Source organism: Podarcis filfolensis, assembly GCF_964270895.1.
Source record: "Podarcis filfolensis genome assembly, chromosome: 6".
Taxonomy (NCBI): Eukaryota; Metazoa; Chordata; class Lepidosauria; order Squamata; family Lacertidae; genus Podarcis; species Podarcis filfolensis.
In genome coordinates, this window is record NC_139609.1 from 34,037,639 (window position 1) to 34,164,544 (window position 126,906).

The 126,906-nt window shown below is 40.9% G+C and overlaps 4 protein-coding genes and 1 long non-coding RNA gene across 65 annotated transcripts; 2 read left to right on the forward strand and 3 right to left on the reverse strand.

Moving 5' to 3' along the window:
* Nucleotides 1–14,027: 14,027 nt before the first annotated feature.
* GIPC2 (GIPC PDZ domain containing family member 2) lies at nucleotides 14,028–36,876 on the reverse strand. 2 transcript variants are annotated; one of them, XM_083621048.1, is made up of 6 exons: nucleotides 36,296–36,876; nucleotides 28,050–28,235; nucleotides 25,903–26,083; nucleotides 21,880–21,989; nucleotides 21,143–21,224; nucleotides 14,028–16,924 (listed from the first exon to the last, which is right to left on the reverse strand). In XM_083621048.1, the coding sequence occupies exons 1-6, from the start codon at nucleotides 36,614–36,616 to the stop codon at nucleotides 16,773–16,775; spliced, it is 1,032 nt and encodes a 343-aa protein (XP_083477174.1). In that variant the 5' UTR covers nucleotides 36,617–36,876; the 3' UTR covers nucleotides 14,028–16,772. The 2 variants fall into 2 exon arrangements, with proteins under 2 accessions (XP_083477174.1, XP_083477175.1); XM_083621049.1 differs by lacking the exon at nucleotides 36,296–36,876 and adding an exon at nucleotides 36,028–36,146.
* A 19-nt stretch (nucleotides 36,877–36,895) lies between these two features.
* On the forward strand, nucleotides 36,896–54,133 carry LOC310765699. The gene is made up of 3 exons (XR_014549748.1): nucleotides 36,896–36,995; nucleotides 47,562–47,631; nucleotides 54,066–54,133. It is a non-coding gene; the product is annotated as an uncharacterized lncRNA (long non-coding RNA).
* Nucleotides 43,462–60,608, reverse strand: DNAJB4 (DnaJ heat shock protein family (Hsp40) member B4). 6 transcript variants are annotated; one of them, XM_083621053.1, is made up of 5 exons: nucleotides 60,297–60,444; nucleotides 59,576–59,663; nucleotides 51,585–51,861; nucleotides 48,524–49,098; nucleotides 43,462–45,836 (listed from the first exon to the last, which is right to left on the reverse strand). In XM_083621053.1, the coding sequence occupies exons 3-5, from the start codon at nucleotides 51,793–51,795 to the stop codon at nucleotides 45,603–45,605; spliced, it is 1,020 nt and encodes a 339-aa protein (XP_083477179.1). In that variant the 5' UTR covers nucleotides 51,796–51,861; nucleotides 59,576–59,663; nucleotides 60,297–60,444; the 3' UTR covers nucleotides 43,462–45,602. The 6 variants fall into 6 exon arrangements, 5 of the variants coding, with proteins under 5 accessions (XP_083477179.1, XP_083477180.1, XP_083477177.1 ...); XM_083621054.1 differs by lacking the exon at nucleotides 59,576–59,663 and having other exon boundaries at nucleotides 60,087–60,608; XM_083621051.1 differs by lacking the exon at nucleotides 59,576–59,663 and having other exon boundaries at nucleotides 60,297–60,543.
* A 44-nt stretch (nucleotides 60,609–60,652) lies between these two features.
* On the forward strand, nucleotides 60,653–92,047 carry FUBP1 (far upstream element binding protein 1). 42 transcript variants are annotated; one of them, XR_014549718.1, is made up of 24 exons: nucleotides 60,769–60,904; nucleotides 65,048–65,138; nucleotides 65,908–65,970; nucleotides 66,777–66,818; nucleotides 72,863–72,902; nucleotides 74,770–74,819; nucleotides 74,908–74,979; nucleotides 75,215–75,272; nucleotides 75,755–75,917; nucleotides 76,004–76,102; nucleotides 76,185–76,286; nucleotides 76,986–77,088; nucleotides 77,180–77,280; nucleotides 78,628–78,769; nucleotides 79,187–79,347; nucleotides 79,671–79,822; nucleotides 80,363–80,442; nucleotides 80,892–81,017; nucleotides 83,458–83,532; nucleotides 87,002–87,061; nucleotides 87,147–87,292; nucleotides 88,757–88,849; nucleotides 89,680–89,725; nucleotides 90,547–92,047. XR_014549718.1 is itself a non-coding variant. In XM_083620954.1 (23 exons), exons 1-23 carry the CDS (start codon nucleotides 60,887–60,889, stop codon nucleotides 90,582–90,584), a joined length of 2,028 nt encoding a protein of 675 aa, XP_083477080.1. In that variant the 5' UTR covers nucleotides 60,769–60,886; the 3' UTR covers nucleotides 90,585–92,047. The 42 variants fall into 42 exon arrangements, 25 of the variants coding, with proteins under 25 accessions (XP_083477100.1, XP_083477086.1, XP_083477088.1 ...); XR_014549724.1 differs by having other exon boundaries at nucleotides 60,781–61,000; nucleotides 88,752–88,849; XR_014549725.1 differs by having other exon boundaries at nucleotides 60,781–61,000.
* Nucleotides 92,048–92,172: 125 nt separating this feature from the next.
* NEXN (nexilin F-actin binding protein) lies at nucleotides 92,173–121,308 on the reverse strand. Of its 14 annotated transcripts, none has more exons than XM_083620988.1 (14): nucleotides 121,098–121,230; nucleotides 110,948–111,033; nucleotides 109,943–110,134; nucleotides 109,651–109,726; nucleotides 108,232–108,380; nucleotides 105,077–105,121; nucleotides 102,293–102,490; nucleotides 101,919–102,098; nucleotides 101,329–101,517; nucleotides 99,012–99,209; nucleotides 98,482–98,703; nucleotides 95,123–95,308; nucleotides 93,477–93,837; nucleotides 92,173–93,381 (listed from the first exon to the last, which is right to left on the reverse strand). In XM_083620988.1, exons 2-14 carry the CDS (start codon nucleotides 110,972–110,974, stop codon nucleotides 93,368–93,370), a joined length of 2,037 nt encoding a protein of 678 aa, XP_083477114.1. In that variant the 5' UTR covers nucleotides 110,975–111,033; nucleotides 121,098–121,230; the 3' UTR covers nucleotides 92,173–93,367. The 14 variants fall into 14 exon arrangements, with proteins under 14 accessions (XP_083477114.1, XP_083477108.1, XP_083477115.1 ...); XM_083620982.1 differs by lacking the exon at nucleotides 121,098–121,230 and adding an exon at nucleotides 120,137–120,447; XM_083620989.1 differs by lacking the exon at nucleotides 121,098–121,230 and adding an exon at nucleotides 119,310–119,794.
* Between the last annotated feature and the right edge of the window lie 5,598 nt (nucleotides 121,309–126,906).

Genomic DNA, 126,906 nt, shown 5'->3' on the forward strand with positions numbered 1-126,906 from the left:
CCATGTTACAACTCGCTCCCTCAACAATCCAGACAAGGCACATAAACGGCACCATTGATTTTTCCATCCACAATTCTCTGTCATCCACATTTGGAGAATATTGACAGGTTTAAAGGAGCATACCTCAAGGGCGTTTTCACAAGTGTTTCTCAGTCAAGCTAAATGGATTTCATGATGGAACAGCAACCTCTTGTTCTCGCTCCATTTTTAAGATAGATTTGGGATTTCTATTTCTGCCCACACCTACATATGACTCTAGCTTCCCCCAACTCAACCCAGCAATTATGCCCCTGTATTCAATAGCTGAGTGGCATGAAACAAAGGAAGCTGTATTTAACAGTGCTTGGTCTAGAGACAGCAACCATGACTGACTGACGCAGATGTGCCAGGAAGAGGCATAATGGAGGCTTGAATGTAAGTGGCCTCTTGGTACTCTGGTGGCACATGGAGTACCAGAGTGGCCTCGATAGGTCAGGTTCCTGAGATCAAGATCTGTAGCTCCTGGCACTTCCTGGTTACTTTCCATTAGCATAAAGAACTATTGGTACTGAATGACATTCTGCTGCTTCTAGGACAACATGTGGGGCTTGAAGATATCATATAATCGTAGGGTGGTAGAGTTGTAGGCATCTAGCCCAAGCCCTTGCAGTGCAATTTTTGCCAAACTTGGGGTTTGAATCCTGAGATTAAGAGTCTACGGACTAAGCTATCCGCTATCAACAAACGTGAAAAGGTGGTTCTCTAGAGCAATAACCGTTCATGGGCTGAGGCAGAGCCTTGGAGCCACCACCCCAAGCACAGCCCCATTGCTACATACTTGGATGGGAAAGGTACACTGGTGCAGCTAATATGGTAGAGCAGGTCCATCTGGTTTAGTAGCTATTCAAATTGGTGGAGCAGAATTTCCATGGAGTGTCTACGTGCAGGGTCTGCAGATTTTGTTCTACGCCTGGAGGGGAACGTCTGAAGAGCGCCAGACAGCCACTTGCTGGATGAATGATAGAATCACATGGCATGGCATAACGTTCTGCTGCCTTCAAAACTCAGAAAGATCCAAACTGCCACACGCACGTGGGCAACTGCCATTCACTACAATGTGTGCTGTTCTGCGCACAGAGCTGCCACTCCTTTGGCGCGCATAGGAGGTCCAGGTGCAAGGAGGAGCACTGGATTGAGACAGCTAAAATTGTCTCTTCTAACTTCCTCTGCGTTGTTTCCATGACTTTCATAAAGTAACTTTGAAAAAATTCAAGTTGCTTTTGTTAAACAACAAATATTTTCCTCCCCCTCTTTGAACGTTGTCTCCTCCCTCCTCATAGAAGAACCCAATTAATTCTTGTTAGAGGAATCAGTACTATATTGGGGGGTCTCAGCAGATACTCATGAAAGAGTCTTAATCATTTTAATGCTGCAGTCATATTATCCTTCCATTCTATGCCAGCTGTGCAGCAGTCCATGCACACCTATAATTAAAGGAGCACTTTGCTGCAGTGAATGGCTAGCTATGTCCCTGTTTCCTTATTTAATCCAAAGAGATGTGCGCTGCAACAGTAGGGACAGAGAGCAGACAACCGTTAAGGAACAAGGTTTTTAAAACCAGCAACATAAAAGGTTCCTGAAATGACAGGATATTACAGGGTGGGGGTGGGACTTGTTGAGAGAACAGTCTAGCTAGCGTCTGCCAGATTTTTTTTTCCACCAGAGCACTATATGCATATGGTGTTTCCTGCTTGGCAGGGGGTTGCTTGGCAGGGGGTTGGACTCGATGGCCCTTGTGGTCTCTTCCAACTCTATGATTCTATGATTCTATGCTTCTGTAGTCAGTGGTGATGCAGAAGACTGTTCTTACCTATAAATGATTTTTAAAATGACAATAAAAGAAATACACTTTTCAAATTTTACATAATGGCACAGGTGAGGAGAAGCTGTCACTTATTATTTTGTGGGTCCCTACAGTCATTCCCCAATAACCTGAGAGTATTCATCCTGATTTGTTTGCACAATACTTGCAGGGATGTTACATGACATGCACTGCTTACTGAGAATTCAGTCCGGTTTGTTTGTGGGGAGGCTAGATGACATTCTGTTGAACAATTGTGACCCCATACTTTCCAGTGCTTTTCTCGCCACTTTCCTTACCACCCAAAGTTTTTGAAGTGAGTTTGTTGCATAAGAGTGATAAATCCACTTTAATTGTGCACTATATAATTTTCCTTGTTCAATCACACTCTTCGCTGGCAGCTTAAAAACAATATTTTTTTATTTGGTAGTTTTCTGAGCTATTCCAACATAACAAAAGTCTCCCTCAGGAAATTTAAAAAACACTGCCTGTGAATCTCCAATTTTCAGACACTTTTCTACTTACCCCAGTGTTGAAAGTGTAATGAGAAAAACTGAGCAAGTGGTAGATTGATTTGTATTTTTGTACATTTGCATGAAACATTTGTATTCAGAGATTAAAAATACGTGATTTGGTAAGAGGTCGAGTCATGCATTTACTGCTGCTTATTTCAAATAACAGTGGGACTTGATTATTATCAGGCCATTCAAAATAATTAGTCATTGTTACTTTCTGGGAACACTGTCATTAAAAGTAACAGCAGAGGCACCAATTAAACCCCAAGTGGCTGTAGCTGGAAACAAAACAAGAAGGATGATCGCTCTCCTGATGGTGCTGGACACAGAGAAGTGAGAAAATGTCAAGGGTTTACATTAAAGATAAAACATTTCTCACCCATGTCCTCATACAATTTATTTGCCTGGCAGAAACATCAAGTGTCATGTTGTTTTTAAATCAAGCAATGTCCTTCCCTCTGCAATGGTCCAGATACATACAGTTAGAACCTCTGGTGTTTCACGTTTGTGGTTTAGGACCCCAAAAAAACAAACGGCTTGGCAAATAATGGAACACTCTGACACATGGGGATCAGCAATAGAACATAAGAATATAGGAATCTACGTTTATACATTGGTCCATGTAGCTCAGCATTGTCTACACTGACTAGAGTTGCTCTCCAGGGTCTCAGATAGAATTCTCTCCCAGTGCTAGTGGACCTGGCAGGGACTGAATGTGGGACCTTCTTTAAGGGAGGCTTTAAAGAAGGATAATGTAGACCTTTTGAGGGCTTGTAGGATGCTCTTTATATTTAAGAGTAAGGACTTTTGAGTGTCACATACTACTACTACTACTACTACTACTACTACTACTACTACTATTTTATTTATATGGCACTAGACAGCACCCAACAAAATATTAAAAACACAATAAAACATCAACCATAAAAACCTTCCCTGAACAGGGCTGCCTTCAGATATCTTCTAATTTTTTTTATAAATATTTATTGAATTTTCCAATTTTATACAAACACGAAAAGAAAAAGAAAAAGAAAAATATTAAAAACAAATCAATTTCAATAACAGTTTTTCAATAACATGTTTCTTTGACTTCCTCATACCTCCCCTTCTTGTTTTCTAGTTCAAATTGTTAATCCAGCAAATCCTAATCTCTTAACATTCCTTTTAACTAACACCTTATTTTCCAATCAACTTTTTAAATTTTATGACTTAAACAATTTTAATCCCAGTTATTTTTATCATAACAGCTAGAGACCACATAGGTTCAATCCAGCATCTTTCAGAGTTCATTAATTTTGTAGTATTTCTGTAAATAGTCCTTGAATTTCTTCCAGTCTTCTTCTGCCGACTCTTCTCCCTGGTCGCGGATTCTGCCGGTCATTTCTGCCAGTCCCATACAGTCAATCAACTTCATCTGCCATTCTTCCAGAGTGGGTAGATCTTGCGTCTTCCAGTGCTTTGCTATAAGTATTCTTGCTGCCGTTGTAGCATACATAAAGAAAGTTCTGTCCTTCTTTGGCACCAAATGGCCTACTATGCCCAGGAGAAAGGCCTCTGGTTTCTTCAAGAAGGTATACTTAAATACCTTTTTCATTTCATGAAATCATTTCCCAGAAAGCCTTAATCTTTGGGCACGTCCACCAAAGGTGAAAGAATGTGCCTTCAACCTCCTTGCATTTCCAACATTTATTATCAGGCAAATGGTATATTTTTGTGAGCTTGACTGGTGTCATGTACCACCTATATATCATTTTCATAATATTCTCTCTTAAGGCATTACATGCCGTAAATTTCATACCGGTGGTCCACAACTGTTCCCAGTCAGCAAACATAATGTTATGTCCAACATCTTGTGCCCATTTAATCATAGCTGACTTAACCGTTTCATCCTGTGTATTCCATTTCAGCAGCAAGTTATACATTTTTGACATGATCTTAGTTTTAGGTTCTAGCACTTCTGTTTCTAGTTTAGATTTTTCCACCTGGAAGCCAATTTTCTTGTCCAAATTGTAAGCCTCCATTATCTGAAAATAATGAAGCCAGTCTCGCACTTTATTTTTTAGTTTCTCAAAGCTCTGCAATTTCAATCTGTCTCCCAGATATCTTCTAAAGGTTGTGCAGTGGTACCTTGGTAGTTGAACGGCTTGGCTCTGGAACAAATTGGCTCCTGAATACCGCAAACCTGGAAGTGAGTGTTCAGGTTTGCAAATGTTTTTTGGAAGCCGAACATCCGATGCAGCTTCCGCGGCTTTCGATTGAGTGCAGGAAGCTCCTGCAGCCAATCGGAAGCCACGCTTTGGTTTTCAAATGGTTTCAGGAGTTGAACGGACTACCAGAACAGATTAAGTTTGAGAACCAAAGTACCACTGTATAGTTACTGATCTCACTGACATCTGCTGGGAGTGCATTTCAGGGGGTGGGCGACACTACCAAGAAGGCCCTCTGCTTGGTTCCCTGTAGCTTCTCATCTCGCAGTGAGGGAAGCTCCAGAAGGCTTTTGAGGCTGGCCCATAATTCTGCTCTTCCTTGAGAATGAACAAATTATGTCACTTGAGGCAATCAGTTGAGGCTTGAAATAATTATCAGGGCTTGGATATTTGTAGAACATAAGATAGCCACCCAGTAATAGAAGTAGAACACCACAGCATAAGAGAGCTGTGCAGGAGACACGCACACCCCAATGTCAGTCTCTGGAAATAGCCCTGGTGCCAGCCCCAGCCCACAAAACCACTCCAGAAGAATACCATGATTGATGGTGTCAAAAGTCACTGAGCAATCAGAAAGAACCAACAGGGTCTATCTCTCATTCTCTCTCTCTCCCAGTATAGGTCATCAACCAAAGCAATCAAAGCTGTCTGAATGCTGAAACCGCGCCCAAAGCCAAATTCAAATGGGCCAAGTGCTATTCTAGGCTGAAATAACAGAAGTATAGTGTACAGATCAAGGGAAGTAATAGTACCACTCTATTCTGCCTTGGTCAGACCACACCTGGAATTCTGGGCACCACAATTTAAGAAGGATGTTGACAAACTGGAACGTGTGTGCAGAGGAGGGCATCCAAGATGATCAAAGGTCTGGAAACCAAGCCTTATGAAGAACGGTTGAAGGAGCTGGGTATGTTTAGACTGTGAGGAGATATGATAGCCGTCTTCAAATATCTCAAGGGCTGTGGCATGGAAGAGGGAACAAGCTTGTTTTCTCCTATTCTGGAGGGTAGAACCTGAACCAGTGGCTTCAGGTTACAAGAAAGGAGATTCTGACTAAACATCAGGGAAAACCTTCTGACAGTAAGAGCTTTTCAACAGTGGAACGGTCTCCCTCAGAAGGTTCTTGCTCCAGTTCTATGATTCTAAGATAAGCTGCTTTGTCCATGGACACTTAAAATTGCACATCCATCCCATTTTATTGTTTCCACAGTACTGCAAACCTGCCAAAAGAAAGACGTGACAGCCCCACTCTTCTCAGCTGCACACACTAGTTTAGAGTCAGAAGCATGGGAAATATCCCTGAAAAGAGCAAATAAAATGAAACAAGATGTTAGCCATGGAGGTCGAAGCACCACTGTGGGCAAGGCAGGGCAGTTGTTCCCATCTGCCACTGCAGATGTCTTTGGAACCAAATTTGGTAAAAAGCACCTGCATGCGTTGATCTGAAGGGATTGGGTGCTTTAAAAGTATGCTTTTGGTTAAAGCCAGCTTCAGTGCTCTGCCAGCAAAATCTAAGAACTTCAAGGCAATAAATGTAAACAAAGGTACAAGAAATGTTAATGGTGCAACATGATGAATTCAGCATTTGCTTTATATGAAACACCCCCCCCAAAAAAAAAAAATACTCTGCATAAAACATAAAAGTGCTGTATTGGTTAGAATAATGATGTGATAAAAGATTTTTACTGCCAAAAGTATCAAAAAGGGCACACCTACCATATGTTCTTGTAGGAAAGTCTCCAGCAAATTTTAAAGCAGAAATGTGCCTCACTCGAAAATAAAAAAGGACAAGCAAGTGGAATTAAACTAAGGGGATGAAGCAAGAAGTTTTATTTTTCTTTTTAAGCAATTACAGGTCGCTTGGCAGTCTATGCTGTGCCATGAAATAAAACCAGTTAATAGGAGAGAACTGGTAGAAGCATTAGCTCCTGCGACTGGGATCCTTCTTGCATCTGGCAAGGCAGATCAAACCTGCACAACACCAAAATTTGGCATGCATCCCTGCCTCTTGCACTCTATTCTAAATAATAGTTGTGGCGTTCCCCTGGGGTTCCACCCCCAGTATGATCAAACCGGTTGCTCTCCTCTAAATCCGCCTCTTTGTTCAGGTGCCTCCATATTGTCTCTGAAGTACAGTATTATTATTTTTTTACATTGAAAGTGCTTTACTGGCATTTTTCAGGCTCACAACCAACAAACACGCAATCCGGTCTTTTTTTTTATTATTGTTCCCTTTTTGCAAATGAGAAGCCTAGACTTGAGACATTATCCAAGTACACTCAGCACATTTATGGCTGGACAGAGATTTACAAACCAAAGTCTGCCAAAGCAGAGTTCAACATTTCATCCAGTATGCAGCACTCGGATTTCATACTTTTCAGATATATTTTTTCCCCTCCTTAAAAGAAATTGCTAATTTCCTGCCCTGAATAGTACAGGAGCTCCAAGAGCAAGCATTTCTGAAAAGTGTCAATGTGTTACACTTCAATAACAGCTAATAAAATTACTTTTGTCAAAATCTTAACGTCTCAAATGGGAATTCCAGAATATATTTTATGTGCAGCAAAAGATGCAGTTTTTCCTGTACAATCACTTTTATGAAGCATGTCTCTTTTTTAAAAAAATAAAAATGAACATCTTAGCTTATTAAAAAAAACTAGTTTTCAAAGGAATGCCTTGGAATAAATACTACAGGTCTGGTTGTTGTTTTGTAATGCTGGAATGATATTTTCCCAAAAGTTAAAGCTCTGTGTACATAACATTTCCTGCCACAATCCAGTTATTTTTGAGAGGTGGGCCATCCCTAGTACAGTACTGGTCTTGTTACTGCCGTGGCGGTTGTCTAACCAAACATCGTATACTGGCAGGATTCATTAGCTGAAAACATCCCAAACTAACAGCTACATTCCTCTTAGGGCCAATTGATGTACTTTGTAAATAAAAAAATAAATACCAGCTCAAGAAAATCACGTGCACATGTTTTTCAGAAGATCTGGACACCCTCATCTCTGTATCAGAGAATGCTTAATTGTTTAAATCTGTTTCAGTATTTTAACTTTTGTCTGTTTTAAAGTATAGCTGTAGGGTTTTTTTCCTTGATATCCTTGTTTTACCTTTGCTTCAAGGGTTTTTTGTTGTTTTGTACAATCAAGAGATGAATAAATTTTATGAAATAAATAAATAGAAAGAAAGAAATATCTGGTTGGGCTCTGCACATTGCACAGCACTTGTAAAAATGCAAGTTCAAGGTTCAAACTTTCAAGCGGGCATGTATGTGCAAAAGCAATCCTTCAAATCAACCCATCCCAAACCGTTGAGGGCTTTGAATACAAACATTAATACCTTGAATTGGGCCTGGTCCTAAATCAACAGCCGGTGCTGATCCTTCAACAACAGCAAGCAACACGTCGGCTAATAATATACTGACAATATTTTACTATACTGTTTCAAAATATTGACTGTGGAAAGGCATTCTGCCTCCATTTCAGTGATCTTTGACAGTGCCTTACCACTCCTACCATTCCTGTTCATGGAACATTTATCTGATCCTTATTAATCTGTGACTCCATGCACGTATTATATGTCTTCTGTTTAAGAATTTTGAAACAGTAGAGTAAAATATTGTCACTATATTATTAGCTGACGTCTTGCTTGTTGTTGTTCAGAGTGTTTTGCAACACAGGATTTTCTTTAGTGCTGATCTTTGAGCAGAAGTGTGATACGCTGACAGGATCTCCCTTCTTTTTCCCTCTTCTGCAGAAATTTTCTTTTAGATCAGGGCTGAAGAGTTGCTGTTTGGGAAAAATCTACACGGGCAGTAATAAAGCCTTTTCTTGCACACCTGCTCTTCTTTTTAAGATAAGTTAAAACTAATAAAAGGAAACATAATTATCTTTCCCCACTATATTATTCCTTTGGCTGAAAGGAGATGTCCATTGTCGCAAAAGTCTCACCACCTATCATAGTACAGGATCAAATGATGGCTCGGGCGTTCCTTGATTTCAGAATTCAACCACATGAAACCAGTTAATCCCACATGATTCAACTGCAACAGCTGCTTTCATGAACAATGTCTTCTCCAACTTTTACAGTACACCAAGATCTTTTATTTGAAGGTTATAGCTCCCCTTAGTATTTTACCAGCACTTATTGATAGTGAATCATGCTCTCTTGAGAAGTGAAAGAAAGCAATGGTTGAAATTTCTCTGTGTAAAACATTTGTCTGTTATTTGACAAGAGAAAAACATTATTATTTTCATTTAAATGGTTTTTATTTTTTCACAGAACCTTGAACAACTTTCTCAATAGAATATAGGACATAATATTCTTTCTTTCTTTTATCCAGACCTCAGCTGAAGTACTTTAACCAATTCAGAAACAATTGTCTACAAATTTGAGGTTGCAAGGAGCGGTCCAAGGGGGTAGACCAATTCCACCTTCATCCATGTTAACTCTAAATTGATGGATGCTACTTGAAAATACTCTAAACCAGAAAGCAAATGGCTGCAGTAGGTAATTCCTCATAATACTTCTCCCCACACCGGCTCTCTTTTTAATGCAGCCTTCCAAACGGCTTGATAGTCCGCTGCTTAACCTTCCTACCACCTTTTGGCTCATTCCCCCACAATTTTTTTGCTACTCTCACCGCGTCTGGTTGAAATGGTGAAGGCAGGTGCCTGCAAATCAGGAATGAACTAGGTGCAGACCAATAAATTTAAATGCAAGCCAGTGCGTTTGCCTCTCTAGAATGTGTTCTTGAATTCTTGCTTGGGTGGATGGAAGCTGGAGAGGCTGTTGAGATATAGGAAGCCTCTGGCTTTTTGGTGGTCACCATATAGCCTACTAAGGTTCACTGGATATCTTTTCAGTGCCAGCTAAAGATTTTTTTACTGCCCTTTCCAAAAATTTTATTTTTGCAGGTATGCTGTTGCTGCATTTGTGCCCTGTTATTGAATTCATTGTTTGTACTCTGAGGATCCCAAATTCACAAAGAATTGCCTTTTAAAAATTATGCATGTTTCAGATGCAATTAACCTTCGCATGGGTCCAAATAATAGAAAGTAACAAAACACATTTGGCAACGATGCAGTGGCACTGCAGAAAATCTGAGTCTGACCTACAATGCCCTGAAGTGATTACCATAATAATCCTCACAGTTTAAACCTGCTGGATATCATATTTTTCCTTGTAATGATTTTAACCTGCAATCCTATACACAGTTGTCTGGGAGATACTCCCATTTAATTCAACAAAGCTTGCATCTCAGGAAACATGTATACGATTGCCCTGTTAGTCATTGCTTCCAGTGTTCACAGTGTTTTCTTAAAATGACAGCCTTCCTATGATCATTCTCTTTGGCTGACCCAGCTATAATATTCCTGCATTATGGCTTTCCCCTTTTTTTTTCGCCTTATCCAGTTCTGCTATTAATTTGCAAGTGGTTCTGCTCCATACACTTGGCAGAAGTGTCCTTTTTCCACAGTGTACTTCTCCAGTTACTCTTTGATTTTTCTGGTTTATTTATTATGCTAGCATGGTTTTCTCTTGCATTTGCCATGGTTGTTTCTCTTTCTTTTGTGCACTCTCTCTCTCTGGCTACAGACATGTCGATGTAATTCTGGGCCCCACTTCATCCCAAAAAAAAAAAGTTAATAAGCCTTGATAAAACCTGGGAGTTTTCACATAATAAAACAACAGCAACAGATTTTCTCAATAACCCAGATCCAAAGATATTTGTGTTTTCGTATTTGGCTTTTGTATCCTAGACATTAGCAAACCTTTTCCCAACTACCTCTTCTGGAAAGTCTAGAGGGAAACAATGGTATAAAACATGTTCCTTAACTGAAACTTTCAAACTTCTAAAGGATAGCAGGGCAGAATGTGTGATGCACATCAATCCATACAGAAAAGACTTTTGTGGCATTCTGTGGACCAGAAATCATTTTGCAGTGGAGCAATGGGGATGCACAGAGCCGGCCCAACCACGAGGCAGGTTGAGGCCATTGCCTCAGGCGATAAATCCCTCCAGACCGCTGCCACTGCTGTGCTCTCTACCTTCCCCGCCCCCTCCGCCTGTGCCTGTGACATCCGGGGTATGACTGCCCAGTATAGGTGGGGTGAGTCATTTTGCCTCAAGTGACAAAATGCCTTGGCCTGCCCCAGGAATGCAAGAGCAGCAAGTAAATAATGACAGACACAAACTGTGGTTTGGATAGAATAAGGCCACAACTTTATTGATTGCAGTGCAACAGGTTTGGCCCAATGATATTGGGCATGAATCCATGTGATCAAACACCCATGTGCCAGCTGGTTACATACATGTAACGTATATATGCAATAGATCAGGGTTTCCCAAACTTGGGTCTCCAGCTGCTGTTGGACTACAACTCCCATCATCACTAGCTAGCAGGACCAGAGGTCAGGGATGATGGGAATTGTAGTCTAAAAACAGCTGGCTATCCAAGGTTGGGAAACCCTGAAATAGAGGGTGGTTGAGTGGGAAGCTCTGCTGAAGCCTGGGGTAGGGTGGTTTGGCACACCTGCCTTTTGTGCTGCAGAGGCGGGCCAGACCTCGGTAGTCTTCACTCTGGTCCACCTATGGAGCCCCACCGCCTCTGGGAGCACACCAATGAAGCTGGTTGACTTCCCACAAGCTCAGAGTTTCCACGTCCCACACACGTGGTAGCATGATGTTTTGCACCACACAGAAGACTCTGGAGAATTCCCTATCTCCCACCACCATGCCATGACTGCAAGGACCATTTCTGGAAAGGTAGGAATGGCAATTTCAGTTGTGCTGCAACAGATGTGTATAGTTCGCCCTCTTGTAACTGTACATGTGTCAGTTTGGCTTCAAATGACACTTTCCTCCTGCAAATGCTATAGGTTGGCTGCAGGTCAGTTAGACAGTATGCAACTGTTCTGTACGTGGTGCTAATTGTAACTGCCTGGCCCATGCTTAAACTATTCATATGCTTGGTTGCTTGGATACAACTAGACTCCAGAGAATTCATTTAAATCCACAAACCATTCAATAGCACCCTCAAATCTCTCTTGCAGATGAAAACAGGTCCCCTCCCCCCCAAAAAAACTAGGTTCATCTTCAAATTATTTTTTCTGCAATACTTTAATCAATTAAATCACAGATGGAATAGTAACTGCTAATATTGTAAACTGTTCATCATACCTTATAAGCTATTCCCATAGTCACCCGAAAAGTGTCTTTCAAAGACTGTAGTAAAAATTTGGTTTCATGGGCACATATAAGATGCAAAAGCCAAGCTGACGGTTGAGGGTACCTAACAACCTGGCAATCTTAATATTTCATCAGCATGCGTTGACATGGCATAATTTTGTTCTGTTTTAGGCATGCTCTTGATTGATTATTATGAAGAAGCCCTGTTCATCTTTTAACTTGGGCAATATTATTAGTTCATTACAATTGCAAATGCTTCTACTCTTTGGGCAATAAAAGTACCTCTTTGTATAATTAAGAGAACATATAAATGAATCAGTTGATGCACTGACGGTTTTATGTTTTCAGTAATGCAACAATCTACTTGCATATTTCCCTAAACTTTCAAATTATGACTGTTAGGGGGAAATTATAGAGGTGTTAACCATATACTTTCCCTTGAACAAAAGCCTTTGCTTTCATAAATTGCTAGCTGGGGTGAGATGTATTCTGGACTGAAAACCCAGTGGGGCATAGGGGAACTACAATGTCTTGCCCCCTCTGCATCGTGTCCCATGCACCTGCAATTTACAGCAGGGAGCTGCCATTGAAGTGAATGGAAGAAAAGGCTTGCACTCAACAGCAGACAAAGTGAAAAAGGTAACATGTGATTTGTACTAGGCAACTAAATATTGCTTATTATCCCATCACTCTTTTAGTTAGTCTGAAACTCCTTTGATATATTCAAATTTAATGATAGTTGAGATTAGAAATGCACTGAAAAAGGACCTAATCCTGGCACTGCATTAAAATTTATTTGTTACGGCCTAAAAGAGACAGAGACAAGCTGGTAGCCTCTTCTCTGGAGTGCACCATTTTGAAAGCTGAAGCATTCAAAGTTCTAAGCCACAGACATAATGAAGGTCATATTACAATCCTGCTTTCTTCATCTCCTTGACCCAGAAGACGCAAACAGCACCAATAAAGTGATGTCACTCGCTGGCAATAGGAAACTGCAGCTGACAGGCAATAAGAGTCTAGGGCAATAAAAAAACAACTGTAAGGACCTCAGACTTATGAGGATTACATTAAAACAAAGAAATGTGGATCGACGTAAATTAGAAAATACTGAGAGACAGAGAGCAGGAACTGAACACAGGATGCATGTACACGTTCATGCTTATATGAAAACCAATGGGATCCAATTCCAGAGCAGACTAAAATGAATAAACACTATTTTTTCAAACCAGGGAAAGGGAGGTGGGTGAGAAGCAAAAATAAATAAATTTTATAGTCTGTAACGTATAAATGAGCACACCACAGAAAAGAGAGAGGAGAACAAGAAAAATTGTTCGTTTTCAGGGGTGCCAACTTGAATAACATCTTGGGAGTGGGGCTGCTGCTGAGCCTGCAATGCTATTAGCCTGAATTAATACTTTCAAGAAAGAGTCACTGGTGCTGTGTTTTGGGATGGGAGCCTGACAGATATGTTCACACAGTAATACTTGAAGTGGCAAAGGCCTGGGGCAGAGCAGGGTGGAGTTTACATATTTTAGGTGGGTTTAGTAGACAGCCATCGTTTCTAGCAGCCAGCGAGCTCTGACTATGACTTCCTCCTCCACCGAGACACAAGAAGTCCTCCCCTGTTGTACCTTCTGCCTTGCAGGATGGTGGAGTTCATAGGGGAGCATGTGAAGAGGACATGTGTGAGTTTGGTGCTATTTTGAAAGAGGCACTCCAAAAGTTGCTGGCTGCTTATTACAAATTTAGTATACTACTGTGGTGGAGAATGCTAGAGAATTTTCCTACTGGCCACCAGAATTAAAATGTCTGCCTGCTCCTCTCCAGCAACCTGACCACTATAACTGTAGACTTCTGGTGAAGATATACTTCTGCATAAAACATAGTCACAAGTGAAAGTGTCATGTAGGTAAGACTCGCACAATCCATACTGCATTTGAAGACACAATGCTGGTTCCCCCAAGTGGTTGGAAGCCTAACAGGAGAGTCCGAAAACTTGGTATTCATAAGGCTTGGTATTCTCTAGTAACTGATTGCTACTGCCATTTTAAGCGTTTTTTGCCCTCTGGCCTCTCTAGATTCCTGCAATGATGGGTTGAAAGTTAACAACATATAGTCAGTGGCACAGTAACTATTTCAAAATGCAGTCATGCAGCAGGGGTTTGTGTGCCGGTGACTCCCCATGGAATTCTGCTCATTTATCTCTCTTTCTGACCTAGGATTCTTGCAAATGTACACCTCAGATCATTAAAAGCAAACCTCGGAAGTGATTTAGAAAACATGGTTTGTTTATTTAGCATCCAAATACAAAAGAACATTGCAAAGATACAGCATTTGCACAAGTTAAGTTGAAACTGTTTTCAGTTTTGCTCAAGTGAGACATTTGGCTCATATGAAGTTACTGTTTGTGAAACAAATTTTAATTATTGGCTCCAGTCATCCTTCTGGACTGCTTAGAACTCAACCTGAAGGGCAGAAAACAATAAAAAGCACAGCCCAACTTTATGGAACACAAAACACACGAAACAAAAGTAATTAACAGAATTATGTGAACTTAAAGTGAAGCACTGCATAACAAACTCAGCATATTATGAGAGAGAGGAGGGGGCAGGAGAGGCTGGAATTGAAGTTGGCAGAACTCATCCATATAAGCAGACTTTCAAAAAGAAGTCCTACCAACTTTAATTCCAATCATGTTTTAAGCAAAACATATTAAATTGCATATTCGCCTTCCCCTTGTGTCAGATCTATAGGACTATAGCTTTGTAGTGACTTTTAACAGTTTTTATAATGTATTCAAGTGGACTTCATCTCCATGCTGTGGACCCTCCTCCAATTGTTTGATTTCTCACATAAATCACACAGATAAATCTCTGTATCACATTAAATCAGTTGTCCTTCCCTGTTCTAGGCACTGTTGTGATAAAAAGCATCTTGTTTCAATCATTTCAGTATTTTCATTTTTAGAGTCTCTGCCTTCACAGGAATCTGCTGTTCATTTATCCAAGTTTTTTTGAAGTGTCCACGCAACTTTGTCAGCATCAAATACCAGCCCTTTTTTCTGTTAATTTGGATTCATCCATTTGAAGGAAATCCAATAATAATTATTTTTTAAAACCTGCTGCCAAACACCCATTTGCAATATTAAGCCCCCCATCTGGGGGCACCCAGAGTCTCAGTTTACTGGCTTCGCACTTCTGTTTATTTGTGTAGTGTCAAAGACAGGTTAAGCTTCTGGCATAAGACAACCACCTTAACAGCTTCAGGGGTGGGGGGCGGAAGAAGTTTTCTACTCCCAATCTCTTTGCATCATTCCAAGAAGCCTGTTCACTAGTAGCAAAGTTTTATTTGCAAGATTCATCTCTTATGTGACTAAACATCCTTTATTAGTAAACAGCCTTTTCTCTATATGCTCAGGATTAGCAATATTTCATTTTGCCGAATAAGAGATGTGTGCTGCCCAAAGGTTTCTGTAGACTCAAAGAGATGCATTCTAATTAAAGCTCAGCATCTTGTATCATTTCTCTCATCTTCTTTCTTTTTCAATCATTGGCACATTAGCAATTCCTCAATATTCCAAGATTTACAAAAACTACATATACATATATATTAAAAAAATCAAAGGTTAATCTTAAGGATATTTACACCATTATTGCAACATCATCACATGAATAAATAGTTACAAATTACTTCTGCTTTTTTAAAGCGACCAACGTATCTTCCATGCAACAGTGCAACTTGAATAATCAAAATCACCTACAGAGCAGTCCCACCCATTTCCTAGGAACCTCCCCTGTATACGACTTGTCCAAAATAAATGGGCATAGCAAAAAAACAGGTTGTCTTGTGGAACTCTATGGTAGAGCATACCACACCTGGCTTAGATATTTCACTTTGATACCCTTCACTAGTAAAGCCTCAAAACATTTGTGAAGCTTCCCAAAAGCATAAGGTTTTCTATACTTTTCTAACACGCAAGAACAAAAAAAAAAGATTCAAATTTAAGGCCGGGGGGGTTCCACACTGTTCCCAGAGCATTTTGTACTAATACATTCATCTGAGCCCACTCATCCACAGGACTAACAAATGGAAAAAAGATTTCTTTCTCCTAAGTGACACTAAAACTGAACTTTAATTTGGGATGTGTCACTTCGAATGGCATTGATACAGAAAGGGAATCTAGAAGGCATTGTAAAACCAGAAGTACATTCCATCCATAGTTGTTGGTTTTTTCCATTTGATTTACAGAAGTGGGAAATGCCAAGACTGCTTTAAAAATCATTTGTGAAAGTGCCAAAGTTCTGAGACTCATATCCATAATAACCCCACCATAAAACATGGTGAAAGAATTCATCTGCTTGCTTATACAGTAGCATAAATATGAAGTTGTGTTATCCTGAGTCAGACTAATAGTCCATATATCTCAGTACCGGTAGCAGTTGTAAGCGTCTTAGACATTCCCAGCTTTCCCAAAATCCCAATTGAGTCCCAAGGGCTTACAAAGTGCAAAACATACACTCCACCAATGATGGCCTTTCCTCTACCCTCACAGTCTCAAAGTACTGTTTGGGGGAAGAAAATGCTGGAAATGCAGCATTGTACCCACTGGAGTAATTGGGAAAGAACAATGGACACAAGGTGTTTTTTTTTTCCAATGAAATTTTGCTCAGGTTCATCAGGTACTGGCACCATGCCTTCCAACACACTCCATTTTCATGGGATAGTCAACCTGCCCTCTTCTTTAACCACTAAGCCATATTCATTTATATAAGTAAATATGCAGAGAAAACTGCTTTGCAAAGTGTTTCAGATTAAGTGCTCATATGAGCCTAAAGCTTCATGAATGCAGTCTTGAACTCAACTTTATTTTAAAGGAATTTGTATCGGCATCAAATAACAGCTTACTTCATCCAGATTTCTGAACATTCAGATGCTTTCTGTATTCCATGCCATGTCTATAGATATATGCTTTACACAAGCTGATACTATGCTCCGACAAAGTTTTCTGATGCTCATTAAGGCCGTCCTTGCATCGCGTCACCAATGGCTCCCCACACATCAAAGACAAACTCATCTGGAAATGCAAAGTCTCCTAAAGCTTCATCGAGGGCAATGGCGAACTCATCTGGGTTGTTCTTGCCTTTCCCAGCTTCTACCATCGTTGCAGCTAAAAGGAAAAAAGGGGGAGCAGTTAGTTACCTACTGCATTTTTCAGAGACACAAATATGAAATAGGGTGGTTATGTATAGATGACCTGCTTGGGGTGGGGGGGAATTGCAACCTGGTGGAAAAGGCAAATTAAAAAAAATTAAGGGCGAACATTCATCAAGTTTCTAATAGTTTAGAAGCACAAGTTCTGGTGGAAGTCCATGAAACATGTCTTAAGGGCACGCTTTCTTAAGATGTGGTCACTGACTTCCTACATACCCGTGCCAATGCTCAGAGTAAACTTGTATAGGATCAGGCTGGAAAGTGTTTTAAGGAAGGGCATAGCTCATTGGGCAAAAAAAATCCTGCATTGTAGAGAGTTGGACTAGATAAGCCTCAGGATCCCTTCCAGCTCTACAATTCGACACACATAAAATGACACACATGCACACAAAATAGTTTAGATTCAAAGGTGCCCTTTCACTCTGGCCAGAAACAGCCCTTCACTAACAGAGGGAATGTTCCTGGCCAGAAACCAGCACATGTAAGGAAAGTGCAGGGAAGTTCTTCCATTAGCATAAGCTGTTACACAAATTCTGCTCGAGCTCTTTTACAGCCTTTTTTTTTTAATTGCTCACTGGAGTTTATATGCTAACACCTGTAACTTCCTTATGCTCCTGGCACTGTAACCCAACCCTGGACTGGAGCTGCACCAGAAAAGGTCTTTCACGAGCACTTGCAGAAAAGTTGGTGAAACCTCATTAAAACGTTATTCTTCTTCTGCTTGTGGTTCTCTGGATCCAAATCAATGTGTGCAAGAGAATGAACTCTGCGGTGAATTAAAAAGCTTAAGGTAATATGTCTAGTATTGAAGTATCATTAGAAAGCAATCTTAGAAACCATTGCATTTGAGTCAAACATACTGTATTACGTTTGTCAGAACGAAAACATTAGAGTTCAGCTCAGATTTTGACCCAAAAAAGCCCACAGTTCTAGTGACCACCACATTTTTAGTAGTGAATAAATTGTTTTATTAAGAGGTTTTTCTAGTTACACTTCTATATTTTGAGCGTCACATTTATATAGCATCAAAAGTTTGCTGGTATTCAGTGATCATGTACTGACCCCTAGTGCTCACTGCAAAGGACTGCTATATTGTATAATGTTATAAGCTTTTACATGTTAACCTTTATATTTTTAAAATATATATTTTCTAGTACTGTACAAATATTGTGATGTTTCAAGTGCAATTCTACACACATTTACAGGATCATGGGTGCATTTGATGAGAGCAAGAGCTGGTTCTTAAGGAAAAACCTCTGCTCATACAAGTAACCTACCTGTGTGAACATCACTTTCAAGAGATCCAAGGCCCTCTTAGGAAACCTTCCATAAAGTTAAGATAATTTTTTTAAAAAAACCACACACTCCATCTGTGGGCCCAAACCCATGCAACAGATTCACCATTACAGTGTCAAACATCACCAGTTCTTCTGATCTAGTTATAGAGTTGCCATCTGCATTTTTTCACAAGAAATTCTTTTCAGCATCCCAAGTGCAAGCTAAGTTGCATTTGCTTATAGCACAGTCCTAAGTACTTTAACTATAATCCCATGGGTTTCAGTGGGATTTACTTCCAAGCAAAGTGTGCTTAGAGTAGTTGCAAGGAAGTTACATGCAAAACGTGCCCCAAACAGGCACCTTTTACTAAAAACATTTTTTTATTAATTACAGTGTTAAGGTCCATTTTCAGAAAGGTACACATGCCACCTTTAGATCCCGGCTGGTTGAGCCAGTGGGTTCACAGTTCAAAAGAAGATGCCACATGTTTTAAACATTTGCAGCCACTGAGTATCTAGTGTAATATCAAAAAATATGTGCATTTTTTAATTTGTAATTGATCTGCATGTCACTCAAATAGCAAAGAGTTCTCACTCAGCTATATTGTAAACTTCTATGCCTCAAATGACTTTGCAGGGATCATCATTTAGTGGACATTGAAAGCCTATGTTACCTAAGAGTAAACTCCTTTTCTGAAATGAGCACAGTGGGGATGGGGAAGCATTAATCTTTTCCCTATTGAGTGCATTTCACAGTCCTAGCGATTAGGCTAATTTAGCATGAGTAATACAAATGAAATTCCTAACTGAACAGTAATTGGTGTTATTGGAACGAATCCACTTTTCACTTTTCATTTTGCTGAGCGATTGATCATATCTGCCGTCAGGGGCTTGTATCCAACAGTGAAAGGAATCCTGCTAACGGGGGTGAAATTCATCAGCGGAACGGGGAGGTAGTCCATCTTTGGCACTCCCCATGGTAGTGCCCTCTGCCCCCCACATCTAAATCTGCTCTAGAGAGTTGGGAGGGGTCCTCAAAAGCAGGTTTGGTGGTGAAGGGGAGAAGAGGAATTGGCAAAAAACCCATCCATCCCAGTTCCATTGAGAGTGTCTCTTCTGTCAATCACCACTGGATGCCACCATAGTATGAAATTAACTGGCATTTAACAGATTTGTGATAGCTAATTGTTATATATAAACAGAACATTGACATAAGAACCATTAGACACAACAAGATGTGCTCATTTCGTTGCCTTACTTTGCACTCTCAGATACGCAGAGATGATACAGTGGCTCCACACACAATATACATTGACAACCGGTGTATGCTTTGATTGCGACAAAAAGCAACAACCCCGTTTTGAAACCTTGGCCCTGATCCTAATGCATGTGGAACAGTGTGTGGAATATGCAATGCATCCCCCCCCCCAATTTTTTTTAGATATGATTGCATATATTCATCATCTACATTATCGGTACAGCAGGTGGCGCTGTGGTCTAAACCACTGAGCCTAGGGCTTGCCAATCAGAAGGTCGGCGGTTCGAATCCCCGCGACGGGGTGAGCTCCCATTGCTCGGTCCCAGCTCCTGCCAACCTAGCAGCTCGAAAGCACGTCAAAGTGAGAGTAGATAAATAGGTACCGCTCTGATGGGAAAGTCACATGACCCGGAAAAACTGTCTGCGGACAAACGTCAGCTCCCTCGGCCAGTAAAGCAAGATGAGAGCCGCAATCCCAGAGTTGTCCACGACGAGACTTAACTGTCAGGGGTCCTTTATCTTTAAGCTCCAGCAGCACCAATTCATTGTTTGGGAGAGATGGAATACACATTCAGTCTGCAATCCTCTACCCATTTACCTCAGAGAAAGCCCAATTGAGCTCAGCAGGATTTACTTCTGAGCAGGCATGTATATCATTGTTTTCAGTGTGATAATAAAATAAAATAATAATAATAATAAAATAATAATAATAATAATAATAATAATAATAATAATAATAATATATTATCATCATCATCAGATAAAGATGTATATGTGGGATCTTATGCAGCACATACATGCAGCATGCGGGTTTCAACCCCACACATCTCTTTTGCAACGGGATCTGTGCATTAAAGCAGTCATTTATACGTTATGTTGGAAACTGTGTTGCGAGCAGAGAGACTGGAGAGTCATATGTTAATGTGGTCAATTAATTGGATTCCTAGCCTACCACGGCAGTGGCTCTGGGAACATAATAGCTCTATATCCAGGTCATTCTGAATATGGCTTACAGCAGCGTGTGAGGAGCAGAGTTTGCGCACGAGTATCAACCTCTCGTCTTGTTTGCTATCGCCCTTCCCATTTTCCAGGGCGACTGCTTGCATCGGGGAAGCCATCCTCTGTACACAGGGGAGGCATACATCTGGAAAATCGGAGTTCCAAAACGCATCGGAGCCTCCACATGCTGAGGAGGATTCCCCACTTCATAGAGTAGCTTCGGAAAACACAGAGGACAACGTTGGTGAGGATGGGAGGGTGAAGCCTCTGCTACCCGAGTGCTGCTCTAGGCTGCATTCCAAATGCCTGAATATGGCTAATATGTTAAACTGCTTGTTACAATGCAATGCAAAATTTATATGAACCGGAAATCTGGACCCATATTAGAACTCCTCACACTTTGAAAACTGCAAACAAAATGTAGGATGCAGGAGAGACGTTTTACAACACTTACAGAAGACGTTCAGACTCAGATTTGGCAGCTCTCCAGCTGAACTAGAAATGAATCTTTCAGCGCAATCTCATACATGTCGCATCGGAAGTTAAGCCCCACTGAGCTCACTGGGCTTAGTCCCGTGTAAGTTTGTGTAGGCTTGTGCAGGGGATACTACTTTACTCGCAGTTCCATAAACACCCTTACCTAGTTCGAGGTCTCTTATTCCCATGTACATTTCAAGAAGATCATCAACCTTCTTAGTAGCTTTTTCTTCAACATCTGAAGGCTTTGACAAAACAAAGACACAAAGGTGAGAAACAGTGATCGGACCAAAGGAGGGGTTTTCCGACCCCTTCCCTCCCCCTTCTTCTGCAGAAGCAGGAGAACTACATCCGCTATGGTCCCCTGGTTTATTGTAACATGCAGTTGCCCAGATACCCGGGTGACAGAGAGTGGGGGAGAAGGAAGAAAAACTTCCCTGTTCTCAGTGCTCACCTCTCTAGCTCATCCCAGCACCACCGATTAGAGGCAAGTAAGGAAGGAGGGGAATTTGTCTGGGGTGGGGCAGGAGTGGGATTGTCTTAGAAAGATGTTTTAATTAAACTAAGGTAGACTTTTGGTAGTTTGCGAAGCTATAGTCTAACACAAACACAAGTTGAAAGGTATATAACCTGCTTTCAAAAAACAATACCTCACAATCAGGGTGGTTTTTTAATCAACAGCACTTTCCAATAAAAGAAGAAAAGGAGGAGAACTTGCATTTGTTGTACTAGTATAATGAAGGAATGCTACAATTGGGTCTTGGCAGGAAGTAACCCTCATTTAAATTCCTAGGATTTTCCCTTATGTAACGTTTAAGAAGGAAAACAGAAACCCCAGTGTTTTGTTATTGTTATAATCTGTTCAACTGTGGCTACTTAAGTTTTGATGTTGGAGCTCACCATTTCTTCCACTGTTGCAGGGCCTTTGGATCTCAGTCGAAGAGTCTCTCTCCCTCGGGAGATTTTCCCCTCTGCAAAACCTCCACCTTTCGACCGTGGTTCAATCATTTCTGTAGCAGACATATTAATTAGGCAATTTGGAATTGCAATCCAAAAATAATAGTTGTTCTTTAAGATTATAAAACGGCAAGTCAAAATTAGGGTCGCATTCTGCAATGTGATGGAGATTGGCAATCGATCAACACAAACATCTAAACTGGATTCTGCAGGGCTGTTAAACTGCTGGGAAAAGTCAATGTTTCAAACAACACTTTCTTAAGACCTCTGGCAGGAACACTAACTATCCATACAGCAAAAGCTGTAAAAACTTAGTAAATAGACAAGATCCAGCAAAGACTGCTTGTTTTTAGAAAAAGTTTCTTTACTAACAGTTTAGTACTGCCTAGAGCCTTAATCTAAGCTACTGGGTGTTTATCTGCAAAATACTTTCAAAACATTATGTAAATTATTTTTCAGAAATATTTCATATGTTTTGGCAAGCCTATTCAGACTTATAGATTATTGACATGTGCTTTAACTTTGCTTTTAGTTTATTGTTGATTGTCTTTATTATTATTTTGAGCCCTTTTTTTAACTGTTTTGTACAGATAATTTTATTGTTTTATTCTTTCTGTAAACGCTTTGAGGTTTTATTACAATGAAGCAGTAGACAATTTTTGTGAAATAAATATGTTCTTATAATGCTATTGCAGACATTACCAGCATTAACAGTTTTTAAATGCCTCTTTTTAAATGTATGCATTCTGACACCAAGTGTCCGCTAGGATGCACAACAGCTCTGCTGATTATTTTATACCTTTCCTTTCCTTCTACTAGCCCCAAGTTCAATCACCTGAGATACCACTGAAATTGGGAACTTTCTGGAATTATACTAGGGCAGCTAATAATAAAACGAGGTAGGCAAGTGTTCTGCAATCAAATGCTCTGTATTACCTCTCTAAAGACAGAGGGCAACACTACATCCCATTAAAAATTAGGAACGAAATTCCACATAACTCAAATGGACTACATACCTGTGGACTGAAAGGCAGACACAGAATAAACCTACCAAGAACAACTGCAGTATATGTTTACCTCCTTTACAACTCTTTACCCTGGCTTTTGGCACTTGGAATACATATTTGGAGGGTCCACCTCATGTTTTATGATTCTAAGCTGTGTTAAACTGTTTTTCACATTGTGTTTTAATTGTTGTAATCAGCCTTGAAGGGCAGGCAAATTAATAATGATTATGATGTTTCAGCCATCCAAAAGTCCTCCACAACAGTGTCATAGGGCTAAAAACAATATTTACCGTATTTTTCGCACCATAGGACGCACCGGACAATAGGACGCACCTTGTTTTAGAGGGGGGAGAACAAGGGAAAAAAATTATTCCGCTCTCTGCCCAGCGCCCCTTCAGCGAAGTGGCAGGAGGCGCTGCGCAGAGAGTGGGAGAATTTTCCCCCTCTTGTTTTCCCGCTCTAAAACAAGGTGCCGTTTAAGGTGCGTTCAGGCGGCTACCTTGGAAGCCTGGAGAGCGAGAGGGGTCGGTGCGCACCAACCCCTCTCGCTCTCCAGGCTTCAGGTTCCTTTCGACCTGCTCTTTGGGGCTGGCGGGGGGAAGCCCACCACCAGCCCCAAAGAGCAGGTCAGGGAGCAGCGGAAAGGCGCAGCGGAGAGGCTCCTGCCATAGGCGCGCGTCACCTCTCCAGCCGGGAGAGGGTCGCGGGCGGCTGCTTTAGCCCCGCGCGCGCTCTCCCGGGTGGAGAGGTGACGCGCGCCTATGGAGGCTCCTGCCATACGCGCGCGTCACCTCTCCAGCCGGGAGAGGGTCGCGGGGGGCTGCTTTAGCCCCGCGCGCGCTCTCCCGGGTGGAGAGGTGACGCGCGCGTATGGAGGCTCCTGCCATAGGCGCGCGTCACCTCTCCAGCCGGGAGAGGGTCGCGGGGGGCTGCTTTAGCCCCGCGCGCGCTCTCCCGGGTGGAGAGGTGACGCGCGCCTATGGAGGCTCCTGCCATAGGCGCGCGTCACCTCTCCAGCCGGGAGAGGGTCGCGGGGGGCTGCTTTAGCCCCGCGCGCGCTCTCCCGGGTGGAGAGGTGACGCGCGCCTATGGAGGCTCCTGCCATAGGCGCGCGTCACCTCTCCAGCCGGGAGAGGGTCGTGGGGGGCTGCTTTAGCCCCGCGCGCGCTCTCCCGGGTGGAGAGGTGACGCGCGCCTATGGAGGTTCCTGCCATAGGCGCGCGTCACCTCTCCAGCCGGGAGAGGGTCGCGGGGGGTTGCTTTAGCCCCGCGCACGCTCTCCCGGGTGGAGAGGTGACGCGCGGCTACGGAGGCTCCTGCCATAGGCGCGCGTCACCTCTCCAGCCGGGAGAGGGTCGCAGGGCTATGGCGTCTTCACTCCATAGGACGCACACACATTTCCCCTTCATTTTTGAAGGGGAAAAAGTGCGTCCTATAGAGCGAAAAATACGGTACATTGTTATCCCACCCTGTCCCACTCAGGTAGGTTTCTAACATATTTAAGCAAATAAAAATAAAATTTAAAATGTTATTTTAAAAAGGGAAGGCTTTTCCCCTTCAAAAAAAAAAAGAAGTCAGGCCCTCTCTCTATTCCCTACCCCTCTTTTCTTTTACAAAATCAAGCTTCAGAAATTACTTATCACTGTTTTCCAAAGGCTGTAATATGACTTGCCAGCAGAAACAAAATATTATCACTGGGCATCACTCCTGAAAACTGCCTCAGATCATTCAGAGAACCTAGGATTTGTTTGGTCATCTATCTGAAGAAGGGAGCCACATCAGCGTAGAAGATTAGCAGCTAATTGAATTGATTTTTTTTTTAAATGAAATCAGGATCAGCACAGGGTCCACCATGCTTTGTTTGACATCACACTTTCAGACAAATGAGTCTTGTGTTCGAACCATTATCAGTACAATTGTGCTATATTGTAGTTGCAGCTGGTTTCTACATAAGGACAAAGTGCTGCTTTTGCCCTATAAAGTCCTAAACAGTCTGGATCCATGGCATCTGAAGGACTAGCTTCTTCTGCATTAACCTACCCAATAATTACTGTCAATGTGACGGCACAGACTGCACTGTGAGAGGGAAAGAAGAGATGAGCCAACCTACTATCTTGGCTCCCTCCTGTGGTCTTTTGCTGCTGCCACCAAGGGGAAGTATTTCATTTTCCTGGCTGCTTCTACCCAAACAGCCCTTTATCCTCTGTGACTTCCTTACTGACCCAGCATACTACTTTACCAGGAAGTACGGGAAGGCAATAGGGCATGGGGTAAAAATCAAGGCATCGGAACAATCTTAAAGCAAGAATAAATGTAGCATCTACTGCAGGTTTTGGAAAGTTAAAACACAGTAAAAGCGGAATTTAAAATAGTTATCTGTAAGAATCATAGAATCAGTAATTAGAATATCAAAATACTATTTTAAAAGGACTGTTTCCCTACAAGATCTAGTAATAAAGCCATTTATTTCAACTCATCCCAGTTCACCAGCAGTTCAGTGTCCAGCCTTCTTGCTTACGTCCCCATAGCTTGAGCCTGCTACACAGCACCCAGAACACAAACACAGAGATCTGGGTCCCATGCTCAGTCTGTCCCCTGCTGAATTAGACCTGAAACAGCAGAAGGCTTCTTTCATGCCTAACTAAGGCAGGGAGGGGTGATTCTGGTGGGAGACTTAATGCCAAAAAATACCCCCCCCCCCCGCAACCTGCATTTAGGCTTCCCCTGTTGTTACGATCCCACACACAGAGATAAAAGCAAGTTTATGGAACCCCAAGCGGAGCATCATACATGACGGGTGGCTGCAATTAGCTTAATAAGACAACGTTCGTTTTATGTCTCACCCTTCTAATTGCTTAAGCTTCCTCTGACTAATCAAACAGGCCAAGTTTTACCCAATTTGGAATCAAATACAAAAGGAAACTACAGGTATAATTTATGGCGGATACATGTCACTCACCAAATGATTTCATAGGCTCTATCAATTTTAGCGTAAATGTCTGACCCTTCTCCAAGTCCTTTAAATTCTTAGCAACTTCATAATGGCGATAGCCCACTACGCTTTTTCCATTTATAGATTCTATGTGATCACCAACACATACCAGTTTTATTTGGTCAATAAGACTGCCTGCTTTAATTCTCTGTTGGATAAAAAGGCATTATTGTTAGTTGCGATGAATGCAGTAAACAAACAGCCTGGGCCAAAAGGGCTATGATGTGCATAGCATGACATACACAAAATACAAACCACAAAGCTCACCTTTTGAGCTAGAGGGAGTAAACAAGGAAGCACTGTAAAAGGATACAAAGAGCCCAGTTACCCAAACTAGGATACCCATATAATTTAAAATCTTATTGTTCGATTGAATTGATTTGCTTATAACCCTACCACTTTTGGAATAGGTTAGTTTTTTGCCTTTTTTACAATAGTTTCATATAAAATTTGTTAACAAAAATAAATAATTGGTAAGCATGGAACAGTGCTTGCACAGGCAGATTGCTAGATACTGTACCTTCAGTGCAGACAATGCAACTCAGGCTAGACATGCAACAAATAACATTTCATACTTATCAAAATCAATACTTAAGGAAGGCAAGCATGCTGTGCAATCAAGAACTCAGACTCCATGTACATGTTCATAAAATGTACATGATACTGATGAGTTATAATATTGTGCGACTTAATTCTTAGGGAGAATACATTTCTGGTCACCCAGCAGTTTCTGGGAACAAAGTGATTATCACTCCCAGTAAGATATTAGATCATTAGGATGATTAAATACACTTATAACGCTGCATCCAGACAAACCCATGGGCGAAACTCCAACAACAAGGGCACTCTGCTGTGGAAAGGGGGCAAATATAATTTCCACCAGTTCCACCTTCCCCCTGCAGTCGTCCCCCCCGAAAAAAGCTGCTAGAGAGGATTGTGGGACCCTCTGGAACAGCATGGGGGTGGCATAATAGGCTGCAGGCAGAAGGAAGGATTGGCAAAAATCACTGCCCCCCTCCTTTCTTCAGAGGCAGCCTCTACTGCAGGCATAGGCAAACTCAGCCCTCCAGATGCTTTGGGACTACAATCCCCATCACCCCAACCACTGGTCCTGTTAGCTAGGGATCATGGGAGTTGTAGTCCCAAAACATCTGGAGGGCTGAGTTTGCCTATGCCTGGTCTACTGCTGGACCTCAGTTCCTCCGTGAATGAGACACTTCCATTCGGAAAGCACAGGGCATACCAACCCATAGCAGACTAAAATATACTGTATGTGTTCTGCTAAATCTCTATAAGTTGGCCAGGTGGTTTTTATATTGTTTTTTAATGTCAGGGTTGCCCCGACCCAGTTTTTCCTCCCTGTGGCTTTTTACATTTTAGTTGGAAAATCTAATACAGGCAATTGTCATTTTGCGTGGGGGTTACGCTCCGGACATCTGTGCATGTCAGCAGGGTCCATGTAAATGTTCTGTTCTACCTCACACCCATTCCACCCTTTTAGTGACTTTGGGGGTCACGCCTGGGTTCAGCGGTGTGCACGTGTGCGTGCACCAGTTGAATGTGCATCAATCAGTTGTTGCCTGTAATGGCTGTCCTACTATCAGATCTACTTTTGCACTGAGTTTGGAAAACACATCTCTTGACCAGTACACATGTATGCTAATGACATGTCCCTAAACAAGCCAGCATACTGCTTCATGCCTACCACTACCAATAACCGTATAATAGTCAATAAAATGTTGCTGACTCTGTTTGAGTTACGTGTATTTTAACGAGTTGCATCCAAAACTGCCCTTCCATGAACAGAAGGGTTCCTTTGGTTTGTGAAAGGAACTGAAGCCCAGTGGAAGTTTGAGAGGAGAGGTGTCTGAATAAGCTTTTCTGAGGGCTGAAGGGGAAAGAAGAAATCAGTGAAAAAGACCTCTCTCCAAGTGGGAACATCCATTGAGTATAATTCTTCAATACCCCCATTCAAATTATTGCTTTTGGATGTTTGCTAACTTACTTCCATAGCGCCAACACTACACCATTCTTGCTAACACAAAGAAGTATTTGTAACAATTTGCAACTCCATTTCTGCTCGGATCCCTCACAACTCATGGCATTATTCTTACCTTTATGAAGGCGCATCCGTTTCCATTGTCAGTAATGGTAAGCCCAAGTGACTCCTCTGATTTGAAAACCTCCACTTCCTTTTTGACTCCTTTTACATGAGCAAATATAAAGTCTTCGAGACCAATCTGCACTCCTAAGAGCTTGTCCATATCAATTTTGTGTGTGTTCAAAGTACAAAACATAATCTACAAGAAAAAAGAGGAAACAAATGCATTTTATCTGAGATACCTGGCATACACCCATGACTGACATCATATGATGGCCAACAAAACTGACCCATGAATGCAGGTGGTGCAAGCTCCTGTACCCTGTGAAAGCTTCTACACTCTTCAAAGTGCTCCTGTAGTCTGAAGCGTGTGATCCCTTTGACTATGTGTAGGTTGATCCCAGAGGCTTTTCCATGGAGAAAGCCTGTGTCACCCATGGATTATTGTAGGACATATTCCACAGAAGCAGAACCTTGAAATTATGCAGCTGTGGCTTTTACACACAATGATCTCCCGAAGTCTCTGCAATAATTATGTTACATAAATATTTGCCGTATGAAGTAAACGTAAAATATCTCATGGGAAGTAACATTCCCCTAAGTACTGCAAGATGGGTCTTGCAGGAAGATAACCAATACTTGAGAAGGTCGGTAGGAGCCTAATAAGTTTTTAAGTCTTTAAGTCTACAGTTAGAGGAGTCGGTTTGTAGAAGCTGGCATGAAGGTGCTCAAAAGTGAAAGTTATGGAGACTGAGGTGCAGAAAAGAGTGAAGAAAACTGTGTCTTGCCTACCCTGTTTCAGCACTTATCATCCCCTCTTTATCCAAGCTTCTACGAGACCCTGTGTAAGCCGCCTGGAACTCCCTGGAATCTTGTACCACTTGGAGATTGGGGGTGATGTGCAACAGTAACATAAAAACTCAAGAATTTAAGACTGAAGGAACATTGTTTTTACAGTTTTGCAAAAGAAGTGTTTCCTTAGGTATCCTAAGCCGTGGAGCTATAAGAGGGGCATAAACATGAGGATCTGAGTAGAAGAAGAAAAAAGGAACAGAACAGAGATGTCTTTAGATGTTGCTAAAAAGTTATGCTACATTGCATGAGTTTGTTCAACTTAAAAACAAGTTGTTACTGCCCATTGAAGTAATTCTTCAACTAGGGCAATTCACCGGCATTGAACACGGCATTGAACCTGGAGCAAATCATAAATGCTGGGTCTTCCTTGAGACTTCCTTTTTCACTAATGCCAGAAACCAGTAATATTAAAATTCATCTAAATAGGAATAAGGTTTTGCACATACTGATTTTACCCACACAAATGTTCAGACAAGCCTGACATCAGCTGTATGCTAAAGCACAACTGCACTGTACAACCTACACTCTGCTACAATTTGGTTACATGCATGCTGTGTGGTGTTTCACAGCCAAGTACAGCCTGGGCTCAACAGTAACCATCTGAACATAATACCCAAAATTTCAGATCAGCTAATGGTTTCTTTTTCCTTAATTCCAAGTAGTCATCCTGATTATTCATTTCTACTCAGGCGTAAGTCCCATTGAGTTCAGTAGGGTTTACTCCCAGGTTAAAAAATATTTTTGTTGTTTGGTAGCATATAAAAGCTATAAATAAATGTGTATAGGATTGCAGCCTTAACCGATTCAAAGTATTTTGCTTTTACAGAGCCTGGAAAGATATGGCACTGTCTACCCAGCAACCCAGGTGATATAACAAGTTGCAATAATAATGAACCCTATAACAAGAGGCAAGTTCAGGATATATTTGTTTATCTGAATGTCTCCCAACCAATTCAAGATAAAATGAATTTGCATATTACCAAAAGTTCAGTATAGGTGACTTTGAGAATAACTGGGGGCGGGGGGAGAGAACACTTAAATTTATCCTAAGTGCACAAAATTGCAATTCAATAAACAAAAGCTACCATGAGTTGTTAGAAGGAAATGCCATCTTTGCTATTTTACATTTCATTAATTTGGGTTTCTCTAATATACCTGTCACATTAATATAGCAGTGCCTTCAAACATGAACAATTTCAAATCCATAATCACTGTGGAAGATTAATAAATGTTAATTAAGAAATGGTTAATTCAATATTCAAATAAGCATTTTAAGTTTGAGTTTCCTGTGGGGTTTTTTTAATTATTCCATTATGAATTCATACTGAAATACAAAATTTCCACTAGCTTTAGATACAAACAGAAAAGAAAAGCCCTCATAACCCTTATTTTTACTAGGTTTGCCAATGAGAAAAGACCAATTATTTCTAGGTGACTTGCATCTAGAAAGTGCTTTTTCATTCTCAACAAATTTTAACTTGCAATCAGTCTGCAGATCAACTAAAACTTTCAGCTAATTAAAACTCTGAAGCGGTACTAAAAATATGGTTCAGCCCTGATAAAACATTCAGGAAATAATTGTAGTGCCTCCATATAGCAATTTCCAAGCTCCTCAGATATTAGCATTGCTAGCCCTTGTGATTCGCATTAACAAAATCACTGCATTCCTGTTGTTTTTCTTTTTAAAAAAATCAAGGGTATTTGCCATTTTTTAAAAAAATATTCTTGTTACTTCGACCTTGTCAACATACAGCTATAATCTCATAACTGGTTTCACACCTTTGACTAGATACAACTGGCAACAGAAAAGAAATGTGATATTTAGAAACATGAGATGATCTAACTCAATTTAGAACTGCAACTGGGCAGCACAAATAGACTGCCGCCTCTTCATGAACCAATTTTATGCCACCTCCAATGGGGAAGAAATGTCAGCCAAACTTGGATTATTCATTCCGCTCTGCATTTTTCTAGCAAGAATTCATTTTTATACGAGAAAGTGACAAAATTCTGTGCATCAGCATGCATTGTTAGGAAATTGGTGGTTAAATCTTTTTACCAACCATACTAGCACCCAGCAATCCATTCCAAGAGTGACTGTGAATGTGCAACAAAGCACGCCCATTTCTTAGTCCCTTGAGGAGCTGTTAATTCCTAGCTGTCTTTTGCTGGCCTCTAAACTGTTAACTGCATTTGTTTGACTGTAATTTACACCTGATCTGTGATTGTAATATTGAAGATTGTTTGATACAAGAGAGTAATGGCAGAACAACAAAATGTTTTCCCCCCTGAACTCTTAAAGGAGTAACTCAAGTTTCAAATAAACATGGCAAAAAAAGCACAAGAGAAAAACGTAAAATAGTAACATGAACATTTTATTTATTTAAAATCTATATAGGTCACTTTTCTTAATAGAAATCTCTGAAGGTGACTTACATGTTTCAACAACAATACAAAAAATGTGAAATATTGTAAAAGAATATTTGTACAAAAACAAAGCGCTAAATGAACCTGAAATAATAAAACACCTTCTTGGGGTGTTAATGCTGTGAGCCCCTCCATTGTAGGCTCAGATTGTATGTATTTGTAAACAAACCACATATCATAAAGATACCGCAGTCAGCACTGTACCTCAATCCAAAGGGAACAATGAACCCTGGGTAAGTTCCTGGAATTTTGCACCACTCAGAGACTGAGGTGGAATGCAACAATATTTTGCAGGAAATAGAGTCTCTACCCCAGACCTCAGGGAACAGGGGGGCAGGCAGGGGGAATGTATGGAAGAAGATTTTTCTAGAAGGCTACCAAACCCATGCCATTCAGGTCTGTAAAAGGTACTCACTTCTTTGCTTCCAAGTTCGTCAACATTGATGAATTTGGAAGCAATTAGGTAGCCAGTGGAGTTGAGCTACCACTGGTGTTATATGCTCCCTATAAGGAGACATTTTAATACTACAGCATTTAGTAACATTTACCGGGTGTTCTTTTTCATTTCATATCAAGCTCAGTTTGTTTGTTTTCGGTTTAAAAAAATAATGCTGTTGCTGAAATTCCAGAGCTTAAGTGTTCATATTCTAGCAAAGGTTTGGGGGAACTTGGCTCATACTTCTCTTAATAGAAAGCAAACAAACTCCACTTCCTCTGGTTTCGTCTATGCCCTCCTTTCAGGCTTTATGAAAAGGTTGTGGAAGTGGAGCACACACATGCCTCAAAAAAGAATTTCTGCTGACTCAACACTGTTTCCTCCCTTTGCTGCCATCCCTAGTGCAGCCTCCCAAAGGAGGATACTAGTTTGGAGAAAGGTCCAATCAGGGTGAAACAGCAAGGGATAGACTCGTAGAACAAATTGCATAGCAATACGGTGATAAATCTACAGTCCTTAAAAACAACTGATTCAATGGGAAATCCACACAAGGAATGACATAACATCAAGAAAGCCCTGGATTTATTTTTAGCTGTATCGGAGTTTCACTTCACCAACAAGTTTAACTCACTGTTCAATAATTTACAGTAACCAGCACTGAAATAACTATTCCTAGAGCAAGAGAATTCTACATCCATTACTTGTTTCCTGTGTGAGTCTTAAATGCACCTTTGTTTTCAGTTATTTCCAAATACATTCAAGTTACAAGTTGCCACAATGTATAGTAGAATTTACCACTCACTGCTGACACAAAAAGGGGCTTTGCTTTTATACTTTTTGTGTTAATGTTAGCAATGCAGTACATAACTTTCAGCCCTTAAAAAAACCCTGATGTTAAGTGGTGATCGAACTGAACACAGGATGAAATGCAGGTTGCACAATCCTTTTCTGATATAAATTCAGAAATAAATATCATAAAATATAGACAGATAATCAGTAGAGGGAGAGGAAACAGGCATAAGTTCAACAAGAAATGGAGACGGCACAGACTGGTGTGTAGAGGAATGGAAACAATACTACTTAATTATCTAATGGAACTGAGTAACTAGGTAGATTGTTTTCCACAATATGTCCACTCTCACCTTTATAAAGCGTTAGTGACATGCTAGCAAATGGAGAGATCCCCTCAAAGTCAACTCCCTCTGAGCTACAGCAAGAAGCAATCAAGTAATTTGTACTTTGCCTAGAAATAAAAATACAGTAATAAAGTGTGCAAGAAAACTGCACAGAGCCACCATAGATATATGGATTTACAAATGGATGCAAAGCGCACTAAGAAGAAATCTTTTTGAAATCTGAGCCACTAAAATGAGTTATGTTAATTAAACCATGTAGCTTGCTGTAATCCTCCATGCTCAGAAAGAAGGAATGTGTTTATTTTACTGGAAATTGAGCTGTCAGCACCATTCAGAAGTTCCATAAACACAGAACTAATACTTGAGCCCATGTTGCAATCATTGACAATGACACTGAAAAGTATAATTGGACACAATGCAGAAAAAAAACGTATGATTGATGTTACAATATGGCATTTCATCTGTATACCATTTGTTACAAATTCCGCTTCATTATAATTCACAGTTCCTAGTAGATGAAAGCCAAATAGCCTAAACATTTCCTTCACATAGTTTGCAAAAACCAACTTTGGAATTAGAATTCTTCCATGCATGTTCCAAATTTTAGAGGAAAGATGATAAACAGAGATTGTATGTCCAAGTCTCACGCAGCATTCTGATGGAATGATTTGTATATTTTGCACTTGCTTCAAGAAGAATTTCTATTTATTAAATTCCCATACCTTCATTCATTCAAAGATCTCAGGACAGTTTACAATAGAAATGCTTATGTACAATTTTATTTTATTTTTTGTATCATATAGCCAGCTCTCTCATGATCCTCTGAACAAAGCTCTACTGCACTGATGAAAGAAGCAAACAAGCTACTACCATTTCCAGGTTTTTTATAAAATGACCTACTCCCAAGTAATAGTGCATATCACTAGCATATTTTCCCTGATTTGCATAGGGTGTGTTAAATAAAGTGCATCAATTTTAAACAAGGCCGAAGTTAAACACCATTATACTTCAAGATAAACTAAGTAATGGATGACCAGGTGCAGAACTCCGAGAAGCTCCTAGTTACAGGATTTATTTGCACGGGAATAAAAAGAATAAGAGTTGCCCATTTCTATGTACTGCAAGCTGCTAGTACGATAGTGCGCCAGTCTGAAGACCATGTCTGGTGTGAAATAACTTTTGCAGTTCTTCGTCACTGGGGAAAACTTCACTGTCTTTCAAAGACCTTATTGTTCTTCATGATAATAAAGAAGAGATACTATTGTGACAAGCTGCAATGCCAAGGTAAAATGATCCATGTAGCCAGGAGTATAATTACATGTGTTCAGGCTTGCTTCTTTTTCGGTGCTCAAAGCTACACATATAGGACAATTACAACTTGGATAATGAATAAAAATGTTGCCTTTGGTTTAAGGTTAGCAACCTTTACAGAAGCAATTATACAAACCACAATGGAACCTGACCAACCTAAGAGGTTTAATAGATGCCATCAAACGATTTAAATGCACTCTCTTCAGAACAATAGCTGCAGAGCCCCTGCCCAGCCATTAGGCACAGTGAGACAATCTATCTCAAGTGGCAGGTCTTCAGGTGCCATTAAAGGACAAATTATTGATTATATAGTTTATTAGTTTTTTTTAATTATTATTACTTTCAGGGCAATAACATTTTTCTGCTTCAGGTACAATAATGACTGCAAACGACAGCCAAACTGTTCAGTGGAGCAAGACTTTGCCCTAAAAAGCTACCAAGTCTCATGACACAAGCATAACATTGCACCCATATATTGTGCTTTTAATGAATACACAGTTACGACCTACAGTTCTGTAATGACTTCCAGTTAGAATCAGAATCCTCACATCACCATGTGCTTATACTAAAAGGGTGTGAGAAAATCCACACGCCTACCACTTTCATGAGCTCCTCCCCCCAAAATTAAACATTTTTTAAAAAAACAAGGTGATTGAAGCAGAAAAGTGACACCCAACTCACATGTAGAAGTCTAAAATGCACCTTTCCACACTACTCATTGCCTTACAGCAAGGGTAGAGAAACAGAGATGCTCCTGATGCCACTGGGCTCCAATACCCATCTGCTCTAGCCAGCATGGCCAAAGGTCAGGGTCAATGGGAGTCCAACAAGATCTAGAGCTGAGGTCGCCAATGTGGTGCAGCTGGACTGCAACCCCCATCATCCCTGGCCATTGTGGCCATGCCAGCTGGGGTTGAATGAAGTTGTAGTCCAAAAACATCCAGAGGGCACCATGTTGGCTACCCCTGGATCTAGAGGTTTGTGAATTCTTCACCCCTGTCTTAAAGCTCCACCGCGTGTCAGAAAAATAGGCTGCAATCCTAAACAGATATTCATCAGGGTAGTCTCACTGAACTCAGAAAAACTTGTAAACTTGTAAACAAGTCTAGGATAGCTCAGACAGTTGCAGTGGGTTTGTGCAATGGTCTTGGGGATATGATTTCTGTGTTGGCTCCTAATAATGGCCTGAGCTGCATTTCAGTTATCATATGGATGCATTGTGGTGGCAGGAGCAGTTTTCTCAACTTTCTTTCATGATGTAAGGCAAGGTGTTACATATATGATTCCAGGAGATACATAGGGCCAAGCACTGCTGAGCACAGAAAAACGCACTCCCCCTGTACTCTGAGGCACCTTTTTAATAATAATCAATCAATCAATCAATGTTTCACTGTTGTTTGAACCAGGAGAGATCAGCACCATCGACTGATCCACACTCAGTTACTCAGTTCCTGAGCCCCTCTTGCCAAAAAATACCTTAAGGAACTTTGAAATACAGGGGTGACCCAGAATTAAGAGCAGATGAAATGCCCACAAAGGCAATTCCGGACACTTTTTTGTTGTTTCAGGAGTCAGCAGAAAAAAAGGAAAGAAAAGTGCGGCCTAGAAACTCGTGAAGTACTGGTGGGGAAGAGGGCCTCTGAGCATGTGAGGAGTGCGTTTTAACTACAGCCTACTCCTATAGGCAGCAAGGCACCCACCCACCCTCCATTATCTCAGGTTCCAGAAACACTTCCTTGCTAAGATCCCTTAAAAAAAAAACCACCACCCACCCAAAAAGCTCTGTCTCTGGACTAACCCACCACCCCCTTGATGCTGATTCTTACCACGCGCGGATTGTCAACCAAGCCCAACATTTCGCCCAAGCATGGAGCCATGAACGACGCTCGGGGTGATGGAAGAGCGTCGGAGGCGAACAGCCGAGCCAAACCAAAGAGCCGGTGCCCCGAGAAAGAGAGAGAGACCAGTCGGCTTTGGGGCTTTTGTCCCCCTGCCGAAGGGGGGCGCCAGATTTGGAACAAATCCTCCGTAGCGGGGGGCTTCCGTTCACGAGGGAGGGGGGGGGATACCGCCCAGTCCCCTCTGGGCACGTACCTCGCTGGGGGCGATGTGGAACGCCTCGGCTATCTTTGCGTAAAGCTCCCTGACGCTGGCGAAGCCCTCCACGCGCCCCGTGGGGCTGCCGTGCGCCAGCTGCGTGTGGAACACCAGCCGGATGGGGCCCTGGCGCGCCGAGGAGGAGGCGGCGGCGGCGGCGCCTCCTCCGACGCCAGCCCCACCGACGGCGCTGCTGCCGCTGGCGTCGTCGTCGTCGCCCCCGTCGCCCCTGCCCCGCGCCAGGGGGGCTTCGCCCTCCACCAGCGTGGACGTCTCCCTGGACTTGCCTTTCTTCTTGCCCCTCAGCCCCAGAGGCATTTTCCCGTGCGCGTGGACGCAGCCACAGAGAGGGCGAGGTGGGGAGGGGAGCTGCAGAACCGCCACCTGCTGCTGCTCTTTCCTCGCCCTGCTGCCTGGACTCTGCCCCTTCAGGGCTGTGCGCTCATCTCCTCGCGGCTCACCCACCCGGCGGGCAGGTGATGGCACCCGGCAGCCAATGGGCAGCGGCGAGCAACCGCGCGCGTCCTGCGCGCGCTTTCGCAGCACCGGACCCTTCCCCCCCCCCCCCCGCTGCCCTGGCTTTAGAGCCGCGCCAGGGATGGATGGACGGACGCTGAGCACACAAGAGTACCTGCCCCTTTAAGGCTGCAGTCCTCACCAAAGCACTGCAACCCTAAACCATCCGAAGTCAAGCAGGGTAAGCTCTGGGAGCAGCTCACGTCTCTCTTTTATTTATTTATTTATACTTTTCAGGTTAATACATTTCACTGATTTTACAATCCTTTTGACATTTCAAAACTTGACTCCCCCCCCCTCTTCCTGCGGTTCCTTAAATTTATTTTTAATATCTTCTGCATATCCAAATTAACTTAATTTGCTCATTTATTCATCTTCTTTAAATATATACTCTTACGAAACTGCAGGTTATCACAGTAATCCTGCCAATGTTCTTATCTGTTTGCAATTTATCTGTAAATATTCAATAAATCATTTCCATTCTTTTATTAAAAAAAAAGTTTGTTATCTTGATTTTTCACTCTTCCGGCAAGTTTCGCCATTTCTGCATATTCCATAAGTTTTTGTATCCATTCTTCCTTTGCTGGGACTTCTGCTTCTTTCCATTTTGGGGCAAGTAACATTATTGCCGCTGTAGTTGCATACACAAATAAGTTTCTATACAGTTTAGGTAGTTCTGTCCCTATAAAAAAAGGTAAAGGTAAAGGACCCCTGACAGTTAAGTCCAGTTGCAAACGACTGCAGCGCTCATCTCGCTTTACTGGCCAAGGGAGCCAACATTTGTCCACAGACAGTTTTTCTGGGTCATGTGGCCAGCATGACTAAGCCGCTATCATTTCCCAAATTTTTTTGATAATCTTGCAATCCCACCACGTATGATTTTGCCATTAGATTTTATCTTATTTATATGATTTTTTTTGGCTCTCTTTTCCTCATTTATCTACTTGCACAGAGATTCCAGCTGCCGACCTTCCAATCGGCAAACCCTAGGCTCAGTGGTTTAGACCACAGTGCCACCTGTGCCCCTTTAATTCTGTCCCTATAATTCCCCCCCCCCCAAGGCTTCTGGTTTTTTTACAAACATTATTTTAAACATCCTTTTAATTTCATTATATATCATTTCCCAGTAAGCCCTAACTGTACTACAAGACCACCACATATGATAAAAAGAACCTTCTTTCTCTTTACATTTCCAGCATTTAATTTAGATTTATACATTTTTGCTCACTTCTCTGCAGTTTGTGCTTCGGATGGCAGCGCCCACCCAGGTAACCTGAATCGTAGAGTTGGAAGGGACCAGGAGCAGGGTTGCCAACTTGAATAAAATATTCGGGGGAACCCAGGTAAGCCCCGCACCACATAATTGATCATGACACGGCACTTGCACATCATTTGAATGGCAATGCCCATCAACTTTGAGGGAGCCCAGCCACCTCAAATATTTTATTTGGGGAGGTCCCCTAGGACTTGGCTCCTATGACCATGATGAGCATCTAGTCCAACTCCTTGCAATGCAGCAATTTTTCGTCCAACATGGGCAAACGTTTACTGCTTGGCAGGCTAGGCAGCAGACGAGATGTCCTCCATAAATAAATTTCAGCAATGAAACGAAACAGAACAACACAAGTCCTTGGTAGTTTAAAGACAAGAAGGATTGGTGCTGCATATTGCTTTGTGGACTAGAGGCCACTTCAGGGGTGCCATCAGCACAGATTGTTAGTAGTAGTAGTAGTAGTAGTAGTAGTAGTAGTAGTAGTAGTATTTATTGAATTTATATACTGCCATATACCCGGAGGTCTCAGGGCAGTTCACAGAAAAGATCAACATAAAAACCAAAATATATATAATCAAAATAAAAACAACAACCCAATAACACATCCCCGCCCCCACCCAAAAGAGCCACATTTTAAAAGGGCCTAGGATGTCAATCTGCAGTTGAAGGTCAAAACCCCACTGGTTGGCTTTCCACAATTAGAAATAAATGAACACTTAAATTGCAATTAAATTGTGTGTCACAAGGAATCATAAGGTGATTTAAGTCCAGAGTCTAAAATTACCACTGCGCAACCATTCCACTTGGAACTTCCAAGGAAAACACGCATAGGGTTGAGCATGAAGCTTACATCCTGTCTACAGGTATCAGTAGGGTTTATTTCAAACAAATTCTGCATAGGAGCGGACCACAGTAGTGGCCAATTAGGTTGTACTAATATATTCCCGCTTTCCGCCCAAAACTCTGCATCTAGATCTTCTTGACTCCCATCTCTTAGACTCCTTGCCTCTGGCACCCGTTTCACAATTAACCACACAGGCCACTTATTGTCTTACAGTTCTGTTACAGGTTTGTTATTTTGCCCTTTCCTTCAGACCTACTTCCACCATGCACCCATCCTTCATACACAAACATCCTGAAGGATTGTATGCAAAATAATGGAATAATGGAAAGTTGGCAGACAGTACTGTAGTGAAATTATATGAACAAATCACAGCAACTCATCTAATGGCTGAGGTCAAGGTAAACAGAGAAACAGGTAAATCAATCCAGGCAATAGCCAGGTTGTAACTTGATTTCATATAATATACAATGTGTATAATATACACTAACTGTAAGATCTCTCTTAATGGAAAACTATTTAAAGGAAATGTATTAGGTCATTTTAAAAAAAGAAGTGAAGTGCTCAAAAAAAGCATGCACCTACATTTGGAAATGGAAGAACTTTAGACTTGTGGTCTGCTCTCTCCTAGGTTTTCATTTAGAAGCAATAAAATGAAACACACTTTTAAACCACATCATGGTGACTAATAAATATTGATCAAGATGATCACAATAGAAAATGCTATTAAGTATATAAGTTTATGGAGACAAGGATTCTTGCCAAACTTCATTTATATAAATTATTTACACTGACTGTTCAGGACATTGCTATAAATGATACTAGAGGTCAACAGGACTACTTTACAAATTTCAGTATTTTGCATTCTCCCACTTTAATGTTTACATAAACTCTGCAAACAACCAGGCCCAGATTTACAGTTCATTGTGTGTTATAAGAGACAGTGATTTATCTGCGTGAAACAATCACTGTGCATAGTGTTATACAGAGCGCAAGAGCCCCACTCCCTGACCCATTGAGCTTACATTCTAACGTTTGATGGAGGGAAAACAACAAAAAAGGGGAGGGAAGGAAGGAATATGCAATTGTTTCAGTTAGTTGGTACTAAGCTTAATTACAGGATAATTGAGTAAGGAACCCAGCTTTGTCACCACATAATGGACAGGAAAAACTCTTTGTGGTAGCAGAAATAAATAAATATTATTCCCTTGACAGACAACTGATGGGTACCGAAGGTTCCTCAGACTTCTACAGACAGCATCCCCTGGTTGAGCCCTGTCCAAGCTACTACACTGCTGGCAGCTTTAAAGACCCAAGTAAACATTAATTAAAGACCTAGCTAAATAAATGAGCGTTGCCGACCCATGCATTTCCCTAGCTAACATCCAATAAAACAAATGCATGAGACACTGTCATGACGTTACACATTTCCCTACAAACACAGCCCCCTAATCCAACACACTGGATGCTACGTGCAGGTGATGGGGAATAGTTAGACACAATGGTATCTTGTTTCCTGGCTATCTATGCCTGGAAAGTCTACAGCAGAGCTTTCCCAAATGTGTGTCGTCACATGTTAGCGTGTCTGCTACAATGTCATGCGAAAGCTCTTCACGCTCCTCCTGGGACTGGAAAGGAGTTAGTTGAACCTCCGGTTTTCTGGTGAAACTGAATTGCTGTATCACAAAATAATGCATGTTTAAAAAGTCTGTCACCAACATGAAAAGTTTGGAAAGCATCCAGCAGCTGTTGGTCTATGTGATGAGTAAACATCCAAGCCTCGATTCAGATTGGGGATAATAGTTATGAGCAACATTGCAGAAAGCTTGTAGAAATATATGCATATTTCTCTCTGAGATTTCTACTGTCAGCACCTCACATGTGAGCCGTCCAACTCCTTCGTACGCAGCTGTGGGGGCTGCAATAGTGGTGACAGCTATGTCATTATGACTGGGAGGAAAAGAGATCTTTCTCTGCCTTCACTTTTTCTCAGCTCATCCAATCCCTGGCACCTGGAATGCTGAGACCTACGTAGCTCCGAGAAACTCTTGGATCAGGTTTTCTAGATCCATACCAGTCAGAATGTAAAATATTCTTCAATTAGTTACCCTAATGAACTGTCTGTGCCTCTTCCTGTAAGAGAATGTGAACCTGCTTGCTCTTCTTAATTAACTTATAAACTCAGAAGCATCTGACACACTTTTACCAGCTAAGACAATTGGGAGTGTAGGAAGTATTGAGATGCAACTCAGCTTGCACTGGAGGCTAATGTGTCTGCGTGGGAAAGAGTACATAGAAATAGGAACCTCCGAGTTTCCTAGGTGGTCCTTTCTGATTTAACCTGTGTTGTCCTTCCCTTGGGTGCTAAAATGATACTCTTAAGCAGTGCTTCTTGTCTAGAAAAATAGGTGCCAGTACTCACCATGAAGTTGTTAAAGTAAGTGTCACACTTTTAAACCAAATTTAACAAATTTCCTACTTCCTTCTTCATCCTTACCTTCCGCAAGGAAATATTTTCTGCATCTCTCCTGCTGAGTTGCAAAAGCAAGCATGGCTCAAGGCATCTCTACCAAAGTCAGATAGAACGGGGATCTTTCCTATCATGCATTTCTTATAATAAACATAGCTTTTTTATTTTGCTAAACTTATAGTCTCATTGTGATTATATCCAGGGCAAAAGTGTGCTCCTCCAGCAGGGACTCAGTAAGTTCAATTTCTGCTGAGCATTTGAATTCCGAAAACCAACAGTGGATAAACCGATTTGCAGTGGCTCTGTTCCTTCCTTCCTGTTTGATTCCAGATGGTTCTATCTTAGCCTCTCTGCTTTTTAACACTATATTTAACATTATTGTACATTTACCAAAGGGATGTATTACATAAGTGTAGACAGCAGCATTATATGCTGCTGACATCTATTTATATCAAATAAAAAACAGCAAGATTCCCTGAATCCAGATAAGACAGAGAGCAGCAATGCAGGGAGACTGAATTTCTCTGTTCTTTCAGAAGTTGAATTCCCACTCAAAAAGCGACTTCTTATTCAGAGAGTGACTCAACTCTGATTTGGTGCTTGTTGGGTGACAGCTGTGGCAAGGAGTACACCTTTTGCCATTTTAAGCTGGGAAGCAAGTTATATCCCTTTCTCATCAGAATTTTAGCCATTCTTTAGTAACATCTCATTTTGGATACTGTAATGTGATCTGCATTGAGCTGCTCTTGAAGATTGTTTGGAAGCTACTGCTGCAGCCTATTCTGACAGGAGCAGACCACACAGCATGTAACTGATCTTAACTCAGCTGCCTATTAGCATTCTTTTTGACATTTACAGCCCTTAAACAGCCAGCATTCCACATATCTAAAGGGTCATCTTACCTAGGATTAAACCTTGAATGCACACTAGTCTTCATGTGTTCTAGAGATTGTACTATTACTTATATCTACTTTTCTCTTGGATTCTGAACTATTTTATTGTTAAACTTTAACATATAAAAAGGGGAGGGGGTCACTACTGAATGTTGAAAAGTGTATTTACTCTCAAGTGTACATAAGATTGCAGTCCTAATATTGCAGCTATAGTTTGTTACTAAACAAACTCTTAAATAGCCATTGGTTTTTGACAACTCACATCCAGTTGCATGCTGTCCATCCTCTTCTTAGAAAAGATGATTCAGAGAGTTGTTGTGCACACCAACTCTAAGTACTTTTGGATGAAACAGATTATCTTGACCCATTTCAGTCTGGGTGCAGGACTGGTTATGGGACTCAATCAGCTTTGGCTTCCCTGATGGATCATCTTTATCAGGGGAGTACAACCCTATAACCTATCTTTCGGATCCCATTTTCAAAGCTGGTTTCAGATAATAGCATTAGGTTATTCTTCCAGGCCCCTGGCAGCTGTACTACAGGCAGTGCTATTTTTCTATAAAAAGGCTCACCTTGCTCTCTTAGAATGGCAATGACACTCATCTGAGAGCCCTGGACCAGTGCCTGGACTCTACTGAGCCGGCTGAAGACCAACCAACTCACCCTGAATCCTGGCAAAATGGAGATCCTGTGGGTAAGTGGTTTCTGGGTCCAGATAATTGGGTGATTGTCTGCTTTTGATGGGGTTGTACTTCCCCTGAAGGAGGTTCATAGTCTGGGGGTGTTTCTGGATCCATCTTGGATGCTTAGAGACCTAGGTGGCCTTGTGGCTAGGGGTACCTTTCACCAGCTTTGGCTAGTAAGACAGGAATTGGGCCTTTATCATTGTGGCATCTACCCTTCTGAATTCCATCCCTTTAAGTATTAAGCAGATGTCATCCTTGTTGGGTTTTGGCACATAAGAAACACATTCCTTTTTCAAAAAGTCATTTAAGTTGATTTCCTTCCCAGTCTACATCTATATTGGAATTGTTTTTATCCCTTGTTGTCTGCTACCCTGGGAAGCAAGAGCAGGATATAAATTCAATAAAGTCATAGATAAATAATAATAACATGCATTTGCTCTCACGCACCCAACTCAGTTGAAATTACAAAAATAGAAAAAACAAGTTAGAAACAATATATTTAATTAAAAAACATATAAATGCAATACAGATCATGAATGATATGTAAATGCATAAACAATATGCATAAGGATGAAGCAGCCATTTTCTACTTTCTCACTTTTAGTGTCATGAGTGCTAGTGTCACGAATGCAAGTTCTGGATCCTTCTACTTTCAGAATGTACATATTTCTTCACATCCCATGTATAAAATCTTATTAAATGTTGCCAATTCATTCAAATGGGTAGTTTCTAGAATGCCCCCCATTATAACTATTCTGCATTATAGATGGCTACTGCTTAGGGAATGGGTGTCATAATTAATTTTTTACATAAAAGCATACAAAATTGTTAATTACCCTGTTGGTTAACAGTGCAGCTACCTAGCACATTTCTATGTACATAAAATCATTTATTTTCTTTAAAGAATATGACTTTCAGATGTTAAAATATTGCAGCAAGTTTAGAGACAAATGCTAAAAGGATGTTTACTTGTTAATTTTTGCCATCCAAGGGTACCAGCCCTATAGATTCCTTTTCTTTTCTTTTAGAAAACTATAATTGAGGGCATTTTCTTCCCTTCGTTTAGATAATTCAGAACAAGCTTACAACTTCTTAAGTGGGACCGAGAACTACTAATTTACTGACCACAGAAGTTTCAAGGGGGTTAAACTGTGAAAGATTGTGAAGTTAGTGTGCTTGAAATAGGCCCATTCCCTTGACATTTGTTCAGATAGCCCTTCTATATAGACCCCCTCTCTCAGCAGGCAGGTTCCACAATTTGGACATATGTTTTAATGGACATTAAAGCAACTGCTGTCACATTTTTTCCATATGGAAATCTGGTATATCAGCTGTGAGCTTGTTGACTGGAATGGTTGCTTGAGCTGGGTTTGGTGGGAAAGCATGTAGCCTAAAGTGCCAGAAAGTTGGGGGGTCTTGAGGCCTTTTTACAGGTTAACAAGATTTACCTAGGTCGCTGTGCCTTTTAGAAGAAAGCAGGCCCTTACTTTTGGCAGGGAACATCCCACCTTCGGATCATATTTAGATTACCTTGCTCTGTGTTGTATGCTTTTGTCCCTGCGAAGCCAATGATTTTATTGATATGTACAGAACTGGCTGGTTTAGCACAGTTTGTTTGATCTGACATAATTGCCCAAATATATTTGTTCTCACTAATGTTTTTTTTATCAAATAAATGTACCTCCTTTTGGAATTTTGTGTGTGTGCGCGAGCTTTATTTAGGTAATGCCTTGGTACTAAATCCAATACTTGACTGCTTAGTTCCCTACCCGGTACTGTGTTTTTAGAATAAGGTCAGACAGCAGAGGGTATTGCTTTGACCCTTGTTCCCTTGGAATCTTAGGAACGTCAGGTGAAGTCTGGAAGTCTCTTGGCCTGGGCTGGATAGGAGTGGAGGCTGCGTAAATGTAGGGTAGGGGTTAGACCCTGAATATTTGGCAACTACTGAGTCACCCACTGTGTGTTCTGGTTTGGAGCATGTTCATGACATGGTACATATATGTATGACTGTGGAATGGCACATATAATTTTCTGTTAGGCAAGCATCTGTAGAATACTGAGGAAAGGAATCCAAAAACAATGCAGAAAAAAAACTTACCCTTCGGGCTCATGAACATTTCAAGTGAGATTTCCTGCCTTCTGCTGTGTGCAATGTAAACATAGCGAATTGGCATATACACAACATAAATATTGCAAACGTTACATAGATTCATACTACGAATTCCGATTTCTGATCCTGCAATATAATAATCTCACATAGATGATAAAGAAATATCTGAAATAAAGTGCTTTAAAACTCAAGCACTTCATGATTCTGTGCATATGAGATATGCACAGAAGTGCCCCCCTTACACACACAAAAATACATCTTACTTATAAGCAAATACTGGATAAAACTTTTTGAAAAGGAAAATCCAATACACAGCAAATGGTTTTAGCTTCATACTTGATTGCAAGTATTTTGTACTTTTGCCTCCTATTCTCATGCAGCACTGCATAACTCTCTCCCCAATCCACACACAAAAAAGTTAAGTTCCACAGTTATAGATTGCACTTTTACAGCATAAACCTCAACTCTTCAATTTTCAGTGTCCTTTTGGAACAAGTTCAAAAAAGTAGGTTGTTTTATGAAACAGGAAGATTTCTCCTGAGTACTTCTTTTGATGCTGGAGCTATACTGTCTGGAAAGGTTACTTCAAATTCTATAATCAAGTCACCTCGTTGGTCGGGATTTTTGGGAAATGGCAAGCCATATCCTATAATTCTTCTTCTCATTCCAGGTTTTACAACTTCATTTACTGTCATAGGTATGGTTCGACCTTCTATTGTTGGTACATTGATTGAGGTGCCACACAAGGCCTAAAAAATAAGTTTAAAAAGCCAAATCAGAAGCAGCAGGACATTTTTTTTGTAAAGCACTTAAAGAAAGATAAGTATCTATGAAATATAACTTAGAAATACAGTTACAGATAGGTAGCCGTGTTGGTCTGCCATAGTCAAAACAAAAAAAATTTTTTGTTTTGACTTAGAAATACAGTTACAGTATTATACATCCTATACTGTTACTCTATGTTGGGTGTATTGGTAATGCTAGAAACACTACAAGTAAACGTATTTTCAAGTAAAGCCTAGAGTGTAATTTTCAGAAGCAGAGATTGAATCTTATACAAATAATTACTGTGCAGCCCAAATTCTTACAGCACAATCTTATGTATGCAATTCATAACTATAAATGGTTTTGTAAATGGAAAACAATAAGCAAACATAGCTGAACAGTTCCCACTACATAGAGCAGAAGTGGCTAACCTGTGACCACTCCTATATGACCAATGACATTGCAGGCTCAGGTTTATGGGAGTTGGCATCCAACAACATCTGGAGGGTTACAGGCTCTCCATCCCTGCTTTACATGGAGCTTCTTGTGCATATAAGCACTACCAGTAGTGGTTGGCAGGGCGGTGGCCGGTGGAGCTGCTTTGCTGACCTAGTTTTCCAATATCATGCATTGCTGCCCATTACCAAGAGGGAGAGGGGCAAGGCAATGGGGACCTCTGTGTAGTGCAAAGGCATCAGATTGGCTGCACCCATACCAAACTCCCTGCTGCTTTGCCACTCCTCCTCTTGCTAACCAGCAGTGACTTCATGGTGTTGGCAAGTCAGGTTAGCAATGCAGCCCCACTGGTTACTACTGGACACCATCCATCTTCTCCTTGAGGTAGGAACCATCTATGCCAGATGTAGGTAACATGGTACCCTTCAGATAATGCTGCCTACAACTTGCTTCATTTGTTATCAGTGGTTACAGTGGATGGGGTGGGTGGGAGTTTTAGTTCCAAATACAGAGGGCATCATGTTGCCTATCCCTGATCTATTCATGCAAAGCATAAGTGCACTACACTCGTTTTGCAACCCATGGACAAAAATGAAGGAGTCCTACATGCACGGAATTCAGTGTTCATGTAAGAATCCCAGTAAACCACTGTCAGCCAACCTATTAGGAACGCCAGACTCTCTAACTAATTGTACTTGAAACAAAACAAAAAAGCGTGGCCTAAGCTGTATTCAAAATAAAATTAGCAAAATATTAGTTGCTTAGATTCACTATAGAGAGGTATTTACACAGTATCTGTAATATTATTGTAAGGCATAGCTCATAGTGCTATTTAGTTTAGTTTAGTTTTGTTCTATTTCATTTTGCTTGTTTAGTTCTAACTGCAACATAATGTACATATACATCAATTTAACACCCATTTATATAAAAGCATTGGTTTAAAATTAAACCTGTGCCATCTCTGCTAAGTATACTGTTGCTTACATTGGCCAAGTGTTGGTTTGCATGACTGCACCATTTTGTATCCAACTACTCAATTGCTACAAAATTAGAAGCAAAGCAGATCCTGTTGTCCACACAGCACTGATTTCTCTGCTGTTTTAAAAATCTGCAACGTTATTAGAGTGTAGGTGGGTGCTTCCCCCACCCCCCAGAGGCATTCTGGTGGGAGTTTTGCTCATGAGTCCGTTTTGGGTTTCTGCATTTGTGTTCCAATAACCTTTTAGACCAACACACTTTCTATCACGCTGCAGAGCGATGCCACATCCTCATACTGCAAAGAGCCTCTGAACAGAATCAGAAAACATCCCAGCCAGTTAAAAGGTAGGCTCAACTGAGTACATGACTAACTTTTGTTGCAGGCAGAGAGTTGTGCCCAATACTAGCCCTACTCAGAGTAGATCCATTGAAGTAAATGAACCTGAGTTAGCCAGATCCTTTAACTTCAGTGGGTCTACTCCAAGTTGGACTAGCATTGGATTCAACCCAGAATAGAACAGAAAATGGCAACGAGGGGAAAGCAAGAGATGGCACAAGCAGCAACCAGAATAATGACGTACAGTGTTAGCTTTGGACATTTTATCTTACACTCTGTTATGACATGCTAAAGTCAAAGATTAGCAGTCATCCTTCTTCCAAATGGTCCTGAACTATTCAACACAGTGGGTGGAATCCAGTGTTACACCATGGTGGAAGTGCCCTCAATGCAAGCACTGCAGCTTGCCAGATGGAATTATCCCCCTCTCCTCCTCCCTGGGTGCTGCTCTGGGAGTTCTCCCAACATTCCACCGGAGTTGATTTTGGGGCATGCTGGTTGAAGGGGGCACTGGGGTGAGGAGAGGGGAAAGCCCCGTTGTGCAAGTGGAAGTTCTTCTGCAGGGCTTGCGCTGACAGGACTCGTTAGGTGAATCACGCCCATTATCCGGGTGTCTACATATATATCAAACAACATCATCTATGGCAGGCTTCCTCAAACTCGGCCCTCCAGATGTTTTCAGACTATAATTCCCATCATCCTTGACCACTGGTCCTGCTAGCTAGGGATCATGGGAGTTGTAGGCCAAAAACATCTGGCGGGCCGAGTTTTAGGAAGCCTGATCTATGGGCTATTATCAAGTTTGACTCAGCTTTGACTGTAAAACAACGTGAACAAGTTTGAAGCACAGATGGCATGAAGTTTTAACAATACCATTCCAAAGCGTAACAAGATACTTACCTCTCGTAAGCTGATCTTGACAGGATAGACAATATTTGAACCATCCCTTTTGAAATGAGGATGTATTTTATCTTTAATAACAAACACAATATCAGCTGGTATGGTGCTAGGTGTTTCATCGCCTTCTTTGGGGAATGTAATTTTGGTGCCCTCTTTCCATCCTCTCTTGATATCAATAGTGAGGATTTTATCCTCCGTTCTGACACTTCTACCATCTGGGTTGAGCCGTTTTCGGGAAATTCTCATTCTTTTTGTGCATCCATGGTAAATCTCTTCCAGTGATACCTTGAGTTCATGAACAATAGGGGGATCTTGCTTACGACGGGGTTGGCTACCAACAGTGTTTCTTTCCCTTGGAAATCCATTCATATTGAAAGAAGTAAAGGAACCAAATGGATCTCCATCCACTTCCATGTCTTCAGTGTCTCTGCCACCAGGCATCCTTCTTCCAAAGAAGATCTCAAAAGGATTCGCACCACCAAAAAATGCTGCAAATGTGGCATGTGGGTCTCCATGAAAGGAGTACCGGAAAGTACCACCTTGCCCATCTGGCCCTCCAGCTCCTCCTTTCAGTCCTACAAAAGGGTACAAATAAGTTTAACAATGCCAACCTTAAATACAGGGAACCAGGCAGAGGGCCTTCTCTGTAGTGGCACCCACCCTGTGGAACACCCTCCCATCAGTTGTCAAGGAGATGAGTAACTATATAACCCTTAGAAAATATTGAAAGGTAGCCCATTATAGGCAAGCCTTTTAATGTGTAATGTTTTATTATGTTTTTATACATGTTGGAAGCCACCCAGAGTGGCTGGGGCAACCCAGTCAGATGGGTGGGGTACAGTAATTAAATTATTATTATTATACTGGTTTAGAAATGCAAGGCACAATCTCCAACTATAATCATGTATACATTTAATGATGGGACTTACTTTAGAGTATTCAGTAGGGTCTACTTTGAGGAAGCAACCATTGGATTGGGCCACACATCAAATATAACACAGCCCAATCTTACATGCATTTATTTGGAAGCCCAGCTGAGTTTAATTGGACCTACTTCTAAGTTTTGAATAGACTACAGCCCAAGAAATTAGAAAATGCTAAAGTACTGCAAGCTACGCAAAGTGATATTTATAAAGAGATCTTATGAAGTTATGCTATCACACTCATGCTGACAGTTACCTCAGCTATTTCAAGCCTGCCATTTCTTCCAACGTTATGGCACCCACCTACACTCTGTGATTAATTACACCTACGCAGCCATCCTAAATTTAAACAGTTTCTTAGCTTTCTAGTCTATCTTCAAAACACCTAAGCAGACTCTGCATGAGAAGGCTGTGGGCCATAACTCTATACTCTTTGGTTCTAAATGTCATCTGCTGCTTGGTAGAATGTGTGTGTGTGTGTGTGTGTGTGTGTGTGTGAGAGAGAGAGAGAGAGAGAGAGAGAGAGAGAGAGAATGAATAGAAAAGAACATGAATGTTTTCAAGCTGGGGATGTAGTACCCAAAGTTAGGAGAGAAAATATGCTGTCATGGATTTTAATCAAATTTACATTAGGATGGGATTCAGAAATGTAAGAATACAAATCTCTAGAAAGGTTTTAAAACTCTACTTTCAAAAATCTTATTTGCGTTGACTTAGAACCATGAAAACAAAAATCAAGTCTTTTCTCCAAGCTGAGAAAATATTCAGTAAATAAAAATAGGTTGCTAAAATGGCTTTTCAGGCTAAACCTAGTCTCTTAGCTATGATGAGCATGATGATCATATACAGATGTAGTACTAATGCCAAGCGGGCTGACAAACCATACCATGTGCTTAGCGGAATGACACTTCCTAGAATAGATAATGGATAGGTTTTACTGAAAGGACACCGGGTCCCATGGCTATAAAAAGGGGCTCTGGACCCACAGTCTGCCCATGTCCTGGGCAGTAGTAAAGCTGCTGCATTCACCAAGCTTTAAAGCTTTATAAGCTTATTAAATATCTAATGTGTTACACAGAAATATTAGGCATGATTTTATGTTTGGTGACAGCTGCTTCTATTCCTTTCATTTTAATTTCTCACAGAACGAGTAGAAAATCCATGCTGATATTGGCTGGGAAAGAAGCAGACACACACACACTGTTATAATTAGGAAAAGAAGGTAGGAATGAAAAGGGGACTAAAGAACATGTGAATGCCTAAAGAATGCTGATCCTTGACTAAGAATAAGGAACCCACTTGTTTCAAGGCCTCATGGAAGTCCAATGACTACAAGAGAAACAGTGATCCTGGACCTTCAGTATTAAAACTTCAAGTAGAACCAGCATTTATAGAAATGTGTAGATTTGTGATGAATTCAAACTTCTCAGAGCAATCATCATCAAGAGCTCATCAATTAAGTGTTCACATAAAGTGAAAAGTCTTGTTTCATTGACATACGTTATTGTAATGAAGCCAGCTTAGGTCAGCATTTGAACAAAATTTTGAACCATAAAGGTAGCAACCCAGTTCCAAAAGTTCTAAGAATCCATCTAAACTAAATTATTTTAACATAATCGTTTTAAGCTAAACACACGGCTTCTGGGCCTCATTTCCTTGGCACTTTAGCACTGTTTACAATTAAGCTGAAAACTTGTCCTAGTATTTCATGACATCAGACAAATTCTTTCCTTTCCAGGCAAGCTGCCAATATTGGCTGGAGTCTGGACACCTGGACCCTGGCTGAGAAGGGCCATTTTTAATAAAAGCTTATTTTAATAAAATTATACCCATATATTTTATGCTACCTTGGAAGAGTGAGACAAACTCAGCACACTATTGCAAAGTTTTTGTAACATAAATTAAACAGTATCTACTAACATGTTTGACAGATGAATCAAATAGATTCACATAGAAAATAACCTAAATTAGAACATTCCATAGAAGTATTAGACTCTCAAGCAAGACTTGAACCCTCAAACTATGTTACTACATCTAATTGCTCAAACCTGCTTCTTAAAAACTGCCTCACTGCATCTGACATTTAAAAAAAAGCTTTCTATTTTAAGCTAAAACTACAGTACATAAAATTCTTTTACCTTCTTCTCCATACTGATCATAAATTTCTCTTTTTTGGGGATCACTCAGCACCTCATAAGCTTCTGCAATCTCTTTGAATTTTTCTTCTGCGTGGGGAGATTTGTTCTTATCTGGATGCCATTTAAGGGCTTGTTTTCTGTAAGCTTTCTTTATGTCTTCATCAGATGCTCCCTTTTCAATCCCAAGAACAGAATAATAATCCTTTCCCATACTGAACCTTCACAAAGTTTATTTCCTTCTATATAACAGCGTCCAGTTTCTCAGCTTGCGATGTTGCTGGAAAAGCGTTAACAGAAGTCACAAGAGCAGCAGTTTTAGTAAGCAGCGGGCAGACTGCTTATTACATTCTCCCCTTCTTGGTTGTTTCATACAGATAAATATACACAGTGGTAGAGACACTGCCACCCAGAGCCCTCCCAATTATACTACGTGTCTGTGCTCTTTCTAGAACAGCAAATGCTGTAAGACGTCACTTCCCAAGCTAACTACAGCCAAAACTCTGCAGTGTTCCCTTTCTGCAGTTAACTGTTCAATGTCCTTCTCCCTCTGAATCTGAATGAATCGCTGATAGGGGAGGAAAAACCTTAACCCCCACTTTCCTTTTGTACATGGACCTGTGTATTTCAGACACTGGTCAAATTTTGTACACTGTGATAAAGTAATAAGTGTGAAAAATGAAACTGTTAGATAAAAACAACAACAACAACGCCCTGATTTCTTAGTTGTGAGGAATCGGTTAACAGGATAGAGATGGCATGCAATTAACAACAAAAATTATGGGAAAGTAAAGATCTTATAAAACACAGGCCATGTCTCCTGCTCCCAGTACATTGGTTTTGATTTCTTCACATTCAGCCTATAAAAGCAAAATGCAAGTGCTTCTCTAGCAGCAACACAAATGAATGATTGATTGCCTCGCAGCACCAGTCACTTTCCATGCTACCCTCTAGGCACGAGTGACAGATACAAAATAGATTAAGCCTTTGCGTGAATTTGCTTTCCTCATGGAATGTCAAATGTTGAAAAAAAAGCCTAGCATAGAGTAGGGTACAAAAAGCAACCTGTCAATTTTTTGCAGTCATTTTAGTTGCAGGTGGCACCAATATATAGGTGGACAGTACAATCAGGTAGCTGAAACAGCAGAAGCAACAAAAGAGCAACAATTTCAATTGTTTCAGGGAAAATATAAAAGTAAATAGGGGCTAGTAGTTGCTTTTCAGTTAACCTTAGATCGCATTAAGTATGACTTACAAAAGACCATGACTTAAATTATGTATTATAGTTTCACGCTTCTTTTTCCCAGAGAGCCAGTTCGCATGCCTGTTAAGGGAGAACCCAACCACATATTCTCTATCCAGGCTTTTTTGACTGCCTAACCCAAGCAGTTAAAATCATCCGTTTGTTACATTGATTTCACACTGGAGTGAAATTCAAGCATTCTAGTTTATGTTTGTTTGCTTATTCCAGTAAGCGGTGGATTCTGATACCTTTAAAACCAGCCTGTATTCTCAGACATGGTGAATAGCACAGTACAATCAATCATTTTCCAAGTCTCAGGGTAGGAGAGCCTTGGAGCATCCATGAAGGCATTATCTTTTTGCCTTTAAATTTCTCATAATAGAACTGCCATTGACATCAAAACTAGAATTTCTTTCTACTAATGTTCGGAATTCCAAGAGAGAGTTTGGAACCTGCCCTCAACAGCTGCTCCATGCCAAGAGACGGTTTGCTCATTCAGTCCTGATTACAAAGGGCCTGGGGGTGTCCTTGGGGGAATTTATCCCTCCCTTTGCCCATCTCCCTTGCAGCTTTCTTATAATTTGAAGAAATGCATGTAAGGTATGCAACAAAGAGATGCAGTGTAGAGTGATCCTGTTCAGCACTCCCCATTGCATTTCTCTTCCCTCCCAGTTTTCTTCCACACACCCCAACAGACAGTCAGCATTCCATTCCCGATAAATTCTACTGAAGTGCAACAGCTGAAATTATATGAAGTTTCTCATATACAGCTGTCCAGATAAGGGAATGGATGGATGTTTGAGGCGGGTGGGGAAGAATGAGGATGGGAGAAAGCCTGCCAAGAGACATTGGGAGGAAGTAGAATAGGCTACCACCAGCAAAATTACACTTGTGTTGCAGCATTTTCTATAGCCTTCAGGAGTGACTCAAGATAGTTTTCCTCTGAATTGTTTAGTTCTCATACCTCGTAGATTGCCTACTCCACATCATCCTACTAAAGCCAACTGATTTTTTGGTTAGCTACCTTGAAACTTTTGTCTGAAAGAGGCCTAGAAACCTTTTACCAAAAATAAAGCAGGCATGCCAACAATGACACTTGTGTCCTCTGTGTGTCAGATATGAATGGAAAGGGCAGAGATGTGCGCACAGAAACCTTTGCCTTGCTCTGGAACACAGCATACTCTAGTAGTTAATTTGGACACACAAGCAATCCAAATAACACATTCCTCTTCTTTCACTAGTATCGCTTCTCACTACACCAGAAGGTTCTTCATGGAAATAAACAGGGAGCAATTCTCATTACGTGTTGGTGAGTACTTATCCTCCTACCAACTCTAAAATATTTCATGAGCCATTTCACAATTCTGCTTGACTTAGTCCACAGAGATGTGAGTGAAGCAAAACAAAAAGCAGTGATGCCACTGTAAGTCGAGCATATGTGGGAAAGGGGGTTGGCATGAAACTGTGTGTGACTTATTAAATGACATTTTGGCTTTCTTTTTCTTTTATAGATTCAAGTCCCTATGTCAAACCAGTTTACCAATAGAAAACAGACATATTCATCAAAAACATTTTTGCAGTTAAAATTAGTAATGTGTATATTTCTTTTTTTACATGCGAGGTGGTATTTGTGCTGTTTCTGACACGTTATATAACCATCAAATGAGATGAAAATACAGCTGGTCTTTTCTTCAGAAAGTGTATTTATAGCTTGTTTGAATAATATATTCCTGTTAATAGGAAGGTAAGACCTAGGGAAGAGCTTATTCTATTTTCTACAACATGGCTTCAAAATGATGTGATCTATTCTATTAACCGAAACAGTTCAAGTAGTGTGAACAATTCAAAGTAAATAACAGGTCAATCTAAATTTTAAAAAAACAAATTTCTATTTGTAAAGCCTTCCCCCCCCCAAACATGGAATTTGAGTTATCTATTGGTCTAGATCGGGCATGTCCAACAGGTAGATCACAATCTACTGGTAGATCACAGGGTGTTCCTGGTAGATCCTGGTAGATATTTGGCCCCTCAGTGATCTCCCCCCCCCCAAAAAAAAATTGCAGTATTGGGAGTTGGACGTCCCTGGTCTAGATGGACATCTAGCCTTTAAAACCAAGGCTGGTGGTTTTACTGGAAGCAAGGTGAGGTATATATAGTGAGGCATCATATAGCATACTGTAACTTGCTGTAAAGAATTGGTAGGAATAGCTTTTGTATGCAAAGAGAGAGGCAACAAGAACTTATTTTACAAAAAACTTATTATCTTACTTTGCCAACCTATGTAAATAAAAGTTAATGGGTGCTTCCCTCTTTTCTATCATCCTGCCCCATTCTTCTACCTTCAACATATCCTAGTACAGTCTTCTTCCTATACACTTCTCTGCACGACCAGAGCAGGAAGGAGTTGGAATGAGCAGCTTCCACAGCACAAATGGTGGCTGTTGTTCATCCTACATACAGTCTGGCAATTTTAAGGTTATGGCAGAAACAGATACATATTGGACAGCTGTTTCAGGGGCTATGTTCTGTCCACCTAACTTAAAAGGTAAATAACTCTCGTAAAGGAAAACAGGACCTTACCTGACCACAATCCTTACACACAGCAATACGTGAAGTTTCCTCTGATCCTGATCTGCTCAGTTTATTTTTGTGAGAAAGGAACTCAGGATATCATGTTCTGGAACTGAGCAGGGAATATTTTGTGTAAACATCCTCTCCTTGTCTTTCAGTTGCCAAGTAAAAGCTCTAGTTAGATTCTTTCACTGGCTTTGTTTTTGGCAAGACCAACATAGAAACCAACTTTTGTGATGGGCTTAATAGAGAGTAAAGACAGAAGAGCACTGAAGCTTATAGAAAAAGTGTCTGTTCTGTTGCTGCTCATGCTATTTGTGTACTGTACATCAGTGGAGAATTTTACTCAGACACTCAGTTCAATGTCACACAAAGGATATTGAACACTAAGCAGCTGAAAATTAACATGACACAACAACTGCATGGAATCCATGATCAGAGTGCAAGGGTTCTGTTCTGAAAGCAAAGAATTTTCTCTCATTTTCTCCAGGTTCCTGCTTGACATACTGTAAAATACTTCTCCTAAGAAAGATTCCTCTTCCTGGCCTATCTTTTGCCAGGTACTTTTAAGGAAGCCAACCAACATTTTGAAACTACTTCATTTAGCATTATGAGAACAAGCCTCATCAGCCTTCAGGCTCCCACACTTTTCCTCCAGCTACCCATGTCATCTGAACTCAGGCAAACCATAGTTATCCTAATTATGGTTTGTTGAAACAAGCCAGCTTCATATAGTAGTTTATGAAGCTGACTTGTTTCAACTAATCATAGTTAAGATTAACCAGTATCTAAGGGGCGGCGACACTAAACTGTGCTTTAATCTGGAATGAAAGCTCCAAAACTCCACCTTATAGCCATACTAAAAGTACTGAACCAGTTTAGCATTTCATCAAAATTCAGCCAATGCATTTCCAGCAGATTAAAATATGTCATGGGTAATGGGGTTGAGAAAAAGGTAAACATCCTCAAAAATATACCAGTGAATAATTAGAGCTCTTCTCATTTACTTTCTAGAAGGACTTTAAAACATGACTTAGTGTCTATCCCACTATTTAATCCCAAATAGAGCATAAGAAAATTATTCCTATCAAAACTTTACCAAAAAAGGAACAGCACAAATTTCAGCTGTACACATGCAATGTATTTCAGGGGGGTGGAGTGTGTTTCCAAGTATCCATGCCAGAGACTTACTCTCAAGGGCTTTTCTCCACCCACACATTGGAGTATGACTCACAGTGCTAAAGTTAAAGTTTACAGAAGACTTAGAAGTCCAATTCTCTTGCGCTGTGAAATCCAGTAAGAAAAGACTGGATTTGATTCCTTAAACCTAACCAGCAGGAAGATCCATGGCAGGTAATTGGGTGACAGAAGCGACAAATGTTTTGAACTAAAATTCCCAGATGATGTCACACATTAGGAGCTCTACAGAAAGAGAAAGCTACATAGCTCTGAGCATAATTTGTCTATTCAGATCAGAAACAACTAAAGGTGGTTGCTTAAGTCTTTGAGTTTTAATATTCCTGTGCCACTCCATATCTCACAAGAGGCCCTTCTTCGAACCTGTTACAAATAATACGGCATGTTACAAATAATTTCATAACCCAGAACTACCATATTCAGTATTTGTATTCATAACTCAAGAATGTGTTTTCCCTTGCAAACAAGTAGTGAGGGGTGTTGCCTACCCCCAGCCTACCCCCATTCTACTTGACAGCAGCTTATTAAATGAGCCATTTAGACGCAGCCAGCAAGCAGCCCTTTGGCCAAGGTACTGCAAGTTGTATCACACCTGACTGCAAATCCTCAAAAAGATTTACAAATCGTACAACTATATTGCTTCCCTCAAGGTTTTACCTTGGCTAAATCTATTTACAAAAGTAGAGAATGATTTAAGCACTGCCGATGATTCGCCTCAGAAACATCTGTTCAGCTACCACAAAATCCTGTCTAGATCCGACTATAAATAATTCAATGGTTGCTTTCCAAAAGGCTTTTCTTCTCATTCTTCCCCCCCCAAAAAAACCTCCTGTGGAATGCAGGAATATTAAACGAAGGCCTAGCATGGGTTATGTTGTTATAGCAGGGGAAAAGCCAAGCAGCTCTCCACTCCAAGAGTCTAGTCCCCTTTGTTGGGGGGCAAGAACACTTTCACGAAATAATGAACTTCATGTGATTACATGCAGTTCATGAGTTAGTGCACAATCTAGTGCTCCTCCTCTAAATTAAGCTGTAAAGCAGGATCAAGAACGTATGGAACTCTAGATGTTACTGCCAGCATGTTTATGCTTCAGGGAAAATTGCATGAAATGTAACCAACTTCTTATTGTGGATAAACGCTTGCAAGCTACTTTATTAGTACATTTTGAAAAACTGTGTTTTAAACTCTTTGGGTGTTTTATATGAGCACCATCTGACTATGCCCACTAGAGGTCACTAAACAAATATTAATCTTTACAAATACTAGAAATCTTACCATCTCAAGGTTTTCAGTTTAGAAACATTATGGAAAATAAGTACTGTAGTTGTTTTTGTTACATTAAACTCGCCCTTTGTCCAGTGTAGTTTCTTTGCCACTTGCTCTTTAGTCTTAATCATGTGTTGTAGGTATACAGCTGAGGTAGTGGTTGGCCCAGGGTCAATGTTATTTTCATATCAAGCAGCAATTTGAACCTAGGTCAATGGCTATCTTACAAATTTCAATTTGTGGCGTACTTCTGATAATGAAACTTCTCTGGCTGTCCCATGATCATTCCTATTTCTTGCCCCCCCCCGCAAGCTCACAGCTTCAAAATAGATGTTATGATGAGCAGTGGATTCCAGAAAAAACACATTATGATTTATTTTGAGGATGTCTGTCGCATTGAGCCTGTCTCTATCTCCACTGCTTGAAGGCAAAAAAAGCTGCACAATACCCCCATATCATTGTTTCCACCAATCACTATGTTCAAGGAATTAAGAGAGAATTGTGCAACTTACCGTATATCAAGGCTTAAAGTGTCAACACTAAGTCCCTTAACTCGCTAAATCTTGCCTAGTGAACCCTACGTAAATCTTTCAGCTAAAAAGGAAAACAGTGTAACTGTATGTCTTACAAAAAATATAAATCTAACATGCAAGTTACCGCTTCTTCTATGGACCCTGCTCTTTGGGATATATTTCTCCCTGCTTAACACATAATATAACCCAATCTTATATATACTTTTTTGGAAAGTTTTTGATGCCAATGGGATTTTGGTTTTCAAACTTTTCTATCCTGAAGAAGCACTTTCCACATAGCAGTATCTTTGGGACCCACAGTTGTCATCTATGAACCAGTGTCACATTTCCCTGCAGTCATACATTGCAAAGAACATCAACAATGGCAGACAAGCTGTGTTTCAGCAAAGGTTGTACACAATTACTGAACTTATTGAGGAATCGTTAAGTTTCCAATCAACCTCAAGATTCTACAGAACAGTCTAAAAACACTACACTAAACTAGACATGCAAGTTTAAGATCACAGATTAAGATAAAGGATTGTCTCCAATTAAGTCATACTCAGAATAGAGCCCTTGTAATCAACAGACTTTACTGAATTCACCAAATTTACTTCCAAGTATGAGCTCATCCACACTTACCTTTTGCTCCATACTTTCTAGGCACAGGTCCACCTGCCACTTTCCCCAGGAAAACCTGATATTTACTGCCAAATTGGAGTAAATGGCAATATGGGTTTTCTGCAGATTGCTGTTTGGTCTGATTTAGCAGCAAAGAGCAGGAAGTTTTGGAGAAAGCACTGGAGCAAAAAAGAAGAAAAGAACTAGAAAGCCTGGACCTGTGCCTAGAAATGTGGAGCAAAGGTAAGTGTGGATGAGCCCTAGGACTCTGCAAGCAATTTAAACCCTTGACCTTACCTCACTGCCTGGTGGGACTTTACAGAGCAGCAGGAACCCTGTTGTACGAGCAGCCCTGCTACACACTTGGTAGCCAAGGTAGGGAGTCAGGCAGATTGCTGCACTGGCCTGGAGCTGCTCAAGCCAAAATTGGGCTTGCTGTTATGTGGCAGCTTGTGTGGGCTCTGCACTGCTGAGATTCTGCCAGTGGCACTTCAATCCACCTGCACATTTGAAAGGCTGAAAGTGGAGTTTCACAGCATCACTGTGCAGGCAGAAACCACACCCAAAACATGTGTCCCCCTACCCTCAGTCCAGCACAAGGGGGGGGTATGGATTCCAGTTGGATACAGCCCAAGGAGTTTGTCTGATCCAAAATGTCCAAGATGCTGTAACTGTAATGCATTTAGAAAGGATTAGATTAGATGGTGCATGGAAAATACACACCATATGCTTAAAAGCAAATCCCCACCTCTTAAGAATCCTGGGAACTGCATTCACCCTCTTGCAGAGCTATGGTTTCTAGCACCCACAGGCTACTGTTCCCAGAATTTGGGGGTGGGAATCGGATGCAAGCCCCTTAGGGCATGTTATAGACAGCATCTAGTCCCTGGAGTGTTTCTGAGGCCTATGCATCAGTACCAGAAACCCACGAGACATTTGCCCCTCCCCTCCCCGCCACATCCAAATTTAAGACATCACCGCCTGGAGGAAAAAAACACGTGTTTGTTTTTTGGGAACAGCAGGTGGAAAAGCTTTAATATAAACGTTATGGGCAGATACGAAATCAGGATTCATGGTTTTCTCCGGGACCTTACATGCTTGTTTCACGGGCGTGCGCTTCTCTTTCGTTTTAACAACGTTTATCAAAACTTTTGCTGCGCTTCGCAGGCCCACCAATTTTGCTTGGGTTTGTCGCTATATACAAGGCGACCGCGAACGGCGGCCCGAGCCCGACTTTACGCGCCTTGCCCCCTGAGAGAGGCAGGCCCTCGTCGCGCTCACTCCACCCGCCCTGACAGACTCACTCGCAGGCTCAGAGGCTAAGGCCGCGACGACGGCGCTCCTCGAGAGACGCGACGGCAACTCCCTCAGAGCCGCCTCCTCCCCTCCGCTATTGTCCGAACACGCCGGCTCTGGAGAAACGTCAAAACGCCCAGGGGAGGGGGTTTTAAAAAAAGAGCGCGAGAGGGAGGGCTTTGGGGGATAACCTATCGCGAGATGTAATGCCGCCCACCCCGCTTAAAACGTCACCACGGCAGCTCGCTCGCGAAGAAATCGCGCGAGCCTCTCCCGCCCCCTAAGGGAGCACGCAACCCCTCCCCTTTCCACAGTTGCAAATCTCGGCCTGTAATTCGTCCCATCTCGCGATAATCTCCTCCCTTTTCCCTCTTCAAAAGCTTTCCCCCCTCCCTTTTTTTACCTTCCCGCCTTGAAATCTCATGCCCTTTTCATAGACGTCTCGCGAGCTTTTGCCGCGCGCCTCCTCCCCCTCCCCACCCCCCGCCCTCCTCTCGTGGAACACGATGCGACGCAGGAATGTGAAAGGCTCCCGCCCGCCGCCATTTTCTTTCTTTCTTGGCAGGCAGAGAGCGCGGTAGGAAGCGGCGAAGCGGACATGGCGGATTACTCTACGGTACCCCCTCCTTCTTCGGGCGCGCCCGGGGGAGGCGGAGGAGGTGGCGGGGCAGTCAATGATGCTTTTAAAGACGCGCTGCAACGGGCTAGGCAGGTGTGTATCGTCGGCACCGGGCAATGGGTGCCGCTTCCCAGGCCGGCCTGGCCCGCCAGGCTTTTTCAAGCAGGCCGCCCAATTCGCCCCTCCGTCGCTCGGCGTCCTGCGCAAGGGCGAGCGGGGCACGCCCCACCACCACCACCGCCGTCCCGTAGGCCGCCAGAGGCGCTCCCTCCGTTAGGAGCTGAGGCGGTTTTTTGTTCCGTGGGCCTTCGAGAGGACTTTTCGGGCAGGGGCGTCGTAGTTCCCTCAGTGACTAAAAAAAGGGGGTGGAAAGAGAAAGTCCTGTGGCGCCTCGGTTCCATTCGCGCCTCACGGGAACGAGGGAGGGAAGTGAGATTTGAGAGACACCATCCCTCGGATTATGAGGGAATTTCTTCCTCGGGGTCCTTTTCCCCCCCTCTCAAGCCGCCTTCCCGTAATGGCGGCGTCCTCTCTACGTGCACCACCAACCCAGAGAGAAAGAGGCGGGTGGGTCGGCATTTCTGATTTCCCCCAACTTCCACCTCGCTCGCTCTTCGTCCACGAGGACCGTCTCCTTCCTTCCCCGCGTGCAATACCTGTACTTGTAGCGATTTTCATCGTTTGATGAATAGTTTCCACTGCGCAGGATGAGGGAGGAATTAGCGCTCGTCCTCAAGGGGGGGGTAGCCTCTTGTATGGCCGAGGCACCCTTTACTTGAGTTTCCGCCTCTTTACTTGGGATATTTTTGTCCTCCCTTTTACTCACAGTTCAGGGTTTCCCTAATATATTTTTTTACACAGTCGCACAACACGGAGAAACCCGAAACACCGCTTTTATAAAATAGAAATTGTTGCCTAATAAGGTAGCTGGTCCACTCTTTCCTTTCCTCTTGTTCACATAATAATTAGAAGGTGTTGTTTCTATATCACTTTATATGACCCCATAAGTTTTTTAGATTAATTTTTTTCAGTCGCCTGCTGTATAGGTGAGATAAGAGCATTTTCTAAATCAGAAAAAAGACTCCCTTTCGATTCTGTAAGAGGTTATTTGAAATACAATAGTTGTCAACTAGTCCTGACTGAAGTGTCTCTGTCCTGGTTGTGTGGTTTGGGGCAGTCGGGGAAAAAGAATTGGCTTCCTACTTGACGGTTGAAGATAATTGCCACCATTTTTAGCAACTATGCTTCCCTTCCATTTATTTAGTTGCCTTAAGCTTTCTTGTTTCCTAGCAACTTACTTAGACCAGTTAGATGTAACAACCAGCCCAAATTCAGAAAAGTTTGATCTAGGAACCACATCTCTTACTAATTTATAAAAGCAAAGAGAATTAAAGCATTTGGTTAAGAGTTCTTTGCCTTCAGCAGTTGCCAATATCTTTGTTCAAACGTTTCATACAAACTGAAAGCTCCAGCAAGACAGGATCACAGTCCTCTTCTTTGCAAGTGGGTGAGGTAAGGCAAGGAGGATAGTACTGAATCCAGTAAATTGTTGGTGTAGTTTTGTTAACGGAGAGGAAGTGGCAAAATAATTTATAAACTGTAGTATGAAGCTAAATTTTCAGGGCCCAACACTACCACCTTACCTCATAGATGACTGAATATACTCGTTTATAAAAAGAGAAAGACGTGGATTCTTTATAGCTGCACTCTTTCATATACACTAATAGATGAACCATTCTACACATTTTTTTTAGATGCAGAATGGCTGTTATTTTAGATTAGTTATCTTCTTAGTGGCTGAAGATATAATCTTGAAAATGAGGTGTTGGTACATTTTAAAAACAAGACAATAAGGTTGTGAGAGTGCTTTTAATGCATGCTTACAACAACAAAAAATTCTTGACTAAGGGCAGCTTGGAGTAGTATAATGTGTAACTCATTCCTATCCCAAATCTAGCACACTGAGGTGGCTCAGATACAGCAACATGCCATAATTCAGAGTTACATAAATGACTCTGTCAAGACTCTTGGGTTTGCACACTCCCTACTTGTCTTTCACCTTGTACTGTAATTTCTTTCTGCTTTGAGACGGGATTTGAACTGTCAGACTTGTTTCTTTCAAACTAAAATAAAGAGAGAATCATAGGGGAGAAGGAGATGAAGGGAACATTCAAATATAAGCCTGAGCCAATTAAGTTGTATTTCATTTCGGCTGTGATATTAAATAATGCAATTCTAAACACGCTCAAAAGTAAGTTCTCCTGAAATGGGGTCTATTAGATGGGGAAAAGTTCCACTGAACTCATTTACTTGTGAATAAATAAGACTTTTGCTCTTGTTTTTAAAACAGGAGAACCCAGATTTACAGGATCTTAAATTAATTTCATTTTAGTCATTAAAAATGCTAATTACCTACCTTTTATCTATTGATTCTCAGGTAGAGTAGAGAACATAAAATAATCCACCATACAACAATAAAATGGTAAACCATATAAGGCAGTTAAAATAGAGTGAGATGATCAATTACCAACTTATTAAAATACCTGGACGCAAATAGGTATGTTTTGACCAGGTGCTGAAATCATGATTGCTTGAGCTCCAATCATAAGTCTTAGGAGAGCATTCCATGTATGCAGTGCCACCACAGCAAAGGCTTTACTGCAGCACAACTAAGGTATGGCACCACATAGTGGAAATTGCCCTGGTTATAGAACTGAAAACCCACCTTGGAGGATCTAAACACCCTGGCAGCCTGGCATTGGTGGATATGTTCCTTTAGGTATTTTGGTGATGAGCTGCTTAGAGTTGAAAAGATAGGCATCAGCACTTTGAATTGTGTTTTGAAGTGAATAAACCGCTAATGTAACTCTTAGAATCACTGTGGTGTCATTCCGTCTATCCAGTAAAGAGAGAGAGAGCAGCTACATTCTGCCCTAACTTAAGTTTCTGGATTGTCTTCAAGGGATAGAACCATGCACGGCGCATTACAGTAACCCAGTCAGTAGGTCACCAGAGCATGGGTCACTATGGTCAGACTATCCATGTCCAGGAACAGTTATAGCTTTTAAAAAGACACTTTGTGTCGCTCATGCTACCTGTGCCTCTTGTGACAATGCTAGATCAAAGAATACCCCGAAATTGCATCTCTTCTTTCAAGGAGAATGTAGCACAGGCTAGTTACAGGTAAGTAGCCGTGTTGGTCTGCCATAGTCAAAACAAAACAAAAAAATTTTTCTTTCCAGTAGCACCTTAAAGACCAACTAAGTTAGTTCTTGGTATGAGCTTTCGTGTGCAGGTATCTGACGAAGTGTGCATGCACACGAAAGCTCATACCAAGAACTAACTTAGTTGGTCTTTAAGGTGCTACTGGAAAGAAAAAATTTTTTGTTTTGTTGTAGCACAGGCTGTATACCTAAGTCTCCAGACATGGGCATATACAAATCAGAGTTTTATCTTGTCAGTGTTCAACTGCAGTTTATTAGCCACCATCAATCCCATACTTAAATCCAAGCACTGATCTAAGCACATGCACTGCTTGATATTTCAAAAGGATCTTCGCTGACATTAACCTTTGGAAGATTTACTGCAATTACTATATGAAGTATCTATACACTGGCTTGGGGCCAGTTTACACCTTGGAGAAGGAGGAGCATTTATAACACTGCACTTTGACTTTAGACAGGCACCCTCACTATATTGTTTTAAAAGCCAATTCCCTTTAAATTAATCATTTGGGCAAAATAGCAAGCAATTCACTGTTAGCTTCTATATGGTATGCGGTTCTATAAGAAATTGCTTGCGTGTTTGTGCCTGACACAAGCAAGCACACTAACTTCTGATAACATAATTGGTTGCTGTTGTATTTCAACACTTGCATGTCTGATTCTTCCAGTTAAGCTGACACCAGTTCTTCTCTTAATATAAAGGTTTGCCCTGATCTTCAAATGGTGGCCTCCCAGAGCAAAAATCATAGTTAGACAACTTGTGTTTAGTGTAATTTAATGCTTGACAACATATTAATGTATGATGTAAGGTATCTGTTACAGCAAGTGTAAAAAAAATCATTCTTTGACACATTACTTTTTACAACATAGTAAAAAAAAAAAAGACTTGATATGCTTGCCTTTGCTTTTCTTTCAGATTGCAGCAAAAATTGGAAATGAATCTGGAACATCTGTGAATTCAAATGATTACAGTTATGGAGGACAAAAAAGACCTCTTGAAGATGGAGGTATGCTGTCAATCAGTATATAAGATGCTAATATATTCAATTCTAAAAATTATAAACTGATAGTGTGTGTGTGAGTGCATGAGTTAGTTTAGCCTTTCTGCATTACTTTAATCATGGTTATTGGTTAGAAGGTAGAATAGTCCATCTTCAACATGGATATGATCTTTTAGACATAACTAAAAACCTAAGGTAGGTAAAATATGTATTATTTAAAATGCATCAGAAGCACAGTGTTGAAATATTTGTGACAGAGGATTAACAGCTCCTCTAATTTATATGGAGAATGCTCATTTGTTAATCTTTTTCAAACCTGGTGGTTTGGTATATAAGTTACATTGTGCAGGCACAACATTTTAAAATGTAGTTATTTCATTAAAAAGACAAGCATTGAAATATATGGAGAAATGTCTTCCTCTAACTTGCTTGAACCTTTTGTTTGTTTTTAAAACATGTTACTGAAATGTGTAGCATTTTTTAATTTTAAAAAGCTTTTGTGGGCTTAACAGGGTTTAATATGTTTATCTTCTAAAAGCAAAGCATTGTGTAATATTTTTTTTAATTCATGAAGACAGTTTCTGACCTTGGAGGAGAATGTAGGTTTTGATGGATTATAATTTTGTTTACAGAAAATTTCTAAGGCTCTTGACAAGGAGTACTTGTGTACTTTATTAAAGTGCCTTTTATTATTAGTGAGGTTTTTAATATTCAAAAATGAGCTAATGATGCTTCAAATGATGTATGTAATGTATTCTTTTTATTTTATGTGTAGATGGCTCTTGGACAAGTCCGAGCAGTACAACACACTGGGAGGGAATGCCCTCTCCTTTTAAAGGCAGGAATTTTTATTTATTACCTGTGTTTAGTATGTAAACGTGAAATGAACTAGTGGATCTTTTGAAATGGATGACACAAATATTTCTTGGAATATGTGTCTGACTTTTACTGCACTTAATAATGGTGGTTCATCATATATTCCTGAATATGGGGTGGGACGGAAACATTTGAGGTAATTTTTATCAGATATCAGTTATTTACGACTTTCACTCATACTAAACGGATTTGGATGGTAGTGATGGTAGTGGCTTTGAATCTGCTGTTTTGACGTCTTATGCCGTGAAATTTTCAGTATTTGGTTAGGAAGTCTGTATGACAGTTCCCAGATTGAGATTGTATTGCTATGTGTTGGTTGAATCTTAAATTTTGATTTTCTATTTAGTATTGTGGTCGTTGTCAGATATAATTGTAAAATGATTATTTCTCACAATGGTGGTCTTTTCAGTTTTTGTTACAGAAGCATCATTAGCTTTAGTGTCAAATTACTAATAATACAGCTAAATGTTTGTTAGTTATGTTTTAGTGACCTGGACATCCGTAATAGTGTGTTTAAACCTGCGTGCCTTATTAAACCTTGAACAGTTTATCTGATAAATGGAAGTACTTTGCATTTTTCCCCCCTGACTATACTAACCAAGTGTTAAACATATAAGATTTTTCCTTGTTTAGATGACCTATTCCCTGAAATTTCAAAAACATGCTAAAATGCATTGGACAAGTTGCATTTTGCACTTCTGGAACAACCATTTATTTAAATTGCCTATCTTTGTGACAAAAAACATTTAAAAAATCTTACTTTTGCAGATCAACCAGAGCCTAAGAAAGTTGCTCCTCCAAATAATGATTGTAAGTATGTTTTTACCTTGTGGTCAGCTCTTAAGTGTACTTGTCAAAGCAAGTGTTTAGTATTCTATTCTATACATAATTATGATATACCAGTGTTTATGTGCTCATAGTGGTTGAGTTCATGCAGCAGAGTTGCTGGGTGGTCTTGTGCCTCTATCCCTAGAAGCAGTAATTAGATCTGCAATACAAACCACTTTTGAAACTGCACCACATGTGTTGTATATAGGGATTCTGTTTGTGGGAGAGCTATCTTAAATAGGAGTGGAAGGAGTCTTTCTGAATCGGTCAGTATTTGATTTTTAAAAACAGAATATTCATATTAATAAAAGGAATATAGTTTTGAAATGAACCAAACGTTAGATAGTTAAAAAGTGGTAGCTGGCAGGGTTTTTTACTCAGGAAGATATGCTGTAATGAGTCAGAACATGTATCCATAGAACAGTATTGTCTTTAGTAACTGTCAGTGGCTGCCCCCAAGGCTTTAGGCAGTAGTTTTTTCCTACTATTGAGATACCATGGGTCTGCTGCTGAGCTTTGGCCCTTACCTCCCTTTAAAAAAAAACACAACCACTGTATGTATTTATTTAATAAAATCTATACACCATTTGATTGTTTAGAAAACTCAAAAACAGTTTACAAAAGCTAAAACAGTAAAATCAAGAAAAATCTACTACCTTACTTTAAGTTAAAATACAAAAGTTAAAATGCTGAAACAGAATAAAACTCCCTCAGATTTCTAAGCATCTGGGTGAACTTCTCTAAACAGGAATCATTTTAGCAAGCACTGAAAAGAATACAATGAAGACGCCTTCTTGATCTCAATAGGCAGGGAGTTCCAAAGTGTACGCACTGCCTCACTAAGCCTGATCAAGTTCATACAAATGCAGAACAGATATTATGTGGCATCTGTATTAGTGTCAATTCTGCCGATCAAAGCGATCAAGAGGACACATGTTGGGTAGGGCAATCTCGTAAGTAAACTGGTCCCAAGTGATAGTAACACCTTGAACTTGACCCGGTAGCAAATTGACAACCAGGGCAGATCTCTCACCACAGGTGTTATATGCTGACAAGTCATTATACACTAAACTGTAGCTTCTGTATCAAGCACAAAGGAAACCCCACATAGAGCACGTTGCAATAATCCAGTCTTGGAAGTAACCAACACGTGAGAAGTGAACATAGCATTTGAGCAGTCGTCATGAAGTGATGCAAAAGACAAGCCAGGAGACAGATGTACACTTTCCATAGACAGATTGTTTGTGAGCTGCTAATCCAACATTTTATTACCGCTTTTCAGTTTGTAGCAGCCTTTTATGTAGAAGAGGAAATATGGGAAAGGACATTCTATAGTTTTCTATTATCCCTCTTGAGGATATTTTCTTGCTCAATCCTATCTTCTAATCATGTTTTATATCTTGTTGGGCCCAAATATCCAGTGTAAAAAGGTTAAAAGTAAATTTAGGCAGCGGGTTGGATTCAGTGTTGCATCAGAAGTTTGTTTGCGCAAGGTGCCTCTGCATGATTTTCACATATTCTCACATCACACCTTTCTCCTTGGAAAGGTTTTTTTGAGGAGATGCAGGGACCTGTAACAGGGAAGGGATTGAAAGCCCTTTTTTTGTGGACAGATGTCAGCTTCTGCAATGTTTGGTCAAAAGCAATGGGGTGGCTGCTTACATGGATTTGGAAGGAGACTTATCTGAGTTCTGTTTTTAAATATGCTGCTGCTTTTAATAGAAAACCCCAAATAGAAAAATATGTAAAAATTTCAACAGGAAATTTCTTACTGCATAATTGGTTTCATTATAAGCCTGCAGACTTGTTTAGAGTTCAATTATAAAAATCTGAACTGGTTAAGTAAGGTTACATTTTTAATGGGTTATAGAATGTTGTAGCCCATTAAAAATGTTATAGAATGGGTTATAGAATGTTGTAGGAGGGGATGTGGGTGGCGCTGTGGGTAAAACCTCAGTGCCTAGGGCTTGCTGATCGCATGGTCGGCAGTTCGAATCCCCGCGGTGGGGTGAGTTCCCGTCTTTCGGTCCCAGCTCCTGCCCACTTAGCAGTTCGAAAGCACCCTTAAGTGCAAGTAGATAAATAGGTACCGCTTTATAGCGGGAAGGTAAACGGCGTTTCCGTGTGCTGCGCTGGTGCTGGCTCGCCAGAGCAGCTTCGTCACGCTGGCCACGTGACCCGGAAGTGTCTCCGGACAGCGCTGGCCCCCGGCCTCTTAAGTGAGATGGGCGCACAACCCTAGAGTCAGACACGACTGGCCCGTACGGGCAGGGGTGCCTCAGAATGTTGTAGATACTGCAGCATGTTCTTTCAATGCATTTGAAATGTGTGCTTCCCATCATGTTTAGAAATACCTCCCATAATAATTGGTTAACACTATGCTGAACTTAACTAGCAATGTACCCAATGAGACAAGTTGTTAAAAGGCATTATAGTATAATCCCATGCCTTGCCTTGTTGTCTGCTGCTTATAATAGAGAATACAGATATTAAAGCTTATTGAGCAGCTAGGTTCTTTAATGGTGCTTGGGAGACAGGTAGCAATATATGGCTGCAGCATAAAAGGATTGAGCACAGTATCTAGTTGGGGCAAGACGTAGGTTCAGAGTATGGTTTGCATCAATTTGAATTTGTGTATGCACAGTAGGTCTTTGATTTGCCACTCTGCTGTGGAATTTAGAGCAGGTTTCTCATATGTGTAGCATTATGAAGGAGAGGGGTGTGGTGAATTTACTAAAAACCATTTTTCCTTTTATTTTTGCCTTCTGAAAGACCAGATAGTTACTTTGGAAATATTTTGTTAGATCCAAAAGCTTCCTTCTTTGTGTGGAAGATGTCTTCTGCTCACTGGAGGACTGTTTTATACTTCATTCCAAAGAGCTCTGTAAGAAAAGTGAAACAACTATGTTCTTACACTTAACCTTTACAGAAGTATCGGTGGAAAGGCATTAGTTTATATTTTCCTATTGTTAATAGTTCATTGTTCCAACCCATAGTTGCAATTATTGTATAGAGCAGCACATCTTTTGGTGTGTGAGAAATGCAGTCTGGAAGCCTGATAAGCACATTAATTAGTCATTCATCAAGGCGTCTCTATCTGTTGGTTAATATTGTGAAATGCACAGAAGTAAAAGCAGCCTAATGTAAAAGTGTTGAGAAACTTTTTTTTAGTACAGTGTTTCTCAAACTTGGGTCCCCAACTGGTGAGCTTGTGGATAGTAGCGTGTTCTGGGGGTCAGGGGAAGCTCGGGCTTGGGGGGGGGAATAAAAATTTTTTTCTTTATTTCCCCCCCAAAAAACTAGGTGCACCCTATGGGCCGGTGCGCCCTATAGGGCGAAAAATACGGTACATAATTACAAACATCACAGAAGTCATAAACAATAAATAAAATCACATCAAAATGTACACAACCAAATGGAAACAATTTCCATGTAAATCATAAGATCTAAAGCTAAAGATACAATAATAATATTAATAACTGCAAGAAGCTCTCTCAACCCGCCCCCCCCTGTAAACAATATTCCAGCCCAAGAATCTGTTCAACAGTTTTTGTAGCTGGAGTCAGTCAGCACTCCACTCTCCCAGGCCAGATGGGAAAAGGCCAGCAAGGCAGGGTCGAGGGCTGACAGCCAAGATTCTTATTTAAAACAACACAGATAAAAATTAAAAGAGGAACCCTCTGCTGAGCAGCAGCTGCAGTCCTTCTGAAGCCTGTCAAGCCCCGCCCCAAGCCAGGTGGAAAGAGGCCCTCAGCAGGCAGTCCTCTTGGGAGCAGCAGCATTCTTTAAGAGCCCGTCAGACTACAACTCCCATCATCCCTATGCCTGCTATAAACACTCAAATGTTGTAAGTTCCCTTGTAGGACAGTGTTTCGGCTCCATGATCATCTTGGTTGCCCTTTCTTGAAACTTCCAGCTCTGCAATACCCCTTTGTAGTTGTGATGATCAGAACTTTCTTTTGAATTTTTATACCCTGCCTTTCAGCCAAATGATATATGGCATACATATGCATTATAACCAAAATAAGCATATAAAAACAAAACAGTTAACACTTTAGGTCATCATGAAAACATACAAACAGCAGCAGGAACAATAAAAACCCCACAGTGCATCTCACCTCTGGCCTCAAGGAAGGTGAACAGGTACGCACTATTCCAAGTGCATTTGAATTGAAGGCATTGCAATATGGGCTGGTAATGATTTCTAGAATGGAGCTTGCCTTTTTCACAGACCGGAGTCAACAATTTGATGTTATGCAAACCTGGCTGCCTCACTTCTCCAGGTCATTTATGAACAAGTATAAAGTGCAAGTCCCAGGATTCATCCTTGAGAGACCACACTTTATGGAACCATCCCATTTATTCCTCAGAAATCCGCCATTCACCTTCCATACAGTAGCGGACAGGTGCCACAATCCTCTAGAACAGATTTTGGGAGTCAGGAAGGGAAATAATTGAAAACTCGATATACTGAATGTTTGCTGTGATCTTTCAAGGCATACAGGATCTCCTTTTACTTTTTTGGAGCCCTAGATTTTAAACAGTTGAATATGGACCCTATCAATAATATGCGTAACAAAAAAAGAAAGTTACTATTGGTAAGGAGCAAAATACAAAATAATAATGGGTTGTATCCAGCACTACACCAGCAGAGTTCTGCTTGCTCAACTGACTTCCCCTGCCTCTTCTCTCACCTGTGCCCTACAATCTGTTCTGGAGGGTTCTCCAACCTCCTGGAGAAGGTTTTTAGGGTTGGGGTGCATTGTGGACTACAGGGGAGGAGTGCCATTGTGCGAGTGAACTAGCAGCATTAAAAACAACCCAAAGTATTACAGCTGGAAAGGCTAGCAATAACAAATTAAATCCAATGCTGCTATTACAGGAAGTATCAGCTGCTGTTAAAAAAAAACAAAAACCAAGGGAAGGTAATTCTATCCAATGCAGTGGCATCAGGGTTCCACACTGGCATAACAGGACTTAGTTTTCCTATCTTCTGCCCCATCCATCTGCTCCAGTGGGTTCCCCAAACTCTGGAGCTGATCTTGTGGAAGGGAACAGGAGAGGGACGTTTTCTTGCTAACACTGCAATATCTTGTGCTAGTGAAGCTGCAGTGTTGGATAGAGCCAGTGATATTCTGTTACTAAAGTGGCAAGCCACATGCAACTCGTACCCCTTGCTTCAAAAGAGAGTGGGAGATAGGACTTTGGGTTGGTGATTGTTCATACCTAAGTACATATAGTGTGCTACCCCAACACAAAGAAAATCCTAATGCGTGTTTATTGACTACTTATTCATTGGGATAGGAGAAGAAACCTTAAAGGTGAAGGCAAAAATGTTCTGCCCACTGAAGAGACAAGTTCCATTGATCTTACTTCATAATAATGCGCTGTATAAGGGTAGGGAGAGAGGGGGGAAGTTTTACATAAGAGTAGGAAAAACAGTGAGCTTGGTCCTTGCTCTCCTATCCTTGTATTCTTGACCTAATTCATTTCTTCTCAGTTTGTAGCAATCTATAATTTGTCTTTACTTTCTGGCTGGCAGATTATGTCTGTTTTCCATGCATACCAGGGTTTGATATTGATTTGCAATCCAGATATACCTTGTGAAGCCTCAGTCATAGTTTGCTTCTCAGCTATCAGCAGAGTTGGAAGGAAATGGTTACACTGGGCATACGACAGGACAAAAACCTAAGCCTATGTCTCATTCTAGGCTTGTTCAATCATCAATTCATGGTTTGGTTCTCTGTCTGACCTCAACTATTGTACCCAGTGCTGTATTTCCCCCGTGTGAGATAATTATAGTGCCGTCTTACCCACCTCTATCTGTTGAGTTCAGTGAGGATTACTCCCACTACATGAGTTTAGGATTGTAATTGTAGTTGTGATACTTTGGGTTGAATGGGCGAGATGAAAAAAGTTAATATATATGCAAATTGTTCATATGGTAGGCTGTGTGTTGCACCCGTTGTCATTTATTCCAGAGCATTTAATGGAATTAAAATATTTATCGTATATATTTATTTTAGCCTTTGGAAATCAGATGCCACCCATGCATCAGCAACAGAGGTAGGATACTTTTTTCTGATTCTTCTAAGATGTAACTGTTCATATTGACTTCTCCCAAAAATTTATAAAAGTAGTAGTAGTAGTAGTAGTAGTAGTAATAATAATAATAATAATAATAATAATAATAATAATAATTTATTATTTATACCCCGCCCATCTGGCTGGGCCTCCCCAGCCACTCTGGGCGGCTTCCATAAAAACCAAAAATACAGTAAAATATCACACGTTAAAAACTTCCCTGAACAGGGCTGCCTTAAGATGCCTTCTGAATGTCAGGTAGTTGTTTATCGCTTTGACATCTGCTGGAAGGGCGTTCCACAGGGCGGGCGCCACTACCGAGAAGGCCCTCTGCCTGGTTCCCTGTAGCTTTGCTTCTCGCAATGAGGGAACCGCCAGAAGGCCCTCGGCGCTGGACCTCAGCATCCGGGCAGAACGATGGGGGTGGAGACGCTCCTTCAGGTATACTGGACCGAGGCCGTTTAGGGCTTTAAAGGTCAGCACCAACACTTTGAATTGTGCTCGGAAAAGTACTTCAAAATTGCATATAACAATCCCAAGCAGGAATGACTCCAGTATGTTAATTCATCGACTTTGCAAATTTAATTTGTCCCTTTTGAATAGACCTAAAAACTGCCAGGAAATTTGGATCTGGTGTAACTTTACACCAGTTTAACTTGCATCAGCTTGCTTTATTTCAGCTAATGTGTATAGTATTACTCCCTTACAGTTGGTATATTTGTGCTTATTACATACCTCTAAGCAAGCATTGTACAGGATTGGATGCTTAGCTGTGTGAGCTACAAATCTGAGCCTTCAAGGCATATTTTAGAAACAGGCAACTGATTAATAATGTAGCATGTGTGTGTGGTTTCTTAGAGTAACCATGCCACTTTCCAAAAAGTATGATTTTTAAAAATATGCCATCCATATTAAACCAACGTTCTCTTACTGCCTTCAGCTAAAATTGAATCAGGATGTTATTCATTACTTTGATGGCAATGTAAGCAAATCTGTCATTGCTACTCAAATCTCTTTGAAAATAAGATGCCAGTCAGTTCAGCATGACAGAGAAATCATTGCCTCTTTCAAAATAGCTTGGATCAGTAAAGGTGTTACTATGTTTAAGGACAAGAAATAAGGCTTAAATCAGCTTGATAGGGTTCGTTTGAAAAGGTAAACGAAAAGAACGTGTTCATTAGTGAATTTCCTCCTGCATTGTAGGATAGATCATGCATGTAGCTTTATTACATTTCCCCAATCTTTTCTTTCTCTTTACATATGCTTTTCATATATTTGCTGTTATTTGTGACTTCTGTATTTAAATTAAAAGTAGACTGGGCTATTTTCTATTTATGTGGACTCAGAGGCATCTCCACCTGACCATGTTTTCTCCTGCATCCCCAGCAAATGGTCACAAATTGTCCATTGCTGTTCTTGTGTGAGCAGAATAGCTCTCCACTCACACAGTGGGGCTTAACCTTCCTCTCCTTCCTCCTACATGCCCCCAAATCTGCTCTTGCATGTTGGGGAAAACCAGAGTAAATTTTAGAGGCATGTAGGGGGATGCAGGATGGAGAAGAGCAAGGTAAAATCCTGTTGCATAAGTGGAAGTCCTCTTGTGCAAACCTCTGCCTTAAATCACATGTAGTGATTATGAAATTCAAATCTATGCAAAGTATTGATATTATTGTACCTATTCATTTAAAATAATTGGCTACTGATAAAATTACTATCATTTGTAGGCTTGCAAAACTACAAATCTGGCAAAGAAAAAAAAACTAATAGGAACTAGATAACACAATATAATTCTGAAGTTTATTGAGAGAATTCCAAGCAAGGTGCAGTATAGTTTTTGTTATTTTTTCAGGTCTGTAATGACAGAAGAATACAAAGTTCCTGATGGAATGGTTGGATTCAGTAAGTAGTGTAACCTTGCTATAAAGTAATTAAAATATACTGAGTGCAATTCGTGCAATAATTCTGGTTTGTTTGTCCATTTTTCAAGTAATTGGCAGAGGAGGAGAACAGATTTCTCGCATACAGCAAGAATCTGGATGCAAAATACAGATTGCACCTGGTAACTATTTCATTTCCTGTTCTATTAATGAAAAGTATGGAACACAAGCAAGTAATGTTATTTTCCACTCTTTAGGAGAAACTATTTTGGGAACAAGTAATGGGTTAAAATTTGGATACATTATGGACAATTGATTTTGAGTACCTTTTGAATGTGTAATTCAGTTAATGCATAATTGCTAGCTACTGATTTCTTTCTTTAGTAGTATTAATTCTGTACTATTTCCATTTTATAGATAGTGGTGGCATGCCTGAAAGATCTTGCATGTTAACTGGAACCCCAGAGTCAGTACAGTAAGTGTTCGCTTAAAACTTTCAAATAGACTGATGTGTTTTTAATTATGGTTCTGTATGTTAAAGAGCATAGTGTGCTATGTCAGAAATTACTTTCTGGTGTCCTAGGTGAAGAATGATCATTGTTTAGGCATGGCTAAACTTGTATAGTTTGAGGTTTCCCCCTAGGTATATCCAGTACATTTTAACCTACCTTTCTCTTATCTGCACTATTCTGCAGATCTTCATGTTCTGTGTTTTCGATCATCTGCATGCCCTGCCTTTTTCTTTTTGCATCCGTGCTGCTTATACTCAATGACATGTTTCTTGTCCTCCTTCCTAAATGGAAGTGCTGTGGGCACTGTAAAGAGTCACAGATTTTCATTTACTGTTAAGCAGATTACTTGCTTTTCTAGTTAGCCATCACCCATTTTACTCTGCTGTTTGTTCCAGTTATGTTTTCCCCCAGTCTTGCCACTATTATAAATTGTATATTTTTCAAGGTCTGCAAAGAGATTACTTGATCAGATAGTTGAAAAAGGAAGGCCTACGCCAGGATTCCATCATGGGGATGGTCCAGGAAATGCAGTCCAGGAAATTATGATTCCAGCTAGCAAAGCAGGATTAGTTATTGGAAAAGGTGGAGAGACAATAAAGCAACTTCAGGTAAGCTGAAAAAAATTAATTTGTGGGCAAATGCATTAAAGTACTAAATTTGCATGATCTGTACAGATTACTTTTGTTGAATATAGGAGAGAGCTGGTGTAAAAATGGTAATGATTCAAGATGGACCACAGAACACTGGAGCAGACAAACCTCTTAGAATCACAGGAGATCCTTACAAAGTTCAAGTAAGATGATATTTTAATTTTAAAAAATAATGTTCCTTTATATAATGTTCCTGCATCTGAATTGTACCTCATTCTCTTTTAGCAAGCCAAGGAAATGGTTTTGGACCTAATTCGTGATCAAGGTGGTTTTAGAGAGGTGCGCAATGAATATGGCTCAAGAATAGGAGGAAATGAAGGATTAGATGTGAGTATAATGAGAACATTTTATGAAATGTGTCTTTTTCAGAGCACTTCTTTTTCTTCAAATTAGAATAAAGGGCAGGAAAGTATGTAATGAGATGCTTGTATATACTATTAATGTATTTTTTATTTTATTTTTAGCGATTGCTTTCCCCCCTATGTTTTTAGCTGTTTCTGTTTTAGCTGTATGCCGCCTTGATTCTTCCAGGAGAAAGGACAGGATATAAATAAAAAGAATAATAACAGATTTTCATTTTATTTTTTGACCCTTATAAACTTAGCGATGAACTTCTTGGCAATTATTGAACTATTTCTCTAAAACATAATGGTTATGTTACTTATGGGTTGTATTAAATATTTTGTTAGAAAAATAGCTTGGAAAGGTTTACAGCAGGCTTCCTCAACCTCGGCCCTCCAGATGTTTTGAGACTACAATTCCCATCATTCCTTACTAGTCCTGCTAGTTAGGGATCATGGGAGTTGTGGGCCAAAAACATTTGGAGGGCCGAGGTTGAGGAAGCCTGGTGTACAGCTATTAAATTTCCTACTGTTTTCTGACCTTTTGTTAACCTAATCCTCTTCACGGCGGCTTTATTGTGGGTTGCTTGTATGTTTGAGATGTGTCAAAAGTAGTGACCTAAACCTAGATAAATACTTTTGATTGCTTTGAAACATTTGCTGAAAATTTGTTTTGTTTCTTCAGGTACCAATTCCAAGATTTGCAGTTGGTATTGTAATTGGAAGAAATGGAGAAATGATTAAAAAGATACAGAATGATGCTGGTGTGAGGATACAGTTCAAACCAGGTGAACTGCCTATATGTACATGACATAAAATTCAGAGGTTTTCTCCTAATTTTTAAAGGAAATTTGTTTTAATGTTCCATTCCTCTTCCAGATGATGGAACAACTCCAGACAGAATAGCCCAAATCACAGGACCTCCAGACAGATGCCAACATGCAGCAGAAATTATTACGGATCTTCTTCGAAGTGTTCAGGTTGGTTCATAGCTGCTAGGAATGTTTATGAAATCAAGTGGTTTATAAAATATTACTGGGTTTCTTTTAAAATGTATTTGAATACATTTCTCAACTTCAAAGGAAGTGGGCTAATGGGAGCTTTAGTATTTGTGATAGTTACTTAAATAGCTGTGTTAACAAATTTCTAGCCTTGAAACCAAAAATATCCACTAGCCTACCTATGATAGCCATTCTGGGTTAAAAGAAAACGTCAACTCTGCAAATTGTCAGCGCCTGTTTGTGATTCTTGTTCAACCACTGCAAGGCTACAGAAATCCTCAATTCAGGAAAAAATACTTTGCAAAATAATTTAATGGTATGAAATAAGTTCCCATCAGTTTCTGGGGTGTGCTTTCATATGTAAAACTGCTGGCATGAGACACTTTAATTCTAGGATTAATGGAACTTTGTCCTTCTAAGCTTTGTGGCATTTGATGGTTTTCAGTGGGAATGATAAATGCTGAGCCTCACCTCAGTGTGGGTTAGCCAACACTGTGTTTGCCAAGCATGGTGTTGCTGATTAGCAGTGTACATAGAAAGATTGTTGACTGAAAGCTGTCATTCTGGGGAAATACAGGCAACATTGATAGGTAAGGTTTGTCAAAGACATGGTTTTCACTAAGGTGGTTGTGCTCATCCTGCTTGCGGTCTTCCCATAGGCATCTGGTTGATCCTTGGGAGAACAGGATGCTTAATAAGATGGGCCATTGGTCTAGTCCATCAGGGTGCCTTTTGTATCCCTAAAGCTATGTCTGCACTGAGTTACTTCAGATTGCAGGTAGAGGCTCATACAAAAATAATAATAATAGCATGTCAAAGAAGGGCTAAATGTGGACCCTATTCCATGCCATTTATTTGGTATGGAGGTAAATGCACTCCTTTGGTTGCCAGTTGTGAAATATCAGCTCTCCTACCCCACTATATAGAGCAATACTCACGTCGTGTCAATTTGAAGCAGTATACCCTGGGCAGACATTTGCTAGTGGTAGCTATGCTTTTTGTTTCACATCTCTGCCCCAGGTGCACATAAAATGTATGCCATATTTTAGGTGAACCCCTATCCCTGCCTTACCCATCCCCATGGTTCCTTGGCCCAAATGCTTTTCATTCAGCTGACTTTGAGGTATCAGAAGGATCAAAAAAAAGGTAAAATAGATTCTCCAACGTCTGCAAAAATATTGTTCCTCTCTTTTTTTAGACATTGGCATATATACACTATGCATTGTATTTTTGTAATTTTGGCAGAGGGAAAATTGCTAGTCTTTTTAGGTTGCAGTAATTTTGAATTATTTCTGATTTTCTTTTGTTTCATTCATCTCAATCTAGGCTGGCAATCCTGGTGGTCCAGGACCTGGTGGTCGTGGACGAGGTAGAGGTCAGGGCAATTGGAATATGGGACCACCTGGTGGATTGCAAGAATTTAATTTCATTGTCCCGACTGGAAAAACTGGATTAATTATTGGGAAAGGTAATAAACTTGATTTATTTGGCAGATCACTTTTCTATCTTCTGTTACATTTAAACTGAGATTTTCTAAATGGGGTAGCTGTATTCAGTGTTGAGTGATGTGTGACAACATCTTACTGTCATTGATTAGGCACTGGGACTGAGGTGGTGGAAGTGTCACTTTTCCTTGAGGAGCTAAAGAATGTGTGACTTGTTACTCCTCCTGAATAGGGCCAGTAAAACAATGGAACAAAAAGGTTCCCACCACAAATATTTTAGGTGAAATACAGCCTGAAGTTAATCTGTTCAAGAGGTCTTGCTCTGTTTTAGGCTAATAATATTTCTTCAGAGGAGAATAGACTTGTTTAAAATTTCCCTACTCTGTTTCTTTAGGAACTAGCAACAAATTCAGTGCAATAATTTGTACTTAAAATTTCAGGTGGTGAAACTATCAAGAGCATTAGCCAACAATCTGGTGCTAGAATAGAACTGCAAAGAAACCCACCACCAAATGCAGATCCAAATATGAAATTGTTTACCATCCGGGGGACACCACAGCAGATTGACTATGCTCGGCAGCTCATAGAAGAAAAGATTGGAGTAAGTATTCTGAAAAACCATATTTCTTTAATTGTTATGTAAAGTAAGAGGAAACCAGCTCCTATGATACTTGTGCGGAAGTTGCCTCTTGATGCTAGTAGTAATTGGGGAGAAATACACAAAATATACCTTGCATTCTTGATGCATTTTCTCACATGTCATAGAGCTATTTGAGTAGCGAATATGTCAAGCTGTTTGCCCTAGTACAATTGCTGTTTACCCCATGAACTGTTAGCAGTCAAGGAGCTGGTAGTAACAAGCTTGTTCTTACAGTTGGTTCATCTTACAGCAACTTCATCCATGTCATTTATCTTTGCTTTCAGGGTCCAGTAAATCCTTTGGGACCACCTGTGCCACATGGACCTCACGGTGTTGTCCCTGGGCCACATGGGCCCCCTGGGCCGCCTCCTGGGGCTCCAATGGGACCTTACAATCCAGCTCCCTATACACCTGGCCCTCCTGGTCCTGCACCTCAGTAAGTAACTTACTCTTATAAATAAATTGGCAAAGGTATCAAATAGAAATCACAAACCCTTTTACTACTGTGATGGGTTTTGTTTTGTTTTGACAACTACTTAACCACAAAACTGATCAGACCTCTTCTCCACCTTCACTCTCCCCACCCCCAAACACTGGGCTACATCAGTAGAACTCAGGCCAGAACTTGTTTTTGCTGCCTAATAACACATTTTCTAAGTGCTAGTAAATTAACATTTTTATTCACCAAGTAACCAAAAACATTATTGCATAACCCTTTGGTTTCAACCCATTTCCAGGATTGCTTTTAATGCATTTGATACAGTAGTTGCAGCTGCAAATAGCTAATTAGCGCTTTCCCCAGAAATAGGGTGCTCCAGCACTGGGTGGGGAAAGTGCTGTAAATTGGGGGTTCTGCCCCTCCAAGCACCAGTGGCAACCACGTGACTTGTTTAGAAGTCTGAAGTAGCTGCAGCTGCTGTGTTTTGTTGCTTTCCATTTCTGATTAATAATGATTGCACATACGCTTCCTCCTTAGTGGCCCTCCAGCACCATATGCTCCGCAAGGATGGGGTAATGCTTATCCACACTGGCAGCCACCGAATCCTCCAGATCCTGGTAAGGAGAAACGGTTTAAAAAACTACATGTATTCTCGTGTCCAGCCAAGATGGTGTTCGATTGCATTGAGTTCCATGTTTATAACGAGACATAAAATGGTACATTATTTTTAAAATTCCTAAATATGTTGATTCTGAAACAAATCCTACTGATTTATTGACATTCACTACCAAGGAAGTTTGCATAGGATTGCAATTTGAGTCACGTGACTGCAGACTAAATACTGTTGAAAGTTTAAGAAATTGACCTGGGCTACTTTGACTTAAAGCAAAATCCTGTGCATGCCATAGTGTTAAAAATAAGTGTATTTAGGATTGCAGCCTTGAACCAGAATATGGTTTGTATACGGCCAATTAGACAGGAACTGTGTGACTAAACTATAGCCTATGGAAAATAAAGGAAGCCTACCAAAGATATGTTGAACTTAAAGTAATGTTTCATTTCCTAGGTAAGCCAACAGACCCCAATTCAGCAGCATGGGCAGCTTATTATGCTCACTACTATCAGCAGCAAGCACAGCCACCACCTGCAGCTCCGCCTAGTGCACCACCAGCCACTCAGACCAATGGACAAGGTACCCAATCAGTTTTGTAAGATCATTGCATTTGGAGGCTTGGATCCTAAGACTTAATTTAAGGAAGCTCACTGAAGGAAGGTTTGACTCTTTGAAAAAGCTGTTCAGGGACCTCTCCTGAATAATGTGGGGAAATGTGCAAGAATCCCTTGGAAGGATGATTCACCTAAAATGGTGCAGAGGTCTGCTCGATTTAGAGTGATTCTCCCATCCCACATTGTCCATTAAAGAATCTTCGGTCCACGGAAGTGGCTTTTCAGGGAGGCACAAGTTGGTAGGAGGGAGGGGTGGCAAAATTTCATTTCATGAACTTCCTTGAGTTCATTCAAACTTTGAATCCAGGGCATTGTTTTGACCAGATAGTCTCATATAATCTGAGACACACAGTCTTGCCTCACAAATTCCACCTGAAATTCTGACAATTTGATGGTATAACAAAAAAGATTTGTTGCAAAAATGAATGCTGGTTATTTCTAAGACTAGAATTGAAAATTGTATTGAGCACTATGTGGCATGCTGGTGCATTGAGACTAGAGATTACCAGCTTCTGCAAGGGGAATCAGCATAACCTAGGAAGTGCCTGCTGGATCACGTCCAATCCTCTTTGTTTTCCAAGTCAGTGGCCATCTCTATCTCAAGTTTTTCCTGTCCTGAATCTTCCAAGATTCAGCTTCCTTGGATGTCACCAAAGTTCTAGTATTTTGTGAGAGGAAGAAAAGCTTTTCACTGTTTACTTTCTCCACAGCACGCATAATTATATGCACCTTTCTGTCCCTTCTTATTTCTCTAAACTAAAAAGCCCCAAATGTTGCAATCTTGTCTCATTGGGAAGTTGCATAATCTTCCTGATCATTTTGATTGCCCTTTTCTATATGTATTCCAGCTCAACCAACTGAGCTATCCCAGCACTTTTATTTTCAGTCCCTTTCCTAAGTATGGAATGGAAAGGAGGGGAAGTGCTCACTGGTACACAGAAAGATATATGTTACCCTATCCAAAGTTTCACTTTTTATGGCCCTATCATCTTAATCTTAATCTTACTTTCAGCAAAAGTGCCCAGGGCATTGTCAAGGTCTTGGCTACCACTGGATTGCTGCTATATCTGTCACCTTTGTTTCTACCCTTCTCCATCCAGTTTCCTTTGGGCTTGATCTCTTATCCTTTTTTTCTTACTCTTTTCACTATGATAGTGGGGCGAACATTATTTCAGAGGCTGACATGCTGTCACCTATTCACCACTGCAGTTCAGGATTCTAGTCCTGATTTAGCAGTAAACTGTAGTTTCTCATATTATTCAGACAGCTGCATTAAGCTTGGCAAATGCAAATCATGTGTTGGCAAGTCCTGGATTGAAATTCCTGGATCTCTGTGGATAAGCAGCAAGAAGAATAACGTAAGCCTGAAACTGTTCATGGCTTATTCCTATAGTGCCAGAGCATTGATGTGGCATTGTGTGAATCACACACCTGTTTCTTCCACCTTTCCTTCTATACAGAGATAGGATAAGGCTAGTGTCACACACAGCCATACATACTCAGCTCCTGCTTGGAAATGCCAAATAGAAAAGAAACCAGTGCTCCAGATACCATATACTAATCTGTGCATTTGGGTAGAAATTTGGCCTGCACAACTTGGTGCATGACAACTGTAGGATGCCCAAATTTTGTCTAGATTTCATCACTGGTGTGCTTGTTGATATCATTAATAGATCAAAATACTAGCCTTTTAATATACATAATATATTCTACTGTAGTGCTTTTATTTGGTACTACAGCCAACTATCAAACAACTCTTCCAAAAAAAAAACTGCAATGCATACACATTTTCAGACACATGTGGTCATCATGGTATATAGACCAGACTTTCTCAAATTGGAATCTGAGGGAGCCTTGGTAGAGCAAAGGAGTGGCTGGGGAAACCCAGCCAGATGGGCGGGGTACAAATAATAAATTATTATTATTTGAGGCAACTTTTAACCAGGCTCCATACAAATCAGTGGAAGGGATTTTTTGTTACTGACTTTCTGAAGAAAGGACATTGATGGATGTGGGGTGCCCACCAACAGTCATCATGTATGTCCTATGCCTTGAGTCTTTGACTGTAAAAAATGCCAGTTTCAGAATCATTGCTTTAAACTACTTGGAAAATGTGTATGTTGTATTTTGCATCAGCTGTATGCTTCTACATTTCAGTGTTGGCATCTCAATATGGCAAAGGTTTTCCTCTGCAGTTCCTAAATAAGTGGCTGACACTCACCCATAATGTAATTTTTCTCATTGTGCTGTGAGATACCTTCCAGTTGACCTTGTGGGTTTTTTGGTCTCTTGTCAGCTGTTGACTTCGCATAATGTGTGTAAATTTAAATACAGAACTATCTCTGCGAGTATTTCTATGCATGTTCGCACAAAAAACTTTTTCTTTCAACTTTCTTTTCATGTAGGAGATCAGCCAAATCCAGCACCAGCAGGGCAGGTAGATTACACCAAGGCATGGGAAGAGTACTATAAAAAAATGGGTATGTTTTACATTTTTATTGATGTAAAAAGGAGGCTTTTATTATTTACTTCTCTAAAAAGCTTTGCTGTTTCATATGCTTTTTTAAAGTAGCAAGACAATTTACTTGGTTGCTCCTGAAATTAAGAATTGGGAGTCTTAATGAATACCTCTTCATTATGTATCAAGAAAAGTGGGTTCTCAGGGAATTGCAAGGATAGCTATTTTGCATGAAGTGTAGAGTAACTTAGGTTTTGTAACCTAAAACATCTAACCATATTTTTCCCTACCTTCTGGCGTTATCAGTGCTTGATAATAACAGCCATTAATGACCATCATCATATCAGATGATGTACGCTGCCAGTAACAAGCATATCTCTTGCTAGCTAAATGGAAAAGTCTGCCACACTTAATAGACACCATCTCACAGTTCTATCATGAGCCAGCATTTCCATTCATGCCAGATGTGTGTCATGACAAGACCCATGTAGTTCTTTCTCCTCTAATGTAGGGACACACCAGAATTCAGTGTCACTGTGCCTGCAAAGAGCAGAGGGGAAAGGTGAAGCTGTACCATGTGAGTTAGGTTGAGGCAGGAACAACAAAAAATATGATTGAGAGAGACTTGAGCCCTTTTGGAATTTCAAGGGACATTAACCATTCTTACAGAATTATCACATCCTGGTTGTTGTTTTTAATGAGCATAATTCAGAAATTTACAATAAATCTCATATATTTCAGACATAAGGTTAGCCAGGTATTCTCAATTAAGGAAATATATGCAGGTCTGACAGAATGCTAAATCTCTTAACATAGACCAGCCTTATTCTGGTATTTGTGATTGGGTGTGCCCGTAAATTAAAATTATGTTAATCATTACTCCTGGATTAATTTGATTGTGTGTGTGGCAGAGTGGGGGAGAATAGTGATTGTCACGACTATCCTGCCCTTCTCTTGGTATTGCCATGTTTTTCATTAAAGGCATGACTGAATCTGAGTTGTGGAGCAGAGATTTTAAAATAGAGTATATGCAGGACTAGTTTTTTCAGTCGGATTTCAAGGAATGCTAAATTAGCTCTTGAGGGCATAATAGCCTTGTTAGCAGATAAAGGTAGGCATTTTCTTGAGTTTAGAGTTCTTCCAAATGTTCTTAATCAGCCTGGCATATGTGATCTACAGACTAGTTCAAATACAGCAATTCCATATGATGATTCTCTTAAGAAACTGCTAAGACCCCTAGTACTGCTTTCTCAATATTTACAACTTTACCAGTAGTTCTAGTATGGATTAATTCACAGTAACACCCTTGTTTGTGGTTTTCTACTGCTTACTCTGGTACAAATTTATTCAAACCTTGTTAGAGCAAAATAGAGGTTTGGATCCAGAGACCCAACTGTTTGAGTAGAAAGTGCTTCCCTCAGGTGGAGGGGCATATTGAAAGAAGTAATGCACCCCAATAACCTGGTTTCAGGTAGTTAGACTCTCTAGAATGGCTCTTGAGAACAGAGGGTGGTTGAGTCAGTAATACACTCCTGTGGACAAGCAGAAATGCCTTACATGATGCAGTGGGATCTTTGGATCCATTCAAAGATTCAAGTAGTCATAGCCAAGGCTATTATTTTATGACTGTGACATATTTGTAAAAGTAACTTATTAACATCACTGCAGGAAATATCTATGCCCTCCACTCCTAAATCTTGCATAGCTTCAGATTCAAAGACTTTTAAGTCCCAGTGTATAGTATGCGTCCAATAATGTCAGCACCTTGCTGAAGCTAAGCAGTTATGGTGTTTAGATGGGCGACTATCTGAGAACCATGTCAGAAAATAAAAAATAATACATTTGCTGCTGTGCACTAAGAGCAGTATCCAACCAAGTTGTTCTGTTAGTATAACAATTTCCATTATGGCAAAAGTTTTACTACAACTTGGCACTAGTTTTTTGCATGCATTTCTTGTTCATGTGTCCCCTCAACTCCCTTTGAGTATACAGTGATATATTTTTTTTAAAAAATGTAGAATTAATCCTTTTATGGATCAAGTTAATACCTTGTTTATAGTAAGATATTAAAGCATGCATCAATAAATTGAAACAAGATGCTATACTTTAAATATCACATTAATGTTAAACATTACTTCAATATTTCTATTCTGCCATTTTTCTAAGGTGTACAGTACTTAAAAGATTCCCAAACGTTATCCTATCTGAGCCGCCTTGATTATTTCAGAAATAGAATTAACAGTAGACACTTGGAGGCCACTTTTTGGTCTGATAAATTACAACTTGCGGAAAAGACACATCAGTATAGCAGTACTTTGCCTTCGGCCATTTTTATCAGTATGGATGTCCTTATAGTTGGAATTGTCTGATTCCAAAGTAAGATATGAGCCAGTTACAGAACTTTTAATTTAATATGTATGTTGTTGTTACCTGAAATTGGGGGCTCATGATATTATATATGAAGCTCAGTAGATGACCTCTATCACATAGGTTAAGCAACTTCACAGAATTCCTTGTGATGCTAAAAGTTTAACTCCATATATCTGATAGTTCTTTGGAGGAATGACAGGATGTGGTGCTTCTAAATCCCTTGAGTTCCTTCTCCCACCATTACATGCCAACTCACTTAGAATGTGTGGGGAAAACATCAAGGACAGGCTTGATTTCCTTTAGTTTTTATTATGACCCTTTCCTGTTTCAAAATTGCTGACACTTGCAACTTTAAGACTAAAGATCTTGCTTCATTGAGTATAAATATATAATATGCTTCAAAAATCTAATTTATATTATTTATTTAAAACATACACAATTAATCAGTGAGCTAATTTAAAGGGACCCATGTGGTCACTAGGAATTGACCAGCCTGACTCCTCTATGTACTGCATAGGCAGCAATTGAAAAATCTAATGTTGTTAAATGTGTGTTAAACATGATTTGACAGGAAATGCGTTCTTAATTTTTGAAGCCGTGTTGGGAGAAGTAATGTTCAAACTTTCTCAGTTTGATACACTTCAGGGCTGGTTCACCTTGTAGGAACACGGCAGTGACTCCTGTGTGCCCACTTTGTAGAATATTGTGTATACGTGCTGTACATCCCCCCCCCCAGCAATACAATTCTCACAGAGGGGGCAATAACATGGATCGGGTAGGATAGTTTATGTATGTAACAATATACTTAATATGGAGTGGGGCATCTCAGCTATAGATTTCCCCACACACACTTCTGCCATAAACTTTTGAGGGGTGGGGCTATGAGCTATTCTACAAATGCTGAGCTCAAATGTAGGCATACAGTGCTTAAATCTTTATTTTAAACTGTGGAACAATGTGTAGAAGAAAATATTATACAAATTAGAGATTTAATATTATCTCTCTCTTTGTTTGCACTAAACTTCAAATAAAACAGCAAAGAACTCTTCCACTGTATTCTTGTCTGTAATTTTGGTGTACCTGGGAGCTGTGTTTACATTAAAATGTGGGGGGTTTTGCAGGTCAACAAGGGCAGCCACAAGATTATTCAAAGGCTTGGGAGGAATATTACAAGAAGCAAGGTAATGTTTGTTAGAAACGAGATTATTTTGAGCTTCTTTTGTCCCTTTTATGGCACCAGAGTTGTGTAATGTATGTTTGTTCTAGGTCAGGCAGTTCCAGCTCCAGCCGGAGCCCCACCAGCGGGTCAGCCAGATTATAGTGCAGCGTGGGCTGAATACTATAGACAGCAGGCAGCCTATTATGCCCAGACAAGTCCACAAGGAATGCCACAACATCCTCCAGCACCACAGGTATAACAATCTTGACTTATTTGGCTGATATTTTAGTGATTTATTATTATTTTTTACCTTTATCTCGTGGGGTGTTTTTTGTTTTTTTTGCATGTCTCCCACTTTGATATCTTACCTGGAGTATGCATTATTTATCCTGGTAAAAGATAATCCGTAAATTGATTTATGCTCTGTTAACTGGAGTTCTGTCTCTTTCTTTGCATACATTCGATGTTTTTGATCAAAAAAATTTCTCCTCCCAGGGTTTTTGAAGCCATGCAGGAAGCCACCACCATTACATTAACCAATTTTTCTTTCTTAAAGGCTTCACTCCTGAGTTAGCACAATTTAAAAAAGATTTTCTTTAACTTTTTGTGTATCTCTTATGTATTTCTTCGCACAGGGCCAATAATAAGAAGTGGACAATACAGTATTTGCTTCATTATGTGGGGGAAAAAAACCTTTGTTAAATGTATGGATGCAGACGCCTTCTTGAAGATCATAATTTTGTTTGGTTTAAAAATAGTGTTTTTGAAAATGTACAAAATATCTATCACTACTGATAGGAGGTAATATTTCTGTGTAGAAATGGAAATTGGTTTGTTTTTAGTACATTAGTGTAGATGTACACATTCCAGCAAATGTATTTGCAACTATTATGTGGTCAATGCTTTGTGATATAAATGTACTTTTTCAATGTATACTTGATCACTTTTAAATGCCTGTTTTGTGCTTTACAATAAATAATATGAAACCTCCTGTGTCGGTAAGTTGGATATGTGGGTACTCGGAGAATTCAAGGGTTTCTTAGTAATGCTGTACATGTACACAATTAAGGTTTTTTTCCTTGAAAGTTTGAGCTTTACATTGGTATTCTCCCTTTGCAGAATAGTTATAGGAGGATCTTTTTCATTACTGTATTTTGCTGTTTAGCATCTTGATATCCTCCTCTTTCTTCTTTATTAAAAATTGCATGTACATGAAGATGTTCCTTGACATACTTCTACTGCATTAACAGTTGCATTTTCTTTTTTATCCATGACCACTGTCTCAGACCCATATAGCTGCTATAGTTAACATTTGTTTTTATACATGGTTTAATTCTTTAGTATATTTTTTCAGGCTTGTTATTGAATCGTTCTAAAAGGCAATATGTGCTAAGCAATCGGTTTGCAGCACTTTGCTTAAGAATTCAGTGTAGTAAGGATTATATGCATTTTAGTTACTAAAACTGCGTTTGTGTTAGAAATATGCCATTTGGAGTCTGGGAGTGCTTAACAGAAAAACGTCTTGCAGATGAGCTCTGTTTTAAAATGCTGAAGACTAGTCATTAAGTTATATTTTGAAAAATCTCCATAAAACTTTTTTACTTTTACTAATTCATACTGAAAATTGGTATACTGTTAAAATCCACTGTTTGCTTTTTTTGCATCTATTAGATTACATGCAATACAGTCTGTCTTGCCATTGTCTGTTGAAGTGCAGGTTTGATCCAGCCAGTATAGAACTAGCTCTGTAGGGGTGAGGAGGACTGTGCTGTGTATCATCCTTGATTGTTCCTTCAAGGAGCATTGCACTGTAAGTACATCAGAATGACAAAATGATGAACTGCAACAGTATCTTTTTGTCACTGTTCCACATAATGCAAATGCCATACCTGTGTGAATATTATGTTGGAATAAAATACAGTGCTGATATTTTAGCAAATCATAATTGCTTCTTAATTCAGAAACCTAGGTGTTCATAAATGTATGTGTATGAGCTTAATGGTAAGTATTCTTGAGCTATTTAGCTTTAGCAAAAGAAATTGTCATTTACCTAAGTAATAATTGTTCCTTAGGGTTCAAAAATGAGATATATTCAGATAAAAACTTGTGCATTGTTAAAAACAAAAGTTTGAAATGCTTGTCAGGAGGAAGTTGTATTGTCTTCAGTTGTCTGCATTTATTTGGTGATAGAAGTATATGTTAATTTCTAAACCTTTATTAGCCTTATTTTTGGAAAACTATTTTGTTGTTTTGGAGTATACTCTTAGGATGGCTGCAAGAAAAGAACAAAATGAGATCAGAAATGAAGTAGTTTTACTGCACAGATAATTAGAAATGCATTTTGTTGTACTGTAGAATCAGGAGGGAATTATTTTTATCCCAATTTAGGGTAGGATTTAAATTTTGAAAAGACTACTAGGAAGTTATTAAATATATTTAGTGTAGGCTGTAAAGTCTCTAGATCAAATATTTTGCATGATCAGTCTGTAGCTTATTCGAAAATGGTGTAGTTACTAACTAAACAGAGCAACAATTCACCAGATTCTTTATCATTCACCAAATGGAGGCTGTTGATTTTGATTCATTTAAAGTATAAAATCTTTATTAATTGCAAACAGTGCAATTATTTATACTTCACAGTGCCTTCCCAGACCTTCCACCTTAGGTTCTGCTGCAAAAAGCACAGGTAAGCACAACCTAAGGAAGTGTATAAATACATATTTCAGTTTATTAATGTTGTCCCTGTGAGAATTTTTTGTGCTTGTGTATTCAAAAGCAATCTGCCAATATCTTCCCCAAATGTATTCTGCTCTTCATGGTTTCATTCCAATGGAAAGTCTGAAACAATTATTTACATTTCTGGGTAAATGTGTATCTTTATTTTTAAAAGATAAGTGGATTGCTGCAATAATTTTTGAGTAAGTCACTTTTACTATTTTTCCCTCAATAACAGAGTTGTTACAAATGAATATAAAATATTTTTTCAAGATACAGGAAATATTGGTCAGAATTTCAACAGCCTTCACAAATGCTTTTATAATGTTCAAAGGATGTTATACCCAATACTACTTATTCAAGCATACTGTGTGTTTCATTCCCAAGGCAATAACGGATTTTAAGTTATACGCCATAAAACATAACCTAGCTTGCTTATTTGATAAAGAAGGGAAATTTAGACTTGAATTTTGCAGAATAGTTGTAGAAAGCATGTATTACCAGTGAAATGTTAACAGTTCAGCAAATCTTTCCTTTTTATAGGAAACTCCTTCCTACTTTGCTATTTCAGCTGAATCGCTGTATATTTTTGCCAGTTTAAATGTTTTGTATATGGCTTATTTAGATAGCTTAACTGGTGCATTTTTTTCAGTTTAGATAGACGATGCTAAGGCAGTACCATCAGTTTTTTGTTTGTCACTTAATAAAATGCTTTGATTTTATCAAAAGTCCTGCTTTTCTCTGCATCAAAGAAAAATATTCAAAAAACCCTGCCTTCATTTTCACACACAGTGCTGAAGATGCTGCAAGCACCAAATCATAGCTCATAAAATCAGGTCCTGAGATAGTTACTTCCAATAAAGAGGATTCCTTTGAGTGTATGGCCATGATGAGCCGATGAGCATGGACCATAGAAGGGCTCCATGTAGAAGGTAAAATTGGCAAAACAATACCGATTTTAAATGTATCCCATACTTAATGGTGTAGGGTATAATTTGCCTGTTTTAATCGCTTCTCATTCTTTAAAGTGCTATTTGCTTGACCATAAATGTTCCATAATTTGTTATGTGGTAATAATACAAACCATCTATCAAGTTACACTTTGCTGAATAGTCAAGCATAGATAATGTTTTGCATTTCACAACTAAATTAATAGTTGTACTTGAATTCCCTCGAGCCACTTCATATTTTGTTGTAGTTCAACATGTCAGATTTCATTATTATATGAGAACTAGATACGTGCTGAAGAGCTTCATCTCTGTTGGATTTTGTTTCCCCATTTTAAAACAGCTTGTTTTCGCTGCTCAGTTTTCAATATAAACATAGCTTGAAATTTCAAGGGAAGGGATGTAATAGAAACTAGAATGAAATTGTTGGCATAGGGGATTATGCATCTGCTTTGATAATCTTTATACTAAGCATTTTTTTATTTTCATTATCAATTTGCTGGTGGACCTACAGGCATCTTCTTGCACCAAGTGTAGTTTTGGTATTCAGTTTTGTCTGATTTCTGTCAGAAACCTTGCATTGAATCAAAAGGTTCCATTCCATTCATTGAGTTCGAACCTTTATATACATAGTTGCCTTGTTTTCCTTGAGCGGTTCTTGTGCTATGGCAGGGGGAAAATAAGTGCAAATTTCCCAGTCACAGAATGTTAGGCAGTGAGAGTAATGACTGTTTGGAAAGATGATCTTAATTTCAACTAATAACAATGTTTACAGATCACCCTTCAGTATGTGTGCTGTATAGGATATGCTTTGCTAGTTTAAAAAAGTGATCTTTAGATTCGTGTATATTGCAGTTATTTTTAGTAACTAGGTAGGCTATATCATTCACCTTTCTGAAAATATTACATCAGCTGCTTAGAAATCTTTCTTTTCATAATCTAGGCAGTAGAAAGAACTTTTCGATTTTTGTTGTGTGTACTAGCAGTTCATAAGGCAAAACATTCGGGCCTACACAATGCAAACAGTAGCTACTCCTTTCCTACTGGTAGTACCCTATGAAAGTCCTGTGTTTATGCAACCTTTATCTTATATGCATGCAAGATGCATTTTCGTCCTAAGATAGTGTTCTCTACAGAAACTACCCGTGTAAAAAAAAGAAGATTGTCTTTTAAAGGCTACTGTGATGGGAAGTATCTTAGGGACATGCAGCTTGGACGTGAGGTAAATCAAATGCTTTACAGTATGTTGTGTTGAGATTGCAATATTGACACTGTATGTACTCATGAATACACATTAATTGTAATGTTTTTGTATAAGTTCTCAATAAATGTAAACTAATGGGTAATTTGTCTCCTGTGGGTTTTTTTGGGGTAAGGGGCAGGTACTTAAAGCTTTCAGGTGGAAGATGAAGTGTTACCGTTTCTTCCAGTATTTGCAGCTGTGCAAGTATTAAATAAAGAACATACTCAATTTTAGGAACTGAACATATTTATTAACCTTCCAGTTCAGGTACAGAATAAGTCATTTGGTACAACATAAGGAAGAGACCCAGTTATCTCCTGCATAAAATGTAAATCAGTTGTCCTGATCAATAAAAGTAAGCCAAAATCCCATGGAAGATTATGCAAATTTCTTCCATATCTCTCCATTCCAGCACACATTTTAGTCTATATTGGAGTTCTGTTGGTTGTTTCACATGTAGCAAAAAGCATGGCTGTAATATCTTGTTATACATACATATTTCTGTATTGTGTCTGGTATATACTGAGTGAGATGATTCAGTAAATAATTATACAATACGAGATGTAAGTTGAAACATCATTCACTATGATTCTAACACTTCCAACCTGAAAGATACAAATTTGGTTCAATATTCCAAGCAAGATGCTGGACAATGCCTACCATCTAATACAAAACAAATGCAAATGTTTTATTTCAAAGAACATGACATACAACTGTGTGTACACATTTAGTTACATAATCCTGCTTTCAAGCCAATATAATCTTGGTTTAATTTTATTAAAGCATATTAAAGGAAAAGTTGCATTAAACAAAGGCATAACTTAAATAAACCACTACATTATTTTTGGCTACTTAATAGTTTAACCAAAAAAATATACTTTTTGCTCTCAAAGCTTCCAGGACCAAAGAAATAAAGATCATTTTTTATGTAGTACGAATTAAGTGGTCTTTGGATTTGATTTGATTTAATACTGTGTTTGTATATGGTTTTGGCTGAATTTTCTATATGAAAACTAACATTAAGTAGTTTGCTACTTAGGGTAACCTTACATGAAGTAGCCGATCACATTCAAGACAATCGTGCATTTTGATTAACATGGTGAAGACTTGATGGGATCATATGACAAGCTGTTTCATATGAACAGCTTGGCTTTCCTGATAAGAATCTCCTTGTCACAGAAGCAATTCAGTGGCATTAACAAGCAGCCACAGTGCTGTTTACAAGTGGAAATTGAGCCATTGTTTGTCAAATGAACCAAACTTCTGTTGCCAAACTTCAGTCTGAAACCAAGAGATAAATCTGGCAATTGGGTATCTTATTTGAGGAATGATAGACAACTTCTTGTTGGCCCCACCACAGGAGAGAGAAAGAAAGATGGATGTAGTAAATTTAGGGAAGGAAGGCTCCAGAAAAAGTAGGATATTAATAGTCATCAGCTAGAGAAGAGAAAAGAAAAGAAAGTTAAGAAAAGATCAACAGACATGAACAAGAACTAAAGAGCTGAGAACTTTTAAAAAATGTTAACTCTTACTCTCAATAGTGAGAATACAGGTGCTAGCTGCTGTTCCTCTGCTGTTTACTGCTTTACACATATATTCTCCTTCATCTTCCGGGAAAGTTTCTGGTAAGTAAAGGCAGTAGGTTTCTCCTCTCTCAATATATTGATAGTCCTCGCAGTCCTGCAACATTTCGCCTTCAAACCACCATGTAACCTCTGGCTTGGGTTCTCCAGTTATTTTAACAGTAAACCTTACTGGTTCGCTATCCACAACAGACACATTTTTAAGAGGCTTTTTGAACCATGGAGCACCAGACCGTGCTTGCTGTTCTTCATCCTCATAGACTGAGCCGTTAACAATGCTGCCATCCTCTTCCTCCTCCTCTTCCTTTTTCTGCATTTTGAAATATAAATTGCAACAACAAATGCTGAACATTATACATCACATTGAACAGTACCAGTATGGTCAGCTTGGATAGCTCAGTTAGTGTGTGGCGCTGATAACGCTCAAGATTGCAGGTTTGATCCCTACGTATTCCTCCATTGCAGAGGTTTGGACAATATCCTCTGGGTCCCTTCTATTTTTTCTATTCTAGGTACAGCTGTTCTCAAGATCTATCCTCACACTAGTCTAACCACACTAATGTCACAACTGAAACAATGCAAGGATGGAGTTCTGCAAAGGAAAGCAGGCCTAAGTCTCAAAAACAAGTCAGTGGGATAACCAGGAGATTTTTAGCCTTTAATGTTTTGTGTTTTCTAGGCCTTGTAGAACAATGCAATAGTAATCCTTGCCCGCTTGCCAAAAAAAACCAAGCCTTGGTTCCACTGCATGTACCTAGAGCTTCTGCTAGATAATAGATCATCTCTTACTCTAACAAACCAGCACGTGGATAGGCTTTCAATTTTTAAGAGCTCAACTTTTTAGGGATGTGCATTGACTCCAAGATTAAACTTGTGGATGTATCAACAGGCTGCAGCCTTATCGAAGCACTCTTTCTAATTGACTTATTGGGAAGCAAATTTTTTTCTCTTAAGAACAAAACCTCTGCTTTCCTTCTATTCACTGTAAAGGAGAATACGCTTTCTGTTTTCACAGCGGTAGATAAAATTTGCAGGCATAGGAGCCCCTCCAGAATTGATAAACCCTGCCAAATTGTAAGCAGTTGCACCCAAGGCTTTTCATGCAGAGCACCTTAAAAGTATATTATTGCCTGTCAGACGTGGGCGCATTTGCAGGCATGATCTCCCGTTTTGAGGGGATGAGGCCTCCCCAATGTTGGTGTTATGGCTGCAGGGGTTCTGCTGCAAGGCAAGAGTTAATTACTTTGGGGTGGCTAACATGAATTTTAAGGTGGGAAAAGGAGAATGAGCCCCAAAGGAGGACTGGGGCAGGGGAAATGTCACACAGCAAGGATTCTCTTACCCTAACAAAAGAGAAAGGATGCAGTTTCTCCCTGGGAGTTTCTCTATTGCACCCGGGTGGGGGTGGAGCCCCACTTTCCCACCCCTTCAAGATTAGGGCATTTCCTTAGCTTTGTTTTACTTTCCCTTCCCTGCCCCAACTAAACCCAGTCACTTTTGGGGGTTCCTGACTCCACGGAGCAAATCCTTGATCTCACTTGACACTTTGCTAATGGCTCAAACTAGCTTGGGCATGCGAAAACCACCTGCATCACCTTTTGCAATGCAGCATCAATTTCCTTCTGTTCAAATTGCATGCGTAGCATTTTTTGTTCTTCAATTCTTCTCTGCTCCTCCTCTTCTCTTGCCTTTGCCATTTGTTCAAATCGGGCCTTCATGTCTATCTTGTGTGTAAATGGAGCTTCAGATTTTGTGGCTGGCTTTACATCTACTTCATCTTCCTGGAATAATAAAAACATTATGAGATGGCACCAAGTTTTTGGAAAAAGTGGAGGGCGGGGCGAGAGAGCTGTTATTACTGGATATGGAAAACAGGCAGAAAGCTCACTACTCCATAAACTGAATATATAGAGCCTGTTACCACAAGATGTTAAGCTGTAGGCAAAACAAAACAAGTTTCTTCTAGTGACATAAAGCATATCCTGTAGTATCGCCATAATTTAATGCTTCAAGGAGAAGAAATTACAGTGCGCTGTCACAATTAAACATAATTCTAAGCTTTATAATCCTGAGAGGGTGGTGTTTGCTACATGCAGGAAACTTGGATCATAAATACTACTGCCTTTAAACCTACTTGATTTTTCCATTTTGTGAAGATAAATAATACGTATGAAATCTGGAAAGGAATTTTCATCTAACTCCCTAGAGGTAAAATAGGAGCACAGTCCATGATGGAGTACAACTCCCATCATCCCTAGCTAACAGGACCAGTGGTCAGGGATGAAGAGACTTGTAGTCCCAAAATATCTGGAGAGCTGAGTTTACCTATGCCTGGTCTGCCGGCATAGCAGAGTCATGCCCGAAGGGGATCATCATAGTTTCTATTTAGCCACACAGACACTGCAAAATTGACATACTACAGATTTAATCAAGCTGTAATTTTACACAACTAGTTATAGGTATCAGCTAGTAGCCCAAGAAGTGGATGTGAATCCCCCATTTGGATGCCTGCAAAAACATTTTTACTTCCAACAAGCCTATCCAGATAAGCATTTGCTTTTAAATTTTTCTGATTTTCATCTGTGTACTGTTGATAAGACTGGGCAACAAGTTTTTACTTTTTGAATGTTGTCTAGATTTCTACAACTGATTTAGGGTATTTTTGCACTGCTGAATCAGGAAATGGCATCCGTTTCTCTCCATCAGGTCAGGTTTTCTGTAAACTGAATGGTGGGCATTGATAAAGGTAAGTACACGTAAATTGCATGTTGCTTCACCATTTTTCAAACTTCAGGGCTTGAACTTCTGTTTCTTGGAACTCCTGGAATGCTCAGCAGCACGGAGGTCTCTCTTCAGAGTCCAACAGTAGTCAGCCATCATGACTGCGTCCCAGCGACCCTGATACCTGGTTTCCATCTCTTTCATGTCCTGATGGAATCTCTCCCCCTGCTCGTCACTCATTGAACCCAGGTTCTCAGGAAACCGGTCCATATGTGAAAATAGGTAGTGCATCTTGACGCTCATGTTGCAGCCCAGGTTTCTGAAAGCAGTCAGCATGTTGTTGACAAGTTCTGCGTAGTTTCTGGCCTTATTGTTGCCAAGAAAGTTCTTCACTACCAGAACAAATGCCTTCCACGCTTCCAGTTCCACTTCGTTCATTGAGTTTCCGAACTCTGGATCTCTGATGAGCTGACGGATCAGAGGACCGTCAAAGATGCCAGCTTTCAACTTCTCCATGGTCAATCCTGGAAAAGCCTGGCACAAGTAAATGAAGCAGTCACCATCCTTGTCCAGAGCCTTGGTGAACTGCTTGATTAAGCCGAGCTTGATGTGCAGCAGTGGGAAGAGTATTCTGTCTCTGTCCACCAGAGGGTCGTTGATGACGTTCCTTTCTTTGCAAGGCACCAATTCCTCCCGCACAGGCCAGTCCTTCTTCGTGTAATGCTGAGCACGGTCCCTACTATCCCACATGCACAGAAAACATGGGTACTTGGTGAAGCCAGACTGTTGTCCCAACAAAAAGTTCACCATCTTCAGGTCAACACAAATAAACCACTTATGCTGATCATAACCAATTTTCTCCAGCACATACTTCACCGCTTCATAGTTCTCCTTCAGTGTACTCGAGTGAGCCAGGGGTATAGAGGCAAAATGGTTGCCGTTGTGTAGCAGAACACATTTCAGTGATCGCTTGCTGCTGTCAATGAACAGTCTCCAATCTTTGGGTTCGTACTGTGGCATTCCAAGCTTGAGCAGAAGCTGCGCAATATCTGCACAGTACACCAAGTCCTTCTCTTCCGAGAAAAAACGGAGGTACTCTTGATGCCTGTTGCGGAAGAAGCTGATGCGAGCACTGTCAGAGAGGAGGTTTTTTCCCTTCAATCTGGATGCCAACAGTTCGGCAGAGTCCTTTGACAAGCTGAGGTCGCAAACTAGATCATTCAACTCCTTTTGGGGAAATGGATGTGGAGCATCATCTTCAAGAAGCACTTCTTCATGTCCTTCAACACTGGAGGCATCTTCGTCACTAATGTCAGGAAGTTCTCCGAAGATAGACACTGGAATTTCATCACAATGAGCTACAGGACGACGTGCTGATTGAAGATCAGGATACTTCGTGGGGCGGCTGCCCCATTAACTTAGTTTTGATCCCCCAACTTTATGCTTTGCCACACCAATTTATGGAAGATTTCGAGGTTTTATGACCTCAAACTGATCCCTTTTCGACATAATCACCCAGAACTATTGGACCTGAATACTTCTTGTCATTAAAATAATCATTTCCAATCAAAACAATTATTTGACAAGGCATTTTACCCCCACCAACTTCTTCTAAAATGCTCCACACAAGCGTACATGTGAACAAAAACGTAAAAAAAGACATGTGGCCATAGCTAAAAAACTTGACCTGATTGAGCAAAACAATGTGATTTTTGGATTCAGCGCATCAGATTCATCCTAAATCAGCTGAAAAAATGCAGACAACAAATTTGTTGTTGACCAGTGTAATTATTATATATATTGTCCTGTGCACACTATGTGAATATTTTTTTGAAAAAGCACTTTGGCATTTTTTCAAAATGGTTTAAAAAAAACCACAAGACCTGTTCAGCCAAGCCAGTGGTGCTCAGACATTATCACAAGGCAGATTCAGAATACTGCTCCTTTGGTTGATAACAGTACCTGTCTGTATTGTGGTTGCAAGTTTCCCGTGGGTGGATCACACAATGCAGCAACATATAAATTTCGTAACCATATGTGACCTTTCCTACCTGCAGTTACTACATTGAAACATTCCCACCATCCCATAGGATCCAGTTATGCAAAGTAGTAACCATGTGGAGATAGGTTTACACAAACAGTGCTGTCAGTAAGGCTTCAAGTCTTGTGGTTGCCACACAAGCCCTAGCAAGAGCTAGCGCAAGGCAGCCACTGAATTGAAAATGGGACCTACCTCTTGAAATTTCTCTGCTTCCCTTTCTTTTATTTCCTGATCCATAGCTCTTCTCCTTGCTCTTTCTTCTTCAATTTTTTTCTGTATTTCTTCTTCGGAGAGCTGCCCAATTTTCTCAAACTTTTTCTTCAAGCTCTTCGCTTGAATAGAACCACTTCTTTTTAATTTTATTAGCTCCTCATATTCCCTGCTTAGCTCAAAGGTTTCACACTCCTCCTCTTCCTATTTAAAGGAAAATATGCCACAAGGTTATTGACAATCAAATAATACCAAAAAACCCCCCCTAAATGTGCAGTGCTTAAATAACGCACTGTTAATTATGTAATTTACATTGCTTTGAGCAGCGGCATTGAATTGCCTGGGTCCGCAACACACTGCCTGCTATTTATATTGAAGTCCAGTTAGCTACTAACTATAATTTTCACAACAAGCTTTTAAACTGCATGCTTTTCTCGCCCCTTGTATTAATTCAAGAAGCAGAAAATTCTGCATGCGCTTATCACAACAATTCATGTTAAGAATTGACAGACCTCTCCCATTTCTTGTCTGAGCTGCTCAAATTCCTGCTTTTCCATTTCCAGTTTTTGTCGGCGCTCCTCTTCTGTACGCCTCTTTTCTTCTTCCATTTTTTGTCTCAGTAGCTCCTCAAAGTTAATTTCCAGTTTTCCAGGTGTGAGAGATTCTTGGGATACAGTTTTAGACATTGGCGAAAGCTCATCATCTGGACTCTGTTTGAAATAGTTTTATCATTGCACTGATGAAAAATTACATTTGTGTTGAGCATCCCATTATATTATAATTTAGATCCACAAAGTGACTTGGATCTAGAGAGACCCTGAAAGAGGTTTACTTTATTTGGCTCCTCAAGAGCCCCCAACAAACCTCTGGCACTCACAAAAAGTGCTTCTATATGATTTTTGAGTATCCCTTCTCCTTTACCTCAAGGGGCGTAGCCAGGGGGGGGCAGTTTCTCCCCCAGATCAAGTAAAACAATAGAAATACTTAACTAACTGACCAATCACGTCAGTTCTGCCCCCCTAACAAAAATCCTGCCCCCCCAACAAAAATCCTGGCTACGCCCATGTTATCCTTCCTTCTCAATTCAGCAAAAGCCTTTGGAAAAGCTTTTCAGGGGTGATGGCAGGGCCTTACTGGAAGAAAGAACTAAGAAAATCAGCTTCAGCTAGGCATTCTTTGCAGGCTTGCTCCAAACCTATAAAATTTATATGTACAGGTGTTTTTTGGTTTAAGGTGCAGCTATGCTTAATTATTGTTGTGATATGTTTGCTTATTTGTGACTCTACACTAAGGGTTTGATATAAAACATCACTTCTTACTTGGATAAAATCTCCATTGAAATTAAGGCAATCAACATCCTCATAATGAACACTGATTCCCTCTCTCTCTCTCTCTCTCTCTCTCTCTCTCTCTCTCTCTCTCTCTCTCTTTCTCATTCACTCACACACACACACCCCTACACCTTCAGTCGACAGGGCAGTTATGTATATGGAAGTTACACCTTGACGGGGAAAGGTAAGATGTTAATGTACCAAAGCACATTAATGTATTAAAGGATTGTGAAAAGTGAAATACTAAATAAATCCAACCCTACAAACACTGCCAGCAGAACACTGACACAGGATCTGGGCACTAATCAGTTCTTCCAAATAGGAAATTGAAACCAAATGCTCCGTGATGTTCCCACATTTAAAACAAAACACCACATGCTCCATTTCCTCACCAGATGCAATCCTTACCCTCTGCACAATGGTTGCAATCCCTATTTACTTATTAGTAGCTCCAAGACCATAATGGGAAGTGCTCTTTCTCTGAGCTAAATTAGAGGATTGTAATTTTTATCCAAACTTCTTAAACTGCTAGCCTTTCCCTTTGCCAAGCTCCAGTGGCGTAGCGTGGGTTGTCAGCACCCGGGGCAAGGCAAGTAATTTGGCCCCCTAACCCGTGGATTTGCGCCCCCTAACCCGTGGATTTGCGCCCCCTAACCCGTGGATTTGCCCTAACCCCAGATGTTGCGCCCGGTGCGGCCGGCCCCCCCTGCACCCCCCACGCTACGCCACTGCCAAGCTCACATGAAACAGAGTTATGGGACAGGGACCAGTTAATAGAAACGAGTTCTTGAAGGACATGCTTTGTATTTACATGTGCTAATTTCAGTAAATTGAAACAGAACAGTGTGTTTCCGATCTTCTGCAGATTATAATCCCATGAGCATAACTTGCACCCCTAGGAGATGTGAGGGAGGTGATTTACACTTGGACCATTGGGTTCCTCTCTGCAAATATGGTGGGGGAGCTCTTGCAACAGAAAGGGGAAGACATGGGCACTGCAAGGGAAATTTGGTGGGAAACGCCTGTCGTGGAGACTGCTGGGTCTAAGTCCATGGAAGAGCAAGTTTGTTGAAGCCTATGGACTAGTTGGTTTTCCTGCTACAGTTTGCCTTGACCACTAAGCTGTTGGATTCCTCCTCTTGTGTGTACGGAGAGAGAGAGATGCCACCAAAGTGATTAAGATGCGCTGGTCATCATGCAAGTTGTTGAGGCTCAGTTGACACTGACATGAAATGGCGCATATAGTGTCATCAGCCCAGTCCTTCCAAGAGAGATTTAGTAGGCACCTCCCCTTGACCTTAAAGTGTTTGCTAAAAATGTTTCTATGTGGCCAGGCTTATCCAAGCAACTAGGAATACTTCGAGGATAGTTTGTTGACGCTCTGTGGTTTAAAAGTCTTACATAGTTTTTATTGTATAGATATAACTGGCAAACTACTCTGTATTTTTGTGTGAAATAGTGGTATACAAGTATTTTTATGAATAAATAAATGACCTACCATGCTTTTTCTTGCTTCAGCAAATGCCTTTTTCTCTTCTTCTATGCGCCTTCTGGCTTCCTCTTCTGTTCTCTTTTTTTCTTCTTCTTGCCTTTGCCTTTCTATTTCCTCAAAGGTAAGTATCAGTTTCCCAGGACGGAACTCCTTGACGGAATTTTCATTTTCCTGATCATCATAATCTTCATTTAGCTTTCAGGAGAGAGAAAAAAAACATGTAAATAATAATGATGATGATGAAAGGTGCAGCAAATTTGGGAGGTATTGAACTTTTAAAAATAACCAATAAAAAGTTTTAGTATTAAAATAATGTATATAGATTCCCACCCCCTTCCCACTAAAATATACCAAAGGTCATGCATGGAAGCTAAAATAGTTATAATTAAATAGCACAGTAATTCAAGTAATATTCAAGCAAATGCAAGTGGAAGTACGCTGCACAACATAAGGATTCACGCAGGACATGATGCGTGAGAGAGTATTGAGGTAGGGTTGCATGTGTCCCCCTGCTTTGAATTTTCATATGGTCAGGCATACATGTCTCCAAGTCCATCCATCCTCCACTAAGACCATATTTTGCTCCATATGCTTACCATTTGCTGCCTTGCCTCCTCAAATGCACGTTTTTCCTCTTCCAGACGTTGCCTCGCCTCTTCTTCTGCTTGCCTTTTCTGATTTTCTTGTCTCTGTCTTTCCAATTCTTCAAATGTTAGTTTCACTTTGCCAGGGCTGGGTGATTCTTTTCTTTCGCTGTCAAGCATTTCATCTTCATCCTATATACAAAAGTTTGTTATTCCGACTTAAATCCTCATGATACTAAATGCATGCAGTCTTAAAATCCCAGATTTCCGTGCACTCCTGAATCCACTTAGTTGGAAGCAAGTTTTGCCGTAATAACGGGAGCCTTTTTCCAATGAAGCATGCTTAGGGTCAACATGCAAGGGGTTCCCCCCGCAATCTTGCTTACCACATCTGGTGAGAAATATTTGACTTCCCTGAGAGCTTGCTTTTCCTGCTCATATCTCAATCGCTTTTCTTCTTCAAGCTTTCGCCTTTCTTGTTCTTCTCTCTCTCTCTCTAGGTCCTCAAAACTTATTTTCATCTTCCCAGGTGTTTTGCTAGGTTTTATGGGAACTACTGTCACTAGCAATGAATCATCACCTTCCTGTTGTTAAAAACAAATGTCACCGTGAACATTTGGACTGTGCAACTACTACTGCCTGTGAAGAATTACGCTTCTGCCAAAATGTTCAATTGCTTGGAGGATGTCTGGACAAAATCTGTGGCCACAGCTGACTGTCTTTAGGGTAGCAAAATGGCATCAGGAGGAGATGCTGCTCCAGCTCTGGGCACAGCTGCTGTCAATCATTTGTGAATATTTGAATCGTGCCATCAGTTTAGCACTTCTGAACATTCAGCAGAATAATATATATCTATGAAACTGTTTGTAGTCCTTACAACAACCCTGTAAGGTAGGTCAGTATTATTCCTATATTGCTCATGGAGAAGCTAAGAGGGACTTGCCTAAACCAGCTAGTAAGTCCGTGACAAATGAGAGACTCCAACGTATTGTAACTCCATTTATCTTTTTCTCAAAAGTTCAGGTCATTCAGATAAAAACCCAGTCCGGATAGAAGATGAGCACCTGATTTGACACTGATATGCTGCTTTACCAGGTCCTTAAGTTGATAAGAGTTATCTCAAGACAACTACATCTATTAAACTGAGCTTTGCTTCTACTTTTCAAGCATTAAAAGATGGGTGGGGGGTACAGGAGATTAGCTCCAAATGTAGTAAATACCCTTTTCTAATCTGATCTAGGTAGATGTTGTGACGTGTGAAAGGATGCTCTTGAATAAATAGAGCAGATATGGTTATTAAATGCCTGGGGCATATGCTCAAATAAAACTATAGAAGGTCCATGTTTATCTGGACCATATCTAGCGGGCAGGGCACTCCTATTTGTGCCACTTCGGTGAATGTGATATAAATGAATATGTGGGAAGTGCAGTGCTACTAATACAGACACAGATCTACCACACATCAGTATTAAAATTCCGATTACAACACTTGCTAAGAAAAGAAGATCACACACACACATACACACAGCCCTGGGATGGCACCCTCTTCTGTCCTCAAACCTACTTTCCACGTCAAAAAAACAAAACAATACAGAAAAACACCATGGTGTTACGAACTGGTGGTACCACACAAAGAGCATCGTAAAATTGTGGGACCATGCAGCAGTGTAGTAATCCTTGTGTCAGATTCTATGCTCCTCATCCACTATGCAGAAGAATTCACTTTCATGCAGGAGCAGCTATTTTGATGACTGTCAGTAGATGGTAGTTACACTCCATGAAATCATGGTAGGATATCTGAAAACGTTTGGTTAGCCTAATTTCTGGTAAATACATTAGAACAGGAGTACCCAAACTATGATTCATAGACTTTCAATGGCCCATGAACTTTTGTTGAGGTGGTCCAAGGCATGTTGATATTAAATACTCATATTGCTTTTCATTGCTTCTTTTGTTTCTTGTATTTTATTCTACTACCATCTATAAATTTCAGATTGCAGCGTTAAAATACAACACAACAAATAGCAATTAAAATACAATGAAAAATCACACAGCATCTACCACAGCTGTTAAAATTGCTACAACAGGCAGGAAAACCGTTAAGTGGCCTGCCAAGTCCATCAGCAATTTTCAAGTGGTCCATGGGGTGTGGGGAGTTCAGAAACCACAGCAATGTCATTTTTATTCACTAGATTTTAATGTTTTCTCCCATTATAGAATTTAAGACTAGGATTCTCAAGCAATCCCACACTCAAGTACTGACCAGATGCAGATCGGCTTAGCTTCAAGCAAGAGTCCTTTCCCATCTGGGACTACCTAAATCTTAGTCATTTAAAATGTAGCCAGTTTCTTGAGGGATCTTAAATTTTAAAAGATACTGCCAAGGCAAATAACATAAAAAATTCAAAGGACTTCATAAAGACAATCTTAGAAAGTGAACAGCTCTGAAAGCCTAAGCTGGCTTTAATTAAGACACTCTTGTGTCTAGTTAATCATTTGGCTATTAACTTGTTCCACAACTTTTGGAAAAAAAGTTGTCTCAAACCATAATGGGTAGATGCACTCCTAATTCTGTTAATTACTGTATGTAGATGTATTGCAACTGCCATAGTGGAATCAAGATAGCGCTGTCTGCAGATAGCCCACAGGCCACATACAATGTGTCTGTAATGGCATTACATCAATTCAAGCAGTAAATATAGTAGCTGCCTTAGGGTTTATGAGACCACAACATTTACCTTGGGGCTACTGACCTCATTTCAGAATGCACTTCACATTACTGTAAGAATAGAGCTAAGCAACATGGTGCCTTCCAATTGTATTACGCTACCATTCCCTTCAGCCCTGGCCAGAAGCAGATTAAGTAAACATTAAGAAACAGCATTGTAAAATAATGTGCAGGCGTCCATGTCATCAACGGTTACCGGCAAATGACAAAGAGCCAAGAAAAGTAACAGTGTAAAGAAGCAAAAGTAATTGTAATTCTGGTCACATTTACCTCATGGCGAGTGCCGAAAGCACTGATCAGTCTGATAGTATACTGTCTCTGCTAGCAAAGTGTGCTTTCGTGTCTTTCCCAAGTGTTTTTGTTTAACCCGGCCATTACTAGATATGTAATAAACAGTGAGTCACAAATAGGTGAATGTTTCATGGTAAAGAAGTCTGATTACCTCCGATGCCGATTCGCTTCCCGAATTGTTTAACTGCTCATCAATCTATTAAATAAGAATTTCACACAATAATGTTACTTTGACTCTTTGGCTCCCCCTTGCAAAAACATTTTAAAATATGAAAATATTGTGCCGAATGACAAATCGAAATGTGGCATTAAAAGGTGCGCTTCCAGTGTGTACATCTAATCTAAGCAGCCGCTGGTCAGACATTGCTCTCCAGAGGTATTTACCTCAACTGTACAAGAGGTTCAGACTTTAGCATGCCCGCCTCCATTGTACACCATGTGCAGCAGCTAGAAAGCTCCCACGCTGAACACAACCCACTAATTTTGTGCCATGGCCTGTGATGTGCTGGACAAGCAGCAAAACCAGCAAGCCCCAGGAGACCTGGAGTAGATGGCTGGTGAAGGGTTGGTAACAGGTGAACTGAGCTGAAGCATATTCACTGGAAAAGCACAGTCTCCCTGTCCCTGCCATCTGGAAAGCCTTTAAAATCCTTGCTACTGCTGCAGAGATATCCTGCATTCACCTATGCACAGAACAGCGCACTTAATTTGTATCTTTCTCCACAGCCTAACGTGCTTACTGGGTTGAGATTTTCCCCTAGAGAACAATGTCTGGCCAAGGCTATGTGGCGATTCCTTCACACAACCCTATTTTGTGCTCATTTATGGATACGTAGGTCCATCAGCTATGAGCCACATGTAAAATTTTGCATATATCCCTTTAAAAATACTCAAATGTGATCAGAGTGGATCAAGCTCTTGCTTCCTGGTTAATGTCTGGGAATGAGATTGGATTAGGTCTGGGGGGAAAGGCAGGATATACCGGTAATTATAAATATAAGTACAACAAAAACAATTAAAGGTAAAGGTAAAGGACTCCTGACAGTTAAGTCCAGTCGCAAATGACTCTGGGGTTGCGGCGCTCATCTCGCTTTACTGGCCGAGGGAGCCGACGTTTGTCTGCAGACAGTTTTTCTGGGTCATGTGGCCAGCATGACTAAGCCGCTTCTGGCAAAACCAGAGCAGTGCACGGTAGCTTTCCTGAATTTCACACACTGTATTCATTTGATAGGGTGTGGAGTACATTGTTACTTAAGGGTGCCTATAACATCTAGTGTGAATATCTAATGTGTAAAACCATCCTTTACATACTAGTTCCCACACTACACAGGCATTCTCTGCTTCAATTAAATATTTGGCAACTACTATTGCCACAGTCCGTAAGGCTAACTGTTCAGTTAGACCTTTATTACTCATGCTTCACCTTTCATTATGATACTGAGAATACCAGAATTTCTGGCAGGCTGAGGGTGGCTTAGTTACTGTCTACAGCAACAATGAATGTTTGTTGCATTGTAAAACAAGAGAAAGAAGGGCATCTAAAAGGGCATCTTTCCGGTGATCATAAGTTATGGGTAAATTTAAATGCTACAGTGTCTGTATGGAGGTCACCCAAAAGCCCGTCTCAACATTCAGCACAACACACAGCATGCAGGGGCGGAAGTAGGCTTTATTTTACTCGGGTCAAAGACCCAGTTTGGCACTCCTCGTGTGCATTTGCTTGCACACACAGGCAGGTAACCTCAATGGCACCCCAATGGAGGCTTCACCCGGGGCAAAAAACCTGGCTAGCCACCCCCCTGCAGCTACGGCTCTGCAGCATGTAAAGCTAACATCTTGCCTCTCCTGTCATATGTAGTATTTGTACTTCTGGAACTGCCAGCTCCACAGAAGTATAAAGGTGAAGCATGCAATCAGCAGGGAACACTGCATGGGCTTTCTGGTGGCTTCTGACCATAATGTTTAAAGCAGCTCTTAGGAGTTAAGCTGGAAAGGAATGCTTTAAAGAAAGCATGGCTGCACAAATTATCCTGTTTGAAAGAAGCTTTCAGTAGCACAGTAGACAAGTTAACCCAAGCAGCTATTTGGGCTCATGGGGCAAAAAATCCCCAATCTTCCTCAATGCCGTAAAGGAACACTGGAACTTCTAATGGCATTTACTTTCTAGTTGTGAGCAATGGCTTGTAGTACAAGATCTGGACAAAAGCCGTGTCCCAAAATTAGTGTTAGATCACAAGCATCTTAATTGCTTCTGTACATTTCATCCCATGAAACAAGCAAATCATTCTTCATACAAAATACCGGCCTCAGAAATGCTTTTGAACTGATCGATTATCAATTTCAAAATACAAAAACACTTTAATAAGTCATACAGATCCTTTACAGAAACTCCGAGTGCAATTCACCTGTTCTCCCTCCGTATGCAAATAGAAGAGCATTTTATTTCTTAGCTTATTCAAACCAGTAAAAAACTGCCTTACATAACCTTTTCTCTACTTCTCTCATTCTTCAAATATCAGAAAACATATATTTCAACATCTTGCGACATGTTGCATCTTATAAGCCTGAGAGGTACATGAGCATTACTGGCAAATTGACTTGATTAGTGTGGTTGTACCGGCACAGCACAGGACATCTTTCTATTGACAGCAACCAGTCATTCATACATATACACACATTTGGAAATTAAAGCATGAGACACCTGATCCTAGCACCCAATTCTCATAAAGAAAATGGCGTTTTAATACTGAATGCTAAGAATGCAGGCAACACACCAAATATGACACTCCCCAAGGAAGAATGTGGCTATGTTGCATTCACAAATGGCTACAGAATTGATATTCAGTGTCAGTACGGTAGGTAAGAGACTTTTTAACTTGCCCTGGTTTTACCCATTTTCTGCAGAGAGGACCAAGTACAGTCAAGCCAGGTTCAGTTAGTCTCTTAACATTCAAATGCAACTCGTCCATTTTGCAAATAAACATTTGCTGCTGCGGTCAAATTGTATTTTCAGCAATTTAAAACATCAGAACATTGTATCTCCTTCATTGCTGAATATGACACTCTGTGACTATGTAGGCAAACAAACAAAATGTTTCAAACGCCCAACGTAATTGAATGGAAGAATACATAGTTATAGTAAATAAAATACTGATGTGGTAGGAAAAGCTCCATATACCACCTGATGCTTCAAATGCACTGTTTGTCTTGGAAGTAAGAAGTGGAAGACTACTGTTTATAATTTAAATGGCTAGGGTTTTTTATTTTAACATTTGAATGGGATATTGTAAATTACTATAAGCCTACCTCTTGTGCTTTCTTTGCTAGTTCTCTCTGAATTTTCCTTTTCTCTATCATGTCTTGTTCAATCCTCCGCTTCCTCTCCTCTTCCATTCTTTTCCTTTCTTCCTCCTGCCTCTGCTTTTCCATTTCTGCAAACTTCCCTTTGACAGTCCCTATGAAAAACAAAAGGGAAAAACGAACAGCTCAGTTTATCACCTGACTATCCATCATTCGTAAAACACTAGTTTTCATTAGCATAAATATATTTGTTTAGAAATGTGAAGGAGGAGGTAGCAAGTTGAACAGAAGCATAGTTTACAGCTTGGATAGGGAACTTGCAGCTTGTGGGGGACATGCTACTGTCCTTGGCGTAATTTTCATGTGGTCGGGAGATGGGATGGCACACAGAAAGCGTATTATACAGCCATGTGGTGCTGTATGGCTCCTGAATGACTTTCACCATGGGTCAATTGCCCTTCATAGGAAAAAGGTTAATCCAGGCAGATGAAGATGATGGACTTTATGGAGCTGGCTTATCTCACTGGGAGAATCCGCGACCAGAAAGAAGAGGAATATCAAGAAGACTAGAAGAAATTTAAAGATTATTTGAATAAATATTGTAATATTAAAGATTAGTAGTTACTTGAAAGTACTAAACAGGCCTAGGATTAAATTAGGATAAATTAAATAAATGAAATATAGAATGTTAAGGAAAGTTTAAAAAATTGATAATAATCGGAATATTGTTTTTTCAATAATGATATTGGAAAACTGCTACATTCAGTTACAAGGAAATTTAGATGGAAGAGATTAGAGGAAGTCAAGTAATACTTTCATGAAGTTGGAAACTTAGTTAACTAATTAATTTTTATTGTTTGTTTGTGGTTATATTTTTGGTTATTTGTTTTATGCCTTTTTTCTTTTTCTTTCCTTTTTCTCCATTTTTGTTTTATTGGTTTTACAGTATGTGTTGTATTTGTTGGAAACTTAATAAATATTATTGGGGGGGGGAGGAAAAAGGTTAACCCATCGCTGCTCTAGAGCATAGGCAGCACCACGGTGCGCCTTGCTTTTGTAGATTTATCTAAGACATAGAATGCAGAGCAACACACCTCCTAAGGAAGGAGGCAGGAATGTGTTGACTGGGGGCTTAATGGAGTTCCTCAAGGCCGTAGACCATAGAAAGCTTTAGAGATGATCGCCAGCATTTTTTATTGGTCCTGGAAGGAAGCATGAAGACAGCCAATGCAGTTGGTCAGATACATTCTTTGTGCCCTCCTATCCCTGTCAGGAGGCAAGCCACAGCATTCTGTACTACCCACAGCTGCAGAACTTCTTAAAAGTTGGCAGCCCCACAGAGTGTTGCAGTAATCAACATGAGCTGTTACCAAAGGATAGGTGACGGAGGTCCAATCTCTTGCAAAATAGACTCTTAATTCTTACCTGTTAGTTTTGGAACATAAGCTTTCTCAACTTTAGACTTTTCTTCCTCGTCATCAGAAGCAAGTAGTTCTATCATCTGAAATAATGAATGAGAAACATAAATTTTCACTTGTTTTTTTGAAGGATTTAAAACGTAAATAAATCTAGAGAGTTTATGCAAGGTTATAAAATAGTTTATATAGCTGGATCAAAGTATATTTATTTGTACTGCAGTGTAGAAGTTGGCAAGTTATTTTTAAAAGCTTGAAAGGAAATAAAAGTAACAGAAATGAATTTTTGCAAAGGAATTGACCTCCTGCTTCCGCCTGCTCCATTCTCTTTCTCTAACATACTGTTCTTTTCTTCTTTGCTTCTCATCTCTAGATCGCCTTTGATTTCTTTCTTCCCTTGCTTTCTGCATGGCTTCGAATTTATCCTTTACATCACCCTTTCGAAGTTTGGGCACATAGGACTTTGGGACAGGTTTAGACGAAGAAAGCAGAATCTTTGTGAAGACAGGGAGAAGGCAAAGACAAGAGAAAGATGGTAGAAGCAGATGAAGAGAAATTGCATGGAATATTAGACAGAATGTGAGACTTTTGAAGAGACAGGAAATAAATTGGAACCTGAGCTGCATTTACAATGTTTGCTTTTAAAGAGAAAAACAAACTCTTTCTTTTGCACAGGTATAGGAAGCTCTCATGAAGTTGCTTTTGTATTAAACCTAAACCTAAAGCTTCCAATAACAGATGGATCACTGTCATGTCTAGAAAAATTTGTTATTAAAAAAACAACACAATTGCTAATTGAAACAGACTTTTGCCTGGATAGTGTAGATTTTCCCTCTCTTTACTTTTCCATTTATTTTAATGCCACAGAACAACTTCACAGTTTGACAATTGTACTGTTTTAAACTGAAATACTCTACAATTTTTGCTTTAGGATTACACACACACATGCGTGCGCGATTCTTGGGCTAGAAGTCAGATGTACATCTTAGGAACAGTTTGTGCAACAAATGGAAATCCTATCAAATGTGGCTTCCCCATTCATTCAGTAACAGTAGATGATGATCTTTGCATGCTTTTTCCCCTTGTGCATGTGAACTCACACAGTTTTCTGGACAGAGTGAAAATATGCAGAGCCCTAAGATGTGTGCATTCCCTGACAACCATCCCGTCACTCTACAGTTGCCCACTTCACATGCTGAGAATCAAGGATCTAAGTCTCTTGGTTATATTATATTATTTAATTTAGGCTACTATAATAAAGCCAGAGTTTGTTGTTTGTACTTCCCCCTTCATACCACCATACATACCTCTGTCTTCTGTGCAACGTCATTCATGGCTACTTTCTGTGATCTAGCAGCAGCAGTGTGCAAAAATGGATGTGTCCAGGCTTTACCTTTGTAAGGAAAAAAAGAGATATTACCTCACTTGGTTGATATATATAAAAAGGAGGGTGGTGGTGGTTCTCTCTCTCTCTCCCTCTCCCTCTCTAAGTACTCAAGTACTAGGTCCCTGCAGTTTCTATCCCAGTAGAGAATAAAGTAGGGTCCTTGAGTCCTCTGCCTCCCAGTAAATTCAAACTGTGCATTTACATTTCCAGTGAGGTTGGAAGCCTGTAAACATGTCTTATAGAACATTAAGGCCTCATATCCACATAGAAGTGTTATTCTGTTTATATCACAGCTTTCCCCCAAGGAGAACAAGGTATCGTACACGGTACATTTCCCTATTTTATCCTCACAACAAACATGCTATGTAAGTTAGGCTGAGAGATATGAAGTGGCTTGGCCTGTTCAGTCCTGTTCAAACCCTCTAACCACTAAACCACATTAGCTCCGGAATGAACCACATATTTGCAGATGAGCTCAATCTCAGATTTTTCTAATATTTCCCCCATTCCTTCTTCTAGCCCGTTATATCACCACAGTAAAAACTGCGTCCTGATTAAGCCTTCACATAAATTGTTAAGAGGGGAAATGAAAAGAGATTGGTTGTCTGCAAAAGTTTCAAAGAAGTCTAATATCTGCTACAAGGGACCAAGCTAATGGCCTCTGATTCCCACATTCTTGTAGTTGAAATTACTTCCCCGGCTTGAATGAAGTAATTTTGCCTTGGGAGAGTCACTTGCTAGCAGATGTGGAGTGTTAGCACATGGTGGCTTGTATGTATTTATCATTTCACTCACTAAGAAGCTAAATCCAGACAAGAGAGAGACTCTTTTGGACAGGAATAAGGTGTACAGCCTGTTCTGGGCAGGGTTGGACTTCCTGCAACAGCCTGTTTGCAATCTGGATCCAGCCCAAGTTCTAAATGGCTAGATTGCAACAGTTGCCAAGGAATGCTTCTTACCAGTTTTGCCTTATACACTAGCTGCACACATGGGAAGAGAAACCAGACCAGCATTTCATGCTCCAGATTAGGCTGCTATGGTGTGGTCTACATGGGGCTGCCCATGAAGACCATCCAAAAAATGCAGCTGGTGGTGATGTGACATACAAGCTGCTTGGGAAGATAATAGTGGGTAGGGATAGAAGGAGTTAAACTCCCTTCATCTTTCCCCCATTCCATTGCCACCCCCCAAAGTTGTTTATCCACTAGGAAACTATCCATTGTATTTTAAATAATGCATATTTATACATATGCAGTTTGCTTCTCTTAAAGGGACAGAAGTTTGAAGGCAGGTGCGCAGGCAGGCACTCCCTTAATCCAACCCTATATAGAAAACAAGTTTTTCCAACCCTGTCTTGCTTCCAAGGCCAAGGTAATTGACCACAGTTTTATGCCAGTAATATACAGAAACAGCTTTATATGGGCTGCAGCCAGAGTACTATGGAGAGTATACTCCATCAAAACCTATTTTGGAAGAAAATTGGGGGTAAGGACTAGCATTCCAATTGCACTGTCATGGCAACCATAAAAAGTCAAGAAGCAATGCTTAAGGCGTTTAAGCACTATTATTTTGTTAACATCATTACCCATTGGAAAAGGGGCACATGATGAGTGCCACTCTTAAACAGATAAGTTGCCAGGAGTCAGAGTTTAAGAAGTGCCACATGCGAGCTGTTGCATTGTTTTACTATTCAAAGTTATCATTGGTTCTCTATTCGCACTGTCTCCAAATATATGTTTTCTATACAATAGAAACATTTTGAACATATATCTCTTTTCTGAAAATTCTATAGCACATACTTCTTTTTTTTCCCAAAAAAGGAGGGGAGTATTTGAATTTTATATTATTTGCTGGAGTAACCTCTTCACCATTTTCTGGCCATGCAGCTCAACTATTCAACATGCTTCTGAATGTGGATACATGAGCAGGCTATGCATGTAAGGTGCTGACAGCCATTTCTATGATAGCAACTTTGCTTTTAATAATAGCTGGAAGAAAGCTCTATTCACAAAACTCTTTGTATGCATTCATGTACCCACATGCATAATTACATACAGGAATTTATAGTCCACATGAAGTACATCAAGACAACTTACAACTGATATGATAAAATCAGCCCATAAATATGTATCAAATAATTTAAAATGTGGGGGAAATGTATAGATACTTGTTGGCTAAAAAGATAAATTCATATTGTGAAGGCCTGTCCAAATAGTACATGCCTGAAAAGGCAGGGGCAATTTGACAATATTGATAACCTCTTCAGTATAGCAGATGGTAGATTCACTAGACATTAATAATCTGATTTATGAAGAGTCTATTATTTGATCCAACATTTCATATTTGTCATGTATGTGTTACATAGGTGACAAATAGATGTAGGATCTTCTGGCTGCTAAAAAGACTTATGGCAGCTCAATAAGCTAATGGAGCTATCATTTACTTTCTTCCTGCTAGCTGCTCTAGAATAGCAGAAGGTCTCTCAGCAGCTGAGGCTGCTCTTGCCCCCTCTGCCAGACTCAGTAAGGTTAATACTTAGAGATTCTAAGTCATGGGTAGGCAAACTAAGGCCCGGGAGCCGGATCCAGCCGAATCGCCTTCTAAATCTGGCCCACGGACAGTCCGGGAATCAGCGTGTTTTTACATGAGTAGAATGTGCCCTTTTATTTAAAATGCATTTGTGGTGTGGGGTGGGTTATTTGTGGGGCATAGGAATTCATTCATTTTTACCCCCTTCAAAATATAGTCCGGACCCCCCACAAGGTCTGAGGGACAGTGGACCGGCCCTGGGCTGAAAAAGTTCTCAGTGATGAGAGTACAGCAGGCAAAACTTCCTCTTACAGAACAGGTGTCCTGATGTAATGCCTGTATGTACAAGTAGAGGGACAGAGGCAACACTGATACAATTGCTGCTGTTGGGTGTTAGTTGGGTGCCCTTGCATGGATGTGTTTGCATGCACATAAACACATCATTGTGGTAATGCAGTTGGTAGTAAAAAATAATAATCAGGGCTATATACTTCTTGCTGAAGATTTTGACAGTCAAAACCAATTTTTTAAAAAAGGAAAATAAAAACAACATTCTGCATGTGTGCACATGGAGGATATAACCAAATATATATATTTTTAAAATCATAAACTTAAATAATCATAAGCTATTTTTCTGCACAGTCTTTAAAAAGTAAGAGACTAGGTGCTCTGACATCTGCAAAATGCATGCCTTGGGTGCTCTCCTTCTCTTGATTTACCATTTTAACCCTTCTTGTGGGTTGTTCCTCAAGCTATAGCTTGCATAGTACTTCAGGGGGAAGAGGACATGTCAGCTATACATAATAACATCAAGATGCAGTCAAATGGTCATCCTGTAGGAAGTAAAGCCTATTGCAACAGTTCAATAGCACACCAATAACAGAAATAGATCTTCACAGAAAGGATCGACATGTGAAACAAAACGTACCAGTATTCTTGTTTCAACACAAGTGAGAACAAGCACTTCTGGCAAATAACACTGCCTGAACACCTGGCAACATGTGCAGATATAACAAGACCTGAATTACAAGTTTGTAAAAAAATAGGTAAGGATAGTTACTTAATTAGGAACCCTACCCCATTTCCTCATTTCTTTCTTTCACTTTTCAAAATCACTTTATTCTTAAAGCACATTGAAATATAAAAAAATGTTCAGGCAAACCACGCTCTGTTAACCAGAGTAAAAAGTTGTAATCCTCCACAATTCAGAAGTAGCTCATGTCTAATCCACAGTCAAGCTACAGAATGTTGTTGATCTTATGTGGGAATAGGGATGGGATCAAAATATATGGGGGGGATACTCTCTAGAGCAGGGACGTCCAACTCCCAATAGGCTGCAATCTACTTACAGTATAAAAAAACTGGCAGTGATCTACCCATTGTCGTTGAATGGACCAAAGTTGCTGAGCTTTCTTTAGGAAGCCAAAGTTCTTGAGCTTTTTAGGAACCACAGTTGTTGTTTTTCTCCTTCTTGGGGGGAGGAGGAGATCACTGAGGGGCCAAAGATCTACCAGGATCTACCAGGAACACCCCACAATCTACCAGTAGATCACAATGTACGTGTTGAACATGCCTGCTCTAGAACAAAGACCTTGGACACCAGGTATTATCTTCAAGCCATAAACAGGGCAGATCCATATGAGCCAACGACAAAATGGCATTTTAGACACTCAAAGATACATCTAAGAAGAAAAGCACCAGGCAGGGTAGACTAGGGAGTTACTGAGCATGACTGACATTTTGTTGATGGGGAACCTGTTGGAATCCAGTCCCCAGCCAGCGTTGCTAATGATCAAGGATGCTGGAAGATTTAATCCAGCAACATCTGGAGGACTGCATGTTCCTGATCCTTGCATTATACCATGCAAGGCTGTAGAAATAGAGCTTATGTCAGCAAGTGAACAGAGTTGCCTCAAAATCATTAATTCCCCATCACTCCACCAGTCTGGTCACTTTTTTTTTTTTGAAGCTTGCTGGCTGCTTTGTACAATTTCCATGTGATCTCTTGAACTTTTCAAAGGCTTCACAGAGCTGAATTTTATATTCAACATTACATTTCTCATTGAGTTTTACTTTATTTCAGGGTTTAGGTTGTGGTAGTTGTCCAGTCATTATACGTATGTCTACTTTTAAAAAAGAAAGAAAAAAAGTCCTTAACAGCATGTCCTGGACAATAGCTGCCAGTTTCCATTTCACTGCAAACTTGCAGCACATAAATTAGAAAAAGGAGCACATTGTTCCAAAACATCTTCCTTGATCTTGTTAACTGAATTACTTTTTCCACATCCATATGTGGAAGTCATCACACATCACCACACCATCTTACCCCTTTTTATTTTCTCATCAGAATCTACAAACAGTGATGTTGCATTATTTTATGATTTCAAGAAGAGGAGGCTGCACAAAGGACAAAAATGCTCATCCACTGCTATCAGTAAAACCGCAAACACAGAAAACAATGAAACCAGCTTCATTGCCTAGCATATGAATTAAATATGAATGTGCAAAGCCTAGCAGTTTTCATTCCAGTAGTGATTTGCAGATGTCAAGTTAACCAATAGCTGCCACCATTGGGATCAAAGGAAGATTCCCAGGATACCAACAATTTGGAACAGGCGTCGGAAACAACGTGCTCCAAGGTACTGAAGAACATTAACTTCCTCGGCACCCCCACCCCAAATTTCTGGGTCACTTTATAACATTTTTATAGAAACACCACTTCATATCTGCTTTGAATAGTCCTATTAAAAAAATAAATCTTAGGCTACGATTCAAAGAGCTGCTTGGGTCATACAAGAGAGTTTCTGCAGTCAGAAGAATGTTCTACTCTCTTTTTTGCCTTTGAACTCTGCATCATAATAAAAAAGCTTCAGTTTCAAAAGCAATATGCCATATGGCATGGGGGCACTGCTTTATTAAAAATAAAATAAATAGTACAAGCCGTCCTATACATTTATACCCACCAGCACCTGTCCAAAGGTCTCCAGTTCCCTTAAATGATGCTAGCCATTTTTCCTTGTTGCCCCTTATTCTTGGAATGCAACTACTATTCTTGATTTCCTTTTCAGTCCCTCCTCAAAACTTGGATTTCAGATTACCACCTTAGTCCTGGTGCCTTATTGCAGTTAAACCAGAATACATTCAGTTTAAATATTCACATAACAACTGCAAATAAACTGTTATAATAAACTATTTTACCTAGTTCAAAACAGGATTGCTCTTGATCAAAACTATCTGGAAGGGATTGACTGGGTGGGTTCATGTGGTCATGGATTCTTCTTTGTGTGAAGGTGCCAGGAGCTGTAGCATAGCTGTTCCTTAAGAAGCCCTATTTGGATTCATGAGACTAACAACTATCACCTGGTCACTGATATCCCCTTTTAGGGACAAGGTGCCTGAGAAGATGGTGGCCTCTTTTATCCATGTTCAGGGCTGGTTGGAACTGAAACAACCCTTGGTTCTTTGATGGTGTATGGAGAGAGATAGGGAGAGCAAAACCTGCTGATTCTCCTGGATCTCTCCAAGGTTTTTGATGCTACCAGTCATGGTATCTTGCTGGATCGATTCTGTGTAATGGGAGTTGCAGGCATGCTGATATGATGACATAATTCCTACTTCCTGAGCCATTTTTAGGAAATAACATTGGGGGACTTCTGCTTGGGCCCCAACAGCTGTGCTGTGAAGTCCTGCAAGGTATTATTCATCGTGACGCCCATGCTCTTCAACATGTGGATGAAACTGCTAAGTAAGGTCATCAGAAGATTGGAGTGAGCTGTCATCAGTGTATCATTGAAACACAGTTCTGTTTGTCATCTGAGTCATGTGAGGCTACGTAGGTGCTGGACTGGTGCCTGGATTTGGTAATGGGCTCAATGAAGGTCAATAAACCAAGACTGAATCCTGACAAGACGGATGTACTGCAGGTAGGTGGTTCCCATGTTCAGGAAGTGAGTATGCAGTCTGTTCTGGACGAGGTCTTCGGGGAGTCCTGGATCCAGCATTGTCACCTGAGGGCCAGCTAACCTTGGTGACACGGAGGTGAAGATACACCGAAACATTTTGTTGCAGTTCCCTCTAATTACTTATGTGGTTTAGAACTTATCAGTGTGGAAGTGAAATGGGGCAGCCAAAAATAAGGTAGTGGCTTCTACATACTTGGGCGATATTCTAGGTACACATAAATACACACTAATTAAAATAAAATGGCATTTTCCTTTAAATCCCAAAACTGCCTATCAGGAACCTGTAAGTGTATAAGATGCCGATGACAGTTGGGCCTGCACAGAAACCAGATATCAGGTAGGCTACATGAGGGAGAGTCATAGCTCAGTGACAGAACATGTTATTTATGTGCAAAAGGTCTCAAATTCAATCCTCAGGGTCTCTAGGTAGAGCTGGGAGAAAACCCTGTCTGAAACCCTGGAAAGCCATCTCTAGTCAGCATGGACAGTACTGAAATACAGTGCAGATGTTTTAGACCACAGTTTCCACCAGTCCCAGACAGAACAGCCAATGGTGGCAAGGCTGTTCCACCCAAGAGGCAAGATGAGGCAACTGCCTCAGGTGGCAGGATCCACATGGGCATCAGATCCTGATGTAGATCTTTATTCCTTCCTTGTTCTTGACGTAGATTTTAACTCACTCCTTCTCATGCCAATTTGTGATCCGCCTCTGATGTCAAAATATCTCAGGTGAACCCTGGATGATGGGAATTGTAGTCCAAAACATCTAGAGGGCAGCTGGTTGGGAAAGGGTAATCTAGTAGGTTCATTGCAGAGGTCAGATCTGATTGTGCACTTTGCCATTCACATAATAGTACTGACCATTACTTGCATATATGTACATTTAGGGTTTTACAGAGAAACTGCTCCAGTTGGGCTGGCATTCACACAGACCTCCTTGCGATAAAATATCACCAGAGCTTTGAGAAGTGTCACAATGAAAAATAGGTTTCATTTAGTAAAATAGATCAGCTACATGATGATATAAAATAAAAGGCAACCACGCTTGCTCCCCCACCTCGTTTAATAGAACGTATGGTTGAAGATATCTCGGTACACAAAACAAAATGAATATTTCTATTTAGCACCAAATCTAGTATATTTTTTAATGCAAAAGTATTTCTGAAAGCAGTCTGTTAAGCATTCATAAAGGTGCATACACTCGTAGCACACCCCTCTTATTCAAAAAGTCTTAAATTCAAAATATTCTACCTAAAATTGGCTGATATTTTATGCACAAACCTCACACCCCTGATTCACTTGTAAAAGATATATCTCCTAAACAAGAAGCTTTGGGCTTTCTAGTTTAGGTTTTCTTTGGTTCCACTGACCAAACCTTTTGCCTTTCCATTTATGATTATATCTTTCTCTGTACATTTCAGCACGGAATAAGGCTATGCAGTGGATACAAGCAGCTAAAACACTTGAAACTTTGAGGAGCAACTTTTAATGAATTATGAAGATTATCAGTGTCACCCAGACCAGCTTTCTCACATCTCATTAGCACAAAGCAAGGCAAAATCACTACTACAAGAGGAACAAATGACAAGAGCAAGAAAGGTTTGCTGAGCCGGGTTTAGAGATCACCCACCCACTTATCTGGCGACACTATCGCTACTGCTGCTGCTGCCGCCACCCCCTTGCTCTAATATTAGCTCAGCACCTTATTCCTAGTTGTCATCTCCTTAGCCACTGATCAGTTCCACACCTTTCAGCAAAAGGTTTCTGACCTCGGGAAAGCAGAAAAGGCACCTGCATTAATCCAAGATGTTCTCTCCAGGACTTAGTTCAACTCCCTTCCACAACCCACCCCTCGCCCTGGGAAAGTTGCATTCAATTGCCATTTCATTAAAAAAAAATATATGTGAGAGCTGCTGGCTCTGGATTTTGAGCGTTGCGATATGTCCAAGGGAGTTTTGTTTCAGAATAGAAGAGGGCCCTGGTTGGAAACGGATTTATTAGGCTGTTCCAGCGGTGCCACACAAGCAACAGCCTGCTTCTTCAGGGCTGTAAATGCACAACAAGCCCGACCAACTCAGAAGCTGCAAAGGGACCCACAGCGAAGCCCCCAGAATGTTCTTCCAAATAAAACCCGTTTCTAGTCTAGACAAGAATGTGCGCCAACTGTTGCTCTTCGGACGTCAAGGGAAACTAAAGCCCCGCGACGGGTGGGTGTGGGGGGAGCGAGAGAAGAACGACAGAGAAATTCGACCGTCTGAGGAGACATGAAACAGATCGCGCTGACTGGTGGAGAGAAGAGGGGGTAGAAAAAGGAATTTTCACTGTGCCAATTTAAAAAAAAAAATCCATGGGGGATGGAGAGGGGTTGCTAGCCCTCCCTCTCTCCTGTCACAGGAAGACCGAATTAAGGACAAAATACAAGTCAAACTGGACAAGGTCAAGCCAAAGGGAACCTGAGGCTGGCTCTTGTTTGTAGAGGGAGAGAGCTCTCCCTCGCGACCGTCCCCCCTGGGGCTCCCTCGCCTCATTGCGCGCCAAAACGCCCGCCTCTCAGGCCGACCTTCGCGCCAAAACAAAACCAAACACTCTCTCGTGCCCCCGAAGGCAGCTTCCCGTACCTGAGAGCCCTCTGCGCGCTTCGCTCTGCGTCTCCAGATAATCCCAGCGGCTGGGTGGGCGGGAGGGAAGCTGGGAAGCTGCTCTGCTTCTGCTGCTGCTGCTGCTGCTACCGTCTGCTGGTGGTGCTGCTGCTGCTGTTGCCGCCGCCGCCGCGCGCCCCTTGGCTGCGGCTTCAGCAGCGCCGGGCTCTGCAAGTTTCCATAAAAGTCCCGGTGCGCAGCCCGCTCCCGCATTCCAAGCGAGCCCCGGCCCGGCTGCAGCTGTCCCGACGCAGCACACGCGCGCCCTGGCCGCCCCCCCTCCTCCTCCTCTCTCAGCGCCCTGGCCGCGCCGCCTGGGCCCCTCTCTCTGGCCCAGCCGGGTTATTTTAGGCTGGAAGCGCCGTGAAGCTATAAATACACCCAGGGACTCGGGGAAACTGGAGAATTCCCCGGCCGTCCTGGAGGGGTGGGGGGCTCTGGCAAAATGAAAAGCGGGGGGTAATGGAGATGAGGGGAAGAGGCCAGGCTATCATTCTGAGCCGGCATCCCTGCCGGCGCTCATTCTGCGCTGCAAAAGTGTCCTTGAGCAGGTGCAGAGTGCATTTCCTCCAAGGACTGGTTGCTCCGGAATAAAATGTTGGGAGGGGGCAGGTAAGTCCCAACCCGCACAATCGATCACATGACACGACACCACACACACTATTTGAATGGAAATGCCCATCTATTTTTTGGGGGGGGGCGGAGTTCCTCTGGTGAGGTCCAACATGGAAAACTCGTTTATTCTCCAAGAACACAGACCCAATTAACTCTCAGCTTCCACCATGCCCTATATACTAGACTCCGTAGGGTCACCACCATCATTCAACAAAGATGTCCACGTAAACAGGCACCCCCCCAAAAAAAAAATCCATTCAAACAGATCAGTTAGATCTAAAAGGCATTCATGCAGTCATTACTTAGCAGTGAGAAAAATACTTACTATCAGGACTTGAAAATGTATTTCCCCCCTTCTCCCTTTAGCACACAAGTATTTCTGGTCCAGTTGATGGCAGTACTTTAGGGCAGTGGATCAACTCCTGACAAGCTTCACTTTTGTATATTAGAAAAAATCTGTTCTGACTCTGAGATCCTGGTGGCTTTTTTATAGCTCTAAACTGACTGAGAGCAAGTAACTAATAATAGTAACTTACCAGATAATTGTAGCAGCCTGAAGTCCACTCAGTACCCTATCTATATGGGTGTTAGCCAGCATTACTCATACTCAGAGTAGACCCACTGAAATAAATGTGGGTTTCTTTTCAATGGGTCTTTATGACTAAAGTATTTGTGTGTTCTTAATATTTTGCTAGTGTTCAGAATATAGGATCAGCCCACCATAAACATCAGCATTTATTTATTTTTTGAATGTCACTCTTCATCTGAAGATCACAGAGTGGTTCACAGCATAAAAATACAAAATGAAAACACAAAATTTGTAATAAAACAAAAGCAAAACAAACCAATAAACCCCTTCTCCCACAGGCACATTTTAAATCCTTTCACATTTGCATAGGTGCAATTGTTAAAATTAAGGCTTGAACATCCAGAACCAGTTACTTCTGTTCCTGAATTACTTTGCAGAGTAGAGGGCAGCAGAGAGATTTGATTGCTTTTTTTTTCTGGACACATAATGGGACTCTGCTATTCTTTCCCCTCCTTTCCATTCTGTTTTTCTCACACAAGACAATACACTGGGGGCAGCTATGAATATCTTATTCTATAGAAATAAAGAGGAAATTTATTTACTTATTTGTTCAATAATATTTTATTCCTTGAGAATGCAAGGTGGACAAAAATAGTCAATATTCTTCCAGTTACTAAGTGGACAGGGCTAAACACAAGGTCACCTAGCGCACCAGCAGCCACCCTGTCAGGCCTGCTGGAGGCGGTGGCTGGCTGGGCCTTGGAGTTCCCTAACCTATTGGTATTGGGGGACTTCAACATCCATGCTGATGCCACTCCCTCCTCACAGGCTCTGGACCTGGTGTCTTCCATGGCAACACTAGGGCTCTCCCAGTTTGTTTCGGGCCCCACACATCAAGCAGGCCACACGCTGGATTTGATCTTTGGCGCCGGTATAGATGTGATCATGTCTCCTTTGATGAAAGTGCCATGGTCTGATCACTACGCTCTGAAAGCCAGGATTGACTTTCCACCCCCACCCTGCTTAGGTGGCGAGCCGATTTGGGCTCGCCCGCAGAGGCTGATGGACCCTGATAGATTCCGTCAAGCCTTGTGGGACCTTGCTCCCCCTGGCGACTCATTGACTGAGCTTGTTGAGGGCTGAAATACCCAGCTCCTGGCAGCCATCGATGAGATCGCACCTAAGCGCCCTCTGCGACCCCACAGAAACCGGGCTCCCTGGTTTACCGAGGAGCTTCGGAAAATGAAGCGGGATCTCAGACGGCTAGAGCGAGTATGGCGGGGTACTCGTGACGGAGCCTCAAGAACATCTTATAGGGTTTTTATGAAAACCTATGAGATGGCAGTGAAGGCCGCTAAGAAGTCTTACTTCTCGGCCTCCATTGCATCCGCTAGCTCTCGCCCGGCGCAATTATTTAGTATAATTAGGTCTTTAACGTCCCTTGAAGGACAGCCAAATTTAAATAACAATCTGACACACAGCTGTGAGGCATTTGCGAGCTTTTTTGCGGAGAAGGTCCTGTTGCTCCGCCATGACCTTCCTGCCAATTTGGATACAATAAATGAACTGGAGGCCCCTCGACTGTCCTCGGGTCCAGTATTGGACCACTTTGACCGGATATCTCCAGCCGATGTGGACAGATTCCTCCAAGCTGGAAAGCCCACCACCTGTCCTCTTGACCCGTGCCCGTCATGGCTGATTAGAGCGTGTCCAGATGAGGTGCGGGCCCCCCTGGGGGATATCATCAATTTGTCCCTTGGCACTGGGATATTCCCAGGGGAACTGAAGGAGGCAGTGGTGCGTCCGCTCTTAAAGAAAACATCATTAGATCCCTTAGATCTGTCCAATTACCGCCCGGTTTCGAATCTTCCATTCCTGGGTAAGGTGATTGAGAGAGCGGTTGCTGAACAGCTTGGTAGGTTTCTGGATGAAACATCGGCTCTCGATCCATTCCAGTCCGGCTTCCGCGCTGGTCATGGGACCGAGACGGCTCTGGTCGCCCTAACAGATGATCTCCGCAGGCAGCTGGATCGAGGCGGGTCAGGGCTGCTGATTCTTCTAGACCTGTCAGCAGCCTTCGACATGGTCGATCACAAACTCCTAGACCACCGCCTTGCCGACGTGGGGATCCAGGGCACAGTCCTCCAATGGCTGCGCTCGTTTCTCTCTGGTCGGGGACAGAGGGTGGCGCTTGGGGGGGAATTGTCATCGCGCCACTCCTTGGTGTGTGGAGTGCCTCAGGGTGCGATTCTCTCCCCGATGCTTTTTAACATCTTTATGCGCCCCCTCGCCCAGCTTGTCCGGAGTTTTGGGCTGGGTTGCCATCAGTATGCCGATGACACCCAACTCTATCTGTTGATGGATGGCCATCCTGACTCGGCCCCAGACACACTGACCAGATGCCTGGAGGCTGTGGCTGGATGGTTACGTGGGAGCCGGTTGAAGTTAAATCCTTCGAAGACAGAGGTCCTCTGGCTGGGACGGGACGATATGGGATTGAGGGGGCAACTCCCATCTCTTGCGGGGGTGCAGTTAGTGCCAGCACCGTCCGTTAAGAGTTTGGGTGTAATCTTCGATACCTCCCTCTCTATGGAGGCGCAGATTACAGCTATAACAAAGGCGGCATTTTTTCATCTCCGCCAAGCTAAGCAGTTGGCCCCTTATCTCTCTCGCCCTGACCTAGCCACTGTGATCCATGCGACGGTCACCTCCAGACTGGATTATTGTAACTCGGTCTACGTGGGGCTGCCCTTGAGACTGACCCAGAAACTCCAGCGGGTGCAGAATGCCGCGGCGAGACTCCTTATGGGGTCTTCGCTGCGAGACCACATTCATCCGGTGCTATATCAGCTGCACTGGCTCCCGGTGGAGTACAGGATCAGGTTTAAGGTGCTGGTTTTAACCTTTAAAGCCCTATACGGCCTAGGACCCTCGTACCTACGGGAGCGCCTCTCCTGGTATGCCCCACAAAGAAACCTACGGTCTGCAAATAACAACACCCTGAAGGTCCCAGGCCTCAGAGAGGTTAGGCTGGCCTCAACTAGAGCCAGGGCCTTCTCGGCTGCGGCTCCAATCTGGTGGAACGCTCTGTCACAAGAGACTAGGGCCCTGCGGGACCTGACATCTTTCCGCAGGGCCTGCAAGACAGAGTTGTTCCACCAGGCCTTTGGTCAGGGCGCAGCCTGACTCCCTCCTCTGGCAACCTGCACAGAGTTTTGCTTAATGGTTGCCATTAACTTGATTTTAATTAATTTTTATAATGAAATATTTTTAGAATGTTGGTTTATTTGATTGTTTGATTATTTGATTGTTGTTAGCCGCCCTGAGCCCGGCTTCGGCTGGGGAGGGCGGGATATAAATAAAATTTATTATTATATTATTATTATTAAAAGCATAACTCCAGGCTGCAGTGAAAACTACTAAACTGTAGTGGGGCACATCCAAGACTCTTGCTCCTTTATCTGTATGAAAAGAGGAGGAGGAACCTTCTGTGTGTTGCATTACTGATTGTGGCATTTAACCCTGATTCCACTGCATATTCCACACTTCTAACCAATTCCCAGCTGATAGACGCTGACTGAACAGCAGCAGTGCCATAAATGTGCTATAGTTGAAATTAACAACCTCCACTTCCCTTTCCTGCTGCAAGCTGACTTTGACCCATCTTCCTCTCCATCGACCTCAACTTCCACGAGTTCTATTTTCTCCTTGGTCCCTCCCTTTCTCTCTCCTCATCTTTTGTTTATAGACTACAGTAACTCTGCAACTTAACAAGGGGAGCTACATTCTAGGGATTGTGCCTGAAGCCAAAAATGCGTATAGCCAAAACACATTGGGTTCAATGGTGGGTGGGATTGCCAAAGCCTTTTTTTCCTAGACACCCACCACACCCCTTTTACTTTTTTTTAATCATTTTTTTTGCCAAGCATGTAAAGCTGAATGCACACAAGTTATATGTGCATAAGCTGCAGGCTTACTGTACTTGCTTTCTTCCATCATTACCTCTGTTCGCTGGCTTCAGACTCCCACTTTATAGCTGTTGTCAGTCACAGATAGCATTCTGCAGCGCCAGTTCGTGTGAATGGAATGAGGGTGCGGCTGTAGAGAAGGAAGTAGCTCAGTGGTAAGAGCATCAAGGTAGGGCTGAGACAGCATCTCAGGTAGGGCTGAGAGCAACACTTTGGCTGAAACCTTGGACAGCGTCTGCCATTCAGTGGAAGCAAGACTGAGCTAGATGAACCAGTGGTCTGACTCAATACTGTATAAGGCAACTTCCAATGTTCACCTATGTGTTGCCTACTGCTGTCGGCTCATCGTACCGGCTTTGGTGCACTTTCCCATGCTGACTCATGAAACATTGGACAGGGAGATGGATAAACCTTTTGATTCATGTGTGCTGGGGGGTGGGGAACCTGAGGTCTGACCCTCGAGTCCACACATGCAGTCCATATCCAGGCCATGCTGCTCCCCTTGTTAACTCTGGTTCCATCCCCGTCCCCATGTATACTTTTGCCTGGCTGGAATTGTGCCCCTGTAAGGGGGGGTGTGGCGCTGTGGGTTAAACAACAGAGCCTAGGACTTGCCTATCAGAAGGTCGGTGGTTTGAAGCCCCGCGACGGGGTGAGCTCCCATTGCTCGGTCCCTGCTCCTGTCAACCTAGCAGTTCAAAAGCACGTCAAAGTGCAAGTAGATAAATAGGTACTGCTCCGGCGGGAAGGAAAACGGCGTTTCCGTGCGCTGCTCTGGTTCACCAGAAGCGGCTTAGTCATGCTGGCCACATGACCCGGAAGGTGTACGCCAGCTCCCTCGGCCAATAAAGCGAGATGAGCACCGCAACCCCAGAGTCGTTTGTGACTGGACCTACTGGTCATGGGTCCCTTTACCTTTAAAGAGGGGGGAGGCGGTTACATCACATTTACTTGCTTGGATGGAGATGTACCTGTGTAAAAACACACACATGAATTGAGCATAGCTTGAATGTAGCCTGCTGTACAAAGGCAAGGATCACAACCTTTAAAGAGGGGGGAGGCGGTTACATCACATTTACTTGCTTGGATGGAGATGTACCTGTGTAAAAACACACACATGAATTGAGCATAGCTTGAATGTAGCCTGCTGTACAAAGGCAAGGATCACAACCATTGCTCCACAAATGCTGTTTTGCCACAATCACCCCTGGTAGGCAGCCCCCAGCAAAGTCCCCATAATGAAACATGGCCCCTAGATTGAAAAACGGTTTTGTTTCTCCCCTTGCTGTATGCAGATATAGTTCCCCACATATTAGTAGCAGCATGAACTAGGCAGTTCAGAGAAACAGCTGCCAGCTAATTCTGTATCATGTTGACTTCCTCGCCCCCTGACTGTCACTATCGGCCTCAACTTCCATGATACATCCGAGCCATTTATTAAGATGAATACAGATGACCATGCCATGTTGCATACATGCACACTGCAAGTTAACCAGCTTGTAACTGGAATCAACCTAAACATAAGAATGTTGATGCAGAAAGTCTGTCACAACTCTTATTTCAGAACAGTGACTACAAATCCTCTAGGTTTCCTCCTTGGCTAAATGAGAAATTGATTATTCAGGCAGTCTGTAACT

Coding starts and splice junctions, on each gene's coding strand:
- FUBP1 (XM_083620972.1), top strand. CDS start 60,887: ATGGCGGATTACTCTACGGTACCCCCTCCTTCTTCGGGCGCGCCCGGG. Junction 81,018..83,457: donor CACTCAGACCAATGGACAAG/GTACCCAATCAG, acceptor CTTTTCATGTAG/GAGATCAGCCAAATCCAGCA. Junction 83,533..87,001: donor AGAGTACTATAAAAAAATGG/GTATGTTTTACA, acceptor GGGGTTTTGCAG/GTCAACAAGGGCAGCCACAA.
- NEXN (XM_083620988.1), bottom strand. CDS start 110,974: ATGAATGACGTTGCACAGAAGACAGAG. Junction 108,381..109,650: donor TTATGTTCCAAAACTAACAG/GTAAGAATTAAG, acceptor TGTTTTTCATAG/GGACTGTCAAAGGGAAGTTT. Junction 102,099..102,292: donor AATATTTCTCACCAGATGTG/GTAAGCAAGATT, acceptor TTTTGTATATAG/GATGAAGATGAAATGCTTGA.
- GIPC2 (XM_083621048.1), bottom strand. CDS start 36,616: ATGCCTCTGGGGCTGAGGGGCAAGAAGAAAGGCAAGTCCAGGGAGACG. Junction 26,084..28,049: donor ACGGATGCGCCTTCATAAAG/GTAAGAATAATG, acceptor TTTATCCAACAG/AGAATTAAAGCAGGCAGTCT. Junction 21,990..25,902: donor AGAGCCTATGAAATCATTTG/GTGAGTGACATG, acceptor TGTCTGCTACAG/AAATGATTGAACCACGGTCG.
- DNAJB4 (XM_083621054.1), bottom strand. CDS start 51,795: ATGGGAAAGGATTATTATTCTGTTCTTGGGATTGAAAAGGGAGCATCT. Junction 49,099..51,584: donor TGATCAGTATGGAGAAGAAG/GTAAAAGAATTT, acceptor ACCCTTTTGTAG/GACTGAAAGGAGGAGCTGGA. Junction 45,837..48,523: donor TCAAGATCAGCTTACGAGAG/GTAAGTATCTTG, acceptor CTTATTTTTTAG/GCCTTGTGTGGCACCTCAAT.